Source organism: Pseudophryne corroboree, chromosome 3, assembly GCF_028390025.1.
Source record: "Pseudophryne corroboree isolate aPseCor3 chromosome 3, aPseCor3.hap2, whole genome shotgun sequence".
In the NCBI taxonomy this organism is placed as follows: domain Eukaryota; kingdom Metazoa; phylum Chordata; class Amphibia; order Anura; family Myobatrachidae; genus Pseudophryne; species Pseudophryne corroboree.
This window is the reverse complement of record NC_086446.1, coordinates 625,539,697-625,683,875: the sequence shown is the minus strand read 5'-3', so window position 1 is coordinate 625,683,875 and position 144,179 is coordinate 625,539,697. Positions and strand designations below refer to the sequence as shown.

Sequence of the window (144,179 nt, the reverse complement as noted above, 5' to 3'; positions counted from 1 at the left end):
CTCCCTGTGAGCGTTCTGATCCTCTGATCTGCAGGGAGAAAATGGTGCTGGTGAGTGCTGGATCTGCTCTGAGGAGGAGCCCTGCCCCCTGTAATTGCGCGTGGCTTTCCGCACTTGTTATATTATACTGGCCTGAGGTGTTGCTGCAGGCAACAGGATTAGCCCCTGTTAGTTGATCTGACCAGTGTAGGGTAACAGCGCTGGCTCAGGACGCCCCTCAAGCGCACACACCAAATGTTACTGAGTCTGCATTGGAGTGCAGCTTGCCAGTGCTGCGCTCCCACCCTTGTGCCGCCATTCCCGCCGGCGACCCGCTTATCGCACCGCCGGCGCTGTACTCAGCATTCTTCTTTCTTCTGGCTCTGTTAGGGGGTGGCAGCAGCAGTCCGCCCACCCAACGGTCTGGGCACGCCTGCGTTGCCACCGGCCCACCCCCTCCTGCCCAGTGACCTCCTCTGCCTGTCAATCAGACAGAGGCAATTGTTGGGCTAAGACAGCTGTTGGCTGACTGGCATGCGCTGGTGCACTGCCGCACCAGCACATGTGCAGTTCAGACCAGATCGCTGCTGTGCAAACATGCACAGCAGCGATCAGGTCTGAGTTAGCCCCATTGTGATAGGGGTTTTATTCCAAAACAAGTGTTTTGGTCTCACTACACTAACTTTCATCTTACTAATTGTGAGTGTGCAGTTACAACATTTTCTCATGTACTTTTTTAAAGTGTAATTGCATTGTAAGTTTCTGCTTGACTAACCAGACATTTATATATCGTGTGCTAATACCATGGATAGAGCTGTTTGACTAAATACATTCAGAGGTGACACTAAGTTCAAGGGATGGGCAGTCAATATCTATAGTAGTTAGATGACCTTAGTGGTAAAAAAACATTCTAGTCTATGTTGGGAATTATATATACAGGTTGAGTATCCCATATCCAAATATCCGAAATACGGAATATTCCAAAATACGGACTTTTTGGAGTGAGAGTGCGATAGTGAAACCTTTGTTTTTTGATGGCTCAATGTACACAAACCTTGTTTAATACACAAAGTTATTAAAAATATTGTATTAAATGACCTTCAGGCTGTGTGTATAAGGTGTATAAGAAACATAAATGAATTGTTTGAATGTAGACACACTTTGTTTAATGCACAAAGTTACAAAAAATATTGGCTAAAATTACCTTCAGGCTGCGTGTATAAGATGTATATGTAACATAAATGTATTCTGTGCTTAGACTTGGGTCCCATCAGGGACGTGGAGTCAGGGGAGGCAGGGGAGGCAGTGCCTCCCCTGTCGTTTATGATGAAAATAATGCAAGGAAGATACATATGACACATATTATGTGTCATATGTATCTTCGTTATAATACTCTAATAATTTTGTGACATTTACCTAGTATAGGAGGCATTGGTAGCAGTGCCTCCCGTTGTCAGTGTTAATGGGCATAAAGTGGGGGGCGGGGCCAAGGACTGGGCTGCAAAAGCCCATTGAAAAAACGACCATACAGCGTCACTAGTAGAAGTGCCTCTGGTACAGGTACTGATGTGATTGGACAGTGGATCCAGGGCTGGATCCGCTGGTCCAATCACCCACACGCTGCAGCATCACTCACCTCCCTCTCCTCCTGTCCTGTCATCGCGGCGCCGCCGGTGCGTTGACCTCCGTGACCCCGCCGGAATGTGTGGTGGCCGCTTGCTGCTGATCCACACATGGTGGAGGGTCGGAGCCTCCCTCCCCCGTGTAGTTGTCTCCCCTGCAGTGGCCTGAAGATTACAGAAGCCACCTGCTGCTTCTGCCGGCGACCTGGATTCACCCTGGAGTCCGGAAGCTGCACGCCTGATCCGAGGTTCGTCCGTCTCTCTCTCTCTCTCTCTCTCTCTCTCTCTCTCTCTCCTTCCCTGGTAAATGTATTTTTATTGTCTTTGTTCTTAAGTAGCTCATGTCTGTACTCCTTCCTCCCACTTCTCTTTCTCATCTCTTTCCCATTCCCTGTGTCTTTTTTTTTGGGGTGGTAGTCATGTGACCGCCGGTCGGTTGACCGACAGTCACATGACCTCCTCCGTGAGCCCGACGGCTCACTATCCCGATGGTCGGCATGCCGACCAACAGGGACTATTTCCACTCGCGGGTGTCCACGATACCCATAGAGTGGGAATAGAACCCATGGCGACCGCAGGTCGCCACCGAGCCCGCAGCGTGGCGAGCGCAGCGAGCCGGCAAGGGGCTTGCTGCACTTGCCCCTCCCCAGCGTCGATAAGGTGACCGGCGGTCAGGAGACCGGCGGTCACCCGTACTACACCCCTTTTTTTGGGTGGGATGTAATAACCTCCCACACAGCGTTAAATGCCTTTCTCTACTCTCCCCAGACATCTCGGTAACCTGGCTCCTCCCCGTCCTGGCGCTGCTATTCGCTCCTGTTTCCACGTCACAGCTACCTCTCCAGATGCTGTGATATGAGCACATGCGTCACCAGTGAATACCAAGGCTCAGCGCGGCATCCGCAATGCTGAGTCCTGAGTGGTTGTGGCGGTGAGGAGGTGGTGCATGTGAACAACAAGAAGCGAATAAAAGCGCTGGGACGGGGAGGAGCCAGGTTACCGAGAAGTCAGGGGAGCGCAAAGAAAGGCAGTTAACGCTGCCGGAGAGGTTAGCACACCCCGCAGTTTATCACCTGTTTTTTTCTCTCTCTATCTCTCTCTCTCTCCTCTCTTGTTTTTTTTTTCTTTCTACTTTTTTCTCGCCTACAGGTCCCCCTATTGGATTCTACTGGACAAGTGGACGTGATTATCGGCGTGGGATGTAGGTAAGTAATCTCTCATTTTTACAGGTCCCACTATTGGATTCTATTGGATAAGTGGACGTGATTCTCGGCGTGGGATTCTACTGGGCAAGTGGACGTGATTATCGGCGTGGGATGTAGGTAAGTAATCTCTCATTTTTACAGGTCCCACTATTGGATTCTATTGGATAAGTGGACGTGATTCTCGGCGTGGGATTCTACTGGGCAAGTGGACGTGATTATCGGCGTGGGATGTAGGTAAGTAATCTCTCATTTTTACAGGTCCCACTATTGGATTCTACTGGACAAGTGGACGTGATTCTCGGCGTGGGATTCTACTGGACAAGTGGACGTGATTATCGGCGTGGGATGTAGGTAAGTAATCTCTCATTTTTACATGTCCCACTATTGGATTCTACTGGACATGTGGACATAATTCTCGGCGTGGGATTCTGCTGGACAAGTGGACGTGATTATCAGAGTGGGATGTAGGTAAGTAATCTCTCATTTTTACATGTCCCACTATTGGATTCTACTGGACAAGTGGACGTGATTCTCGGCGTGGGATGTAGGTAAGTATGTGTGAGTGCGTAAGTGTGTTTTAATAAATTTTTACTTTCACGGTGCGTGTGTTGTGTTTTTATTTGGGTATTTTTTTTTTTGTGGAACTACAGGTACCGGCGGACCCGTTATTTCCCTGCATGCTGGTACTTGTGGTTCTCCAAGTACCAGCAAGTTGGTGAGGCTTGCTGGGCATTGTAGTTCCACAACAAAAAACAATATCCTTTTTTATTTACACACTTATGGCTATCAGCCCGGCACCCACCGCAGGGGTGCTGGGGACAGCCTCAGGCTTCACCCCTGGCCCTTGGGTGCCTGGAGGGGGGACCCCTTGATTTAAGCGGTCCCCATTCCTCCAGGGAACCCCGGCCAGGGGTGACTAGTTGATGGGGTAATGCCACGGCCACAGGCTCCAATATAAAAGTGTCCCCTGGCTGTGGCATTATCTCTCTGGCTAGTGGAGCCCGGTGCTGGTTTTAAAAATACGGGGGGACCCCTACATCTTTTGCCCCCCGTATTTTTGGAACCAGGACCGGACTAAGAGCCCGGTGCTGGTTGTCTAAATATGGGGAACCCCTGTCCAATTTTTTCCCCAGTATTTAAACAACCAGGACCAGCTTAAAGAGCCCGAGGCTGGTTATATTTATGAGGGGGGACCCCACGCATTTATTTTTTCATTTTAACCCATTCACACCCTTTTTCACAGATAAGCATGCACGGATCTCACTGATCCATGCATGACTATCACAACACACAGGCAAAAAGCTCAATTTTATTACGAATTCCATGGTTTCCCGGAATTGTTTGGCTATTGTCGACGGTGATTGAGAATGCAGTGATGCAAATTAGTGGCAGAGTTGATGGTGGGTGAGTTTGTAAGCCATTGGCTGTGACAGCGGGCATCGGCTCAGGGGCAGTAGCGGGCATTGGCTCGGCGGCGGTAGGGGTCATCGGCAGGATTCAGCGGACATTATGTCTACAGTGCCTCACCAGCCACTGACCTCACCGCACGCCACTGGGTCCCATCACCATGATATCTCATTATGGTATGCAATTATTCCAAAATACGGAAAAATCCGTTATCCAAAATACTTCTGGTCCCAAGCATTTTGGATAAGGGATACTCAACCTGTATATATATATATATATATATATATATATATATGTATATAAATTTCCACAAAAGGAGTCGCAACACACTTCCAAGTTATTTGCTAGGTGCCAGGTCAGATAAATCACATGATAATGTCCATTTGCAAGTGAACCTTTGCAGGAACCAAGCTAAGGATAAACCAGCACACTATTGGTTTGAATGAAAGATTTTTCTGTATTCAATAAAGTGCAATGTATTTGATGCAAACATGTAGCACAGGTGATTTTAGCAGCAACATATCTAATGCAGTGATATACTTATCATCCCTAAGTATAATGCATTAGATATGTTGCTGCTAAAATCACCTGTGCTACATGTTTGCATCAAATACATTGCACTTTATTGAATACAGAAAAATCTTTCATTCAAACCAATAGTGTGCTGGTTTATCCTTAGCTTGGTTCCTGCAAAGGTTCACTTGCAAATGGACATTATTATATATGTATATATATATATATATATTTCCATTAAATTGCAGACTAAAAAACTTAGCTATTTGCAAGTCGACAAAAGAGATCCTCGAGGTACAGAGGTGGTCATTCCGAGTTGATTGCTCGCTAGTAGTTTTTAGCAGACGTGCAAATGCATTGTCGCCGCCCACCGGGGAGTGTTTTTTTTCGCTTTGCAGAAGTGCGAACGCCTGTACAGCAGAGCGCCTGCAAAAACATTTTGTGCAAAACAAGTCCAGCCCTGAACTTACTCTTCATCTGCAATGATTCTAACATTGGAGGGTTGGCTTTTGACGTCACACACCTGCCCAGCGTTCACCCAGCCATGCCTGCGTTTTCCCTGGCACGCCTGCGTTTTTCTAAGCACTCCCTGAAATTGGTCAGTTACCATCCAGAAACGCCCCTTTCTTGTCAGTCTTCTTGCGGCCGCCAGTGCCAATGAAAACATCGCTAGAACCTTTGCAAAACCACAAAGGGCTTTGCACCCGTACGTCGCATGTGCGCAATGCAGTCCATATGCATGCACAGAAATTACAATTTTAACCTGATCGCTGTGCTGCGAACAACGGCAGCTAGTGATCAACTCGGAATGACCCCCAGTATTCCCTCTACAACACCATGAGCAGGGCTGGCTTTTCCATTAGGCAGCTTTAGGTGGCTGCCTATGGGAGCCAGCCCTTGGAGGGTGCCACTGGATTCATCAAGCAATAAATTGAAGGATGTCTCTGTACGAGGCATCCTCCTTAAACACTTCGCTGGTGGCGGCTGCAGCTTTAGTCAGGAGCAGCTGCTGCTATCAGGCTGTACTGATTAATGTTTTGTTGCCATATTATGAAAGTGTATTAAGAACCTGTACTGAGCTTCAGAGATAGTCAGCAAATTTGTCTTTACCATACTTGTCTATAAGAACTAAGGGACAGCTGTATGCAGCTCATAAAACGAGTTAAGAATATAGACTGTTGATAGGGAGAACAAGCTGAGAATAGAAGAACTGAAAAGTGTATGATGTAATTGTGCTGTAAATTAACTGTACACTGTACATTTGTTGTTACCAAAGATGGAAAGAACATATGTTGTTCTGAGTGTGCCCCACCTTCGGGGACAGTAATGTGAGCTGACCAACCATGACCAATGTGTACAATGTGCCTTATATATACTCTGAAGGAATACAGTAAAACAGATTACCTATGAGACATGTGGCTGTATGTGTCTTATTGAGTTCTCTCAGCAATACATTACTACCTGATATCCAGAGGTGACATGATAATTGAAGGACCGTACCGCTCTACCTGGACAGCGCTATCATTAAATGGTCGCTCGTCTGGGATGACTAATGCAAGGAGAGGCATCTAATGAGATTTTCTATGCTGGAAGCGAAATGTTCTCACAGACTTTGATTTCACATTTTCGGGTGAGTAAAACATTGATTGGATTGCAATCATTATTTTTACTCAAATCAGACTCCGTGGGGTATATTTACTAAGCTCCCGATTTTGACCGTGATGGCGTTTTTTCTTCTAAGTGGCATCTCGGTCATTTACTAAACAGTAATCACGGCAGTGATGAGGGCATTCGTAATTTTTTTCCAGTCCAAGTGCAAAATTACGAATGAATACACCATCGGTCAAATTACGCCTGTTTAGATATGAATCTCGGTTATTTACTAACCATTCGTAATTGTATTTGCTGCCGCGAAAATGCTTTCGCGGCCGCGAAAAATTACGAATCGCATTTTTTTCCTAAAAAAAAACGCGCCAGCCTTTTGAAACCGCGTTTACATGTGTACTTAATTAACCATTACTCACACCTGATTTTTTGGGCCTATAAAAGTGTTTCAGGCACATTCTGAACTTCTCTCACTCTGAAATGGCGGCTGTGGTGTGTGGCAATGGTTTTTTGTTGGCTGTGGGATACGTTAGACTGCTCCATGAGGCTTCCAGGAATCAGGACCAGGTAAGTGAACATGGCCAACAGGTTGTCCAGGTACCGCGGAGGCTGCGCCAGCCTCGTTTTTTTAGAGGGCGTTTAAACTTAAATGCATTGTCCGATGATAGGGTCATACAGATGTTCCGCCTAAATAGAAACAACATTTTCCACCTGTATGACCTTGTCAAACTGGGCATAGACCCTGAGACAGCACGCTCTCGCTCTGTCTCAGGCCTACACAAACTCCTGGCTGTGTTACACTTTATGGCTACTGGGAGCTTCCAGGCTGTGGCAGGCGACGTCATTGGGATCTCACAGCCCACCTTTTCAAGATATTTGATGCAGGTGAGTCTAAAAATACATATGCGGTTATGGCTAAGTGTTGCTTGTGTAAGTTTAAACACCACAGTATTGTAGAGAATACCTAACATGACACTCACCTTAGCTTCTTTAATGTCCACTCAGGTTTTGGATGTGTTGGAGCCACACATTAAAGCCTCAATCTGCTTCCCTACTGAGGAGTCGGAGTGGAGTGCTGTCAGGGTAGCTTTCTATGAGCTTGCTGGCATGCCCAATGTGCTGGGGGCCATAGATTGCACACACGTTCAGCTGAGATCACCTAAGGGCCGCCAGTATATATATACTAATAGGCATATGGATCAATCAACTAATGTCCAGGTGGTCTGTGATGCAAATTTAAAAATTATGAGTGTTGTTGCAGGTTACCCTGGTGCCTGCCATGACTCCTTCATCCTCAGTCAGTCATCGCTCTTCGATAAATTTGAGGAGGGACAAATGCCTGATGGCTGGCTGTTGGGTATGTTGAAAATGTTTTGTGTGTCTGTCTTTTAACCACAACCTAGAGTTTGGAGGAGGTGAAAGAATAATCTAACATATGTCCTAATGTTGACTATATCTGTTTTTCAGGTGATGGGGGTTACGGCTGCTACTCTTGGCTCCTTACTCCATTGTCCCAACCTGATTCTCCTGCTGAACACAGTTATAATCATGCACATAAGGCTACGCGGAATGTGATAGAAAGATGTTTTGGGGTGCTGAAGTCACGTTTTCGGTGTCTGGATAAATCTGGTGGCCTTTTGTTGTATAGTCCCTCAAAGGTGACTCGAATTGTGTTCTGCTGCTGTTTTCTCCATAATCTGTGTTTAAGTCAACATCTGGCACATGATGTGGGAGAAAGCAGTCAGCAAGCAGAGGAGTTAGAACCATCTGGTGACAGTGTGAGTACAAATGTAGGGAGGCAGGTACGTCAAGAAGTGATCCAGCGATATTTTACAGGTCAGTTTTATTATGCTGTAATTATCCTTCACTAAACACTTTGCTCTACTTTCTATTGTGTGTTTTGTTACTTACTGTTTGTTGTTTATAGTGGTGTGTCCATTGTGCTTATTTGATGCTAACAAAACATTTACAGTCATTACCCTTGAAAAACATACATACATACATACATACAGACCAGCTTCATAAATTTTGGAGACGGACACAGGAATGTGTTTTATAGACCAATTTTTGATTTTATTTTTCAAACAAAAAAGTTATTTTTTTCGCTTGTGTGTGCTGGGTGCTGGCTCACTGGCACGTGCTCTTGAGGAACGCCGAACAGGGGAGGTTACTGGCGTTTGGATAGGGGTCGTGGTCCCCGAGCTGGAGGTGACTTGCTGAGCTCCCATCATAGAAATATTGCTGCTCAAATTATTTAAACTTGCAATCAGCTGAGTGTTAGTAGCAGTGTGGCTGGCTACTATCCTGGATAAGGACTCATTCACCACTTGATTGTGTTGAATGAGCTGAACGAGTGCCTGCTGATGGCGCTGTTGCTCATCTATAATGCGGCTTAAATGTGCATTCATTTGGCTGTTTTCAGCCCTAATTTGCTCCATTGAGGTAGCCATTCTCCCTACTTGTACTATCAGTCTGCCCGAGTTGCGACTAATACGCGGTAGATGATGGGGCAGACTGGCAAGGTGTTGTGTATGTTGGGTCAGGCTGGCATTGCTTTGGGCCTGTTGGCTTGTCCAACTGGCCCAGAAATCGTCAGGAATTTGGCTTGGGGGCGGAGCTTGTGCCAGTTGGGGACTGATGGATGGTTGGGGTATATCCTGCAACTGTATTGGCATGCTTGGGTCAACAGCTGTCAGTTGCAGTGTGATGGATGGCTGTTGGTCTGGGCCCTGCTGGTCCACGGCGGACATCAAGTTGTGCTCTGTATGGGGTGGGCAACATGCAATGTTTTATTAATTTTAAATTTGCATGGCTAATGCAACACATTAATACATTCATAATACTCCATTTTTGAATTATTAACACTTGTTTTTCTCAACTTTAACAAGTTTAAAGCTAGTGTTTAAAATATACCAACACAGGCGCTAACATAGACAGATTGGCATATTCCTCACCTAACTAACTCCCCTCCACACCATTACACTGTTAGATTCCCTCCCCTCACCACGATATAGACTACTTACCTGTATAGTCCAGAGGAGCAGAGCAAGTAAGCCATCTACATACTGGACAGGGGCGATGTGAACACTAGAATGGTGTGGTTTTTTTGGGGGCAAAAATTAATTGTATTCATATTTTTGGAATATGTGAACGTGTGTGTGCTTAATTTTTAATATAATCTGAATTTTTCATACAAATAGGTTGTCGAGACCATCCACTAAGACCTTATATAATTTGATTAAAGCACCTTTAGCAATTTAAGACGTTACATCACATTGCTTGTTGTTAGAAAACATGTAAACTCCAAACCAACTAACAACATATTAAGTGTACTGTGTATATTATTGCTTATGTGTTTAATTTATGTTTTTACTCACCAGATAACTGAGGTGATCTGGGCTCATCACTCTGCGAACTCGCCAATAGTGCCAGTGGTGGCTGGGGTGACACTGCCGAAAGTCTTCGCCTGGGTGGGGATGATGGAGGTGCTGAATCCGACCCAAGACGCCGTGTCTTAGTAGGCCTCCTGGGTAAGTGGCCCAAGCCCTGTGATGGGCGCCTTACAGGAGCTCGGCTTCCAGAAGCAGAACCTAGGTGCAAAATTAAGAATTAATATTTTGTACTTCTATGTATTTTCAGAATATGTGACTACAGTGAAGACTTACCTGCAATCCCAGCCTCATCCTGACTTGTCTGAGGCCTGTCTGGGCGGCTGGTCTGTGTGACTGTGGAAAAAGTGACCCCAACATTATTACCATGTATTTTGAAAAATGACCCAATGAAAACCATTAATGTACTGTAAGCATCTATTAGGTATTGTTTCTAAAAAATATTTAAGCTTAAGTGCTTCTAGATTCCTGATTTTTAGTGGATTTTAAAAATGTACTTGATGTGGCACACAATAAATGTATATTATTTTTTTAATTTGCCTCAGATATTGCAGAGATTGAGTAGTTGCAAAAGTTTAAATAATGTAATGTTTGAAAAATAGCCCCGCATTTCACTTATTTACTAAAAAAAACCTTTTGCAGATTTAAAACAAACACACATGTTCAAGCATTTTCGCCAAAAATTGATCCAAAAAAAAAAACTTTATGGAAAAAACACTGCACATGTTTTGGAACTAAATTAAATATAAAATATTGCTTAAACAAGGAGAAAAAAGCACATTATAAACACAAACACACCTTAAGGGAGCATAGGCCTGCAATCTGTTTTGGGTAAAAAAATGCATCCTTTACACTTTAAAAATGATATTATCTACATTTAAATGACATTTTAAGAACAATATTACAAATCAAACTTACCATCCTGCGTGGGTCGGTCCGAATCCCGGACATGAGTAGCAGACACCACTTCGCCAGGAATCAATGCCCGCACAGGCTCCTCCCAGTCCCGATAGCTTACACGTAAAGGTGGCCCACCTCCGGTTCTCCGTGCAGATTTGGACTCTTTGGCCATCTTGGCCTTGACACGCCGCTTAATATCGTAAAAACGCTTGCGGCACGTGTCCTCTGTCCGCCTCACCACACCCTCACTATTCACAGCAAGTATGACTTGCCCCCACAGGGCAGACTTCCTGCGGGAGGACACCCTGGCAGCATCCTGACCAAACAATTGGCGATGGTGCTTCATCAGCTCACGCACCAACGCCATGTTTTCAGCATAGCTGAACTTTATATTCCTGCCAGTCTTGGTAGTGGTGCGTGGCTGCGGAGCCACAACACCATCACTATCACTGGAAAATCCAGCAACAGGCACCCCCTCCTCCTCCTCCTCACTAACCTCCTCCCTCTCACTACCCCCCTCCACCTCACTACCAGCCTCCACCTCACTACCAGCCTCCACCTCACTACCAGCCTCCACCTCACTAACCTCCGCCACCACACTGACCTCTGAGTCGGACATGACAAACAACATAAAACACAGAAAAATGAAAACACAAAACACACTCCTCCACTACTCCTACTACACACCACACAGCCAACACACACGCTCACTCACTCACAAACAATGACAAAAGACTTGAAAAAAAATACAAGGACAAAAAAGTTTACAAACTGGGAAAAAACAATACTACAAAGATCACAAGACTACTAACACACACAGTACAGCACTCAACAATCACCAAACTCCTCTCCAAAACCACCAAAAACTCCACCAAACTCACCAACTCCAAATACACCTTCCTCTCTCCTCTCCACTAGCTAAACCCACGAGGTGCGGAGTGTTTGGGGCGTTTTTATAGTAACATGCACAGACACTCCTCCATCACAAATACAACCAATCACGGCCGCGTGACGTAAACGAAACTTAGAAGTAAAAACGCGGCAGCAAATTCCAAATCACTGCCGTAACAGACTTGTGACGCAGTCGTAAAAAAAACACAACAACGCGGCCGCGAAATAGCAAACGCGGCCGCAATCTACAGCAGAAAAGCACGAATGACATCGACATCGGAAGATACAGAAAATACGAATACGACAGCTTAGTAAATTAGTCGTAATCAATTCAAAAAGTTGCAATTTTACACTGTCGATGTCAGTCGCGATTGAACTTGAACATGATTCTGAAAATTACGAATCTTAGTAAATAAACCCCCTTGAGTGTAATTCTAGTACATTTTAGAAAAAAATTGCATTTCTGCTCTTCTTGATTGTCATTATAAAAAACCCAATTATCTTGTCACACAGCCTAGATTACTTGAATTATGTTGTATTGCTTAGCTAAAGTATATTGCTTGTTGTAATCTAAGGCAGATACAGGTGCTTGTTGCAGCTGCAGTGTATTGCTAAGGCATAAGGCAGATATGGCATATTGCTGTTGTTATTATATGTTTGTATGTTCTATGTGTATGAAAGTTTGGGTCAGCCTTTTATGGGACCTGATTGTGAGCTGGAATTTGTGGTAAACAGCTTTCTGTCTTGTCTGTGTCATGTAAACTGTCTGTTTTAAGATAACAAGAAACGGTGTAAAGTGTATATAAAGGTGGTTAGTCCATAAGGTCATCAAAGATGGCCCTTGGTACGTGCTATTAGAGGCTTGTCCTGTCACCTGTCAATGGAAGCCCCTGGGTGGTCATGAGACAAAAAAACTAACCTCGCCTGCACCATTGATCAAATCATTGTTACATGTTGTACAAGTCTAATGTGGTTGAATGACTAAGTCCTTGTCTATGTCCTATTAGCACATGCGCCCACAGAACAATTAGTATTGTGTACGGTACAAAGGCGTACCTAGTTTAAAATTGTGTGCGGTACAAAGGTGTACCTAGGTTAATTATTATGCAAGATTTACCCAGTGTTTTTTTGCAACATAGATAACCATCTCAGAATAAGAAAGGCGTGTTAACAGAATTTGTTAGTATTGTGGGATATCATTTAAATGCTCAATTGTTGTCAGTGCATAGAAATTAACCTTATCCTTTATAGTTGAATGATTGACCTATTGATCATTGAAGCATACTGGCAGTGTGTACAGCAAGTTTTCAGACATTAGTAAAAGTTGAATATGGTGTTTTAGATTACATGCATTGTAGATGTGGTAGGTTAAAGCCAGACAAGTTAAGTGAATTCTCAGTAGAAACAAAAATAGGCAGAGAAAGGTTTGTGTCCAAACACAGCTTATAGCCAGTGATATACGGATACTTCTTGCCCGAGGACATATCCATCTTCACCGCAGGTGGATTCGGCCACACCCAGAGGGCTTAATTACCCCAATGGGAGGGAAAGGGAGTAAGATGACAAAGAGCTGCTCACCTCTACAGATCGTGGCACAGAGAGAAGGAAGGAGAGGAATTAAGCGTATTAATGCTATTTTAAAAGAGCTAATTTTCCCAAGGAAGGGATTTTAGATACACGGGCTTGGAAAAAGTTCCAAGTCACTGATGGTCGCTGGTTACAAAAGAAAGGTTATTTGGACACTGTAAACATATGGCTTATTGTTTCACAAGAACTAGAAGATGAGAAAAAGATTAGACAGGAAGACTGTATGTCTGAGATAACACCGCCACCCTATGTTCCTATAACACGTAATGCTATTTATAATGATGGGAATGTGGAAGGTGGGTCAGCCCCCTCAGCAGTATCAGTGCATGCAGAACTAAAATCACCAGCTGTTATAGGGAGCTTATATCCCTCACTAATACCAGTGCATGAAGAATCAAGGACACCTGATATAGCAGGAGTTGTAACTCCTTCAGCAATGCCAACATATGCAGAACAAATGACACCTGAGAAATGTTATGTAAATACTTTAAGTTATGAAAAAAATCCAGAAGGTACACTGGTACTTAGGGGTGTAATCCACTACCCTGAAAGAAAGTGTCTTTATTATGGGAAATGTGTCCCAGAGGGCAGTGAAAAATGTTTCTTTTGTGGTAACTGGGTAGAGCCAAATTCAGGACCATGTGAATCACAATATGTCAATGAAGGGAGAAATGTTAAACCAAAAGCTCCAGGGATACTTAAGAAGTTATGGAATTTTGCTAATAGTCCTAATAGAGATCCAATAGGAATATCTCGTAAAAATTACAATGTAATGCTTGTTAGAGTTAGTAGTCATGCTAATCCCAGACATACAGCTGATTTATTACATGGTGCTGATGGTTACGTTGCAGAATATGTGGAACAGGAACAGTACATACCATGGTTCCCCTCAGACATTATGCGTATTGTAAATGAGTTACCAAATATCAAAAAAAGTCCAGCAGCATTTGAAAAAAAGATTAAACTGGTATATCTTGTGCATAGACCATGTTGGGTTGATTTAGAACAGATTCTTAGAGCTTCCATAGGAATAGGTGAATATATTATGATTCTTGCCATAGCTGCCCAGGAGGCAGATGGTGAAAGAGGGAAAATTGAGGACACTCCCCTTGAAGCCCACTGCTATACTATGGCTTCAGGCTCACAACTGTTATATAGAGTACAAGTCAGATGTAAGCAAATCAGAGACACTGCACCAGCTGAGCCTGATCTGATACAGAAAAACCTCAGCATAAGGGAATATGAAACTGTCAGTCAAACAAGAAAATGAAGGGTTTCCCATTGCAGAGCCTAATAATGCCAGACTGTTCAAGACTAGATTCCTTAATGGACTTAGACCTGAATACAGGCAGCAGTTGTATGTTGTCAGACCAGAAGCAAATTTGATGAACATTACCTCACTAGTAGAAGTCCTAGAAGGGATTGAAGATAATGAAAAAGGAAAACAGGATAGAAAACATCCAAAACAACAGCTGATACTATACATGTGGTGCAGGCTGCCCAGTCTAACACCAAGACACATAAGGTCCAAAACCAAGATAGAGGGGTTAATAACTCCAGGCCCTACACCACAAGGGATGCACAAGGTGAAGACATGATGAATAAATGTTTTTGGTGCAAGGTTTCGGGTCATCAGAAGAAGGAATGCAGAAAATACCAGGCGTGGCTGAAATCTAAGGATGCTGTTCCAGCTTTCACGGTACAACAGGAATGACAGAATCCTGCTCCGGGGTCCACCTACTCAAGCAACACCTACACTGACCCCATTAAAGGTACTGTTATGCTTACTCTACCTACAGGAAACACCTTGGAATGCCTTTTGGACACTGGAGCAGCAGTCACTGTACTTAAGAAAACTGATGTCCCAAAAGAACTTTTAACCGACCACTATGTTGATGGGACAGGCCTGGGAGGACAGCCCCTCCCTCTTCAAAGAAGTAAGCCAACGTCTCTCCTTATAAATTATGAACTTACACCTGTACCCATTGAATTTCTGACTTCACCTACATGCCCAGTGAATTTGCTGGGAGCTGATATCCTTAACATCATGTAAGCTACCATTCAGTATACCCCACAAGGAATCAAGTATACCTGCAATATTCCATCTATCAAGAAGCCCAACATTGAAGCTGCAATTGAAGTTTACCTACTGTAAGAAACTGCCAAGTCCAGCTCAGAACCAACCCTCCCAGAATGGGTAACTTCTCAAGTTCCAGACAGACTATGGTCAAAAGGAATGATGGATACTGGACTACTACAAGTTCAACCAGTCCACCTATAGTTCAAGCCTGGAACCATACTTTTCTCAATCAGGCAGTATCCTCTCACCCCAGCACAAACTGAAGCTATTACAAAGCAAATCTAAGCCTTTCAAGAAAATGGGATCATTGTCCAGTGTAGATCCCCATGGACACTCCATTGTTTCCTGTAAAAAAGAAAGGTGGTCAAGGTCAAGGTCAAGATGAAGGACTGGAAGTCCAATACAGACTTGTTCATGATCTAAGAGAAGTCAACAAGAGACTGGTGGTCAATTCTCCTATTGTGCCAAATCCTCATACCTGGCTGAACCAGATCCCACCTTCAGGGGCCTGGTTAATGGTAATCGATCTGGCCAATGCCTATTTTTCCGTTCCGATTACTGAAGAATCACAGGCAATGCTAGCCTTCACCCATGATGGAAGACAGTACTGTTGGACCAGACTTCCACAAGGAGGAGCAACCAGTCCGTCAGACTACACAGAAGCAATGTCACTCATCTTACAAGCTTGTAGACCAGTGTTCCCAGAAAACACCCAGCTCATACAGTATGCAGATGATCTACTACTAGCCACAAGCACAGAAGACCAATGTAAACAAGAGACTGTATCACTGTTGAAATTTCTGGAAGATCAAAACTGCAGAGCTTCCAAAGGAAAGCTTCAACTATGCCAGAAGAAGGTCACCTTCCTTAGTCACTGTATCTCACAAGGAGCCAGACACCTTACTGAAGAAAGGAAACGGCTTATTCTACAAACCAAAGTACCAAAGACTATTAAACAGACCAGATCATTCCTAGGTCTTGTTGGATACTGCAGAGACTGGATACCACATGCTTCTATCTACATGCAAGTTCTGTATGACAGCACAAAGAAAGAAGCTCCAATCTACACCACAGAACAAGTTGAAGAAGCAGTTCAGAACCTCAAGGCTGTCATAGCATCTCCGCCAGCATTGGGTCTGCCAGACTACACCAAGCCAGTTACTCTTTATTTCCATGAGAAAAGAGGCCATGCACTTGGAGTCATCACACAGATGCATGGAAGCAAGCAACGCCCAGTGGCTTATCTTTCAAGCAAACTGGACAACATTATCCAAGGAGCACCCACCTGTATCAGAGCAGTTGCAGCAACAGCAGTCCTTAAACAGAAATGTAGAGACATTGTGCTTAATCATGAACTGATCATTCAGGTACCACATGCGGTGACTGAAATAATACAGCAAGCCGGAACCAAGCACTTATCAGCTGCAAGACTCACCAAGTATGAAGTAGCTCTACTAAGTGCCACAAATGTCACCATCAAGAGATGCACCACTCTCAACCCAGCAACTCTACTACCAGCCCTATTGCAGAAAGAAGGAGCAGAGTATGAAACTCTAGATTCAAAAGGAGGGAGAAGAGAGACATATTTAATATCTCTAGCAATGGTACCCAGAATAACCAGGATGATGAGGACCACGTGAACTGTGGGAATGCAGAAGGTGATGAAAATATTCATAATCATTTTTTTTTCCCATGACTGCATGGCTCTGATGGAACAAGAGACTCAACTATTACCTCATGTCACAGACAAAGCCCTTCCTGATGCCCAGCACAACCTCTATGTGGATGGATCAAGATACTATGATAATGGAACCCCATATACAGAGTATGCTGTTACAACAGAGACTGATATCATTGAATCAGGAAGCTTACCAGCACAGTATCAGCACAAGCTGCAGAACTAATAGCTCTCACTAAAGCTCTGGAGTATGCAGAAAACACAACAGCTAATATATACACAGACTCCAGATATGCTTAGGGAATCACGCAAGATTATGGCCAGATTTGGAAAAGCAGAGACTTCAAGACAGTTACAGGAAAACAGATACAACATGCAGATCTGATAAAGAAACTATTTGAAGCTCTGGACAAGCCAACCAAAGTAGCCATCATAAAAATCCAAGCACACACCAAGAACCAAACTAAAGAAACAAGAGGAAATAACTTGGCAGATGCCGAAGCAAAGAGAGCAGCCAAGAACTCTGACAAATCAGAAGTACAAGTAATGCTGGCTGAAAGTGAAACTCAGAACCCAGCACACATGGCTGATCTACAACAACTCATCATCTTCCAGAATCAAGCAGGTCCCTTGGAAAAAGCAACATGGCAAAGGAAGGGAGTCATACAAGACCAAGATACAAGACTCTGGAAAACAGAAGATAAGACATGTTTGCCAAGAGTACTATATTCAGCTATGTGCCAAGTAAGCCATGGAATTACCCATGCAGGAAAAGATCAAATGACAAGACAAGTCAACCAGAAATGGATAGCCCCAGGATTCCAAGGGGCAGCAGAGAAGCACACACAAGTATGTTGGATATGGGGAATTTCAAATCCGGGAAGTAGAACCAAGACTACAGCAGGAGCCATTCCAAATGCCAATATGCCATTTCAGAGACTACAGATAGACTATATTCAGATTCCAACTCAAGGCCCATTCCAGTTTGTACTGGTTTGTGTCGACACCTTCTCCAAATGGGTAGAGGCCTTCCCGTAGCCAAAGCCACAGCAAAGAATACAGCAAAGAAAATATTGACTGAAATAGTATGTAGGTACGGAGTACCAGAAGTGATAGAATCAGATAGAGGAAGTCACTTCACAGGAGCAGTCATGACTCATATCATGGAAGACTTGGGAATACAGCAGGCCTTCCACACGGTTTACGGTCCCCAAGCAAGCGGACTAGTGGAGAGAACAAACTATAGCATCAAGGCAAAAATTATGAAGGCAATGCAAGACACTGGGAAGGGATGGGTTGACTGTTTGCCTTTGGCACTATTTAGTCTTAGAACCACACATAACAAAAAGTCAGGATATTCACCATATGAAATCTTGTTTGGTAGTATACCTAAGATAGGATGTTATTATCCACAGGAATTGCAGCATAAACATGGTGATTTAACTGCTTATGTGAAAAGTCTGACTGAGAGACGAACCCATCTTCATGTTGTAGCACATGCTTCCCTTCCATACTCTACAGCAGATCAGAACCACATCATCTCCAGCCAGGAGATTGGGTGTACCTGAAGAGACACATGAGGAAATCTGTGGAGCCCAGATATGATGGCCCATTCCAGGTGTTACTAACTACCCCGACGTCTGTGAAGCTGAATGACAGAGAGGCTTGGGTGCATGCATCACATTGCAAACTTTTGAAAGTTAAGTTTGGATAAGAAACAAAAATGTACAAATTACTAGGCCCCAAGCCAGATAAAGCACTTTGGGGAATAATATTGGGTGCCCCACTGGTAAAAGTAGGCACTATTCTTGCCATATATGTCGTAGTTGGAGAAAAAGATTGTATGTGTAATAAGAAACTGACATGTCAAAATCACACATACAAGGAAAACATAAGTAATGAAATAGGACGACACAAAAGAGAATTACATGACAATTTGGAGAAAGGGGGAGGCAGTGAAGTGAACTTAACATGCCAGGAAAGAAAAGTAGAAAACCCTATCCATGAATGCTGAAATCTGTCACTCATCCCAAAATGTATTTGTGGGTACTTGTGGACATCCACCAGAGGAATCATGTACAGAATGGTGTAAGGCCCCTAGTGGAACAGACCAAAACATGTTGCTACAGTTGCATCAGTTAGTAGGGAATGCCCTTGACACCACAAATTGTTGGGTCTGCTCTCATGGTCCCACCTCAGCAGGAGGGGGAGAGTGGACATTTGCTCCCATCACATTTGACGAATGGGAGGATTTTAAAGAGGACTACACAGATGAAGTATTATTTAAGGCAAGAGCATATCGATACAGAAACCCCCTAAGTTGCTGGCACATCTACTTTCCCCAGAGGTATTTTTTTGCATTGAATTTAGAAAAAGGGTAAGGGAAAGTGTGGTTGACCATAGGCAGGTTCAACATTATCCCTCAAATGTCTACCTAGGGACATTTTATCCTTGTGCTACAGCCCCATTCCGAGTGGGTAGTATAAAAGGGGATACAAAGCCAGGAGAAACTCCATACCCCATAACCTTTGCAACCTATAAAGGAATACCACTTGAAGGGAAAACAATGATAAACATTGGAATATGGCCAGGGCCAGATTTCCCTAACTGGATGAATGAGACAGGAAGCAGCCATGCTCAGTTAGTAGTACATGGATATGTCATAATAGCAATGGAGAACCTAAGAAGAATGTGGGACCATATACCCCCATTGCTTCCAAAAGATTTGTATTTTCTGTGTGGAAAATATGCCTATAAGTGCCTCAACTATGGTGATTATGGAAATTGCACCCTAGGACGCATAGTACCATCAGCAAGAGCAATAGATCACGAGGAGCTGAAAGAAATGATTAAAAACCAAAAAGGCCAAGTGGGGAAGTATAGTCCTATGCACAGAGGTAGGAGAGAGGTAAAGCAAGCAGGGAGAAATGCAAAGAAACTAATCTATGCACCCTGGCATGAGAGAATGGGATTTTTGGACCTCTTTGAGTCAAACGCATATTATAGAGTTGAATCTCTTGCAGGACTCTTAGATGACATTACTGAAATGTATGATAGTACCTTCAGATATGTAGGGAAAGAAATCCAAGAAATAAAGAACAGTTACAACATAGGCTTTTGTTAGATTACTTAACAGCACGGACAGGAGGTTATTGCATGACATTGTATACACAGACAGGAAAGTTGTGCTGTACATTTATTACCAATGAAACAGACAATGCTCAAGAAGTAGTGGAAAGACATGTACAAGAGATAGACGAAGCAAAACTGACCTATGCCAACAAACATAACATCCCCGATACACTAGAGCAGGGCTGGCCAAACCAGTCCTCGAGATCTACCAACAGTACACATTTTCCAGATCACCTAGCTGGTGCACAGGTGTAGTCATTACTAGTTAAGATGTGCTGCATTAATTCCTAACTGACAATTCTACAGGTCTCCAGGAGGCCTGGAAAACATGAACTGTTGGTAGATCTCGAGGACCGGTTTGGCCAGCCCTGCACTAGAGGGTGAATGGGATTGGCTGTTATGGCTGAGTCCAGTTTCATGGTTCAGTGGAATTAAAGGATGGATTGTAGGAATCCTAATGTTTTTGTTGAAAGCTGTTGAAATTGCAATTATATTATATTTGTGTTTTAAGATACTGCTTTGTTATTTTTCAGTTTGCCGGAAACGAGTAAGGGACGCTTTGGACACCTCCAAATATAAGTCAATACAGAGGAGTCTAGCAAAGAAAGTCCAACAACAGTCTGCCATTATGGATATGAATCAAAGGTCTACCAACCAAAGCCAAGACAAAGACACCAATTCTGTGACAAATAGGGTGTAGCTTCCTACCTGTAGGGAGATAGGTAGCCAATAGTATCATTAGAGTAGACTGTTATTGCATAAACTTGTTAGGAATGTGCTAGATCAGTGATTCTCAAACTCAGTCCTCAGGACCCCACACGGTGCATGTTTTGCTGGTAACCCAGCAAGTGCACAGGTGTATTAATTACTCACTAACACATTTTAAAAGGTCCACAGGTAGAGCTAATTATGTCACTTGTGATTTTGTGAGGAGACCTGCAAAACATGCACCGTGTGGGGTCCTGAGGACCGAGTTTAAGAACCTGTAGGCTAGATAAACCTGTAATGTTTGATAAAAAGGAGGGAAATGATAGATTAACGTTTTGTTGCCATATTGTGTTATAATAATCAAATGCATGTATACACATATAGGAGGTTTTGTGTTTAATAAAGAAGTGAGTTCCAAATAAGGTTTGACCATATTCCAAGCCTCACTATATGAAAGTGTATTAAGAACCTGTACTGAGCTTATGAGATAGTCAGCAAATTTGTCTTTACCATATTTGTCTATAATAACTAAGGGACAGCTGTATGCAGCTCATAGAACGAGTTAAGAATATAGACTGTTGATAGGGAGAACGAGCTGAGAATAGAAGAACTGAAAAGTGTATGATGTAAGTGTGCTGTAAATTAACTGTACACTGTACATTTGTTGTTACCAAAGATGGAAAGAACATATGTTGTTCTGAGTGTGCCCCACCTTTGGGGACAGTAATGTGAGCTGAACAACCATGACCAATGGGGGTCATTCCGAGTTGTTCGCTCATTATTTTGCGATTTTCCGCTTACTGCGCATGCGCAATGTCCGCAGTGTGACTGCGCCAAGTAAATTTGCTATGCAGTTAGGTATTTTACTCACGGCATTACGAGGGTTTTTCTTCGTTCTGGTGATCGTACTGTGATTGACAGGAAGTGAGTGTTTCTGGGCGGAAACTGAGCGTTTTATGGGTGTGTTGGAAAAAACGCTACCATTTCTGGGAAAAACGCAGGAGTGGCTGGAGAAACGGGGGAGTGTCTGGACGAACGCTGGGTGTGTTTGTGACGTCAAACCAGGAACGTAGCTGACTGAACTGATCGCAATGGCAGAGTAAGTCCGGAGCTACTCAGAAACTGCTAAGAAAGGTCTATTCGCAATATTGCAAATCCGTCGGTCGCAATTTTGAGAAGCTAAGATTCACTCCCGGTAGGCAGCGGCTTAGCGTGTGCAAAGCTGCTAAAAGCAGCTTGCGAGCGAACAACACGGAATGAGGGCCCATGTGCCTTATATATACTCTGAAGGAATACAGTAAAACAGATTACCTATGAGACATGCGGCTGTGTGTGTCTTATTGAGTTCTCTCAGCAATACATTACTACCTGATATCCAGAGGTGACATGATAATTGAAGGACCGGACCACGCTACCTGGACAGCACTATCATTAAATGGTCGCTCGTCCGGGATGACTAACGCAAGGAGAGGCATCTAATGAGATTTTCTATGCTGGAAGCGAATTGTTCTCACAGACTCTGATTTCACATTTTCGGGTGAGTAAAACATTGATTGGATTGCAATCATTATTTTTACTCAAATCAGACTTCTTGGGGTATATTTACTAAGGTCCCGATGTTGACCGAGATGCCGTTTTTTCTTCAAAGTGTCATCTCGGGAATTTACTAAACTCAAATCACGGCAGTGATGAGGGCATTCGTATTTTTTGGGAAGTCAAAGTAAAAAAATACGAATGAATACACCATCGGTCAAAACGCGGCTGTTTAAGTATGAATCTCGGTCATTTACTAAGAAGTGCAAAGCAAAAAAAAATCAAACACTGCCGTGATAAATTACAAATCGTAAAAAAAGTGCTAAAAAAAAACAGACCTGCTTTTTTGAGCCGTGATTGGATAGGCATGCACGGATCCATGAGATCCGTGCATGTATATCTGTGGGAAGGGGTGGGAAAGTGTTAATTTAGCCAAAAAAAATTGCGCGGGGTCCCCCCTCCTAAGCATAACCAGCCTCGGGCTCTTTGAGCCGATCCTGGTTGCAGAAATATGGGGAAAAAAAGGACAGGGGTTCCCCCATATTTAAACAACCAGCATCGGGCTCTGCGCCTGGTCCTGGTTCCCAAAATACGGGGGACAAAAAGAGTAGGGGTCCCCCGTATTTTAGAAACCAGCACCGGGCTCCACTAGCTGGACAGATAATGCCACAGCTGAGGGTCACTTTTATACAGTGCCCTGCGGCCGTGGCATCAAATATCCAACTAGTCACCCCTGGCCGGGGTACCCTGGGGGAGTGGGGACCCCTACAATCAAGGGGTCCCCCCCCCCAGCCACCCAAGGGCCAGGGTTGAAGCCCGAGGCTGTCTCCCCCATCCAATGGGCTCCGGATGGGGGGCTGATAGCCTTTGTTGTAAAGTGAAAGATATTGTTTTTAGTAGCAGTACTACAAGGCCCAGCAAGCCTCCACCGCAAGCTGGTACTTGGAGAACCACAAGTACCAGCATGCGGCGGAAAAACGGGCCCGCTGGTACCTGTAGTACTACTACTAAAAAAATACCCAAAAAAAGACATTACACACACACCTTGATAGTAAAACTTTAATGCATCCATCCACGCCAACATACATACATACTTACCTATGTCCCCACGCAGGTCGGTCCTCTTGTCCAGTAGAATCCATGGTGTACCTGTTGAATAAATTATACTCACCAAATCCTGTGTTGATGGCTCCTCGGATAATCCAGTTGTAATCCACGTACTTGATAAAAATAAAAAAACGGAGACCCGATCCTCGCACTGAAAGGGGACCCATGTTTTCACATGGGTCCCCTTTCCCCGAATGCCAGAAACCCCCTCTGACTTATGTCTAAGTGGGTTTCTTCAGCCAATCAGGGAGCGCCACGTTGTGGCACCCTTCTGATCGGCTGTGTGCTCCTGTACTGACTGACAGGCGGCACACAGCAGTGTTACAATCTAGCGCCTATGCGCTCCATTGTAACCAATGGTGGGAACTTTCTGCTCAGCGGTGAGGTCACTTGTGAGTTTTCCAAGTAGATGGATTTAAAAACTTTGCTTAAGATTCTGTCAGTAATATTTACAGCTTGCTCACCCTTTCTGTTTCTCTATCCACATTACATGAGTTTTCATTCTGCCTTGACTCCTCTTCCATAGTTTTGATTTCTCCTCTTTATGTTCCTTGACTTTCGTTTCTCCATCTATTGTCTACTGTACTCCTCCTCCCAATACTATCCAACAGACTATATAAGCAGCTAGTGTCATAGTAAGCACTGCAGTGCATTCCCACATCACTGACAAGTTATCCTGTTATCTTACTGCAGAGCTGAGTGTGGAGACACAGCACATGACAGAATGAGGTATGGTAAATATAACAAATTTCCTTTATGATTTTCCCACATCCTGGCTGGTATTCAGTTTAGCCCGATAATTTCCCCCCCCAATAAACTGGGCTGATCGATGGTAATTATTGACCAATTATTGGGCTATTCAATTAAAGCTTGTTTTTTTTTCCCCGGGAGAAAAATGTCCTGTTTTCGTGCGATAACACATGGGATGTGGGACCCATAGGCATTTCTATAATTGGTGTTGTGTGTGTGGGAGGCCACCACTGCACACACTGCACCCATATATGTTACTTAACCAGGGGTTAAAGTGGGGGGAAATGAGGTGGCACTGAGTTCCACCACCTGTAATGGTTTGGGGAGCTAGTTCCACCATCTCTATTGCCCTGCACAGTAATTCTAACAGAAAAGCCCACCCCATCATCTGCATCAATCGATGATACATGCTGCACTAGTGTTGTAGATGAGCTGCAGCCACCTACTCCTTCCTCAGGTCCTGGTGCCTCCATGGTCCTCCTCCATGAGTTTTACTATCTCACCAGGACCACTTTAAGCCCTGTACTTAACCCTCCAGAGTCCCACGATGGTGGCCCTGCACTGCAGACAAAAATCAATCAGAAAATGGCCGCTGCGACCATTTCCGAGTGGACGCCATGTTCTCGGAGACCTGCGCATGCACAGTAGACTCTGGCATTATAACAGAGTCTACTGCTGCAAGAGAGGAGGGGGCCTGCGACGGAGGCTGCACGTGGGTCCCCTCCTCTCTTAAAACGCCCCTTGTGGGACCTATACGTTATCGCCAGGTCAGAGGGCTGCTTATAGCAGATTATGCTTCGGGTGACTGAGGCCTGATTAGAGCTAGGTATCGGGGTAATTGAATAGCCCCCAGCGAATCAATTAGCTGTGGTAAACCAGCCAATTGAATACCACCCTCTAAGTAGTTATTTTATGTAATATTTTATCATTTTTAATTTAGTGTTTTTAAATGCATACAGTATATGATGACAGTGATCTGGAAGCAATGTAGAACTGTTGTGATTAATTGCACTTTAAAAAAATCACTTGCACCAATTCTGTCTTAGATTTGATGCTGTTATTTAGTTATGTGGCTAAAAGAGGACATAACTGTATTATTATTATTCAGCACAATATGCAGTTAGTGAATGGACTGGAACACAAATGTTGTAAGCAGGGCCAAAACTAGGATTTTTGGCACCCAGGGCGAGGCAGTAATTTGGCACCCACCACTCCCCCCTCCTTCCCCAATACCAAAAAAAATAAACTTAAAAATTATGCCACACATTATATCACACAATAGAGCCCCTTATTCGCGATATGCCACACAGCAGTAATGCCTTTTATAGCACATTATGCCACACATTAGTATTCGATATATAAATCTTGTGCTACACAGTAGTAATGCTCACAGGCAGGGGCGTATCTAGATTATTGTTTTGGGGTGGATGAACAATGAATCCAGCCAGAGCGATCAGCGCAGTAATTAATGGAGCAGTGGTGGTTTAAGAAAATATGATTTTAATTACCTACCGGTAAATCCTTTTCTCGTAGTCCATAGAGGATGCTGGGGTCCATATTAGTACCATGGGTATAGACCGTTCCACCAGGAGCCATTGGCACCTTAAGAGTTTAACAGTGTGGGCTGGATCCTCTCTCTATGCCCCTCCTACCAGACTCAGTCTAGAAACTGTGCCCGAGGAGACAACATAATTCAAGAGAAGGAATTACACAGATAGTTGCGAGATTCATACCAGCTCACACAACAAGGCAAATCCGGCAAACATGCCGGAAAACTCAGCAACAGCTGAAACAGTAAAGAACGCAGAACTTACCTAGGAACCAGGAAGTACTGAACTAAATAACCACTGCAGGAAAACGAAGCACTGGGCGGGCGCCTAGCATCCTCTACGGACTACGAGAAAAGGATTTACCGGTGGGTAATTAAAATCCTATTTTCTCTTACGTCATAGAGGATGCTGGGGTCCATATTAGTACCATGGGGATGTACCAAAGCTCCCAGAATGGGAGGGAGAGCGCGGAGGCTCTTGCAAAACTGCTTGACCAAACCTAAGGTCATCAGAGGCCAAAGTATTGAACTTGTAAAACTTAGCAAACGTGTTCGACCCGGACCAAGTAGCTGCTCGGCAAAGCTGCATAGCCGAGCCACCCCGGGAGCCACCCAGGAAGAGCCCACCTTATGAGTAGAGTGGGCCTTAACAGATTTTGGACACGGCAATCCTGCCATAGAATTTGCATTCTGGATGGTGAACCTGATCCAGCATGAAATCGACTGCTTAGAAGCAGGACACCCAATTTTCTTGGGATCACAGAGGACAAACAGAGAGTCATATTTTCTATGACGAGCCGTCCTCTTCACATAAATCTTCCAAGCCCTCACAACATCCAAGGCCTTTGAAGCAATTGAGGAGTCAGTAGCCACTGGCACCACAATAGGTTGGTTGATATGAAAAGCTGACACAACCTTAGGAAGGAACTGCGGACAAGTCCTGAGTTCCGCCCTATCTTCATGGAAGACCAGATAGGGACTTTTACAGGACAATGCCCCCAATTCTGACACGCGTCGAACAGAAGCTAAGGCCAACAAAGTGACCGCCTTCCACGTGAGAAATTTGATTTCAGCCTCCTGTAGAGGCTCAAATCAATCTGTAGGAACTGTAGGAACTGAGGCTCAAACCAATCAAGGAAATTTAATACCACAGCAAGATCCCATGGTGCCATTGGCACCACAAAGGGAGGCTGGATGTACAGAACCCCTTTCAAAAAGGTCTGAACCTCACGGAGGACAGCCAATTGTTATTGGAAGAAAATGGATAAAGCTGAGATCTGGACCTTGATGGAGCCCAATCTCAGGCCCATATCCACACCTGCTTGCAGGAAAAGGAGAAAACGTCCTAGTTGAAACTCCACCACAGGAAATTTCCTGGATTCACACCAAGACACATGTTTTTTCAAAATTTGATGGTAATGTTTAGACGTTACCCCCTTCCTAGCCTGTATCAGAGTAGGAATAACCTAGCTCGGAATACCCTTCCGAGCTAAGATCTGGCGCTCAACCTCCATGCAATCAAACGTAGCCGCGGTAAGTCTTGATAAGCGAATGGCCCCTGCAGTAGATGATCCTCTTGAAGAGGAAGGGGCCTTAGATCTTCCAGCAGTAGATCCAGCAGATGCGCGTACCAAGTCCTCCTTGGCCAGTCCGGAGCAATGAGGATTGCCAGAACCTTTGTTCTTTTTCTAAGTTGCAGAACCTTTGGAATTAGAGGAAGTGGAAGGAACACATACACTGACGTGAACACCCACGGTATTACCAGTGTGTCCACCGCCTGTGCCCACGGGTCTCTCGACCTGGAACAGTACCTCCGCAGCTTCTTGTTGAGGCGGGAGGCCATCATGTCTATGTGAGGAACCCCCACCATCCAGTTACCTCCTCGAACACCTCCGGGTGGAGGTCCCACTCTCCTGGATGGAGATCGTGTCTGCTGAGGAAGTCCGCTTCCCAGTTGTCTACTCCCAGAATGAAGATTGCTGACATCACCACCGTGTGCCTTTCTGCCCAGAGGAGGATTCTTGTCACCTCTGACATTGCAGCCCTGCTCTTCATGCCGCCTTGTCAGTTTATGTAGGCCACTGTGGTCACATTGTCCGACTGCACCTGTACAGCCCGATCCTGCAGAAGGTGTGCTGCTTGAAAAAGGCCGTTGTATACGGTTTTCAACTCCAGGATGTTTATCGGGAGAAGGGATTCTTCACTTGACTAACTTCCTTAGAAGGTTTTCCCCTGAGCGACTGCTCCCCAACCTCTTAGACTTGCATCCATGGCTAGAAGGATCCAGTCCTGAACTCCGAACTTTCAGCACTCCAGAAGGTGTGGTAGTTGTAGCCACCAGAGGAGCAAAATCCTGGCTTTCGGTGACAGACGTATCCTCTGGTGCATATGTAGGTGAGATTCCGACCACTGGTCAAAGAGATCCAGCTGAAAGGATTGAGCATGAAACCTTCCATACTGCAGAACCTCATAGGAGGCAACCGTCTTCCCAAGAAGGCAGATGCACTGATGTACCGATACCCGGGCAGGCTTCAAGATATCCCGGACCAGTGTTTGAATCACCAACGCTTTCTCCACTGGTAGAAACACCCTCTGCACCTCCATGTCGAGGATCATCCCCAGGAAAGACAGCCTCTTTGTCGGCTCCAAATGAGACTTTGGAAAGTTCAGGGTCCAACCGTGCTCCTTGAGCAGATGTGTAGTGAGAGCAATGGATCTTAACAACTTCTCTCTGGATGATACCTTGATCAGCAGATCATCCAGATACGGAATTATGTTCACCCCCTGCTTCCGGAGGAGAACCATCATCTCTGCCATCAACTTGGTGAAGACCCTCGGTGCTGTGGAGAGACCAAACGGCAGTGCCTGAAACTGATAGTGATCATCTAACAGTGCAAACCTGAGATAGGCCTGATGCGGCGACCAAATGGGAATGTGGAAGTACGTATCCTTGATGTCCAGGGACACCATAACAACTAAGATAACAACTCTCAGAGACTCCATCTTGAATTTGAAGTCCCTAATATAAGGGTTCAAAGATTTCAAGTTAAGAATTGGCCTTACCAAACCATCCGGCTTCGGTACCACAAAAAGGTTTGAATAGTAACCTTTGTTTCACTGATGAGGCGGAACTGGAACAATGACCTCGGGCACTACCAATTTTCGGACAGCGTCCCGAAGTATTGCTCTGTCTGCCGTCAAAGTTGCAAAAGAGAAAGGGGAAAGTGGAGGGGGAGGTCAGTTGCACAGGAAAAGAAATTGAAAAGAACCCCTAATTTGTGTATATCACCAATTGTTCATGTTTCCAAGGAGGTGCTACCACAGATCATATCATAGTACAGGATAAAGGAAAAAAAAGGAAAGGAAAGGATCTGTCTTTGGTGCACAAAGATTTTAAAATATAACTTTTAATTGTTTTCATTAAAATGAATATAACGTTGTATTATAACATGTTTTGCTGATAAGCTAGTGTGTGAAATATTAAAACCACAAATAACAAAATGTGTGAACGTATGACAACACTGTGAATTACAGAAGAAAAAGATCAAATAAACATAAATTCTTTAAAAAAAACTGAGCGTCTGTTTAGTGTCTGTTCTGTTAAATCTCTGTCCCGATATGTGTCAATATTGTTTTATAATTATTTTGTTTTTATATTGTACACTGACACAATTGTATTCAAATTGTTGCTTCAGTGCTTAGAAGAATGTCTCTGGCACAGAGCCCGGACTCTCCAGAGCTCAAATATGAGAATATGTGTTACAGTCTTAGACAATGTAACAAGTTGTTCCTGTGTCTCACAGTATGTTATAATTCACTTGAATTTCCCAAAATTCTCACACATTCATGTGTGTAACTTCCCTCTCATTGGTATATCAGGTCTATATGTGGATCTTTTATTGACATATAATTATAATTTGCCTTTTATTTGTAGTATCAGATCCCTATATAGGTTGTTAATGACATGCAGTTCCTAATATGATGCCTCTTTATACAGATTATCAGATGTTAATCCGCTCGCTTATAATATCACATTGCAGTGTCGGTTCACCATTCACTTATAGTGTCAGGTGTCGGACTCATATCACAGGTTCCGACATTAATTACCCAGTTATTATACACAGATATCCAATGATAGTGTATTATAGTATCACCTGTCACATATAGTGTCAGGTGTTTTATCTATGGGGGGGGGGGGGTGATCCTATGGTATTTCTCGCATATGAGATAATATATATCAATTCACCTCTCACTTACAGTGTCAGGTGTTTATCTCTGCCCCCTATATTATTTTGGTGGGAAATTCTATAGTTGAAATCCCAGAGGGTAGAGTTTAATTGTTCATGGGCATCAATCTCTTTATATCTATACTGTATAGCCAAGGTTTATTTCAATGGTGGTACAATAAAGCCTGTAACACTCAGGGAGGGATAATTATGTTGAATATATAGCACTATATTTGCTTATACAGAATGTGTAGTGATTTTATATAGAAGAAATTTGAGACACAGTATTTGTAAATAGATACATTATATCCCCATCAGTGTTAGCATGCCATTTACTAGGTTTAGTATATGTGACTAATACGAATATACTAATATCCTTAAGTTTCTATCCGAGGTCTAATCATATTATGCTGCTGTCAGGTATAAGAAGAAGAAATATGAAGGAGGAATTGTCATATGTAATAGGAATATATACTCACCTTCCTACCTAGGAGCATTCAAACAATATTCCCTATAGCTCATAGTACAATGAATCATCATATATAACATGAATATATACTTACCTTCTTACCATGGGGCCTTCTAGCAATATACCCTACAGCTCATAGTACAATGAATCATACGATATACAATAAGAATACATTTTTACTATTCTACCTTGTGACCATCTAACCATAACATCTCTACTGACAAATCATTATAATTATATGTGAATTATCACATGATGAACTATAGGGAATAAAGGTTGACATCTATACTCATAATCATTTACAAAAGCCAATCAATAGGGGAAGGATTTATACATGTTTATACAACAACTACATGTATATATGTGGACTGGGTGGTCATCAACTTCCTAAACCCAGTGATCAGTCATTTATTCAATTTCCAATATTGGGTATACTTATATATTTCTTCATAGATGAATTTCAATCTTTCTCTTTATAATCATATATATTTTATTCCCCCTCCCTCTCTTCACTTTTTTGGCACAAATTTTTTTTTGCAGTGACACACTGATAAGGGGTAATGCTAAGGGGTATACTTTTTTCCTGTTCTATTCCCCTCCTTTTCTCTGTCTGATTCTATTGCTTGTATTATATTACTATATTTCATATCTTTGAAGCAAATGTATAATTTTAACCTTTTAGTGATTTATAATAATTCATCACTAATTGTGTACCTTTTATTAACAAACCCGCAGAGGTTGCATCTAGACATATATATCTTTAAATCATTAGGAATATTCTGTCCATGGAAGAATGCACGCCAGTCATATAGAATGTAAAACATAAGAATGTATTTCAACAAACAATTGTTACTCATAGAATTCACTTTTATCATTAAACAGTATTGGTCAAATACAATGCAAGTCACCATATAATAGTTTCACAGATTTAAGCTATATAAGAAACAGGATGAAATAAGTGTGAGAATGTATGTATGTGTGTGTATATATGTATATATATATATATATATATATATATATATTACTGGGGAGATATCTCTCAAAGCACTCGGCTAAATCCTAGATTTATTGATATATATTGGAAAGATATATATCTTAGAGAAATACCTTAGGGGATTGGTTTTGGTTTGGTTTTGGGGGGGTGGCAGCATGTGACTTCATGGTCCACAGACCGCATGGGACAGAAGCTAGATTCCATTTTGGGAAAACTCCCATGATTCCAAAGTCTGTAACATATGGTTCAAAAGGGAATGCCAGCAGCCATTTTAAGTTTGCAATTTCAAACACATGGCATTGTCTGCTAGACCATAGTCACATAGCAGAAGCCATAAGACTCCACTATATTCCAGAATGTATAAGCTTCAATATAATGTATATGTGCTGATTTCACAATTCTAAGCCATCTAATTACATTTCACAATTCCAAGCCAACACAGTATCTCAATAACCAGAGCATATTGTATGCTGGCTATGCTATATAATGTAGCCTGTAATTATATGCCAATCCTGGTCTGTACCACATTATGCTAACTTTTCAGGCTTAATACCAACTAATTCCAGCCTTCCAATATCATCACCACATATCTCATGCTGTCCATATGAGCCATCACAAGACCAGATCACCAAGTAACCACAAATATCAGCATGCCATTGCTACAAGCACATGACTACAGTAACAAAAGGAAGTATGCGTTGACTTCTATACTTCAGCAAGATGCCCCATACAAAACCACTACAATCTGTTAGAAATCACCATCCACAAATGTATACCAGAGATGCTATTCTACAGATTGTCTAATGTTCTGACTACCACCACAGACCTCACAGAGTATTATCACAAACACATAATTGCACAAGTACCATTAACCTTAAAGTCAAATGTATTTCCAAATTAACTATTCTATGCCAATCGTTTCACAACTACTTTACCACAAACACATATTTAACTATTCTATGCCAATCATTTCACAACTACTTTACCACAAACACATATTTAACTATTCTATGCCAATCATTTCACAACTACTTTGCCACAAACACATATTTAACTATTCTATGCCATTAAGCCATGTGTATACAATACTTAGCCTTAGTAAGGAGATCGGTCCTGGTGATGAGCAATCCATGCTTCTGGAGGCTTTGCAGCTGTGTGCAGCTACTGTACATCTGCCTCAGTAGTTTTGGGAGTGTGGGCTCTGATTTCAAGTGTTCAGGTATATTCAACCTGTGGGTGTGTCTTTCCCAGCATGTGGGCTAGCTGTATCAGTGATGAGGCCATGTGAGCTTGGTTATTCAAATGCTAACTAGCCAAATCTAGAGTGTAGAGATGTTAATTAGGCTCAGGTCACAGAAGACAATATTATAAGTAAATTACTCTGTAACACACTTCAATGGTTTTGTTTGCTAATCACCATCACCACACATTTTATTAGTGAATTTCATTACATAATTAATATTCAAGGTACCAAGAGGACCAATACACACCTTTATATAATAATACAAGTGATACAATTAATTTTTAGTCAAAAATGTTCTCATTAATCTGAGCTTCTATGTTTTTGTTTTTTTCATTATTTTACACAGTGCACAAGCTGTTCTTCTTTTTAAGCACATGCATAGTACCACCATACACAGATTATCATAATTCTTGATATAGAAGATGGTATAGACTTACCTGTATAATATTCTGGCACACTTATTTCACAAGAACAATTAAATTAAGGAATATCTATGCTTAATAAGAATAAATTATTACAATTTAGGAATTTTCATAATCATTTTTTGTATGCACTATTAGTGAGTATAATTATGAGTTTACAAATATTATTATTTTTGTAATATTTTGCTATTTGTGCTTGTATCGCAATCAATAGGACTGCTCTGCATATGTAGAGCTCCTTTTTGGTAGGAGAGTAGCTACAGATATTATAGAGTAATAAGAAATATTTGGAGAGATATACATATACTGTACCTACACATTACGAATACAGTAATGAAGATGTCCTTTTTATTTATATTTTTATATATTTCTTTATTCATTTTTTTATTTATTCAATAATTCAAGTAGAATACATATGTGCATTATTTTGTGAAGCAACATTTTATTATGTAATTATTTAAATACACATCAAGGTCTCCAAGAATTATAATGTATGTATCATTTCTCATGTATACTAGTTAACAAGCCCAGATTTACTGTGGGTTGGATGCCTGAACGCTCCCTTTAAATGAGAGACACTGCCCTTCATTCACAGCGTAAATAGTATAATAAAATGAGGATGATAAAAATTCTTTACACATAAAGCACGATGTCTCTTCATAGGAAAACCAGTTACATAGGGAAAATAAAATGCAATTTTACATACTTTGAATGGCATTATGAACTTCATTTTTTATAAGCATATTCAATCCTAACGGACCCTAACATACAATTAAGTTTGAATCTCCCTCGGGACATACTGATTGGCAGCGGACAGAATAAAAGGGTACTCCAGTAACCGCTTCGAGTTACCCTGACGAAGCTAAATGTGAAACGTACGTAGGATCTGAGCATCTTACGTGTCTGTTTCTTCTGTCTTAATTATAAATAATATGTATCAGATTTAATGTGCTCAGTATAGAAGAATGCATAATACAGTTTAGCACTACACAATCATAGTGTGATGTCTATAAAGTGAGAGGGACTCAGATACAAGGTATAATACTGCAAGAGCCCGGCCGCATAAACTATATACAGCACATATCCGAGCTGGGTCAGGCAGTCTGCATGTGGTATTTGAGATGACACCCTGGCTGAAGTGTTACATGGGTTACCTGCACACACAAGTGTCATTTAAGTGCAGAGCCACTACATTGGAAAATTTGAACTGACACTGCTGAGCTACGATGTGACTGATTGCATGCTTAAATAATCCCAAATAACTATATAACATTGATTATTTGTGATACAAGGGAAAAGGACAGTCTATATACACCCTTACCCTGCAGTGGTTGACTGCAAAGCAATCTAAATTGATGTGTGAACAGGAGAGAGAAAAAGACATTAATGTATTATGTATAATGTAATTTGTGCATGATTATAGCAGCCGATCAGACACAGCCCAGCCGCAGAATGTCCTTCTTATACCTGACCACAGCATAATATGATTAGACCTCGGATAGAAACTTAAGGATATTAGTATATTCGTATTAGTCACATATACTAAGCCTGGTAAATGGCATGCTAACACTGATGGGGATATCATTTATCTATTTACAAATACTGTGTCTCGAATTTCTTCTATATAAAATCCCTACACATTCTGTATAAGCAAATATAGTGCTATATATACAACTAATTATCCCTCCCTGACTGTTACAGGCTTTATTGTACCACCATTGAAATAAACCTTGGCTATACAGTATAGATATAAAGAGATTGATGCCCATGAACAATTAAACTCTACCCTCTGGGATTTCAACTATGGAATTTCCCACCAAAATAATATAGGGGGCAGAGCTAAACACCTGACACTGTAAGTGAGAGGTGAATTGATATATTATCTCATATGTGAGAAATACCATAGGATCACCGTACCCCCCCCCCCCCCCCCCCCAACACCATATATGACACACCTGACACTATATGTGTCAGGTGATACTATAATACACTATCATTGGATATCTGTGTATAATAACTGGGTAATGAATGTGGGATCCTGTGATATGAGTCGGACACCTGACACTATAAGTGATTGGCGAACCGACACTGCAATGTGATATTATAAGCGAGCGGATTAACATCTGATAATCTGTATAAAGAGGCATCATATTAGGAACTGCATGTCATTAACAACCTATATAGGGATCTGATAATACAAATAAAAGACAAATTATAATTATATGCCAATAAAAGATCCACATATAGACCTGATATACCAATGAGAGGGAAGTTACACACATGTAGTGTGGATTTGGGGAAATTCAAGTGAATTATAACATACTGTGAGACGCAGGAACAACTTGCTACATTGTCTAAGGCTGTAACACATATTCTCATATTTGAGCTCTAAAGAGTTCGGGCTCTGTGCCAGAGACATTCTTCTAAGCACTGAAGCAACAATTTGAATACAATTGTGTCAGTGTTGAATATAAAAACAAAATAATTATAAAACAATATTGACACATATCAGGACAGAGATTTAACAGAACAGACACTAAACAGATGCTCAGTTTTTTTAAAGAATTTATGTTTATTTGATCTTTTTCTTCTGTAATTCACAGTGTTGTCATACTTTCACACATTTTGTTATTTGTGGTTTTAATATTTTGCATACTAGCTAATCAGCAAAACATGTTATAATTAGAGATGAGCGGGTTCGTTTCGTCGAGATCCGAACCCCCCCCCCCCGAACTTCGCGTGTTTTACACGGGTCCGAGGCAGCCTCGGATCTTCCTGCTTTGCTCGGTTAACCCGAACGAGGCCGAACATCATCATCCCGCTGTCGGATTCTCGTGAGATTCGTATTCCATATAAAGAGCCGCGCGTCACCGCTATTTTCACTCATGCATTGTAGATTGAAAGGAGAGGACGTGGCTACGTTCTCTGCCTGAAAAGCTCAATATCTGTGTTCAGTGTGCTGCATTGTGGTGACCACCAGTATATTATAGTAGTACAGTACAGTAGGACATTGCTGTATCTTGCAGCTCCGTGTCAGACTCAGTTCTAGTATCCTGATCAGTGCTCAATATCTGCTGCATTGTTGTGTGACCAGTATATACTATATAGTAGTACAGTGCAGTGGCAAACGCAGGATTTGCAAGGGGGGGTTTCCAGAACTGGGCGGAGCCAATCACGGGGGTGGGGACTGAGGTGACCCAGTATATGCTGGGTCCGTAAAACTAGTGTGTCTGTGTGTGTGTGTGTGTGTATATATATATATATATATATACACATATATACATACATACATACATACATATATCTACACACATATATATATATATATATATATATATACATACATACACACACACATACATATACACGGGTGGTCTTCAGTATGCCGGCGGTCGGGCTCCCGGCGACCAGCATACCGGCACCACGACCCCCCTGGAGGGAGAATAGAATAGTGTGGCGCGCGTAGCCCGTAGCGTGGCGAACGCAGTGAGCCCGCAAGGGGCTCATTTGCGCTCGCCACACTGTCGGTAAGCCGGCGGCCGGCCTCCCAGCGCAGGTATGCTGGTCACCGGGAGATCGTAGTGAACCCATATACACATATACATAGCATATTAAACATGCATACATATATATATATATATATATATATATAATATGTACACACACATACAGTACACATATATACACATGTATATACATGTATATCATATGTGTGTGTGTGTTTAAATGTATGTATGTATGTATGTATGTATGTGTATATATGTATGCACATGGATATATGTACTTTAATTAAAATAAAGTCAACTTTTATTGCACTTGCAAGTGCCACCAGGAAGACAGCAGGCTGCAGAGGATGCTAGACAGTCATTAATAATACTCATGCAGCTAAATAAAAAAAAAAAAAATTTTTTTTTTTTTTTTTTTTAGTGGAGGGGGGTTTCTGGGTACTCGGAAACCCCCCTGGGTGCGCCACTGCAGTGCAACATTTTGGTGATCACCAGTATATATAGTAGTACAGTATAGTAGGCCATTGCTGTATCTTGCTGCTCTGTGTCACTTCTAGTATCCATACTGTACCTGTGCTGCATTGTTGTGAGCAGTATATAGTAGTACAGTGCAGCATTTTGGTGACCACCAGTATATATAGTAGTACAGTACAGTAGGCCATTGCTGTATCTTGCAGCTCTGTGTCACTTCTAGTATCCATATCTGTGCTGCATTGTTGTGAGCAGTATATAGTAGTACAGTGCAGTATTTTGGTGACCACCAGTATATATAGTAGTACAGTACAGTAGGCCATTGCTGTATCTTGCAGCTCCGCGTCAGACTCAGTTCTATTCTCCGGATCAGTGCTCAATATCTTTGCTGCATTGTGGGGACCAGTATACTACAGTACAATAGTCCAGTGCTGTTCTCGCTGTTCAGTGTCAGTTCTCCGTAGTATCATCAGTGATCAGTATAATCAGTTCTCAGTATAATCAGTGCGCTGTTAGACGTGCGCCTATTTTCCGCCATTAGTACATTGGGATTTAGATAATTGATGAAGTTATTGTGTCCCCGGTACAAAATCTCATATAGATTCCACTTCACTAGGCAGGTGATAGCGAGATTTTACCAATTAATATCAGTGATTTATAATTATTAATTACTGTGATCTTGCCAAATAATTCCAGTGATTTTGTCATTTTCTTCCAGTGATTTGGACCAATAATACCACTGATTAGAACGAATAATTCCTGTGATATTGAGGTGTTTGTGTCCCTTAGCTTAGCCATCCAGCGACCACATTGCACCTCTTTTTCTCTTTTCTTTGCATCATGTGCTGTTTGGGGACTATTTTTTTAAGTGCCTTCCTGTCTGACACTAACGTATATGTCCAGTGGTACTGCCATTTGATATAATTCCCGATATTACTGCCATTTAATTCCAGTGATTTTGTCATTTTCTTCCAGTGATTTGGACCAATAATACCATTGATTAGAACGAATAATTCCTGTGATTTTGTAATTTTCTTCCAGTGATTTGGACCAATAATACCATTGATTAGAATGAATAATTCCTGTGATTTTGTCATTTTCTTCCAGTGATTTGGACCAATAATACCATTGATTAGAACAAATAATTCCTGTGATATTGAGGTGTTTGTGTCGCTTAGCTTAGCCATCCAGCGACCATAGTGCACCTCTTTTTCTCTTTTCTTTGCATCATGTGCTGTTTGGGGCCAATTTTTTTAAGTGCCATCCTGTCTGACACTGCAGTGCCACTCCTAGATGGGCCAGGTGTTTGTGCCGGCCACTTGGGTCACTTAGCTTAGTCATCCAGCGACCTCGGTGCACATTTTAGGACTAAAAATAATATTGTGAGGTGTTCAGAATAGACTGGAAATGAGTGGAAATTATGGTTATTGAGGTTAATAATACTATAGGATCAAAATTACCCCCAAATTCTATGATTTAAGCTGTTTTTGAAGGGGTTTTGAAAAAAAACCCCACCCAAATCCAAAACACACCCGAATCCGACAAAATTTTTTAAGGGAGGCTTTGCTAAAATGCGTCCGAATCCAAAACACGTCCGCGGAACCGAATCCAAAGCCAAACACAAAACCCGAAAAATTTCCGGTGCACATCTCTAGTTATAATACAATGTTATATTCATTTTAATGAAAACAATTAAAAGTTATATTTTAAAATCTTTGTGCACCAAAGACAGATCCTTTCCTTTCCTTTTTTTCCATTATCCTGTACTGGCAAAGCTGGCAAGCCTGATTTGAAGAAACGGTGAGGTGGGAGAGTTGGGAGAGTTTGAAACTTCAGCCTGTACCCCCCTGGACATTATATCTTGTATCCAAGGGCCAGGCCAGACGTGGCTGAAATGCCGGAGTCTAGCTCCCACCTGACTTTCCTTCAGGCTATGCGGTCCACCGTCATGCTGAGGACTGTCCTGGGAACCTGTGGGAGCAGGCTTTTTGGCTTTAGCACGATCACCTCTGAAGAAGGTGCGAGAAGGTTTGTTCTTTCTAGGCCCCGCAGCCCGAAAGGGCTGTGACGTGTTGGTAGTAAAAGGCTTCTTCGTAGCCGATGCAGCTGAGGGGAGAAAAGGAGACTTACCATCAGTAGCCGTGGCAATCCACGCATCCAGTGACTCCCCAAACAGAGCCTGACCTGTATAGGGTAGGCTCTCCACACTTTTCCTGGATTCCACGTCCGCAGACCATTAGCACAGCCAGAGACCCCTGCGTGCTGAGACAGACATGGAGGAGATCCCTGCAGCCATGGAACCCAGATCCTTCATGGATTCTACCAGGAACCCTGCAGAATCCTGTATGTTACGTAAAAACAAATCAACGTCACCTTTATCCATCGTAGTCAAGTCCTCCTGCAGAATGATTGATCACTTGGCTATAGCTTTAGAAATCCATGCACAGGCAATAGTAGGCCGCAGTATAGCCCCTGAAGCCATGTATATGGATTTGAGCGTAGCATCCATCTTGCGATCTGCCAGGTCCTTTAACGTGGTAGATCCCGGGACTTGTAAAACCACCTGTTTTGGACTTCCGGTTCCGGTGCCCATGTGACGAGAAGCTGATTTCTGCAGCTTTCCTGCACCCTCGGTAAACGGAGCACACAGAGCCTCCCGCTCACGGCTTTTCTCTACGCCTGGTGCACACCACTTGTGGGAAAGCACTGGGGACTGGATGGAAAAGTTTCTGTCCTCCCCATGACCCCTAAAGCCCAGAGATCAAGGTCTGAAAAACAGCCAGGGGAATTCAAGATGGCCGCTGCACCTAGATCACAAACAAGCCTGCAGGCTGCTGGCAGCGTCAAACAGGCTTCTGCAAAGCACATTTCTCCTTCAGGTGAGCCTGATTATTCCCCTGACTCTTCAGTGACTTATGCTGATGTAGCGAGAGCTGTTAGGGATGCCATGGAGCCTATTATGGATACTCATGCTGCTAAAATGCAGCAGGTAGTAAATATCTAAAATCCCAAATCAAGCAGTTATCCAAGACTGTTATTACTAATGAACAAAGGCTGGGGGAGACTTTCCATGATGTTGGGGACCTTAAGCACAGATATGATGAGCTCCAGAAATCGCATTTCCAGCTGCTGAACAAGGTTGACGATCTCGAAGATAGATCGAGGAGATTAATCTTAGGGTGCGGGGGCTCCCGGAGTCACTGAAAGGTCCTGATGTGACTCTTTTTCTGCAAACGTCCCTCCTTGATTTATTACAAATACAGGATGAATGCACTGGCTTAGTCATTGAAAGAGCCCGCAGACTGGGTCCCCACGCTCTTCACCTAATAGCAGACCTCGTGTGGTCATATTTAAATGTCTGAACTTTCTCCACAAGGAGGTGATATGGATGGCATCCAGGAAACATAGGCATTTACAATGGGAGGGAGCTCGTTTGGCCATTTTCCAGGACTACTCCGCGGAGGTCTCCCGTGCACGGCAAGAATTTTCTCCCCTTTGTTCTCGTTTGGTAAAGGCGAATGAGAAATTTGCTCTGCTCTTCCCGGCAAGACTACGCCTGTTCGAGGGAAATTCCTTCTGGGACTTTACTAATCTGGCGGACGTAGAGGCTTATGCTTCTGAGGCTTCCATGGCAGATGAGGACTCCTCTCAGGCAGATGACGCCCCGGATCGAGATGGCTGAGTATTGCTCTGAGACTTCTTTCTGTTTCCTGCAATGACTGCCTATTTACTTGTTGTTTTGGGATTCACTGCAGGTGTTTCTTTTCCCAAATGAGACTTTGGCCTTATACAGCGGGTTGACCATTTTTGCCCTGGTTTGACGTTTTAGATTCTTATTACTCATTTGTTGTTTTTCTGTGGCCATGTAATCTCACAAAAAATGTTTATATATGTTTAGCGGGGACACTTTCCCCTTCTTCATTCTTTTTACATTCCTTGGTGGAAGACTGTGTTTTTCTTTAACATGCTCTGTGTGCTCTGATATTTTCTTGTTATCTTTTCATATGTATGTCTTCTTTTACTATGTTCCGAGGGTAGGTAAGGGCGCTCCCCACCCCCCCACCCCCACACCCCCCATATTTTTCTCAGGTTTTCATATTTCTGGCTGGCTCATTGGCTGTTTATGACGGCCTCTGTGTTTGTTGAACCAGTTGTTCTTATTATTCTGAAGTTATGATTGTCCTTCGCTGGACTTTGTTTCACAATGTTAATGTTATGCCTTGTGTGTTTTATATGTTTCTGTCCCTCTTTTCCCCCTTTTTTCTCTCCCTCCCCCTCTTTTCCTTATGTGTCTACTCCGGTATGTTTTGTATCAATTGATAGGCGGCTGTTGATATCATGGTTACGATGCAGGTTCTCAGGTTTACCCAGTTCCTTTGACGCATGGCTAGTCTGAGTGTCGGTATGTGGAATGTGGAAGACATCAACTCCCCAGCTAAACACAGAAAGATTTTGCCCTATCTTTGGAAGGTGGGGGTTGATGTTGTCTTCATTCAGGAGTCTCATCTTATGCCAAATGAGGTGGCAAAATTGAACACTATGGGCTGGTCTGTGGTGGCCTTTTCCTCCTTCTCTTCTAAGGCTAGGGGAGTGATTATTTTAGCTAGGCACACTGTCCTTGTCTCTGTCCATGCAATTTTAGATGACGCTCAAGGCCGTTATGTACTGGCAGATGTCACCATGCATACATCACAGTTCCTACTGTATAATATTTATGCACCCAATCATTACTCTAAGCAGTTTTATACGCACATAGTCACTAAATAGCTTAGCTACTCTGAAATTCCTTTAATCCTAGGTGGGAATTTTAATTTATATTCTTCTTGGCCTTGGATAAATCCCCCCCCCCCCCCTCGCGCTCCTCCCTCGCTGCCATGGATTGGTATCCCCTATATTTGCACGCAGCTCGCAGTGGATGTGTGGCGCGCATGTTACCCATTAGAAAGGGAATTTACATACCTCTCAGCTGCGCATCACACATTCTCGAGGATTGATTGCCTGCTGTTGTCTGACTTTTTTTTTTTCTAAAGTGGCTGATTCTAAAATTGAGGATATCTGCTTTTCGAACCATGCTTTATGCTGGATGAAATTGATGCTTTACTCAGATAAATCCCTGTTTTAAGTGGCTCTCTGAAATTCCAGTCCTCACTGGACGCAGCGTGGCTGGATTATCATACGCTTAATGGGGAGACTTTACATGATGATCCTGCTTTTTTCTGCCAGGCGTCAAAATCAGTTGTCAGGGGACACATTATGTCCTATAGTAAAACAAGGGATTTAGATTTAAATTCACAATATTTGGAAGCCCAGTCGGCTCATACTCATTCTTTTCAGGAATTGAAAACCTCCCCCTCCCCTTCCACTAGGGAACTTTACCTTACACAAAAAACACTGTTTGATACTCTTCCTTCTCAGATGGAAGCCAAATATTAATTTTCAAAGGATTGTGGCATCTACAGATACGGAAATAAGTTTGGCAAACTTTTATCCCGTTTGTTAAAAGGCAGACACCCTAAAGTGGTCATTCACTCTCTGCTCACCCAAGGTGGGGACAGGGTACGGACCTCTGCCGAGATTGCTGGAGTGCTACAATCTTTTTATACCACTCTTTATGCACGTCCAGTTATTAACCAAACACACAAGTCCAGCTTCTGGTCTTCTACTGATCTGCCCCAAATGTCAGAGTCACACTGTGGCTCTCTTCTCGCACCTATTACCACTGCAGAAGTTTCTGCAGCAATAGCTGGACTTAAGACTGGGAAGACTCCGGGCCCTGGCGGTTTCACCAATGACTACTATAAAATTCTATCTTCTAGATTATGTGAACCCCTATCTGTCTTATTTAATTCTTTCCTGCAGGGTACTCCTTTACCTCAATATTTTAATGCCGCAGTCATAAAGGTTATCCCGAAGCCTGGATGGGATCCTGAGTCTCCCAGTTCTTATCGTCCAATCTCCCTCCTAAACACGGATTATAAATTGTTTACTAAAATCCTCTCGAATAGACTTAAATTCATTGTTCCTGACATAGTCCACATGGATCAGACCGGGTTTGTATGGGGTAGGCAATCAGTAAGCAATATATGGAAGGTCTTGGCTGTTATGCAGACTCTTCAGCTTTCCAAACCTACTGACATTAATGTATTACTTTCGCTTGATGCCGAAAAGGCATTTATTCTGGTCACCTGGGACCATCAGTATGAAACGCTCCGCTGTTTTGGTACACCTAAGGACTTTGTTTCTCTTATCTCCTGATTGTATGAATCTCCATCCACTCAAGTCTTGGGGAATGGTATTCTCTCTTTCCCTTTTCTTATCCAGAGTGGCACACAACAGGGTTGCCCCTTATCACCCTTACTATTTGCCCTAGCATTGTAACCCCTTGCTGTTTCTCTGAGAAATTCTCCTAGATTTACAGGTATAAAAATAATGGACACTATGGTAAAACTTTTGCTATATGCTGATGATATGCTTTTATTTATTTCCCATCCTGATGCGTCCATCCCTGCGATTGTTTCCCTCATTGAACAATTTGGCTCTTTCGCGGGGTTCAAAATTAATATATCCAAATCCGAGCTTCTTCCCTTTTTCCATCACACCCTGTTTTGTCCCGTTTTCCAGTAGCCCGCAATAGTCTTAGATACTTGGCAGTGCATATCCCTACTTCCTTTTCAGATTTGTATGCAGTTAATTGTGTGAATAAAATCCTCACTGACTGGGCGTCTCTGCCCTTGACTCTTATGGGTCATACAGAGGTTATTAAATGTGTTGTCTTTCCCAAGATTTCTTATTTTCTTCTAATGCTCCTTATTGCCCTTGTCGAGAAAGATGTCCTTTTGCTCAAACAATGTTTCACTAGGTTTCTATGGGCGGGTAAACGACCAAGGGTCCCCTACGCTAGGTTGCAGTTATTACAGGAAGGAGGAGGTATGGGGATCCCGGATCCCATTTTATTTAGCAGGGCAGCAATGTATCGGAATATTACAGAATACAGACTGGCTCTGGGGCAGTTCAGTATTTACAAATTTGCCACTTGAACTGGCTGTCTTCCATCCTTTCTCTCCTGCTGCACTTTTACACACTCCGAAATCCCGGCTCCCACCTGAGATTAAACACAATATCCTATTTTGGCATACATATCGAGCATGGCAGGCCACTCACACTAAAGCTCATAGAAAACCTGACATCTCTCTTCATACTACGTTTTGGGGTAATCCATGTTTCCTCCCTGGCCATGATAACACACATTTCTTGAGTTGGAGGAAAAAGGGGATTGCTGCCATTAAAGACATATATGACCCGGGAGGCAACGCAGAGTTTTCTTTCTCTGATCTTCAGATAAAATTTGGTATTTCCCACAGGGAATTTTTTATGTATTTGCAGGCTAGACACTTTGCTCACTCCCAGTCTCATCTAATGATTTCTGAGGCTACCACAGACCCGCTGCGCACCTTAATGGGGCTCACTAAAGATTGCCATCTTAGTTACTTCAGATCTACTTTTAGGGTCTCATACAGAGACTGGCTCTGGGATTCAGCACTGTCTTCTTGGTCTAGAGATATTCCCAACATGGGTTCGTGTGCTTATATCTTGGATAACATTTTGCCCACTTTTAGGTTTCTACACTCTGCCTCTTTGCAAGAAGTTAATTTGAAGACGCTTCAAAGGGCATACATAGCGCCTAACCAGAGGGCACACATGGTCCAAGAAGACACTGGCTGTTGCATCAAATGTAATGCACATAGTGCCACCTGTCGGAAAATATCTCAGTTCTGCTACAAGGTGGTTGCTTACCTCAATACAGTATTTAATTTACAGTTAATTAAAAGCCACATGGCTTGTTTGCTACTCGATTTTAGGGAGTGAGGAAAGGGATGTTGTACCAGTACTCTCAGTACTGACAAGACTTATATAATGATATCATGAATGGGTAGCGGCCAGAGAGATCTAAAGTTAAATTGTTAAAGAAATAACTCAGATATGTTTAGCAGTTCCAACAAAAGATTAGACTCGGTACTCGTACTACATCAGACTATACATACATTAAGGGATAATATAAGTGATATAGTTGCACCTCCGAAGAAGACAACTGGATGCCCTAAAGGGAAAACAGTATATAATCATAGGTTATCAAGGAGCCCTATCGATTTGTCTGTGTAGATACTACGTTGTGGTCTCAAAAAGTTTATAGAGAAACGATTGTATATCTGGATCCAGAGTGTCAATATACCTATCCCATTTCTTGGCAAACCGCCTGACCCCCAATTCAATATCAGGTAGAGAAGTACGCCTCTCAAAATGAAGAATCCGGAGGGTCATGTGTTTCACAGCCATCAAAAAAGGGGTGGACAGTTTGATCCAATGATTAAGTATCTGTTTCTAGGCAATTGTCAGAATAACTGAGATTAATACAATTAATTTGGTGGTGCATAATTTTTTTAAAAACAGCAGGGGCGTGCAAGAGATGCTGTCGGTGGCCCGAAGAATTGCGGGCCACTTTGCAGAATAAGGATTTACCGGGGGGGGCGGGGATGGGGACAATGGGAATAACTCATGAGGGGAGCAATAGGATTTATGTGGGGAAGAATATGATTTATGTGGGGAGGAATATGATTTATGGAGGGATAATGTGTGGGGTTTTGTTTTTTTTCTGTGGGGAACGGATGGTGTGCCTTGCCAATTTTAAAATATTGTTTGGTGTGCCGCGAGTGAAAAAAGGTTGAAAATCACTGGAATTGTATTTATATTACTGTATATCTATATCAGTACAGAGCGGTGTAACTGTGAAACATGTGTCCTGAGAAGCAGTATAGAAGCTATAGAATAGTATATAATAATTACTGTATATATATATCAGTACAGAGCGGTGTAACTGTGACACATGTGTCCTGAGAAGCAGTATAGAAGCTATAGAATAGTATATATATTATTACTGTATATATATATCAGTACAGAGCAGTGTAACTGTGAAACATGTGTCCTGACAAGCAGTATAGAAGCTATAGAATATTATATATATTACTGTATATATCAGTACAGAGCGGTGTAACTGTGACACATGTGTACTGACAAGCAGTATAGAAGCTATAGAATAGTATATATATTACTGTATATATCATTACAGAGCAATGTAACTGTTACACGTGTTCTGACAAGCAGTATAGAAGCTATAGAATACTATATATATTTCTGTATATATATATCAGTACAGAGCGGTGTAAATGTAAAACATGTGTCCTGACAAGCAGTATAGAAGCTATAGAATAGTATATATATTACTGTATATATCAGTACAGAGCGGTGTAACTGTGACACATGTGTCCTGACAAGCAGTATAGAAGCTATAGAAGGGTATATATATTACTGTATATATATATATATATATATATATATCAGTACAGAGCAGTGTAACTGTGAAACCAAACGTGTCCTGAGAAGCAGTATAGAAGCTATAGAATAGTATATATATTATTACTGTATATATATATATATATAGCAAAGGGGGGGAGATTATTGCGCCACTTGTGTACAACTCCAAATAATAAAATAATCACGTATAGTCAGATTAAATAACACTCCCTATAGGTTGGTATAGGGCGTCAGCTGTCCCCCAAATAAAACAGGGATGGTGGTTCCCTGTAGCAAAGGATTAATAACACACGAGGGGTGGGGGATAAAGCGACCAATGGTGTCTTAGAATATTTCGTAATAAAAGTGGATCTACATAGATATAATAAATCTAATAAGTAATAACCAGATAAAAAATGAATCTAAAAAAATTAATTTATTGATACATTAAAACAGACAATTAATTAAGCTAAAATTTGAGCAGCAAAAGATTTCTTAAAAGATGGGATAAAAGCAACAGACACAATGCATAGTAATACCAGTTAAAAATATCTTAAAATATGTAAAACAATTTTAACTTAACTTGGTATGAGGTCACTGCCAGGTAGCCCAACGCGTTTCGTCAGTCAGACTTCATCAAGGGGTAAATGTAAAGTGGGACCAGACTTCTATTTATACCAGTGATAGTCTCATAGTAATTATGACATCACTTCCTGTTACTCAGGCATGTGTTTGAACAGAGCATAAGAAACTTCTATTTAAATTTATACAATAACACAATTTGATAGTGTATGTAAACATAATATTAGATGTGGATTTAAAAGGCAGGTTTGGTAGTGGAGAGCTTTAAAAACTGTCATGTAGATGCGCCGGCGGACCTTTTCCGCCCCACTTCCGGTTTCGGGCCGTCGCGTCATTTCCGCCCCACTTCCGGTGCGCGATTGCGCATGCGCCCGCGGCTGCAGTATTCGTTTGGAGTTCAACAGTCCTAGGATGTTTTTTCTCAGTGAGTTTCCTTGCGGCGGCCATCTTTGTAGAGGTTTGCTCATATGTAACTTCATACGGCGGCCATGTTTAGGGAGTCCATAATCGGGGACATTTATCTGAATTCTCCGGTATTTTAGACATACAAATAAATAGAAAATGGGATTTGATCAGTTATGGCACAACTGTTAATAGCTAAATCACCAACATTTGTTTATTAGTATACATTAATATATATTGTTAAAGGTATATCCAGTAGTGAATTTAATAATATATAAGATATATATATATATATATATATATATATATAAAATAAGTATATAATTATATAAATATAAATATAAAGTGCAGGGTGCAGAATAAAAGATTTATATTTAATAGGAAGTGTGAGGCTTAATACTAAATTGACATGCTCATGTAGGCTATTTAACAATAGTTTGTTTACAGTACCTGATCTTCCCAGATGGTCTCCCTAGTCTGGTAATGATCAGGCCCGACACTGCTTCGCTTCCAAGATCGGGCGAGATTGGGCCTTTCCAGTGAGGTATGACTGTAATAAACTTTTTACCATACATTTGTCAGATTTAATATCTCGTCACATAATTGGTGCGGAAGTGGTGTGGATGGGAATAGGGTGCTGTCGGTGGGTGAGGGTGGGTATCGGGAGGGGGGTGTGGATTTATAGTAAAGGTATAGTAGGTGGGTGGGGGGGGGGGTTGGGGGTGGGGGGGGGGAGAGATGATATGAGGCGGGGGTGTAACAGGATACAACCGTGATAATCCAATGGCCATAGGGTTTCACAGGAACGGAGCGATTTCGTAATATTCGTTAAATCCCTTCGGCTGGAGTGTTTGTAATTGAAAGATCCAGTACATTTCTCTGCGTGAGAGTTTGTTGGCCAAATCGCCACCTCTTTCTCCCAGCTTCACTAGTTCAATAGCTTTAAAAGTTAGTGCCTCCGGATTGGAGTTGTGTACAAGGTTAAAGTGTTTCGACACTGCGTGGTTCTCCATTTTATTTTTTATATTGCGGACATGCTCTTGGATTCTCATTTTCAGTGGTCTCTTCGTTTTGCCCACATATTGTTTCCCGCAGTTACATTCTAATAAATAAATCACAGATTGTGTATTGCAGTTTATGAAGTCTTTAATCTTGTATACCTCCTTCTTTTCTATGTCCGTGAATGTTTTCCTTGCTTGGTGTAGGTACTTACAGATGTTGCATCGCCCACATTTGAATGATCCAGTACACTTTGGCATTCTTGATTCCTCGTCAGCTTTCTTATGCAGTATACTGGGGGCCAGGATATCTTTTAGATTTTTCGATTTCCTGAAGACGATCTCAGGGCGAGGAGGCAGTATTTCCTTGAGAACTGGGTCCATTAATAAAATTCCCCAATGATTGTTTAGTGAGTCTCTAATAACTTTCTCATGACGGTTATAGGTGGTAATAAACAGAACTGATTCTTTCTTGGTTTTCTTGTTTTTATATTCTAACAGTGTTGATCTCTCAATTGTTTTTGCTCTGGTGGCTGCTTCTTCCACAATGGTGGCTGGGTATTCTTTATTCTTGAATCTCTCTTTATACTTCTCTATTTGGGTGTCGCATTCTTTCTGATTACTGCAGTTTCTCTTTATCCTGTTAAATTGTGAAAAGGGGATGTTATTTTTCCATTTCTTCAAGTGGTTACTTTTGTAATGCAGGTAACTGTTAGTGTATATATATATATATATCAGTACAGAGCAGTGTAACTGTGAAATATGTGTCCTGACAGTCAGTATAGAAGCTATAGAATAGTATATATATTACTGTATACAAGCAGTGTGTGCAGCAGGCAAAGCTTCACTATAACCAGTCTGATAGCTGGCTGCATAGAGGAAGTATGTGCTGACAAGCAGAGGAATTGTGGATTTATGCTTCAGAGTGAGTGTCTGCTGCTTAAACCACACCTTGGATAACAATCCATGAAACAAGAAGTTAAGAGTTGTCCTGAAAGGGCATTTTAATTATTTAACAAAGTTTCTCATTCTGATTTTATCTTGAATTATTGATCACCACCGTTGAACGGCAGAGTTTTATCACAGTAATTACATGACTGGATAAGTTGAAGATACCCTGCTCACTCTCTTGATCCCCTTGAAGAAGTCCACACTCTGAAGGACGAAACGCGTTGGGACTGTTTGCTGCTGAAACTCCCCTTGATGGACAGATAAGCACTTGAACCTTTTTTATCCTGTACGCATAAACTCTGGCTATCCTGTGTCCTTGGGACAATTGGTTGCTGATTCCCCTATACTTAGAATGGACAGATAAGCTTTTATGATTTTAAATCTTGTACGTGTGTTGTCTAGCCGTGTCTGTATTGTTCATTAAAATCTGTATTTTATGTTGTGAAGCTACAGATTATAATTTTATTGGGAATAGCCTAGTTCCCTAAGCTTGCACCCTATACAGCAAAAAGCTCTATTTTAACTTTTGAACGATACACACTATGTTTGCCGTTTCTTCTTTTACATGTTATTCCTAAAATGATGAACACCGGCTGAAAGTTTTGATTTACCAGATAAGTTTCCAAGGCCATATTAATAACCTTTCAACCCACCTGAGCATTTCCGTTATAATTTTCACCACACTCATTAGCGCTTGTATTCTCCACTACCTATATATATATATATATATATATATAAAATCAGTACAGAGCAGTGTAACTATGAAACATGTGTCCTGACAAGCAGTATAGAAGCTATAGAATAGTATATATATTATTACTGTATATATATATATATCAGTACAGAGCAGTGTAACTGTGAAATATGTGTCCTGACAAGCAGTATAGAAGCTATAGAATAGTATATATATTATTACTGTATACATATATATCAGTACAGAGCAGTGTAACTGTGAAACATGTGTCCTGACAAGCAGTATAGAAGCTATAGAATAGTATATATTTATTACTATATATATATATATATATATATAGGCATTTTCCAATAGGACAATCAGCGGCACTCAGAGACTGCAGAAGCCAAGGTTAAAGTGCAAGTTCTTTTTAATCCATAACGGCAAAAGGATATATATATCAGTACAGAGCGGTGTAACTGTGACCTGACAAGCAGTATAGAAGCTATAGAATAGTATATATATTACTGTATATATATATATATATATATCAGTACAGAGCAGTGTAACTGTGAAACATGTGTCCTGACAAGCAGTATAGAAGCTATAGAATAGTATGTATATATATATATATATATATAGGATTGTGTTTATCCGGCACTCTGGATGATAAACTTGATTGTGCCCGGGTGCCCTCCTATTTGTGCATACAGTCAAGGAAATCCCTCCAGCAAACCGATACATTACCGGGTGGAAGAAAAGCAGGCGGCACTCCAAGGTCTTTCAAAATAAACTTTGTATTAAAGATTTACAGCATAATGCAGTGGCAACGTTTCAAGACCATGCTGGTCTTTTCGTCAGGCTGTGCATTTAGAAAACGAAAACAAATACAATTGGCAGAACAGTGATTAAAGTGCTTACCTGCCTTATATATCAGTGTGCATAACATGCGGTGTCTCGCGGAGTCCCGGGCCGTCGGCTTCTGGGTGCGTCAGTCCGTCGCTCCGTTCGTGACATCATGGTTGCTGGGCAACCCTGTGAAGCCTCGGGTCCCGTCGCGCCGGGAGAGCTCGCAGTGCTAGAAGGATAATTAAATTGTGAATTATTGGTGCAGTGACATAAAGTAATATGACAGTGGTGTATAATACTATGACAGTGATATATAATAATGTGAAGCATTGATATTAACCAAATAAACTGTGCTTTTAAAATCACAAGATTGTAGCTCTATCTGATTGGCTGGTAATTGCATGCAAATTAATTGAACTCTTAATGAAAACTGTTATGTATACTTCTAATTAATAATTATAATTATTTTAGTAATAGATGCATGCTAATATATTATATGATGAGCTGTTATCAAGTTAAAAAGGTGTTCCAGGTGAATTTTTCATTTAGTCCGTTTGGTGCAAGAGCTCCCAATAGGAATATCCATTTGGATTCACACTTGTTTAGTAGTTTCTGACGGTCTCCTCCTCTTGTCAATGGTGGAATATGGTCTATGATCTTACATCGAAGATCTGATAGATGGTGTCCCTGTTGACGATAATGCCTTGCTACAGGTTGGTCTATATTCTTTCCTTCCAATGCAGCCTTAACCGCTGATCTATGAAGAGCCATACGGTCACGTAGATTTCTTATAGTTTGTCCTACATAGATGAGTCCACAAGGACACGTGATGGTATACACTATGAAGGCTGTGGTGCATGTTATCACGTGTTTTATTTTATATTCTTGTCCTGTTAGTTGGTTGACAAAAGAGTTTCCTGGTTCCATGTATTTGCAGGTAGTGCATGATATGCATTTATAACATCCTGGTTTTTTGGTCGTGCCAAAAAGTGTGGTATTTGATTTTGAAGTGACATAAGTTTTTACTAAGCGGTCCCGGATGCTTCTGCCTCTTCTATAACTGGGCATGATGCGAGTATTCTTAAAAATTGGTAGCTCATTGTCTCCTGTGACAATAGGCCACAGGGCTTTAGTTGCTTGTGGGATCACTGCGCTGGCTGTGTTGAAGGTTGTCACAAATGGTATCTTGTTTTTAACTTCTTTTCTTTGTTTATTCTTGGGTTGCAACAGATGTTCTCGTGACATTCGCTGTACTTTGTTTTTTGTTTCTATTAATTCCTTGTGGTGGTACCCTCTAGAGGCAAATTTATCCACCATGGTTAACAAGGCTTGTTCTAAATCTTTTGGATCACTTGAAATCCGGGCTGCTCTGATCATTTGTGAGCGTGGTAATCCTTTAATCAAGGCCGGTGGATGACAACTGCTGTGTAATAACATGGTGTTTCGGTCTGTACTTTTGGTGTATAGGGAAGTTTTCAGTGTTCCCTCCTTGATGCTTATAGTGACATCTAGGTAATTGATGCTAGATGTACTAACTTGATGTGTGAATTTTATTGGATGGTCCATTTGATTGATGTTAGAAATTAATGAAGTTAAGGTTGATAACGGACCTGTCCATATTATCAGCAGGTCATCAATATATCTAGTATATAATGATATATATTTTGAAATTTCTGGATCCGAGAAAAAGAAAATTTGTTCTTGCTGAAACATATATACGTTTGCAAATGACGGGGCCACATTGGACCCCATAGCGCAACCTGTGGTCTGAATGTAATATTGACCATTATGTAAGAAATAATTTTTAACCAGGGTGCTTTGCAGCAACTCTAAAAATAACGGAATGGGGATCTCTGTGAACTTATATTTGTGTAGGAACAATTCCATGGCTATGAGTCCTTCTTGATGAGGGATCACCGTATATAGACTTTTTACGTCTAATGTACACAATATGGTGTTTTCTGGCAATTGCGTTAGGGATTGTAACTTTAGTAAAAGTTGTGTGGTGTCTTTCAAGAAGGTAGATTGTTTGGAGATCAGAGGTTGAATAAGGCCATCTAGGAATTTGGATACTGGCTGCAACAAAGACCCTCTGGCTGAGATAATGGGGCGTGGGGGTGGATTGTTCGCATCCTTGTGAAGTTTTGGTACTGTATATATTATAGGAGTGATGGGGTATTCTGTACTTAATGCTTTGAATGTTCTGTTGTTGATTTGTTGTGTATCGTGGGCTTGTTTTAAAATGTCGTCCAGTTGTGTTTTATACTTCTCAGTCGGGTTATTGGACAATTTACTGTAAGTGCTTGTGTCCAATAATAACTTGTCTATGTTGTTAATATAAATGTCTGTGTCTTGCAGCACAATGCCTCCTCCTTTGTCCGCTGAGCGGATTGTGATGTTGTTTAGGGCCGACAGTTCTTTGAGAGCCTGGTGTTCTTGTTTGGTAAGATTCGAGCAAATTTTAGGTTTTGCCCCTTGATATTTGCTTACTGAGTCATCCAAGAGTCTATTATAGGTTTTTAAGGAGGGATTGTTGGAAACCGGATCAAAGGAAGATCTCTTATATATCAATTGTTGTTTGTGGTCCACTTGGGTGGGAGTGATCTGATGTTGGAAGAATTCTTTAGTTTTTAACATCCTATGGTGTCCATAGAGATCTATTTTCCAATTCAATTGATTATGGTATGTCGTGGGGATAAATGATAATCCTTTGTTTAGGACCGCTGATTGTGCTGCAGTTAAAGAATGAGACGATAAGTTAAACACTATTTCTTCTTTTTTGTATTTATTGGCGGCTTGGTAGATTCTTTGGTTTTGACCACCTCTCCTGGTTCTTCTGTAGACCGATGGTCTGCCCTTGTTCTTGAAGCCCGATCTAAAGGGATGTCCGGAGTTTTGGTGGGGTCATCAGAGTCGTTGATGTGGAAGTCGCTGTCGCTGTTTGATTGAGAGCGATGTCGAAGATTAGTGTTTCTGGAATCTCTTTTATCTCTCCACGATACTTTTGAACGAGATCTGGAGCGGCCTGTGTTGAAATCAGTACCACTTAACCATCTGTACACTCTGAATTCTTCATAGTCTGTTTGTACAGTAGTGAGCTTTTTGTTTTTAAATTTCAGGAGCTCTTGTCTATAATTGTTGCATTGGGTCTCCATTTTGGCCCACATGGTTTGATGTTTTTTATCATCTAGTATTGGCTTGTATGTGGTAGTTGAGATGTCTAGTTTTTCTTTTGTTTCTTTGAGGATTCTGCCCGACTCCTCGATCACGAGCAGCATAAGATCGAAGCTGCATTTATTTAATATGGATATCCATTTGTGGCAAAAGCTTGCATTGTTGCGGCCGATGGTGGGGGTGTTTCTGATGCGAAAACCCCGTGGTATCATTTTTGCTCTAAAATAATTGGAGAGCGATGTCCCATGTAGAAGATAGTCAGTTTCTTTGTTTCTTAATTTCAAAATGGTGTTATATATTTCATCCACTGTAGGGGCATTTTGCACAGGGTGTAGATCAGCACCAAATAATACGGTGTCTGCATGTTCCTGTGTTAGTGTCAGAGTTTCATCCAAATGTGATTTGAGGTCTATAAATGATTTAACCTCGCTGTAAGCCATTAGTGGATCTTTTTTTGTAAACATGGATCCTGTTGCTGGATGATTAAATTCACCTGGAAATAGTTACCGATGGTATCGATGGTAAGCCGGAAAAAACTGAAAGCAATTGTATATGTCCAAATATTGTAATGTAATATACCCGTGTGAAAAACGGGAAAATTGATATTGTTCCGGTGCCTTGATCCTTAGGGGTACAGGCCTGTACCTCAATTGTATAGGATTGTGTTTATCCGGCACTCTGGATGATAAACTTGATTGTGCCCGGGTGCCCTCCTATTTGTGCATACAGTCAAGGAAATCCCTCCAGCAAACCGATACATTACCAGGTGGAAGAAAAGCAGGCGGCACTCCAAGGTCTTTCAAAATAAACTTTGTATTAAAGATTTACAGCATAATGCAGTGGCAACGTTTCAAGACCATGCTGGTCTTTTCGTCAGGCTGTGCATTTAGAAAACGAAAACAAATACAATTGGCAGAACAGTGATTAAAGTGCTTACCTGCCTTATATATCAGTGTGCATAACATGCGGTGTCTCGCGGAGTCCCGGGCCGTCGGCTTCTGGGTGCGTCAGTCCGTCGCTCCGTTCGTGACATCATGGTTGCTGGGCAACCCTGTGAAGCCTCGGGTCCCGTCGCGCCGGGAGAGCTCGCAGTGCTAGAAGGATAATTAAATTGTGAATTATTGGTGCAGTGACATAAAGTAATATGACAGTGGTGTATAATACTATGACAGTGGTTAATATCAATGCTTCACATTATTATATATCACTGTCATAGTATTATACACCACTGTCATATTACTTTATGTCACTGCACCAATAATTCACAATTTAATTATCCTTCTAGCACTGCGAGCTCTCCCGGCGCGACGGGACCCGAGGCTTCACAGGGTTGCCCAGCAACCATGATGTCACGAACGGAGCGACGGACTGACGCACCCAGAAGCCGACGGCCCGGGACTCCGCGAGACACCGCATGTTATGCACACTGATATATAAGGCAGGTAAGCACTTTAATCACTGTTCTGCCAATTGTATTTGTTTTCGTTTTCTAAATGCACAGCCTGACGAAAAGACCAGCATGGTCTTGAAACGTTGCCACTGCATTATGCTGTAAATCTTTAATACAAAGTTTATTTTGAAAGACCTTGGAGTGCCGCCTGCTTTTCTTCCACCCGGTAATGTATCGGTTTGCTGGAGGGATTTCCTTGACTGTATGCACAAATAGGAGGGCACCCGGGCACAATCAAGTTTATCATCCAGAGTGCCGGATAAACACAATCCTATACAATTGAGGTACAGGCCTGTACCCCTAAGGATCAAGGCACCGGAACAATATCAATTTTCCCGTTTTTCACACGGGTATATTACATTACAATATTTGGACATATACAATTGCTTTCAGTTTTTTCCGGCTTACCATCGATACCATCGGTAACTATTTCCAGGTGAATTTAATCATCCAGCAACAGGATCCATGTTTACAAAAAAAGATCCACTAATGGCTTACAGCGAGGTTAAATCATTTATAGACCTCAAATCACATTTGGATGAAACTCTGACACTCACACAGGAACATGCAGACACCGTATTATTTGGTGCTGATCTACACCCTGTGCAAAATGCCCCTACAGTGGATGAAATATATAACACCATTTTGAAATTAAGAAACAAAGAAACTGACTATCTTCTACATGGGACATCGCTCTCCAATTATTTTAGAGCAAAAATGATACCACGGGGTTTTCGCATCAGAAACACCCCCACCATCGGCCGCAACAATGCAAGCTTTTGCCACAAATGGATATCCATATTAAATAAATGCAGCTTCGATCTTATGCTGCTCGTGATCGAGGAGTCGGGCAGAATCCTCAAAGAAACAAAAGAAAAACTAGACATCTCAACTACCACATACAAGCCAATACTAGATGATAAAAAACATCAAACCATGTGGGCCAAAATGGAGACCCAATGCAACAATTATAGACAAGAGCTCCTGAAATGTAAAAACAAAAAGCTCACTACTGTACAAACAGACTATGAAGAATTCAGAGTGTACAGATGGTTAAGTGGTACTGATTTCAACACAGGCCGCTCCAGATCTCGTTCAAAAGTATCGTGGAGAGATAAAAGAGATTCCAGAAACACTAATCTTCGACATCGCTCTCAATCAAACAGCGACAGCGACTTCCACATCAACGACTCTGATGACCCCACCAAAACTCCGGACATCCCTTTAGATCGGGCTTCAAGAACAAGGGCAGACCATCGGTCTACAGAAGAACCAGGAGAGGTGGTCAAAACCAAAGAATCTACCAAGCCGCCAATAAATACAAAAAAGAAGAAATAGTGTTTAACTTATCGTCTCATTCTTTAACTGCAGCACAATCAGCGGTCCTAAACAAAGGATTATCATTTATCCCCACGACATACCATAATCAATTGAATTGGAAAATAGATCTCTATGGACACCATAGGATGTTAAAAACTAAAGAATTCTTCCAACATCAGATCACTCCCACCCAAGTGGACCACAAACAACAATTGATATATAAGAGATCTTCCTTTGATCCGGTTTCCAACAATCCCTCCTTAAAAACCTATAATAGACTCTTGGATGACTCAGTAAGCAAATATCAAGGGGCAAAACCTAAAATTTGCTCGAATCTTACCAAACAAGAACACCAGGCTCTCAAAGAACTGTCGGCCCTAAACAACATCACAATCCGCTCAGCGGACAAAGGAGGAGGCATTGTGCTGCAAGACACAGACATTTATATTAACAACATAGACAAGTTATTATTGGACACAAGCACTTACAGTAAATTGTCCAATAACCCGACTGAGAAGTATAAAACACAACTGGACGACATTTTAAAACAAGCCCACGATACACAACAAATCAACAACAGAACATTCAAAGCATTAAGTACAGAATACCCCATCACTCCTATAATATATACAGTACCAAAACTTCACAAGGATGCGAACAATCCACCCCCACGCCCCATTATCTCAGCCAGAGGGTCTTTGTTGCAGCCAGTATCCAAATTCCTAGATGGCCTTATTCAACCTCTGATCTCCAAACAATCTACCTTCTTGAAAGACACCACATAACTTTTACTAAAGTTACAATCCCTAACGCAATTGCCAGAAAACACCATATTGTGTACATTAGACGTAAAAAGTCTATATACGGTGATCCCTCATCAAGAAGGACTCATAGCCATGGAATTGTTCCTACACAAATATAAGTTCACAGAGATCCCCATTCCGTTATTTTTAGAGTTGCTGCAAAGCACCCTGGTTAAAAATTATTTCTTACATAATGGTCAATATTACATTCAGACCACAGGTTGCGCTATGGGGTCCAATGTGGCCCCGTCATTTGCAAACGTATATATGTTTCAGCAAGAACAAATTTTCTTTTTCTCGGATCCAGAAATTTCAAAATATATATCATTATATACTAGATATATTGATGACCTGCTGATAATATGGACAGGTCCGTTATCAACCTTAACTTCATTAATTTCTAACATCAATCAAATGGACCATCCAATAAAATTCACACATCAAGTTAGTACATCTAGCATCAATTACCTAGATGTCACTATAAGCATCAAGGAGGGAACACTGAAAACTTCCCTATACACCAAAAGTACAGACCGAAACACCATGTTATTACACAGCAGTTGTCATCCACCGGCCTTGATTAAAGGATTACCACGCTCACAAATGATCAGAGCAGCCCGGATTTCAAGTGATCCAAAAGATTTAGAACAAGCCTTGTTAACCATGGTGGATAAATTTGCCTCTAGAGGGTACCACCACAAGGAATTAATAGAAACAAAAAACAAAGTACAGCGAATGTCACGAGAACATCTGTTGCAACCCAAGAATAAACAAAGAAAAGAAGTTAAAAACAAGATACCATTTGTGACAACCTTCAACACAGCCAGCGCAGTGATCCCACAAGCAACTAAAGCCCTGTGGCCTATTGTCACAGGAGACAATGAGCTACCAATTTTTAAGAATACTCGCATCATGCCCAGTTATAGAAGAGGCAGAAGCATCCGGGACCGCTTAGTAAAAACTTATGTCACTTCAAAATCAAATACCACACTTTTTGGCACGACCAAAAAACCAGGATGTTATAAATGCATATCATGCACTACCTGCAAATACATGGAACCAGGAAACTCTTTTGTCAACCAACTAACAGGACAAGAATATAAAATAAAACACGTGATAACATGCACCACAGCCTTCATAGTGTATACCATCACGTGTCCTTGTGGACTCATCTATGTAGGACAAACTATAAGAAATCTACGTGACCGTATGGCTCTTCATAGATCAGCGGTTAAGGCTGCATTGGAAGGAAAGAATATAGACCAACCTGTAGCAAGGCATTATCGTCAACAGGGACACCATCTATCAGATCTTCGATGTAAGATCATAGACCATATTCCACCATTGACAAGAGGAGGAGACCGTCAGAAACTACTAAACAAGTGTGAATCCAAATGGATATTCCTATTGGGAGCTCTTGCACCAAACGGACTAAATGAAAAATTCACCTGGAACACCTTTTTAACTTGATAACAGCTCATCATATAATATATTAGCATGCATCTATTACTAAAATAATTATAATTATTAATTAGAAGTATACATAACAGTTTTCATTAAGAGTTCAATTAATTTGCATGCAATTACCAGCCAATCAGATAGAGCTACAATCTTGTGATTTTAAAAGCACAGTTTATTTGGTTAATATCAATGCTTCACATTATTATATATCACTGTCATAGTATTATACACCACTGTCATATTACTTTATGTCACTGCACCAATAATTCACAATTTAATTATCCTTCTAGCACTGCGAGCTCTCCCGGCGCGACGGGACCCGAGGCTTCACAGGGTTGCCCAGCAACCATGATGTCACGAACGGAGCGACGGACTGACGCACCCAGAAGCCGACGGCCCGGGACTCCGCGAGACACCGCATGTTATGCACACTGATATATAAGGCAGGTAAGCACTTTAATCACTGTTCTGCCAATTGTATTTGTTTTCGTTTTCTAAATGCACAGCCTGACGAAAAGACCAGCATGGTCTTGAAACGTTGCCACTGCATTATGCTGTAAATCTTTAATACAAAGTTTATTTTGAAAGACCTTGGAGTGCCGCCTGCTTTTCTTCCACCCGGTAATGTATCGGTTTGCTGGAGGGATTTCCTTGACTATATATATATATATATATAATATATATACTACAAAGGTACCGGCTCTCCCATCAACAACTCCGATATTGCGCCGGGTGCCCGTGCTATATAATGTAATGCACTATTCCTCGAGGGCACAGCACTCCAGACGACTTGTGTGAACAAATGACAGACGGCAATTGATCAGCAACGTTTCAATGTATTGCACATTGTCCTCAGGCTTACATATATATCAGTACAGAGCGATGTACCTGGGAAACATGTGTCCTGACAAGCAGTATAGAAGCTATTGAATAGTATATATACTACTGTATATATCAGAGTAGTGATGAGCGGGTTCCAAACCCGCCCGAACTTCACCTTTTTTTTCATGGCTCCGAGCGACTCGGATCCTCCCGCCTTGCTCGTTTAACCCGAGCGCGCCCGAACGTCATCATCCCTCTGTCGGATTCTCGCGAGATTCGGATTCTATATAAGGAGCCGCGCATCGCCGCCATTTTTCACTCGTGCATTGGAAATGATAGTGAGAGGACGTGGCTGGCATCCTCTCACTTTGTTTCAGGGGGCTGCAAATATCTTTATTCTGGGGACCAGCAGTATTATAGGAGGAGTACAGTGCAGAGTTTTGCTGACCAGTGACCACCAGTATTATACGTTCTCTGCCTTAAAAAGGCTCCATATCTGTGCTCAGTGTGCTGCATATATCTGTGCTCACACTGCTTTATTGTGGGGACTGGGGACCACCAGTATATTATATAGGAGGAGTACAGTGCAGAGTTTTGCTGACCAGTGACCACCAATATTATACGTTCTCTGCATGAAAAAACTCTCCATATCTGTGCTCAGTGTGCTGCATATATCTGTACTCACACTGCTTTATTGTGGGGATTGGGGACCACCAGTATATTATATAGGAGGAGTACAGTGCAGAGTTTTGCTGACCAGTGACCACCAGTATTATACGTTGATCTATTACTGGCATATAATTCCACACATTAAAAAATGGAGAACAAAAATGTGGAGGGTAAAATAGGGAAAGATCAAGATCCACTTCCACCTAGTGCTGAAGCTGCTGCCATTAGTCATGGACGAGACGATGAAATGCCATCAACGTTGTCTGCCAAGGCCGATGCACAATGTCATAGTAGAGAGCATGTAATATCCCCCCCCAAAAAAAGCTCAGTAAAATAACCCAAAAATCTAAATCAAAATCGTCTGAGGAGAAGCGTAAACTTGCCAATGTGCCATTTACGACACGGAGTGGCAAGGAACGGCTGAGGCCCTGGCCTATGTTGAAGGCTAGTGGTTCAGCTTCACCTGAGGATGGAAGCAGTCATCCTCCTGCTAGAAAACTTAAAAGAGTTAAGATGGCAAAAGCACAGCAAAGAACTGTGCGTTCTTCTATATCACAAATCCCCAAGGAGAGTCCAATTGTGTCGGTTGCGATGCCTGACCTTCCCAACACTGGACGGGAAGAGGTTGCGCCTTCCACCATTTGCACGTCCCCTGCAATTGCTGGAAGGAGCACCCGCAGTCCAGTTCCTGATAGTCAAATTGAAGATGTCACTGTTGAAGTACACCAGGATGAGGATATGGGTGTTGCTGGCGGTGGGGAGGAAATTGACAAGGAGGATTCTGATGGTGAGGTGGTTTGTTTAAGTCAGGCACCCAGGGAGACACCTGTTGTCCGTGGGACGAATATGGCCATTGACATGCCTGGTCAAAATACAAAAAAATCACCTCTTCCATGTGGAATTATTTTAACAGAAATGCGGACAACTGGTGTCAAGCCATGTGTTGCCTTTGTCAAGCTGTAATAAGTAGGGGTAAGGACGTTAACCACCTAGGAACATCCTCCCTTATACGTCACCTGGAGCGCATTCATAATAAGTCAGTGACAAGTTCAAAAACTTTGGGCGACAGCGGAAGCAGTCCACTGAACAGTAAATCCCTTCCTCTTGTAACCAAGCTCGCGCAAACCACACCACCAACTCCCTCAGTGTCAATTTCCTCCTTACCCAGGAAAGCCAATAGTCCTGCAGGCCATGTCACTGGCAAGTCTGACGAGTCCTCTCCTGCCTGGGATTCCTCCGATGCATCCTTGAGTGTAATGCCTACTGCTGCTGGCGCTGCTGTTGTTGCTGCTGGGAGTCGATTGTCATCCCAGAGGGGAAGTCGGAAGACCACTTGTACTACTTCCAGTAAGCAACTGACAGTCCAACAGTCCGTTGCGAGGAAGATGAAATATCACAGCAGTCATCATGCTGCAAAGCGGATAACTCAGGCATTGGCAGCCTGGGCGGTGAGAAACATGTGTCCGGTATCCACCGTTAATTCACAGGCAACTAGAGACTTGATTGAGGTACTGTGTCCCCGGTACCAAATACCAGCTAGGTTCCATTTCTCTAGGCAGGCGATACCGAAAATGTACACAGATGTCAGAAAAAGAGTCACCATTGTCCTAAAAAAATGCAGTTGTACCCAATTTCCACTTAACCACGGACATGTGGATAAGTGGAGCAGGTCAGACTCAGGAGTATATGACTGTGATAGCCCACTGGGTAGATGTATTGCCTCCCGCAGCAAGAACAGCAGCGGCGGCACCAGTAGCAGCATCTCGCAAACACCAACTCGTTCCTAGGCAGGCTACGCTTTGTATCACCACTTTCCATAAGAGGCACACAGCTGACAACCTCTTACGGAAACTGAGGAACATCATCGCAGAATGGCTTACCCCAATTGGACTCTCCTGGGGATTTGTGACATCGGACAATGCCACCAATATTGAGCGTGCATTACATCTGGGCAAATTCCAGCACGTCCCATGTTTTGCACATACATTGAATTTGGTGGTGCAGAATTATTTAAAAAAACGACAGGGGCGTGCAAGAGATGCTGTCGGTGGCCCAAAGAATTGCGGCCCACTTTCGGCATTCAGCCACCGCGTGCCGAAGACTGGAGCACCAGCAAACAGTCCTGAACCTGCCCTGCCATCATCTGAAGCAAGAGGTGGTAACGAGGTGGAATTCAACCCTCTGTATGCTTCAGAGGATGGAGGAGCATAAAAAGGCCATTCAAGCCTATACATCTGCCTATGATACAGGCAAAGGAGGGGGAATGCACCTGACTCAAGGGCAGTGGAGAATGATTTCAACAATGTGCAAGGTTCTGCAACCCTTTGAACTTGCCACACGTGAAGTCAGTTCAGACACTGCCAGCCTGAGTCAGGTCATTCCCCTCATCAGGCTTTTGCAGAAGAAGCTGGAGACATTGAAGGAGGAGCTAAAACAGAGCGGTTCCGCTAGGCATGTGGGACTTGTGGATGGAGACCTTAATTTGCTTAACCAGGATTCACGGGTGGTCAATCTGTTGAAATCAGAGCAGTACATTTTGGCCACCGTGCTCGATCCTAGAATTAAAACCTACGTTGTATCTCTCTTTCCGGCAGACACAAGTCTGCAGAGGTTCAAAGACCTGCTGGTGAGAAAATTGTCAAGTCAAGCGGAACGTGACCCATCAACAGCTCCTCCTTCACATTCTCCCGCAACTGGGGGTGTGAGGAAAAGGCTAAGAATTCCGAGCCCACACGCTGGCGGTGATGCAGGGCAGTCTGGAGCGACTGCTGACATCTGGTCCGGACTGAAGGACCTGCCAACGATTACTGACATGTTGTCTACTGTCACTGCATATGATTCTGTCACCATTGAAAGAATGGTGGAGGATTATATGAGGGACCGCATCCAAGTAGGCAATTCAGACAGTCCGTACGTATACTGGCAGGAAAAAGAGGCAATTTGGAGGCCCTTGCAGAAACTGGCTTTATTTTTCCTAAGTTGCCCCCCTCCAGTGTGTACTCCGAAAGAGTGTTTAGTGTAGCCGCTCACCTTGTCAGCAATCGGCGTACGAGGTTACTTCCAGAAAATGTGGAGATGATGTTCATCAAAATGAATTATAATCAATTCCTGCGTGGAGACATTCACCAGCAAATGCCTCCAGAAAGTACATAGGGACCTGAGATGGTGGATTCCAGTGGGGACGAATTAATAATCTGTGAGGAGGGGGATGTACACAGTGAAAGGGGTGAGGAATCGGACGATGAGGAGGAGGTGGACATCTTGCCTCTGTAGAGCCAGTTTGTGCAAGGAGAGATTGATTGCTTCTTTTTTGATGGGGGCCCAAACTAACCAGTCATTTCAGTCACAGTCGTGTGGCAGACCCTGTGGCTGAAATGATGGGTTTGTTAAAGTGTGCATGTCCTGTTCATACAACATAAGGGTGGGTGGGAGGGCCCTAGGACAATTCAATCTAGCACCTCTTTTTTCTTTCATTTTTCTTTGCATCGTGTGCTGTTTGGGGACTATTTTTTTGAAGTGCCATCCTGCCTGACACTGCAGTGCCACTCCTAGATGGGCCAGGTGTTTGTGTCGGCCACTTGTGTCACTTAGCTTAGTCATCCAGCGACCTCGGTGCAAATTTTAGGACTAAAAATAATATTGTGAGGTGTGAGGTGTTCAGAATAGATTGAAAATGAGTGGAAATTATGGTTATTGAGGTTAATAATACTATGGGATCAAAATGACCCCCAAATTGATTTAAGCTGTTTTTTAGGGGATTTTGTAAAAAAAAAAAACCGAATCCAAAACACAACCGAATCCGACAAAAAAATTTCAGGTAGGTTATGCCAAAACGCGTCCGAATCTAAAACACGGCCGCGGAACCGAATCCAAAACCAAAACACAAAACCCGAAAAATGTCCGGTGCACATCACTAGTACAGAGTGGTGTAACTGTGACACATGTGTCCTGACAAGCAGTATAGAAGCTATAGAATAGTATATATATTACTGTATATATCAGTTCAGAGCGGTGTAACTGTGACACATGTGTCCTGACAATCAGTATAGAAGCTATAGAATAGTATATATATTACTGTATATATCAGTACAGAGCGGTGTAACTGTGACACATGTGTCCTGACAAGCAGTACAGAAGCTATAGAATAGTATATATATTACTGTATATATCAGTACAGAGTGGTGTAACTGTGACACGTGTGTACTGACAAGCAGTACAGAAGCTATAGAATAGTATATATATTACTGTATATATCAGTACAGAGCGGTGTAACTGTGACACATGTGTCCTGACAAGCAGTATAGAAGCTATAGAATAGTATACATATTACTGTATATATCAGTACAGAGCAGTGTAACTGTGAAACATGTGTCCTGACAAGCAGTATAGAAGCTATAGAATATTATATATACTATTACTGTATATATATATATATATATATATATATATATCAGTACAGAGCAGTATAACAGTGAAACATGTGTCCTGACAAGCAGTATAGAAGCTATAGAATAGTATATATATTACTGTATATATATATCAGTACAGAGCGGTGTAACTGTGACACGTGTCCTGACAAGCAGTATAGAAGCTATAGAATAGTATATATATTACTGTATATACATATCAGTACAGAGCGGTTAAACTGTGACACATGTGTCCTGACAAGCAGTATAGAAGCTATAGAATAGTATATATATTATTACTATATATATATTTATATATATATATATATATATATATATATATATATATATTTCCACATTAGCAATATCCCTGGCACTCCGGTCTTATATACACCTTGCTCCGGTGCCCTCCCTACAGCACAATGTCCGTATATAGTTCCCTTTACACGGGCGGCACTCAGAGACTTGCAACCAATTGATAAAGTGCAAAAAAAGCCCCACCGGGCTGCTTTAATGGTGACGTTTCGGGGTATTCCTCTCCTTCCTCAGACCGGGGAGGAATACCCCGAAACGTCACCATTAAAGCAGCCCGGTGGGGCTTTTTTTGCACTTTATCAATTGGTTGCAAGTCTCTGAGTGCCGCCCGTGTAAAGGGAACTATATATATATATATATATATATATATCAGTACAGAGCGGTGTAACTGTGACACATGTGTCCTGACAAGCAGTATAGAAGCTATAGAATAGTATATATATTACTGTATATATATATCGGTACAGAGCGGTGTAACTGTGACACATGTGTCCTGACAAGCAGTATAGAATCTATAGAATAGTATATATATTACTGTATATATATATATATATATATTTATATCAGAACAGAGCGGTGTAACTGTGACACGTGTCCTGACAAGCAGTATAGAAGCTATAGAATAGTATATATATCACATTTACTATATATATATTGTGACAAGAACACTGGGATAGTGTTTGAGGGCAGGTATGTTTGTCCCAGGTTCTTGTCTTACATGTTTTAGAAAATGAAAACTTCTAGGAAAATGCTTTTGTTTTGTCAGAACCTTTTCAGTTTGCTGGAAATGCTGGATAAGGGCTCTGAGAGAGAGATAAGGCGAGTTCCAGACATTGGGCCCAGTTTGGGTTTTTGGCCTCACAGAGGGCTAATCAGGGTTTCAGCTGTGCAAGCGTCTTATAGGGCTTCTAGCCTGATTATGTGAGCAGACTGCCTGGGAAGACTGCAGGATCTGTGTGAGAGAAACATGCTTCCTGACACAAGTGAGCTTTACAGTATTTACTGGAGAACTCTGTGTTTTTGTTTAGTGACAGTTAGGAACATCTTGTGTTTAGCTAGTGCCGGACAGGCAAGGTATTTTCTTTTGGTGTTTGTTTTATTTTCTGTAAATAAAACTGGCTGGGGCCAGTTGTACCAGAAACTGGACTTGTGTTGTTCCTCAGCTGCTGCGTGCTGCCATATACCCAAGGAAACGGCACCTTGCACCCCTACAGTGTTACAACTTGGAGAATGCGAGCAATGCCATTCTGCGCATAAGTGAAAGCAGCAGCTTTGTGAGGCCTGCAGAAAACTGTGGTTTATGCAGATACAGCCCAGTGTGAAGTTACTGAGACTTGCCCTGAGGATTTGATATATGTCCTGGGTGAAAGCAGCTATAAAGCCGCTTGAAAAGTCTGTCGACATGGAGGAACTGCTCAAAGCCTTGCTGCAAGCTACAGCGGCTCAGCAGGAGGCCAACAGACAGCAGCAGGTGGCAATGGAGGAAAATTGGAGACTACAGCGAGAGGCCTCGACAGAAGTGATGCAGAGCCTTGCAGCCCGAATTGGAGATATGGCAGTCAGTGCTCCGACCAGCTCTAGTTCTATATGGGCCAGTCACTTCCTGCAGAAAATGACAGAGGCTGATGATGTGGAGGCCTACTTGACCACGTTTGAAAAGACTGCAGAGCGTGAGAACTGGCCGAAAACACAGTGGGCCAGTCTGCTGGCGCCTTTTCTGTCAGGTGAGCCTCAAAAAGCATACTTTGATTTAAGCCCTGCTGAGGCTCGGGACTATGATAAACTAAAGACTGAGATCCTGACCCACCTGGGAGTCATGCTGTCAGTACGAGCACAACGGGTACACCATTGGGTGTACGCAATGGAGAAGCCTCCTCGCTCCCAGATGCACGACCTTATTCAGCTAACCAAAAAATGGTTACAGCCAGAGACATTAACTGTTCCCCAGATGGTTGAAAGAGTCGTCATGGACCGCTACTTGAGATCTTTGCCCATGGTCCTGCGCAAGTGGGTGAGCCATGGAAACCCGGGTACTGCTGACCAATTAGTGGACATGGTAGAGAGGTATTTGGCAGCAGAGGAACTACTGATGACCACCCAGCAACCCATAGATCCTCGACAGCGCCCTTCAGTAAAGACTGGTAAGACTGTTCCTTGGGAAAATGTTGCTGGGCGGATAAGAGAACGCAAGGCTGGAGAGACTGTAAACACTGGCCCTGGAGACAGGCCAATGGGGCTAGAACGGTCTATGCTGCCCAAACGGGTTGATAATCGTGTGGTTAAATGTTTTAGGTGTGGTGTTCCAGGTCATGTTATTGCCAATTGCCCAGTCACGCAAGAACCCATGCAATGTGATGCTGCCTTTGAATGTCGCAGAATGTCTTTCTTTGCTAGGTTAGCATGTACTGTGGTACCTTCACCTGAGCTGGAAAAACAAATGTGTGATGTGTTCTTAGAGGGTAACCGGGTAGAGTCCTTGCTAGATTCAGGAAGTTTAGTTACCCTCGTGAAAGCTGGGTTAGTGAACCCCTTAAAGGTCCAGCGAATACCTATTGGGGTAACTTGCATACATGGGGATACCCAACATTATGTCACTGCTGAAGTGAATATAGAAACTTGTTGTGGGTCAGCAATTGTTAAAGTAGGACTGGTCCCCACCTTGGTGCATGAGGCTATAATAGGGAGGGATTTTCCTCATTTTTGAAAACTGTGGGAATCACGGTTATCAACAGACGTGAGAAGTAAAGAGCCAGTTGATAATACCGGTGATGTTATGGCTGTACGTGTGTCTTCGGAACTTTCTGACCCTTTGCCTTTTGCTAGTTTGGCTGGGGAAGTGACAGATGGGGAGTCCAGTGAGGACCCTCTTGCTGGGAACAGGGACATAGTAGTTAGAACTCAAAGCGTGCCTGACCTGGAGGTAAAGAAGGATCTGTTTGCGTTAAAGGATTCTACCTTAATAAAGGCTAGAGAGAATGTTAAGGTTGTTAATGGGGAACTTGTGGTACCAGGTGACAGGGTTACGTATCCCCACATGGCCATCTGTAATGAGCTCTTGTACCACATAGTCAAAAGGGGTGAGGAACAGTATAGTGAAGCTTCCTTTTATAAAATTAATACAACAAAGACAGATGCTCTCCCCATTAATATCCCAGCTCCCATAGTGTCCACCCTTCAATCACAATATCCATATAACTGGCGTTCGGCTTCAATTCAGTATTTGGGGGATCCAAATTCCACCTTCTACGGCCTCTGTTTTTGATGTTAACTTACCTCCACTCATTAATAGTTTGTTAGACCTGACTAAGTCCTGGCTATCTTATGATATTTCGTGGATTGGCCGCCTAGCAGCCTTCAAAATGACTCTCTTACCTAAACTCATGTACTTATACAGAACCATACCTTTTCTTTTCCCTAAAACGTACCTTGATAGATGTCGTGCTATAATGGTACGCTATGTCTGGAAGGCACGGCCACCCCGATTGGCTCGGTCCAAAATAATTCTCCCTCGTAGAAAAGGAGGGCTAGATATGCCCAACCTGGTCCTTTACCAGGAGGCATGTGTGCTGGCCCAGTTTAAATACTGGTCGAGTGGGGCGCCTGTAGTGGGATGGGTATCTCTTGAACGTACTGGGAGTTTGGACCTTCCCTTAGAAGACCTTTTTAAGATACACCCAAACTCTAGACCCCGCTTATTGTACCTCCTCCCCGCCACTAGAACATCTTTACAAATCTGGTATAAATTGGTGACTCGCCTGCCTGGACATCAATTTCCATATTCTACTATCTCACTACGAGCCATAGCTAAATTAATCCCTAATTTAAATCTCTCTACCTGGTTTGTTTGTGGTTTGACTGTCTTGGGGGACCTTATGGATGGTAATGTTATGCTATCATTTTCTCAACTTCAGTCTCGATATAATCTCCCCAGTGGAGAATTATTGCATTATTTCCAAATTCACCACTGGTACAAAGGTTTGCCTAGACATGTGGCTCCCCCGAACCCGTTATCCCAGGTTGTCTTAACACGTGTATCTCTGAGTGACTCTAGAGGGGACATCTCGTTTTGGTACAGGACACTTATCAGCTTGCTTACTACTACTAAGTCTAATGCGCAGCTGAAATGGGAACAAGACTTGGATCTTCCCCTATCTGAAGCCCAATGGGAACAAATTTTTATTTCTTCTTACCGAATGTCCAAGTGCTTGAATCACACGGAGATGCATATCAAACTCCTTAATAGACTATATTTAACACCGGATAGGCTACACTCATTCTGGCAGTCTTGTTCCAAATATTGCTGGCATAACTGTGGGGAAATAGGCCATATTTTCCATATTTTCTGGTCCTGTCCCTCCCTTTGACATTTCTGGAGCGAGATATTTGCTTTGATTAATTCGGTCTTACACCTATCCCTCACCCCCTCTCCGGCCATGGCCCTGCTCCACATTTTTCCTGCTGAGATACCACCTCATCAGAGATATCTGGTGGGGCATATTTGTATAGCTGCCAGGGCTGCATTGGCCCAAAGTTGGAAACAAGCTTCTCCCCCTCCTCTATCACTAGTCACCAACAAAATTCAATTCCATTTTACTATGGAAACTGAGTTCCTGCCTTACTCTTCTGCGGCCTCCTCCCCAATGGTGAAATGGAGAGCATGGCATGACTACGTCACTGCTGGAGGGGGTGTTTCGCCTTCTCCCTAACTGACTCGTCTTATACTTCCACTCTGTACACCGGCTGTGTCATACTAGCCCTGTGTCTATTATTGATTATCTGTTTATTGATATGTTTTCATGTTTGACCCGTGTTTATCTTTATCTGTATCTTTTTCCAAGATGACTTTGTATTTTTCCTATTGTATCTATGTTGGATTGCTATATTTAAATTCTGACAATTTTGATATTTGCATGTTTACATCCCGTTCCCTTGGTTCTTTGTACCCCCCCCCTCCTCTTCCTTCTTTCTTTCTGTACCCCTTCCCCTTGCAAAAAGAAAACTTGTTTTCAATAAAAACTATTGATGAAAAAAAAAAAAAGGGGTGAGGATGTGGTGGAACAGCTGGTAGTTCCCCAGCCTTATTGGAGAACGGTACTAGATTTAGCTCATAGTCACGTTACAGCAGGACATTTAGGGGCAGAAAAAACCACTGAAAGGGTTTTACAAAGGTTCTTTTGGCCAGGGGTTTATAAAGAAGTGTTTGAATATTGTTCTTCCTATCCTGAATGCCAGTATCATGCCCCTAGACCCCATTTCAGGAGCCCACTAGTTCCCATGCCTATTATAGAGGTCCTGTTTGACAGAATAGCCATGGATCTCGTGGGGCCCTTGTTAAAGTCTGCTCGGGGCCATCAGTATATCCTGGTAATTATGGACTATGCCACTCGATATCCTGAGGCTGTCCCTTTACGCACTATCACAACCAAGGCGATAGCTAGGGAGCTGGTGCAGGTTTTTAGTAGGGTGGGAATACCAAAAGAAATTTTGACTGACCAAGGTACTCCATTTATGTCAAGGGTCATGAAAGAATTGTGCAAATTATTTAAGGTCACTCACCTCAGGACGTCCATCTACCATCCCCAAACTGACGGGTTGGTGGAAAGGTTTAATAAAACTTTAAAAAGTATGTTAAAAAAGGTTGTTGATAGAGATGGGAAAAACTGGGATTGTTTGTTGCCCTACTTGTTAATGGCCATCAGAGAAGTTCCTCAGTCCTCTACGGGATTTTTTCCATTTGATTTATTGTATGGTAGACACCCCAGAGGGCTGTTGGACATTGCCAAAGAGACGTGGGAAGGACAGCCCACTCCTTATAGAAGCGTTATTGAACATGTAACACAAATGCAGGATAGGATTGCAGCCATGGTACCTATTGTCAGAGAGCACATGGAACAGGCCCAAAGCGCTCAACAGAGGGTATATAACCGGAGTGCCAAGGTACGGGAATTTGCTCCTGGAGATAGAGTTCTTGTTTTGGTACCCACTGTGGAAAGCAAATTCCTAGCTAAATGGCAGGGTCCATTTGAGATCAGGGAAAAAGTGAATGTGGTTAATTACAAAGTATACCAGCCGGGAAAGAGAAAACCCGAACAAATTTACCATGTTAACTTAATCAAACCCTGGAAAGATAGGTTGTCTCTCTCAGCGGAGGCTTGCCCTTCGGTGTCTTCACCTTGGTTGCTGCCCGCAGTAAAGGTGTCAGAGACATTATCAGCTGATCAGAAAAATCAGGTCAAAGAATTTCTCATCCAAAATAGGGAGATATTTTCAGAGCTGCCTGGCCGAACGACCATAATAAAACATGACATTGTAACAGAACCAGGGGTCAGGGTCCATTTAAAGCCATATAGGATTCCGGAAGCTCAGCGAGAAGCTGTTTCTAAAGAAGTTAAAACCATGTTAGAACTTGGAGTCATAGAGGAATCTAACAGTGAGTGGTCCAGTCCCATAGTTCTTATCCTGAAGCCCGACAGTAGCATACGCTTCTGTAATGACTTTCATAAGTTAAATGAGGTATCCAAGTTTGACGCATACCCCATGCCCCGTGTGGATGAGCTGATAGAAAGGCTGGGAACAGCCAGGTTTCTCACCACGTTGGACCTGACCAAAGGTTACTGGCAAATACCTTTATCTGATAGCGCAAAAGAAAAAACAGCCTTTTCGGTTCCGGAGGGGCTGTACCAGTATAAGATGTTACCCTTTGGGTTGCATGGGCCGCCAGCAACCTTTCAACGGGCGATGGATAAAATTTTGAGGCCCCATAGAAAATATGCAGCTGCCAATTTGGATGATGTAGTAATTCACAGTACAGACTGGGGGTCCCATTTGGTTAAAGTACAAGCAGTACTGGACTCAATTAGAGAGGCAGGTTAACTGCTAACCCAAAGAAGTGCTGCCTCGCAATGGAGGAGGTCAAATACTTGGGCTTCACCATAGGCAGAGGTCTGATTAGGCCCCAATTGAATAAAATTGATGCTATTCAAAACTGGCATCGTCCAGTGAATAAAAAACAGGTAAGGGCTTTTTTTGGGAATAACTGGGTACTATAGACGGGTTATTCCCAATTTTGCGACCACAGCGGTGCCATTGTCAGACCTTACCAAAGGGAAGCAGTCAAATATGGTGAAATGGAACCCTGATGCAGAAAAAGCGTTCCAAGCGTTAAAAGTGTCTTTGTGTTCACAACCGGTATTGATAACACCAGATTTTTCAAAAGAATTTGTGGTACAGACAGATGCCTCAGAGGTAGGGATAGGCGCTGTGCTGTCCCAAACCAGAGATGGGGACGAACACCCTATCACTTATTTGAGTAGGAAACTCAATGAACATGAAAAAAGGTATGCCATTCTGGAAAAGGAGGCTTTGGCCATTAAGTGGGCACTAGATACCTTGAGATATTACCTCTTGGGTAGACAATTCAGACTAGTGACAGATCATGCCCCTTTAAAATGGATGTATGTAAATAGAGGCAAGAATGCTTGTGTAACCAGATGGTTTCTAGCGTTGCAGGATTTTACGTTTACTGTCGAACATAGACCGGGTACACAATTGGCCAACGCAGATACATTGTCCCGCATCTTCTGTTTGGGGGCTACAAGTGTTACGGCCCCTAGGTCGAAACAGGGGAGGGGGATATGTGACAAGAACACTGGGATAGTGTTTGTCCCAGGTTCTTGTCTTACATGTTTTAGAAAATGAAAACTTCTACAGGTAATCAAAATAATTACTACAACTCCCAGCAGTTTTGCAGTGATCTAGGATACTATACAGTGTCTGTTTGCCTAGGTAATCAAAATAATTACTACAACTCCCAGCAGTTTTGCAGTGATCTAGGATACTATACAGTGTCTGTTTGCCTAGGTAATCAAAATAATTACTACAACTCCCAGCAGTTTTGCAGTGATCTAGGATACTATACAGTGTCTGTTTGCCTAGGTAATCAAAATAATTACTACAACTCCCAGCAGTTTTGCAGTGATCTAGGATACTATACAGTGTCTGTTTGCCTAGGTAATCAAAATAATTACTACAACTCCCAGCAGTTTTGCAGTGATCTAGGATACTATACAGTGTCTGTTTGCCTAGGTAATCAAAATAATTACTACAACTCCCAGCAGTTTTGCAGTGATCTAGGATACTATACAGTGTCTGTTTGCCTAGGTAATCAAAAGTTATTGTTTTGTGCAGAATTTTGCCTGTTTAATTGTTAGATATTTGGGGAATTTGGGATGTCCTCCTCCCCTATCATTAGTTGTTTGTTTTAGCTTTATTGCCACCAGTGGGTGTTGGGCAATGGGTGGGGTTTTAATCAGTGAACCTATACCTTACACATGTTAATGTTAGTTCTTATTAGAGTATAGCTGGCTGATTAAGCCAGGCTGATTGATCCAGGGTGTAGGACTCTAAGGGAGGAGGCTCAAAGGGAGCAGATATATAATTTTAATATCAAAGCCTGGACTTAGCCTGGACTTCAACTGGACGCACAACTGCAAACAACCTCAAACAACAACAGATGAACTACTTATCAATATCAACTGCATATGCAAATTTACCACCCTCCAACTTTCACTCTGTGACCACTATGCAACCCATGCGCAGAAAAGTGTAAGATCTGGTTTCAGGATCACAAATATCTTCTTTGGGACAATTGTGAGTTCATCTTCTCATCTACAAACACTTAAAAAATCTAACAGAATTATCATTGCTTCTTAACCCTCTCACAATCCTTTCATTTCTTACAGCCCATATACATTTCTACACCCACTTTATCTACGCTTTTGACTCATTTCATACAATATCTACACCCATTGAGACTACACTGCTTTTCTCACCTGCATTTCTGCCATTCTTCTGCTCTGATTCCCTTACAGTCTCCTCTCCTACTTCCAGTTTCCCTCAACCTAGTTATCTGCTTATCACTATGTCAAGGCTTTCTTATACTCCCCACATCACTCAGTGTCTACCTAATAATGTATCTTTATCCTTCCCCCCTAGTCTCCTACACCTCCTCCTCTGTCTCCCCTCCTTCCCTCTGTTTCCTTCCCCCTCCTTTCCTGTTACCCCACTTTCATTTACCTCTGCCCCATGGTCCTGCTACCCAACAACTCAGCGCTGCTCCCTTTCTCCATTCCCTGTCACCTCCCCACACCCCCATCCACATCACACTGACCTCCCTCCCTGCCCACCTCCTGCAGTTTCCCCTCCTAGCTCAGGCACCCGTACCATCACTACACTCTCATCATCCCTGCCCTCGAAGTTAATCTCACCTCATCGCTACAGCAACCCTGATAATCTCATTCACATCTCTCCCACAAACTCATACCCCCTATTCTGTGCCCTCTGGAATGCCAGATCTGTTTGTAACAAACTGGTCCCCACTCATGACCTTTTCATTTCCAACTCCCTACACCTACTAGCCATTACTGAAACTTGGATTACGCCCTCTGACACTACTTCTCCTGCTGCTCTTTCCGCTGGGGGCCTCACATTCACACACACACCCCGACCTGGGGGTCGCCATGGGGGTGGTGTTGGGGTCCTTTTACCTTCTAGTTACTCCTACCAACTCATACCACCAGAACCATCCCTTACATTCTCTACATTTGAGGTCCATGCCATACGCCTCTTCCAACCAGTCCATCTTAGAGTAGCTGTCATTTACCGGCCTCCTGGTACTGCTTCCAAATTCATCGACAACTTTGCTTCCTGGCTTCCTCACTTCCTCTCTTCTGACATTCCCTCCATTATCCTAGGCGATTTCAACATCCCTATTGACATCCCCACACAATCCCCTGCCTCTAAACTCCTTAACCTCACCTCTTCACTTGGTCTCTCCCAATGGACCTCCTCACCCTCCCATGTGAATGGGAGCTCACTGGATCTGGTCTTCACTCACCGCTGTAATATTTCTGTTTTTTCCAACTCCCCATTTCCCCTCTCTGACCACCACCTGCTCTCCTTTAACCTATCACTCTCGACTTCCCCATCTCTACCTCCCAAGGCTACCATCACTAAGCGTAACATTGAAGCTATTGACACCACATTCCTTTCCTCCCTGTTTGAATCGCTTCTCTCTCCTATTCTCTCTCTCTCATGCCCTGAACAAGCCACTTCCACATACAATGCATCCCTTACTTCTGCTCTTGACTCTGTTGCTCCACCAACCACTATTCACCCTCGCAAACTAACACCTCAACCCTGGCACACCAAATGCACCAGATATCTGCAAAAATGCTCACGTACTGCTGAGCGACACTGGAGGAAATCACGCTCTAAGGCAGACTTCCTTCATTTTAAAATTATGCTCTCATCCTTCAGTGCTGCCCTTTCTCTTGCAAAACAGTCATACTTCAAGAACCTCATCTCCTCCCAGTCTTCCAACCCCCGGCGCCTCTTTGCCACTCTCAACTCACTCCTCTGCCCACCTCCACCTCGTCTCCCTTCCTCACTCTCTGCTCTTGACTTTGCCACTTACTTCACATCCAAAATTGACTCCATACGTCAGGACATCACATCACACCAGACCACCAGTAACCAGCTTTCTCCCATCCCTCACCATCCCTCCCCATCCCTTGCACCTACTCTGACATCTTTCTCCCATGCATCTGGAGAGGAAGTCATGGCCCTCATTCGTTCCTGTCCCCTCACCACCTCCCCACTTGACCCTATCCCCTCCCGCCTCCTCCGCTACCTCTCTCCTTCTGCTTGTTCCCATCTTTCCCACCTTCTCAATCTGTCCCTCTCATCAGGCACTGTCCCCTCTGCCTTCAAGCATGCACTCATCTCTCCTATTCTTAAAAAACCTACACTTGATCCAAACATTCTCTCCAACTACCGACCCATCTCTCTCCTCCCTTTTGCCTCCAAACTCCTTGAGCGTATTGTCTACAACCGCCTTACTTCCTTTCTATCCTCACACTCACTGCTTGACCCATTCCAGTCTGGCTTCCGTCCTCTACACTCCACTGAAACTGCCCTTACAAAAGTATGCAATGACCTCCATGCTGCTAAATCTAAGGGACACTACTCTATACTTATTCTACTTGATCTCTCTGCTGCTTTTGACACTGTGGACCATCCTCTCCTACTGCAAATTCTTCACTCCAGTGGTCTGCGTGACACTGCCCTCTCTTGGCTGTCTTCCTACCTCTCTGACCGTTCATTCTCTGTCTCTTCTCATGACTCCACCTCCCCCTCACTTCCACTAACTGTAGGTGTACCCCAAGGTTCTGTCCTTGGTCCTCTTCTCTTCTCTCTCTATACGTCCTCACTAGGTAAGCTCATTAGTTCTTTTGGTTTCCAATATCATCTCTATGCTGATGACACCCAAATCTATCTTTCCTCTCCAGTCCTCTCCCCTGCTCTCCTCACTCGCATCTCCAGCTGTCTCTCTGCTACCTCTTCCTGGATGTCCCAGCGCTTTCTTAGACTTAACATGTCTAAGACAGAGCTGATCATCTTTCCTCCCTCCCGCATTACCTCACCTCCTACAATCTCACTATCTATTGATGGCACTACTATCTCCTCTAGCCCACAAGTGCGCTGTCTTGGAGTAATCCTTGACTCCTCCCTCTCCTTCAAACCACACATTCAGCACCTCTCACAAACCTGCCGTTTTCATCTAAAAAATATTTCCAGGATCAGACCCTTTCTGACCCAAGATGCTACTAAGACTCTTATCCACTCACTGGTCATCTCAAGACTGGACTACTGTAATCTGCTCCTGACTGGCATTCCTGACAAATACCTCTCTCCACTCCAATCTATCCTCAATGCTGCTGCCCGGCTCATCTTCCTCACCAAACGCACTACGTCCACCTCTCCTCTCTTACTAGACCTTCACTGGCTTCCCTTCCCTTTCAGAATCCATTTCAAACTTCTCACACTCGCTTACAAAGCCCTCACCCACTCCTCTCCCATCTACATCACTGATCTTATCTCGCTTTACACTCCCACCCGTCCTCTTCGCTCTGCTAATGCACGCCGACTCTCCTGCCTACGGATTACTTCCTCCCACTCCTACCTCCAAGATTTTTCACGTGCTGCACCACTTCTTTGGAATTCCCTACCTCTCCCCCTAAGACTCTCCACCTCTCTACAAAACTTCAAACGATCTCTCAAGACCCACTTCTTCACCAAACCCAGCCAAATCTCATCCTAACCCTCTGTCCTACACTCTCTATGTACCCCATCTGTGTCACCCCTGTCTGTCTACCCCTCCCCTTTAGAATGTAAGCTCTCACGAGCAGGGCCCTCTTCCCTCATGTGCTTATTCTCTCTTAATTTAATAATCTTCAACTGCACCACATCCAGCAGTCTTCTGCCACCTGATACTTATTCCAGTGTCATCTGCTGATGTAACTATGTTTATTTACCCTGTACTTGTCCTATACTGTCATCAACTGTAAGTTACTGTTTTCCTGTTTGATTTTTTGTTCATGTATTCTGTAATTGGGCGCTGCGGAACCCTTGTGGCGCCATATAAATAAAGGATAATAATAATAATAAATAGGAAAATGCTTTTGTTTTGTCAGAACCTTTTCAGTGTGCTGGAAAAGCTGGATAAGGGCTCTGAGAGAGAGATAAGGCGAGTTCCAGACATTGGGCCCAGTTCGGGTTTTTGTCCTCACAGAGGGCTAATCAGAGCTTTCAGCTGTGCAAGAGTCTTATAGGGCTTCTAGCCTGATTATGTGAGCAGACTGCCTGGGAAGACTGCAGGATCTGTGTGAGAGAAACACGCTTCCTGACACAAGTAAGCTATACAGTATTTACTGGAGAACTCTGTGTTTTTGTTTAGTGACAGTTAGGAACATCTTGTGTTTAGTTAGTGCCGGACAGGCAAGGTATTTTCTTTTGGTGTTTGTTTTATTTTCTGTAAATAAAACTGGCTGGGGCCAGTTGTACCAGAAACTGGACTTGTGTTGTTCCTCAGCTGCTGCGTGCTGCCATATACCCAAGGAAACGGCACCTTGCACCCCTACAGTGTTACAACTTGGAGAATGCGAGCAATGCCATTCTGGGCATAAGTGAAAGCAGCAGCTTTGTGAGGCCTGCAGAAAACTGTGGTTTATGCAGATACAGCCCAGTGTGAAGTTACTGAGACTTGCCCTGAGGATTTGATATATGTCCTGGGTGAAAGCAGCTATAAAGCCGCTTGAAAAGTCTGTCGACATGGAGGAATTGCTCAAAGCCTTGCTGCAAGCTACAGCGGCTCAGCAGGAGGCCAACAGACAGCAGCAGGTGGCAATGGAGGAAAATTGGAGACTACAGCGAGAGGCCTCGACAGAAGTGATGCAGAGCCTTGCAGCCCGAATTGGAGATATGGCAGTCAGTGCTCCGACCAGCTCTAGTTCTATACGGGCCAGTCACTTCCTGCAGAAAATGACAGAGGCTGATGATGTGGAGGCCTACTTGACCACGTTTGAAAAGACTGCAGAGCGTGAGAACTGGCCGAAAACACAGTGGGCCAGTCTGCTGGCACCTTTTCTGTCAGGTGAGCCTCAAAAAGCATACTTTGATTTAAGCCCTGCTGAGGCTCGGGACTATGATAAACTAAAGACTGAGATCCTGACCCGCCTGGGAGTCATGCTGTCAGTACGAGCACAACGGGTACACCATTGGGTGTACGCAATGGAGAAGCCTCCTCGCTCCCAGATGCACGACCTTATTCAGCTAACCAAAAAATGGTTACAGCCAGAGACATTAACTGTTCCCCAGATGGTTGAAAGAGTCGTCATGGACCGCTACTTGAGATCTTTGCCCATGGTCCTGCGCAAGTGGGTGAGCCATGGAAACCCGGGTACTGCTGACCAATTAGTGGACATGGTAGAGAGGTATTTGGCAGCAGAGGAACTACTGATGACCACCCAGCAACCCATAGATCCTCGACAGCGCCCTTCAGTAAAGACTGGTAAGACTGTTCCTTGGGAAAATGTTGCTGGGCGGATAAGAGAACGCAAGGCTGGAGAGACTGTAAACACTGGCCCTGGAGACAGGCCAATGGGGCTAGAACGGTCTATGCTGCCCAAACGGGTTGATAATCGTGTGGTTAAATGTTTTAGGTGTGGTGTTCCAGGTCATGTTATTGCCAATTGCCCAGTCACGCAAGAACCCATGCAATGTGATGCTGCCTTTGAATGTCGCAGAATGTCTTTCTTTGCTAGGTTAGCATGTACTGTGGTACCTTCACCTGAGCTGGAAAAACAAATGTGTGATGTGTTCTTAGAGGGTAACCGGGTAGAGGCCTTGCTAGATTCAGGAAGTTTAGTTACCCTCGTGAAAGCTGGGTTAGTGAACCCCTTAAAGGTCCAGCGAATACCTATTGGGGTAACTTGCATACATGGGGATACCCAACATTATGTCACTGCTGATGTGAATATAGAAACTTGTTGTGGGTCAGCAATTGTTAAAGTAGGACTGGTCCCCACCTTGGTGCATGAGGCTATAATAGGGAGGGATTTTCCTCATTTTTGAAAACTGTGGGAATCACGGTTATCAACAGACGTGAGAAGTAAAGAGCCAGTTGATAATACCGGTGATGTTATGGCTGTACGTGTGTCTTCGGAACTTTCTGACCCTTTGCCTTTTGCTAGTTTGGCTGGGGAAGTGACAGATGGGGAGTCCAGTGAGGACCCTCTTGCTGGGAACAGGGACATAGTAGTTAGAACTCAAAGCGTGCCTGACCTGGAGGTAAAGAAGGATCTGTTTGCGTTAAAGGATTCTACCTTAATAAAGGCTAGAGAGAATGTTAAGGTTGTTAATGGGGAACTTGTGGTACCAGGTGACAGGGTTACGTATCCCCACATGGCCATCTGTAATGAGCTCTTGTACCACATAGTCAAAAGGGGTGAGGAACAGTATAGTGAAGCTTCCTTTTATAAAATTAATACAACAAAGACAGATGCTCTCCCCATTAATATCCCAGCTCCCATAGTGTCCACCCTTCAATCACAATATCCATATAACTGGCGTTCGGCTTCAATTCAGTATTTGGGGGATCCAAATTCCACCTTCTACGGCCTCTGTTTTTGATGTTAACTTACCTCCACTCATTAATAGTTTGTTAGACCTGACTAAGTCCTGGCTATCTTATGATATTTCGTGGATTGGCCGCCTAGCAGCCTTCAAAATGACTCTCTTACCTAAACTCATGTACTTATACAGAACCATACCTTTTCTTTTCCCTAAAACGTACCTTGATAGATGTCGTGCTATAATGGTACGCTATGTCTGGAAGGCACGGCCACCCCGATTGGCTCGGTCCAAAATAATTCTCCCTCGTAGAAAAGGAGGGCTAGATATGCCCAACCTGGTCCTTTACCAGGAGGCATGTGTGCTGGCCCAGTTTAAATACTGGTCGAGTGGGGCGCCTGTAGTGGGATGGGTATCTCTTGAACGTACTGGGAGTTTGGACCTTCCCTTAGAAGACCTTTTTAAGATACACCCAAACTCTAGACCCCGCTTATTGTACCTCCTCCCCGCCACTAGAACATCTTTACAAATCTGGTATAAATTGGTGACTCGCCTGCCTGGACATCAATTTCCATATTCTACTATCTCACTACGAGCCATAGCTAAATTAATCCCTAATTTAAATCTCTCTACCTGGTTTGTTTGTGGTTTGACTGTCTTGGGGGACCTTATGGATGGTAATGTTATGCTATCATTTTCTCAACTTCAGTCTCGATATAATCTCCCCAGTGGAGAATTATTGCATTATTTCCAAATTCACCACTGGTACAAAGGTTTGCCTAGACATGTGGCTCCCCCGAACCCGTTATCCCAGGTTGTCTTAACACGTGTATCTCTGAGTGACTCTAGAGGGGACATCTCGTTTTGGTACAGGACACTTATCAGCTTGCTTACTACTACTAAGTCTAATGCGCAGCTGAAATGGGAACAAGACTTGGATCTTCCCCTATCTGAAGCCCAATGGGAACAAATTTTTATTTCTTCTTACCGAATGTCCAAGTGCTTGAATCACACGGAGATGCATATCAAACTCCTTAATAGACTATATTTAACACCGGATAGGCTACACTCATTCTGGCAGTCTTGTTCCAAATATTGCTGGCATAACTGTGGGGAAATAGGCCATATTTTCCATATTTTCTGGTCCTGTCCCTCCCTTTGACATTTCTGGAGCGAGATATTTGCTTTGATTAATTCGGTCTTACACCTATCCCTCACCCCCTCTCCGGCCATGGCCCTGCTCCACATTTTTCCTGCTGAGATACCACCTCATCAGAGATATCTGGTGGGGCATATTTGTATAGCTGCCAGGGCTGCATTGGCCCAAAGTTGGAAACAAGCTTCTCCCCCTCCTCTATCACTAGTCACCAACAAAATTCAATTCCATTTTACTATGGAAACTGAGTTCCTGCCTTACTCTTCTGCGGCCTCCTCCCCAATGGTGAAATGGAGAGCATGGCATGACTACGTCACTGCTGGAGGGGGTGTTTCGCCTTCTCCCTAACTGACTCGTCTTATACTTCCACTCTGTACACCGGCTGTGTCATACTAGCCCTGTGTCTATTATTGATTATCTGTTTATTGATATGTTTTCATGTTTGACCCGTGTTTATCTTTATCTGTATCTTTTTCCAAGATGACTTTGTATTTTTCCTATTGTATCTATGTTGGATTGCTATATTTAAATTCTGACAATTTTGATATTTGCATGTTTACATCCCGTTCCCTTGGTTCTTTGTACCCCCCTCCTCTTCCTTCTTTCTTTCTGTACCCCTTCCCCTTGCAAAAAGAAAACTTGTTTTCAATAAAAACTATTGATGAAAAAAAAAAAAAGGGGTGAGGATGTGGTGGAACAGCTGGTAGTTCCCCAGCCTTATTGGAGAACGGTACTAGATTTAGCTCATAGTCACGTTACAGCAGGACATTTAGGGGCAGAAAAAACCACTGAAAGGGTTTTACAAAGGTTCTTTTGGCCAGGGGTTTATAAAGAAGTGTTTGAATATTGTTCATCCTATCCTGAATGCCAGTATCATGCCCCTAGACCCCATTTCAGGAGCCCACTAGTTCCCATGCCTATTATAGAGGTCCTGTTTGACAGAATAGCCATGGATCTCGTGGGGCCCTTGTTAAAGTCTGCTCGGGGCCATCAGTATATCCTGGTAATTATGGACTATGCCACTCGATATCCTGAGGCTGTCCCTTTACGCACTATCACAACCAAGGCGATAGCTAGGGAGCTGGTGCAGGTTTTTAGTAGGGTGGGAATACCAAAAGAAATTTTGACTGACCAAGGTACTCCATTTATGTCAAGGGTCATGAAAGAATTGTGCAAATTATTTAAGGTCACTCACCTCAGGACGTCCATCTACCATCCCCAAACTGACGGGTTGGTGGAAAGGTTTAATAAAACTTTAAAAAGTATGTTAAAAAAGGTTGTTGATAGAGATGGGAAAAACTGGGATTGTTTGTTGCCCTACTTGTTAATGGCCATCAGAGAAGTTCCTCAGTCCTCTACGGGATTTTTTCCATTTGATTTATTGTATGGTAGACACCCCAGAGGGCTGTTGGACATTGCCAAAGAGACGTGGGAAGGACAGCCCACTCCTTATAGAAGCGTTATTGAACATGTAACACAAATGCAGGATAGGATTGCAGCCGTGGTACCTATTGTCAGAGAGCACATGGAACAGGCCCAAAGCGCTCAACAGAGGGTATATAACCGGAGTGCCAAGGTACGGGAATTTGCTCCTGGAGATAGAGTTCTTGTTTTGGTACCCACTGTGGAAAGCAAATTCCTAGCTAAATGGCAGGGTCCATTTGAGATCAGGGAAAAAGTGAATGTGGTTAATTACAAAGTATACCAGCCGGGAAAGAGAAAACCCGAACAAATTTACCATGTTAACTTAATCAAACCCTGGAAAGATAGGTTGTCTCTCTCAGCGGAGGCTTGCCCTTCGGTGTCTTCACCTTGGTTGCTGCCCGCAGTAAAGGTGTCAGAGACATTATCAGCTGATCAGAAAAATCAGGTCAAAGAATTTCTCATCCAAAATAGGGAGATATTTTCAGAGCTGCCTGGCCGAACGACCATAATAAAACATGACATTGTAACAGAACCAGGGGTCAGGGTCCATTTAAAGCCATATAGGATTCCGGAAGCTCAGCGAGAAGCTGTTTCTAAAGAAGTTAAAACCATGTTAGAACTTGGAGTCATAGAGGAATCTAACAGTGAGTGGTCCAGTCCCATAGTTCTTATCCTGAAGCCCGACAGTAGCATACGCTTCTGTAATGACTTTCATAAGTTAAATGAGGTATCCAAGTTTGACGCATACCCCATGCCCCGTGTGGATGAGCTGATAGAAAGGCTGGGAACAGCCAGGTTTCTCACCACGTTGGACCTGACCAAAGGTTACTGGCAAATACCTTTATCTGATAGCGCAAAAGAAAAAACAGCCTTTTCGGTTCCGGAGGGGCTGTACCAGTATAAGATGTTACCCTTTGGGTTGCATGGGCCGCCAGCAACCTTTCAACGGGCGATGGATAAAATTTTGAGGCCCCATAGAAAATATGCAGCTGCCAATTTGGATGATGTAGTAATTCACAGTACAGTCCCATTTGGTTAAAGTACAAGCAGTACTGGACTCAATTAGAGAGGCAGGTTAACTGCTAACCCAAAGAAGTGCTGCCTCGCAATGGAGGAGGTCAAATACTTGGGCTTCACCATAGGCAGAGGTCTGATTAGGCCCCAATTGAATAAAAGTGATGCTATTCAAAACTGGCATCGTCCAGTGAATAAAAAACAGGTAAGGGCTTTTTTTGGGAATAACTGGGTACTATAGACGGGTTATTCCCAATTTTGCGACCACAGCGGTGCCATTGTCAGACCTTACCAAAGGGAAGCAGTCAAATATGGTGAAATGGAACCCTGATGCAGAAAAAGCGTTCCAAGCGTTAAAAGTGTCTTTGTGTTCACAACCGGTATTGATAACACCAGATTTTTCAAAAGAATTTGTGGTACAGACAGATGCCTCAGAGGTAGGGATAGGCGCTGTGCTGTCCCAAACCAGAGATGGGGACGAACACCCTATCACTTATTTGAGTAGGAAACTCAATGAACATGAAAAAAGGTATGCCATTCTGGAAAAGGAGGCTTTGGCCATTAAGTGGGCACTAGATACCTTGAGATATTACCTCTTGGGTAGACAATTCAGACTAGTGACAGATCATGCCCCTTTAAAATGGATGTATGTAAATAGAGGCAAGAATGCTTGTGTAACCAGATGGTTTCTAGCGTTGCAGGATTTTAAGTTTACTGTCGAACATAGACCGGGTACACAATTGGCCAACGCAGATACATTGTCCCGCATCTTCTGTTTGGGGGCTACAAGTGTTACGGCCCCTAGGTCGAAACAGGGGAGGGGGATATGTGACAAGAACACTGGGATAGTGTTTGTCCCAGGTTCTTGTCTTACATGTTTTAGAAAATGAAAACTTCTAGGAAAATGCTTTTGTTTTGTCAGAACCTTTTCAGTGTGCTGGAAAAGCTGGATAAGGGCTCTGAGAGAGAGATAAGGCGAGTTCCAGACATTGGGCCCAGTTCGGGTTTTTGTCCTCACAGAGGGCTAATCAGAGCTTTCAGCTGTGCAAGAGTCTTATAGGGCTTCTAGCCTGATTATGTGAGCAGACTGCCTGGGAAGACTGCAGGATCTGTGTGAGAGAAACACGCTTCCTGACACAAGTAAGCTATACAGTATTTACTGGAGAACTCTGTGTTTTTGTTTAGTGACAGTTAGGAACATCTTGTGTTTAGTTAGTGCCGGACAGGCAAGGTATTTTCTTTTGGTGTTTGTTTTATTTTCTGTAAATAAAACTGGCTGGGGCCAGTTGTACCAGAAACTGGACTTGTGTTGTTCCTCAGCTGCTGCGTGCTGCCATATACCCCAGGAAATGGCACCTTGCACCCCTACAGTGTTACAACTTATATATATATATTTATCTGTACAGAGTCGTGTAACTGTGACACATGTGTCCTGACAAGCAGTATAGAAGCTATGGAATAGTATACATTATTATACTGGTGGTCCCCAGTCCCCACAATGCAGCACACTGAGCACAGAGATTTGCAGCACACTGAGCACAGATATGGAGTGTTTTCAGGCATAGAACGTAGATATTTGCAGCACACTGAGCACAGATATTTGCAGCACACTGAGCACAGATTACGGAGCTTTTCAGGGAGAGAACGCTGCCACGTCCTCTCCATTTAATCTCCAATGCACGAGTGAAAATGGCGGCGACGCGCGGCTCCTTATATAGAATACGAATCTCGCGAGAATCCAACAGTGGGATGATGACGTTCGGGCGCGTTCTGGTTAACAGAGCAAGGCGGGAAGATCCGAGGCTGCCTCGGAACCGTGTAAAATGGGTGAAGTTCGGGGGGGTTCGGATCTCAACTAACCGAACCAGCTCATCTCTAGTTTGTTGCGATATTTGCATAAAGTCACGTCTATGTCTGCATCCACCTCTCAGTCAGGCCCTTGTCCAGCTTTGATAGGCTCTCATACACTTTCGCATTAACAAGTGACTTTTCCTATTTGTATTCATCTTCATGAGTAGTATTCCTAATTCTGCATCTCATCCTCTGGTGATCAGTATGATTTAGGCCACATGTTTTTCACTGGGCATCTTCTCTACACAAAAGGCTTTGTTTTGCCATCTTCTTCGAACTCTTGAGGAACTTTTGCATGGTTACAAATTACAATGCCTTCTATCTGAGGGATTACATCCACTTTTTCTAATGCAATGTACTAAAGGCACGAATAGACATAATGGGATACATTTACTAAGATGGGAGTTCTAGTTAAGATGTGATCTTGCCCATAGCAACCTTTTCTAGTACCTCCTAGAAGATAATGCCTGGAATCTGATTGGTTGCCATGGGCAACATCCCATCTTAAATAGAACTCCCATCTTAGTAAATTTTCCCCATTGTTGTTCTGTTCTGTTATGCTTTGCGAACACGCACAGCACCGATTAGGTCTGAATTAGCCTCATGTTACAGTAAATTGAAGTCAACATGCAGGACTATTTATCTCATTACATTTTGTGAACAAATTATTTTTAGTACCAGTACTGTCAACTGGTAACAAGAGAAGCTTAGTGGACACTGGCTGATTTTATTGTACAAAAGCTGTTGAGTTTCCACAATACCTATTTTTACAAAAAGTCCAGTGTTCAGTGTTGACATTTACTAGTGTAGTCACAGGGGACCATTTACGTGCAACAAATTCTCCACCCTCCTATTAAGCACGTCTATATGGTTATAGTCTCCTTTAACCCCTTCAGTGGTTTGCCCGGAAATCTTCGCTGACAGCGCTGGCAACCCCAGAAGATTTCCGGGCATACTTCTGACTGATTCCCCAGGGACAACTGTGCTGCGTAGAAAAAATATATACAGCGCTGCTTGACACAATAGAGTGTATAAATGAATATTTTAATATATATAATAGAAAATATTTTTCATAATTAAAAATACAAATGCTTTAATAAAAACTGATATGTCTCATAAATGACTACAGGTGGACTTGAGGATCTGTTCATGCCGACATTCGAATGATTTTAAGCACACACCAATACAAGCACAGTCATAATATTGGACCAAATTGTAACAACCTCATCCAATTGGATGTATTTACCAAGTCTGTGTTCCGTTTGAAATGGATCCCGTTAGTTGTAAGTCCGTATGGCAACGGTGATGTAGTTGGGGTCCTGGTTCACAGTTCACTTGGAACTCTGTGTTCCGTTTAGGTGGATCCTCTATAGATGTTGTAGGCAATGGCAATAGTGATCCTGGTTCACGGAGATGAGGGTCTAAGCAGAGGTCCTGACTGCAAGTGGTGGCGTGATGGAAGTGCTGGTCAGCATGTGTCCACACAGGTCTTTTCCTAACGCGTTTCGCTGCTCCAGGCAGCTTTGTCAAAAGCAACTGTGCTGCGTGCATGGCACCCGGGAATCAGTATACTCCATAGTGAAGTTTAGCCCTCCCCCTGGACTCCTATTGGCCAGAGACGGACTTAGCAGTAAAATGGCTTATGCTGATTCCGTGCGATCGTCAGGCGGTTACCTCGCCCTGACCCATCAGTCGCCCCCTGCACCTTTTCTCCGGTGACCACTTCAATTTAACCCCGCCCCCCCCCGCCCCAGGGTGTGTTTTTAAATTTAAAACTTGCCACTGAAGGGGTTAATGCAGAGCCTTTGTAGCTAAACATAAAAGTGATTTAAACCTCTTTCATAGCTCAGAGCCTTGTCTCCATCAATTTCATTTGCATGTTTAGAGTTAAAAAAATATTTTTATTTGGTAAACTCATTAGGCACTTGCACTACTATAGCTTTGGAGAGTTGGTGCAAATGGCAACTACATCAGCAATATACAGTGTGCGGAGAGCTGAAGCAGTTAAACCAATTGTTTTAAATTGATGCATGGAGAATGCATTGGAAATTTGAGTAAATAATCAGTAATTTTGTGTGCAGGATTGAAATTTGCTAGCATGTGTGTGTTTACCAATCTACTAATACTAACCACTTCTATTGTTTTCTTACTGTAGCAACCTTCCAGAGATCACCCTGAAATCGCGCCTGCTACAGCTAAAATGTCATTTTACTTGGAGGCTGCTGGAAAAAGACATTGATATTGCTGACACAGAAGACTTATTGCACAACCAGTTGACATTTTTGGTTACTAAAAACAAATACATGGTGTACAATCTACTGGCCTATATAATGCACCTTAAAGGCGACTACACAAAAGCCATTGCCAATCTAAACGAAGCGGAAGAAAAGATTAAAAAGAACAATCCAGATGGAACAGACAGAAAGTATCTGGTGACATTTGGGGACTACGCCTGGGTGTACCACTACTTAAAACGATATGAAGATTCTCAAAACTACATAGACAAGATAGACCAAATTAATAAGGAATTACAACTTTCCCCAAATGACAGTAAAGACATAGCTGAGATTTATGGGGAACAAGGTTGGTCATTGCTAAAATGTTGTGGGCAATATTATGAAAAAGCTAAAGAATGTTTTGAGAAGGCTCTTGAGCTAGAACCAGAAGATCCTGAGTGGAATTCTGGCTACGCAACAGCGGTTTATCGATTGGAAGGATTCAATGGCAGAATATGTTGCGCTTCCGAATGCAAATCGCTACCACTGTTGAAACGCGCTATATCACTAAATCCTGAGGATGCTGTGCTGAAAGTACTTCTAGCATTGAAGCTACAAGACCTAAGTAGAGATTGTGAGGGAAAAAAATATGTTGAAGAAGCTCTAAAACAAGCTCCAAACCTTCCATATGTACTTCGCTATGTGGCAAAATTTTACAGAAGAGCTGGGCTGGTGGATGAAGCTCTACGTGTCCTAAATGGTGCACTAGATCAAATACCTTCCTCTGGATTTCTACATCACCAAATAGGACTATGTTACAAAAGCAAGGTATTTGATAAAACAAGGGTGTTTGGAAAGATGAACATCCAAAGCAGACAAATGCACACAGGAGAAATTGATGAACTCATCCAAAAAGCCATATTTCACTTTGAAAAAACGCTGGAACTCAAGAATACATTTGTATATGCATACACAGGACTAGCTAATATGTACAGTAAGGCAAAGGAATACAGCAAAGCAGAAAATACATTTAAAAAGGTTTTATCATTCCCCAATCTTATAAATGAAGAGAAACAGCAGATCCACTTAAACTATGGACGTTTTGAGGAAAATTTCAAGAAATCTGAAAGTGAAGCAATAAAACATTATAAAATAGGCCTCCAGATAACTGATCCAAGCCGTGACAGAGAAAGCTGTGAGAGAGCTTTAAAAAGACTAGCGGAAAGTAAGATTCAGAGTGACCACAGAGATCCTCTGGGGTTTGGTTTGCTTGGATTTGTCCATAAGAATAATGGGAGAACCTCAGAGGCAATTGAGTGTTATGAAAAAGCCTTAAAATATGATCCTTACAATGAGGAATATCTGAGTGATCTCTGTGAGCTGAAGTTGATGATATAAAAAAATTTGATAGATAATAATAAGAATATTATGGGAGCCGTTGAGAGTTAGGAGCATGGCCAGATACAAGGTCCAAATTGACATGTGTACCAATTCAAGAGATGAACATGCAATATTTTTGCTTGCATGGAAAACAAAAAGTTACTGGGCAACTTTAATGTACCCTACAATTTAGAGCTCAGTTAGACTACAACCACCACCAAACCATGTGTCTTTCTACATATTTAATGTTAGCCATCCTGATGCTGTCCAACATAGTTTTGTCACAGTAGAAAATTGCACATCCAATTCAATGTATTGCTGACTTGAAATGAGTTTCTATAAGTATAAATTACATTTGGGGCTGATTTCATGTTGGGTGCAAATTTTACACATAATTAGCAGTCTAGAATATCATGTTGAACTACAAGGGGTGGAAATGCATACATTTGGGTACAGGGCAAATCATACTTACCAACTTTATAAATGTCCATTTGGGAAAAACAGTATCTTGGTGGGTATATACATGTGATCATTGTGGGGGTCGAGGATGGATGTTTTGTGTGAGATTCTATGAGAATTGCCCCAACACACCCCTCAGTTACACTCATTTCACTAGGAAGTAAGATGTGGGTGGGTGACCTACTGTGCAAAATTCAGAATCCCTTTTGATATTCTGAGAGAGTAGACCGGATGGGGCAAATACTGCATCCTTTGCATGCTATATTTTTGTACTGCATTTTAAAGCAGGATAGGCCACTTTCCCTCTCATAATTCTAAGGGTCTAATTCAGAAATGTGCACAAACCTGATGGTTTACATACTGTACATGTCTGATGTTAGGTGATCTGTATATGAATATCTGTTTCAGTGACAGTGTCACATTGCCTCAGCATGCTTGACATGCTGCAGCCATTTTAGGCGGGGAAGTGGGTTGGGTTGGCCAGCATTTCAGAAAACAGGGCCCTTTTTGTAAGAATGCTGAGGCCAGTGGCTGCGTCCTTGTACTGACCCCAGCAGCGTGAAAGCACTGGCTATCCTGAATGTCCTAAGGGTTACTCAGATGGGCAATGTTCATTCAGTCTGGTCTGTAGTTTATAAGTCTGGTAATGTAGTTTACATTTCTCACTTTGCAACTTGGAATAGTTTTCTGTGTGCAGCACTCAGATCAGCTCCTGACTGTAAATCAGCTTCTATATATGTAAAGATGCTCCTTACCTTGTAGCAGTACTAACATTGTTTATACAGTCACTGAAGGGGTGGTCTTAAGTATACCAGCTCTTGGGATCCCGGCGCACTGTATACCGGCGCCGGAATCCCGACAGCCAGCATACCGACACTTATTCTCCCACGTGGGGGTCCACGCCCCCCCTGGAGGGAGAATAAAATAGCGTGGCATGCATAGCGCGCCACCGTGCCCGCAAGGGGCTCATTTGCGCTCGCCACATTGTCGATATGCCGGCGGTCATGCTCCCGGCGCCGGTATGCTGGTCGCCGGGAGCCCGACCGCCGGCATACCATACTACACCTCACTGAAGGACATTCTTGGTATAAAATAAATTACCCTCACAGAGATACAGTCCACTGAGCCAACATACTGCAATATAATATATGAAGGATTTATAAATAATAAATTAAAATGCAGCTACAGTAATATTTTGGGGGGTATCCAATTACCCGCAATAGTGCCGCGGGCCGGAAAAATTTGTGCTTTTATTTTTTTAATCCCCCTATCCAATTCGGTTCCTTGGCTATACTTAAGTAAAGCGAAAAGCCGCGGACCTATGTATTTTTGTGGCACTTATTGCAGGTCAAGGGGACACTTATCGCAGATTATGCTTTACGTGCCTGAGGTGAACCAAGTAGATGGTGTAATTTACAGCGGCCAATTGGATAACCCCCTTTGAATCTCACTTGCACATTTCTGTTTATTGACATTTCTGCATTGCACGCTTGCATTTTAGTATGAAAACCTGTAGCTGGAAGAAATAAATGTAGAACACATTTCAGAACAAGGTCCAGACAATCTGGTGCCGTATCAGAATTGCATGTAAATGCCCCCATACATCTGTGACTAAGTGACGCAATTCTCTAATAATCTGATGCCGGTTCGGGGGAATGAGGGATTTTCAACGTGTTGAAAAATCTCGATTCCCCAATCCTGGCACGAAATGGTCGAGATCGACTAAATCGGGATTTTTAACATGAAGAATTTCCTCGATTCACAAATTACCGATCATCAATGGCTTCCAATTCGTGATACTGGTCAGATCGGAAAATCTGAAAAAAATGGATGTCTGATATATGGGGCCCTTAAGGCCATTTTGCTGATAGATCTGGCATAATTTTGTTTTCTACATTATACATAGCTGTGTAAACACACCTATGGTTAATTTCGAGTTGTACATATTGCAGATGCATCTCCATTTGTAGCTGAATGTATGTACGAGGGTTATCCAAAAAGTAATGCCTACATGCTCATAACTCAAAACTTATTATAGATAAAGATTTGAAAATTTGCAGTGAAATACTTTGAAGTCTTAGTAACAGAATGACTCAACTAAAAAAAAAACACCATCTGCCCTCAAACATTTTCTCTACCTCTCAACCCAAGCTGTGAACCCAGGGGTTGGTGTTTGACCCAGGAACGTATGGCATTTTTAACAACCTCTATGTCATCAAAATGTAGACCACAGAAACAGTTTTTGAGAGGGCCAAACAGATGAAAGTCAGAAGGAGTCAATTCAGGACTGAATGGTGGATGTGGCATTATTGCCCACCCCATTTTGGCAATGGCCGCAGATGATGCCATCAAAGTGTGAGGTCTGGCATTGTTGTGGTGTAAGATGACATTTGACAGTGGAATTGTTGACCCTTTTTTGCGGATGGCTTCTTTCAGCTTCTTAAGTGTAATAATGTATTGATCACTGTTGATTGGTTTGGTTCCAAGTAATCGATGAGAATAACACCTCGGCAATCCCAGAAGAATGTGGCCATGATTTTGTTCACAGATCGGTGTGATTTAAACCTTTTTGGTGAACTTGGGTGTTTCCATTGCTTTGATTGGGCCTTTGTTTCTGGGTCGTAAAGGAATACCCAGTTCTAATTTATTTATTTATTTATTTATTTATTATTTATTAACTGTTTCTTATGTAGCGCAGCAAATTCTGTTGCGCTTTACAATTTGAAATCTCCTGTAATGGCATTTTCCAAAAACATCTCTGGGTTGGCTTCAAAGTTGGTCAAAAAGTCATTGCACACTTCTACCCTATGGGCCTTATGATCCCTGGTTAATTGCCTTGGAACTTATTTAGCACATACATTACGATATCCCAAATCATTGATTAGTGTTTCTACAGTGCCATGACTACATTCAAGTTCACCACTGATATCTCTGATGGTTACACGATGGTCTTTCTGAATCATGGCATCGACTTTGTGTCGGTACTCTGCTGTCACTGCAGTTGTGGTCTGCTACCACGAGGTTTTGTCGCACAAGGAAGATTCTCCCGATTATAACCGCTTCATCCACCTTCTGACACTGCTTTAGTCTATTGTACGCTGACCATACACCTTTTTCAGTCTTCTGTGGATTTCTATAGCACTGCAGCCTTCTTTTTCCAGAAATTCAATGACGGCTCTATGTTTCATCTTGGATTCCATGGTATTTCTTGAACTACTTAAACAAAAATGTATATAAATAGCTAGCAGACATATTAAACTACAAACTGACAAAGTTTAAAATAATTGTTGCATATTATTTCAGAGTTATGAGCATTTAGGCATTACTTTTTGGACAACCCTCATAATGTAACTTGGTGTTAACATCCAAAAATAATTTTAACAAAAATTCAATTGTTTGAAAAGTCGGTTGGGTGTCTTTTTTTCCCTCTCTATTAAATAGGAAAATACAGACACCCAACTGACATTTCAATCTATTGAATACCCCCCAAAGTGTTGTTGGAATTGCAGGTTGTGTAACTTTGATGTATCTATAATGGATGCAGGGTGTGCAATGCACATGGGCCCCAGAGTCCAGGGGGTTCGACAGCATGCACCCGTATAATTACACTTACACCTCTGGAGTCCCACAGTGGCCTACGCTGCAGACATAAATCAGAGGGAAAATGGCGCGGTGGCCATTTTCCTGGTGATTTTCATATGCACAGTAGACTCTGGCATAAAGCCAGAGTGTACAGCACTGTGGCTGCTGCCAGAGAGGAAAGGGTCTGCACATAGCCCTGCACGCAGACCTTCTACTGTTAATCAGCTCTTGCCATGCAGAGGTGTGTGTAAGCAGACAGCCTCTAATTCAGGTGCATCTCTTGCACCAGAGATATATCTGATGTAGGATGTGCTGATAATGACATCAGGTACAGATAGAGGCAATGCGGTCGCATAGATGCACATGGACATATCTGCATTTAGTTGCTGCACACAATTCAGGTGTAATTGCTGCTGACTTACGTGCAACTCGGAATCATCCTCTCTATGGGGGTAATTCCGAGTTGATCGCAGCAGGAACTTTGTTAGCAGTTGGGCAAAACCCTGTTCACTGCAGGGGAGGCAGATATAACATGTGTAGAGAGAGTTAGATTTGGGTGAGTTATTTTGTTTCTGTGCAGGGTAAATACTGGCTGCTTTATTTTTAAACTGCAATTTACACACCACACCCAAATCTAACTCTCTCTGCACATGTTATATCTGCCTCCCCTGCAGTGCACATGGTTTTGCCCAACTGCTAACAAAGATCCTGCTGCGATCAACTCGGAATTACCTCCTATGTTTATGTTACTCTCTTGTTAAGTTTGGCAAAATTCCATTGTATCAATAATACATATTTATAAATAATTATTTGCATAGATTTTAATAATAATGCGCTATTGATATAATTATCTAATATGTGTTATGTTACTATAAATCAATAAAGTATTCAATATGATTACATTTTGTCTCTGATATCACATTTTTCTCAATTCCCAAACTACGGATGCATCCTCTTAATACCCCGCGCAGCAGGAGATGCCTGGTGTGAGTGAGCCGACAGGTCCTGTGCAACTCCATTAGCATCGGGCGTCTTATTTTGGAGAAAATGTGTGTTATTCACATCGCTATGCAAATAAGACGTACAAGCAGTCTCTGCTTATTAAAATTATATGAAGCATGACTATGGGCCTAAATCAGACCAGATCGCAAAAGCAAAATCTTTCTATAATGGGCAAAACTATGCACTGCAGGTGGGGCAGATATAACCTGTGCAGAGAGAATTACATTTGGATGGATTATATTGTTTCTGTGCAGGGTAAATACTGGCTGATATATTTTTACACTGCAATTTAGATTTCAGTTTGAACACACCCCACCCAAATCTAACTCTCTCTGCATATGTTCTATGTGCCCCACCTGCAGTGCACATGGTTTTGCCCATTAGAAAAAAAAAATTCTTCTATGATTGTGTCTGAATTAGGCCTTATATTCTGTGTGTGATTGTCCTGTTTCTGCAACCATAAGTCAAGGATCAACCAATGAGTGGCATCTTTGTAGAAATATTTTGCACCATTTTGCACAACTGCTGTGTATGGGATGGCAGGTGCAACGGCATTTGTGTGTTCAAACTGAAATCTAAATTGAGTGTAAAAATAAAGCTGTCTAACATTTGTGGGCTACATGCAAAAGCAGACAGTATTTACCCTGCAGAGAAACAATATAACCCACATAGTATTAACCAAAAAGAAAAAAGTATTCCTTTAGTAGGGCACACACAGACTAATACACCTTAAATTACTTTAAGTCATCATATTGATAGGTAGCTGACCATTAATTCATTAAAATATAACTTTTATGGGGGGTGTGGCTTAGCTGTGAGAGGAGATAGGAGTGCTGGGCCCAGGCTCCTGCACAAGACCTGCTATTTAACCCTCCCCTGGCCTTTTACCTGCTCCTTGGAACCCATCCTTCAATCACCAAGGCTCCCCTGCACTGGGTAGGTGGGTTTGCAGAGCCGGCGGGTACCCCCTGTGCCCGTGCGGGTTGTGGCCTACCTGTCTGGTGGGAGCCGGGGACTCGCGCTGGATCCTGCCCCGACCCAGAAGTGACGCGGCGGGGCATCGATAGCAACTGCGGACGGCGGCGGGCCTCCTTCTGCCCCCTCTGAAGACCCTCAACTGCTCAGAGTCTGCCCGGCCTGTGCGGCAACACTACTACCAGCCGCAGTGCCTGGTGTGAAGATCCGTGCAGCGGGTGCGTGCGCGGCTGCGCCCTCTGCGCTGGCTGCGGCGGGCGCTACATCCATCCTCCGTTCTCCGCTGCCGCGCGGTGGAGGGGGGCCCATAGCTGCCGGGAAGACCACCACTGCCACCAACGATATAGAAGGGAACACAGGTACCAGTGCTGCTGAGGCCTAGGGCTGGAGTCTGGCGGCGCCATTTTGTGAACTGGCAAACTGCTTCTATAAGGAGCTGCTGCTTGCTGGAGTGCAATTGCCCTGCTTTACAGGCTCAATCTATATAATCCGGCCCTGTCCTCCTACTGGTTACTCTCTGCATTTGAGGCCCTTCCTCTATACCTCCACACCTCAGTAGCAGTTGTGCCGTTTTAAAGGGGAAGTCAGGCATCATTATCTGAAAACCCTAGGAGCTTGTCTTCACCCTTCATCTATATCTGTTTATTTATTTTTTCTTCATTGCACTCGATTGTTGGGGGACGCAGGGAGACCCTCCCCTTCCCGGGCCGAGATGATGTAAACACCCGCGTGATGTTCTGATCTCTCCTTCACTCCTGATGCTGTGATACCGCGCCTAGCAATTGTCTAGCCGGCATAAGTTTGTTTATCCTCCAGTTTCCAATTTATATAGTTCACGACTACCGCAGTGGGTTTACCTTCGGGTATTATGCCACCTAAACGCCAGAAAGACCAGACCCCGGGCCACCCGGTTGCTTTCTTCAAACAATCTCCCACATCCCAGGGCCTGAAAGGATCTGCTATAACGGATCCCCACCCCAGGCACTCCTCAGAGCATGACAACATGTCAGCGACCCCCCGTGTAAGTCAAACAAAACTCGCACAACTGGATGACGATGCACCCCTCACACTCGGCTCTATGCGGCAACTTCTGGCTACTTTCAAGGATGATATAACGATGGAAGTCCAGACGGTGCTACAGTGCTGCCAGCAAACGGTCGATGCCATAGGCCAACGCCCAGATCACCTCGAGAATAAGTGTGAGGAGGTAGTGAGGTCCCACAATGAAGTGATCACCCAACTAAAAGAGTTACAGGCTGAGGTCGCGGACCTGCGAGGGAAGACCTGTGACCTTGAGGACAGGTCACGCCGTAACAACATAAAACTCTGCGGCATTCCAGAAATGGTCCCTAACTCGGACCTCAAACAACTTGCAACGGATCTCTTCATGAATCTCCTTCCTACCAACTCCATTGATGATTTTCTCATTGATCGCATCCACCGCCTCCCGAAGGCTAAAACCGCCCCAAAGGACGCTCCAAGGGACACTTTGATGAGGATGCATTAGTTCCATGTCAAGGAACATATCCTATGGGTGGCTATGCGACCGGATCTGCCGGCCTCAGCCTTGGGAAATCTGCAAGTATATGGAGACCTCTCAGCGGCTACTCTAGCTATGCGACTCTCATTCTATCCGGTGACCATGGGACTAAGGACAGCTGATATTCTCTATCGCTGGGGATTCCCGACCAAATTACTTGTCAGACGAAACGGCGTTACAAATACAATGAGTGTTAAATCTCTGTCTGTTATGCATCTTTTCAGGATTGCCGCAAACTGATATTTACTTAGCGGCGACCCATCCTTGTGGACGAGGAAATTATCCCCACCTGGCGGCCTGATGCCCAAGAAGGCATTGACCGGCGCCAACGGGCATGATGCGACGTCTGCGTGCCTGAGCAGCTGAACCCATTTTCCCTTCCCCTCCTGATCCGTCTTTGACCTTTGTATTTTGCATAGCACAGCCTGCTTGGTTACTGCCACATTCTTTTACTGTAGACCATCGCCATTTGCAAGCTTAGATCTTACTACCAGCTCGCTGATCCTGAAAGCTCCGCTAAAAGCCATCTCAAATGTGGCCCCGAACAGGGCAGCGACCCCAATCTATCTATTGTAATAGGTTCTCTTGCGTCTGGCCTCTTCACCTCAATCCTGGCCCAGCCCTCCTTATTGTACGTACTGTAAATGACATGTCTCGTCATTTCTCCCTGCCAATTTATCAAAAAATGCGATGCCTGCTAACATGGTGCTCACCCTGGCCTTGGACGCCCACTTCTGCCTGAACTTGGCTAAGAAAGCAAGCAGCTGCTGCTGTACGTTTTTCCCCTCAGCGCTCACCATAGTCTGAAGCTCTCGCCAACATCCCATGGCAGCCTTGTATGCCTTCCAAGTCCTCGTCACCAGCAACCGCTCCACCAGCCTGCCTAATTCGGCATAACTATCTGACAGAGACATGAGGGACATGTTAGGCCAGTCAGGCTTGCAAGTAGCGCTGCTGCCCTGAAAGCTCCCCAATTCTGCTGGGACAATGCATCTGCTATCCCATTTTTTCCCCCCGGCACGCGTTTAGCCCTGAATATAATAAAATGCTGCAAACATGCCAGAACCAATCTCCTGATCAACCTGACAACTTGCGGCGATGACGCCCACTGATTATTTACTGCTTGCACTACCCCCATGTTGTCACACCAGAATTGAATCTGCCTGTTGGCGAGCCTCTCGCCCCAGACTGTCACTGCTACGACTATTGGGAATAAATCCAAGGCTGCCAGGTTCCTGGTGAGCCCTGCCTGTATGTCCCAAAGCCTGTCCGGAAATAAATGCATTGCGTGATTGGACCGTACTTCCTCGGGCCACATACGCCCTCCATAGAAATGAAGGAGGAATTCCTTCCACACTCGCAGGTCCTCCCTTAACTCCTTGTTGATGCATACAAAGTGGTGTTTCTTTGTGACACCTGCGGTGGCTTGCTCGAGCCGCCGTTTAAATATTCTGCCTGTAGGGATCACCCTGCATTTTATAATCGAGTCTTCCCAATAGAGATTGAAGCTACCCCAATGTAACCTTTTTTGCCCTTACGCACTACCCGATTTCCGTTACTAGCTTCTGAACTTTCTCCTCAGGGAGCCTGCACTCATTGTCTGTCTGTGTCAATCTCTATTCCCTAGTAAGATAGGACTATCTCGGGCCCTTCAGTTTTTTCCAGCGTGATAAGTGCTCTGAATTCTTCCAGCATGACCTGTAGCTCGCTCAGAAGGTAAGCGCACCGCGGCGAATCTGGTGTCCCTGCCACCAAGAAATCGTCCAGGTAGTGTGCTATTGTTGTTGACCCAGTGCGCTCTTCCCAGCTACATTGCAGGAAAGAGCTGAAAGCCTCAAAAAATGCACACGAAATAGCGCAACCCATTGGTAAACATTTGTCTATGAGGAAGAAACCGTCAAAGCTTATCCCCATAAGACTGAAACTCTCAGGATGCAGGGGTAGTAGCCTGAAAGCAGACTCGATGTCTAACTTTGCCATCAGAGCCCCCTTTCCCTGTGCCTGGATCATCCTGACAGCCGAGTCAATTGACTGGTACTGCACTGAGCATTCGTCCTTGTCCAAAGCGTCGTTTACTGATGCCCCTTCTGGACTGGACACGTGCTGAGCCTGAATTTTTCAGATGCTTTCTTGGGGACCAGCCCTAACGGTAATATAACCAGTACTGCCACTGGGGGGAGGGGCTACGAATGGCCTCGACATTCTTCTTAAAGCTGGCTCCTTGATGATTTTTTCCAGCACCACTACCGGCTGCTCCCTGATAGACTTTAAATTTCTAGAGCTGCCGGAGGGCGTAACTTATTCTAAAACCGTCCCTGAACACTGTTAGTAGCAAATTGGCTTCCTGCCTCTTGGGATACCTGGCTAGCCACACCAGGATCCTGCTCATGTTCACTGGACTAATTGCTTTTGTTAGGCCCTGGTGCTGCAGGCACCTTTTTCTGGTTAGTCCCCCTCTGTCTGCTGCACTCCTTGCAGCGTGATTTGTGCTGCAGACTGAGCATACGTGCTTGAACCTGCACTGAGCGCGGGTGCAACGCATGATCTGGCTTTTGTGTGCTAGGCCTCCCTGCACCAGACTTCTGCAGTGCTGAGACCTTTTCCGATAGCCTTGCAGCCTGCGCTTTGAGCCATTCATCAACATCCCTGATACCGAAGTCCGCCACAGCCTTCGTCCTAAAACCCTCATCATAGTTTCTCCATACTGTTCCCCCTGTGCTCCTTATACACAGAGTAAATGAAGTTTGTTTACTTCAGCATACCCGTGGCTACCTCAGGGTACGCCTCAGTAGAACAAGCAGTATAGGCGAACATACCGCTGAGCCAATGCTCAATTGTCTTATAGATTTCTTACTGCCTTTCTCCCTTTGGCTTCGCTTTCTCCTTGTCCCTCAGTCCTGCCTCCATCAGTGAACATATATCTATGAAGGCCCCTTTCTCAATTTCCTTTCTAGTCAGTGCAGGCAAATGGGCTGCTACTGATCCGAACGCACATACTAGTCCATCGGCTCCCTGTACAAAGGCTGCTGCCTTATCTTGCTGTACCAAACCCATTTTCTCCTTGGCTGCATCAGCCCCGGGGATTGCACCTTTCATACTTTTCCATTTTGCAACTGCTGCCAGCCACTGCTCCTTCAACACTCCTCATGCGTCGTCCTCATCGGACTCCCCAATTCCAAGCCTAGCTGACCCTCGTCACCAACGCTTTGTTCCCGCTGTAGTTTTATAGACAGCAATACTACCACTCTGTACGTCCTGCACGCTTATTGGCATAACACACATTTTATGTAAACTATTATTACTCAGCACCCCTGCCGCATTACACACTTCGCTGCATCTATTCTGCACATTCTGACAACTTTTGGGGGTAATACAAATATTATGCAAATCATTACCGTCAACATTGTTCTTACTGATCCCATGTGCCGTCCCTTCTATGCTTGTGCCGCCCTCTGTGACTATCCCTCTGGGTACTGCGAGTCCTGCGCCGACCCTAGCACAAGGAGATGACCCCATTGCCTGGCTGTATTCCACGCAGACCAGTGGAAGTGGTGGCGCATTGCCGAACAAAGCGTAGCCTGTGCTCTCACATCCTTGTCTCTGATCCCAGCTGCTCGACCATCTCGCGCAATGATCTTTCCGTGGCGTACTGTACTGCTGCTCGCGACTGGGGTAGCTCCTTTGCGGTGTCGTGTTTGTGCTAACGAAAGCCATTGCTTCATGATCCCATTGCCTCGTGCTCCCAAAGCATGGAAGCATGGCCTCTGTGGGCTGCGATGACGTCTGCCTGTGCCACTATATTCTGCCTAATGAACTCGCTCCCCGATGTGGTAAGATTGCTCCCGCCTTTCCTTGCCTCGCGCAGCTGCAGCTCTGGCAATCCCAGTGCTACGTGCGGTAGCCCCTTGCAACCCTGAATGGCAGCTGCTCCTTGTGGGTGAAAGGTACCGGGGGGGGGGGGGGGGGGGGGGTGATGATGTACCATCTAAGTACTGACCCAGCCCTCCACTGCTTGTATTCCAAGATCAGATGAGATTGGGTATCTCCAGTGGGGTATGTCCGCCAATGGTGCGCTTGCCCCTCTTATCACTGTGTTTGGATAGACAGTGAGCCCCTTATAGGGAACAGAGTGTATTCACAGATAAACAATGATGACACGTCTTAGTACTGAATATAACAATAGGGAGCAGACAATGGCCCTCATTCCGAGTTGTTCACTCGTTATTTTCCTTCGCATCGGTGCGATTTTCCGCTAACTGCGCATGCGCTATGTTCGCACTGCGGCTGCGCCAAGTAAATTTGCTAAGAAGTTTGGTATTTTACTCACGGCATTTCGAGGTTTTTTCTTCGTTCTGGTGATCATAGTGTGTGTGTCTGGGCGGAAACTGGCCGTTTTATGGGAGTATGTGAAAAAACGCTGCCGTTTCTGGGAAAAACGCGGGAGTGGCTGGAGAAACGGGGGAGTGCCTGGGCGAACGCTGGGTGTGTTTGTGATGTCAAACCAGGAACGAAACTGACTGAACTGATCGCAGTGGCAGAAAAGTGTCGAGCTACTCAGAAACTGCTAAGAAATTTCTATTCGCAGTTTTGCAAATCTTTCGTTCGCAATTCTGCTAAGCTAAGATTCACTCCCAGAGGGCGGCGGCTTAGCGTGTGCACTGCTGCAAAAAGTGGCTAGCGAGCGAACAACTCGGAATGAGGGCCCATGTCACTGTGCCATTGTGAGCAAAAAAGGCACTTTGGAGAAAGCAAAGTGTTTTCACAAATGAGCGATAAATCATAAATCAAATGTAAGAGGTAACAATATGTACCTGATGTTGTAGTAGTGAAAAACACAACAGGATAAGTCCATGCAGGTAGGATAGTGAATTATGGATACCACACAAAAAAACGATGAATCGTAAAGAATACCACTCATGTGTTCCTCGAATGGAAATACAGTTAGTCAGCCAATATTGGTAGCAAGCAGTAATAGGTGTCATGAAAGGTGATGTAATAAAGTTGTACTGTCACAGTGTGTGTCCTGTTTTTATTGGGGTATTTTTTTGTAGTAGTACTACAGGTACCAGCGGGCCCGGTTTTCCACCGCATGCTGGTACTTGTGGTTCTCCAAGTACCAGCATGCGGGGAGGCTTGCTGGGACTTGTAGTACTGCTACTAAAAACAATATTCAAATTTTTTCAAAAGGCTATCAGCCCCCCATTCACCGCCCTTGGATGGGGGGGACAGCCTCGGGCTTCAACCCTGGCCCTTGGGTGGCTGGAGGGGGGGACCCCTTGATTGAAGGGGTCCCCACTCGTCCAGGGTACCCTGACCAGGGGTGACTAATTGGGGTTTTAATGGCATGGCCGCAGGGACCGATATCAAAGTGTCCCCCGGCTGTGGCATTATCTCCCCAGCTAGTGGAGCCGGTGCTGGTTTCAGAAATACGGGGGACCCCTACGCTTTTTGTCCCCCGTATTTTTGGAACCAGGACCAGGCGCAGAGCCTGGTGCTGGTTTATTAAATATGGGGGAACCCCTGTCATTTTTTTGCCCCTATTTTTTCAACCAGGACCGGCTCAAAGAGCCCGAGGCTGGTTTTGCTTAGGAGGGGGGACCCCACGCAATTTTTTTTTCTGATTTTATACTAAACAGACCCTTTCCCATAGATAACCATGCACAGATCTCACTGATCCGTGCATGGTTATCCAAACTCGACTGGAAAAAGCAGGTCTATTTTTTTGCTGCTTTTTTTAACGAATCGAAAAAAAACAGACCCGCACTTGAGCACTCAGAAACTAACACCGAAAAAAAAGAATGAATAGTGAATGGCCGTATTCTATGAAATAACAGCCACGTTTGACTGATGGTGTATTCATTCGTATTTCGGAAGGCTGTCATTCAAACCATTACGAACAGACCAGACACTGCCGAGATTGGTGCTTATTAAATTCCCGGATTGGGACTTAGAAAAAAAAACACAAATCGGCCAAACTCGGATTTTTAGTAAATACTGGCCCATGTGTGTACTACTGGTATCTCACTTCTGCTTTTCTCCCATCTTGCCCAATGGTATAGGATGGAGAATGAGTGAGTGAAAGCCGACAACAACAGGTTAGAGAAAGGTAAAGTAGAGCTGTCAAGTATGTGGTGACTGACACAAATGGTCCTGTTACTTGTGCATTGCAGCTCATATTGGGGTAAATTCAGACCTGTTCGCTAGCAAGCGATTTTTGCACAGCTGCAATCAAATAGTCCCGCCCACAGGGGAGTGTATTTTAGCTGTGGAAGTGTGCAAACGCATGTGTAGCCGAGCTGTACAAACAGATTTTGTGCAGTCTCTTAGTAGCACAGCACTTACTCAGCCACTGCGAACACTTCAGCCTATCCGGGACCGGAATTAACATCAGGAACCCTCCCTGCAAACGCTTGGACAAGCCTGCCTTTTTCCAAACACTCCCAGAAAACGGTCAGTTGCCACCCGCAAATGCCTTCTTTCTGTCAATCTCCTTGCAAACGCCCGTGCGAATGAATACTTTGCACAAACCCATCGCTGAGCATCCGCTTTAAAACCGTGTGACACCCCTGTGCATTGTGGTGCATATGCATGCGCAGTTTAGACCAGATCGCAGGCTGTACGAAAATGCAGTCTAGCGATAAGGTCTGAATTGCCCCCTTAGTGCATATCACACAGCATACGGCATTGCAAATAGTATGATAATGTGCATAACAGTTTATCATTCAAATGACACTGATCATTTGCAGGGTAAGGTATCTACAGATAATATAGATCTATTGGGTTTTAACTAGGGATGAGCAGGTTCGGTTCCCTGAGAACCGAATCCCCCCGAACATCACATCCCGAGCCCGGATCCGAGTCCGGCTTGGGACTTCTACCCAGACACGGAAAACAGAACGAGGCAAAACGTCATCATCCCGCTGTCAGATTCTCGCGGGTTTTGGATACCATATAAGGACCCGCGCATCGCCACCATTTTCACTCCAGACTTGGAGAGTGTAGCGAGAGGACGTGTCTCCTCAGTGTCTGTGCAGGAAAGTGGTGTGGTGCATGGGGTGGCGACCTGCTCTTTTGTGTCATTCCAGTGTTGTCTTGTGCTGCATCAGTCCAGTCACATTGGTGGTGTCCTGTGCTGCCAAAAGTCCAGTGCTGCTGTATAAGTTAGGTCCAGTGCAGTGGTGCTGTCTTGTGCTGCATCAGTCCAGTGGTGGTGTCCTGTGCTGCCATAACTCCAGTGGTGGTGTCCTGTGCTGCCATAAGTCCAGTGCTGCAGTATAAGTCCAGTCCAGTTGTGCTGTGTTGTGTTGCATCAGTCCAGTGGTGGTGTTCTGTGCTGCCATAAGTCCAGTGGTACTGCTGTATACATCCAGGGGTACTGCCGTATAAGCCCAGTCTAGTGCAGTGGTGCTGTCTTGTGCTGCATCAGTCCAGTGGTGGTGTCCTGTGCTGCCATAAGTCCAGTGGTGCTGCTGTAGAACTCCAGTCTAGTGGTGCTGTGTTATGCTGCATCAGTCCAGTGGTGGTTTCCTGTGCTGCCATAAGTCCAGTGGTGGTGTCCTGTGCTACCATACGTCCAGTGGTTCTGTAGTATAAGTCAAGGTGTACTGCCGTATAAGTCCAGTCCAGTGGTGCAGCTGTATAAATCCAGGAATACTACCGTATAAGTCCAGTCTAGTGGTTCAGCCGTATAAGTCCAGGGGTACTGCCGTATAAGTCCAGTCCTGTGGTGCAGCTGTATAAATCCAGGGATACTGCCGTATAAATCCAGAGCTACTGCCGTATAAATTCAGTCCAAAGGAGCTGCCGTATAAGTCCATGGGTACTGCTGTATAAGTCCAGGGGTACTGTCATACAAGTCCAGGGGAACTGCCATATAAAATCAGTCCAGTGGTGCTGAAGTATAAGTCCAGGGGTACTGCCGTAAAAGTCCAGTGGTACTGCCATATAAGTTCAGTCCAGTGGTGCAGCCGTATAAGTCCAGTCCAGTGGTGCAGCCGTATAAGTCCAGGTGTACTGCCATATAAATCCAGTCCAGTGGTGCAGCTGTATAAGTCCAGTGGTGCTGTCCTGGGCTGTATATTATTTACTCCAAATAAAGGGATTATTAATATTTAATCCAAATAATTTTTACAGGCTTTGCCATTTATTGTGTAGGGGTACGCTTTCCTGTGCCGCATATCCACCATTAGTGTAGTACCAAATCCCATCTAGATTCCACTTCACTAGGAATGCAATTCCTGGACTGTACAGGGACATTAAGAAAAGTATCCTCAGAGTCCTGAAAAATGCGGTTGTACTCAGTGTCCACTTAACCACAGACTCATTGCACCTCTTTTTCTTCTTTGCATGATGAGCTGTTTGGGGCCTAGTTTTTAAAAGTACCATCCTGTCTGACACTGCAGTGCCACTCCTAGATGGGCCAGTTGTTTGTGCCGCACACTTGTGTCGCTTAGCTAGTCATCCAGCGACCTCGGTGCAACCAGTAGCGGATCTTGCCATAGATCTTGTAAATGACCACGCCCCCTGTACAAAGCCACACCCCCTATTGCCACCCGGGGCGCTCAGAGCGCCAAAATCGGCCCTGGGTGCAACCTTCTGACCCAAAAACAATATTGTGAGGTGTGAGGTGTTCAGAATAGACTGGAAATGAGTGGAAATGAATGTTATTGAGGTTAATAATACTATGGGATCAAAATTACCCCCAAATTCTGTGATTTTAGCTGTTTTTATGTTTTGTTTCCCCCAAAAAATCATCCAGATCCAAAACCAAAACAAGAAAAGTGCCCCACCGCAAATCTCTAGTTTTAACAGTATACGTCATTCTATTTCAATATCATCAAGTAAGTATCTGTGCAGTTGAGCCCTTAAATGTATCTGATTAGTATCACATATAAAATAGTATACAATAGAAATCTCCTTAATTATAACAATTGAAGAAAGAAGAAGCATATGGTTCTAAGTGCGCACTGTGCTGCTAGTGGTACTACAAACTCACAAAGAGGTATTTCCAACCCTCCACCACAAGTAAATAGATAAAAAAAGTAGAGAAATAGTTCCACCAGCGCAGACAATAATATAAAATGGATACTTATTCCAATATGATAGATGGTATATGCAACTTTGTTTCTCTCTCCGTCAGATGTCATATAATTTGCAAGAGAGAAGATAGAAATACCATAGTGTAATCCATTTTTTTTAATCATAAAATATAAAACATAAAAATATCCCTGCAAGGATATTAAGTACAAACAATGACTGTTTCTACACAGGTTACAACACTGAACATAAAATACACGTAGCTGTGAATATTGTTGCAATTACCGATGTAATAAGAGAACTATGTCACAAGTTCTCAAATAGGCATAAATAATCTCCAATCCATGCATATCAGCAACATGTGAAAGTACTTTAAAAAAAGGCTGGAGTATCCAAAACAGATCCGTAGATGGATAATTACTAGTTCCAAGTGAAGAACTGGCAGCGCTCAGTTCTTAAACGCTTTGGAAATCAGAGGGAAAGTCCTTGGCTGCAGTCCCAGGTTCCTCTGCTTCTACCCGAACTCCGGATCGTCTGGTCCCCAGCAGCGGCACCCACGCGTTCCGACCCTCCACCGGGGTCTTTCTCAAGGTAAGCCGTGAAGCAGAATGAGTCCATATTCCAATTTGAGGTGTTTATAAACCTCCCGCTGTTCCGTGATTGGTCCCGGCGCGTGAGTCCCTAATCAATCTGAAACTACATGTCCCATGACTCCTTGCGCAGGGACCGTCACTTCCTGTTTCCTGTACATCGCGTCTTGTTGTCATGGTGACGCGAGACGGGAAGCATATCGGCTGTTTAGAAATGAAAAATACAACATCTTAGTGCTATTTCATGAAGCCTAGCTACAAGATATGCGTAGTGGGTTTATCTATTGTATTCCACCACCAATTTGCAATAGGCATGAAGGTAAGCTTACCTTCATGCCTATTGCAAATTGGTGGTGGAATACCTTGGAAAGACCCCGGAGGAGGGTCGGAACGCGTGGGTGCCGCTGCTGGGGACCAGACGATCCGGAGTTCGGGTAGAAGCAGAGGAACCTGGGACTGCAGCCAAGGACTTTCCCTCTGATTTCCAAAGCGTTTAAGAACTGAGCGCTGCCAGTTCTTCACTTGGAACTAGTAATTATCCATCTACGGATCTGTTTTGGATACTCCAGCCTTTTTTTAAAGTACTTTCACATGTTGCTGATATGCATGGATTGGAGATTATTTATGCCTATTTGAGAACTTGTGACATAGTTCTCTTATTACATCGGTAATTGCAACAATGGCCCTCATTCCGAGTTGATCGCTCGCAAGGCGAATTTAGCAGAGTTGCTCACGCTAAGCCTACGCCTACTGGGAGTGTATCTTAGCTTCTTAAAATTGCGACCGATGTATTCGCAATATTGCGATTACAAACTACTTAGCAGTTTCAGAGTAGCTTCAGACTTACTCGGCATCTGCGTTCAGTTCAGTGCTTGTCGTTCCTGGTTTGACGTCATAAACACACCCAGTGTTCGCCCAGACACTCCCCCGTTTCTCCGGCCACTCCTGCGTTTTTTCCGGAAACGGTAGCGTTTTTATCCACACGCCCCGAAAACGCTGTGTTTCCGCCCAGTAACACCCATTTCCTGTCAATCACACTACGTTCGCCAGAGCGAAGAAAAAGCCGTGAGTAAAAATACTATCTTCATTGTAAAATTACTTGGCGCAGTCGCAGTGCGAATATTGCGCATGCGTACTAAGCGGAATTTCACTGCGATGCGAAGAAAATTACAGAGCGATCAACTCGGAATGAGGGCCAATATTCACAGCTACGTGTATTTTATGTTCAGTGTTGTAACCTGTGTAGAAACAGTCATTGTTTGTACTTAATATCCTTGCAGGGATATTTTGATGTTTTATATTTTATGATTAAAAAAAATGGATTACACTATGGTATTTCTATCTTCTCTCTTGCAAATTATATGACATCTGACGGAGAGAGAAACAAAGTTGCATATACCATCTATCATATTGGAATAAGTATCCATTTTATATTATTGTCTGCGCTGGTGGAACTATTTCTCTACTTTTTTATCTATTTAATTGTAACAATGTTCATGTGGTAATCCTCATAAAAGATATACTAGGGTATTCAATTATCCGCAAATTCGCAGCAATTTTTAGCCCGAAAATTTTTCACGCCAATTGGGCGAAAATTGACGCGGAAACGCTCCATTTTTCGACCTATTTAATTCCAAACGGGTTTCACGTGAAAATTCTTGCAGTGAAAAGTGCAGGTGAAAATGGGGAAATCAGCCTGTACCCCAAAAAATGGTAAACTAACATAGGAAAACAGAAGTGTATTAGATATCATATTAGAGAGTTTTTGGGGACTTAAATTGTGTGAAATGGCTGTTATATGCATTTTTTTAAAAATGCAAAAAAATGATAGAAAGCAAGTTTTTTTGAGCAAAATAAATGCTCTCATTAAATTTGGGGTACATGAAAATGGGTATAAGTATATATTTGGGTCAATTTAGGGTACTTTAAAAAAAAAAGTGGAAACAGACCGATTACTCCCATCTGCAAGCCTAAAAACATCTGTCCCACTCATAAAGCACCCCAATATACCTGTCCCATACCTTGAACCCCAATTTCCATCACTTTGTACTTTTTCACCCCAAAAATGAGATGTCATTGTTGGCCAATTAAAAATTATTACAAACTTCAACGTGCCTAATTAGTCACTAAGGGGGGTGTCCCAGGAGTTCTGGACCAGGGAGGTCATTCCGAGTTGTTCGCTCGCAAGGCGATTTTAACAGAGTTGCTCACGCTAAGCCGCCGCCTACTGGGAGTGAATCTTAGCATCTTAAAATTGCGAACGACGTATTCGCAATTTTGCGATTACAAACTTCTTAGCAGTTGCAGAGTAGCTTCAGACTTACTCGGCATCTGCGATCAGTTCAGTGCTTGTCGTTCCTGGTTTGTCGTCACAAACACACCCAGCGTTCGCCCAGACACTCCCCCGTTTCTCCAGCCACTCCTGCGTTTTTTCCGGAAACGGTAGCGTTTTTTCCCACACGCCCATAAAACGGCCTGTTTCCGCCCAGAAACACCCATTTCCTGTCAATCACACTACGATCGCCTGAGCGAAGAAAAAGCCGTGAGTAAAAATCCTAACTTCATAGCAAATTTACTTGGCGCAGTCGCAGTGCGGACATTGCGCATGCACACTAAGCGGAAAATCGCTGCGATGCGATGAAATTTACCGAGCGAACAACTCGGAATGAGGGCCCATATCCAAACATTTTTACCAACCACTTAACTGACGATTTTTCCATTCAAAAGCATTAACAACATTGTTTTTAAAATGCAATTTATTTAATAAAGTTGAAAATTTATTTTTTTAAATATTTAAACATTATATTAAGCACATCTGCAGAATTGATCTCCTCATCAAAAACGGGGGGACAGGGTGGAACGGCGCAGTTTCATGAAATTTGACCATGCCAGTTAAGTTTAAAATAGTGACTTTTTCCAACTTTTCACCTGCTTCAGAGTAGGTAAAGTGAAAAAATGATCACCGATAAATTTTCCCGGAAAATTGAATAGGCTGTAATTGCGTTTCGCGGGAAAAGTCAGTTTTTTTGCGCGAAAACCAGACTTTTCACGCGAAAAGTTTGTTATTGCTGCTAATTGAATATACCCCATAATATGTTTCAGCAAAGAGGAGAGGGCTGTGTGCCTGCCGTGTTGCATGTACTCCTTTTTCAGAATAGTAAGGGCTCCTGCATCATGCACAGAGCAAATTCCGGATACAGAGTGACTACTGAGAAGTCCAGTGATGGGGCACCGCACATAGCAATGCACGGTAGGGGGCACTGTTGGCAAGTATCAGTGTTAATTACTTTCACTGCAGCTCTCCCCCCTTTTGAAACCCAGCATATACAGATGGAGACCTCCTCATCTATCCCTTTAATAGGATTAATTGAGCCAGGGTAGTCAGACTTAATCCCCTGCTGTAATTACTTAATTCCCTGCTGTATTGTTCTCTCTGTATTGTATTGCCGCTGAGAACAATAGATGAAAGGCTTATGCTGATAAATCTTGGTGCACCCAGGCGCAGCAGAGAAGCCTACATGAGTGAGGCTCCATCTGTAATTGTCGCCATTGTTGCTGTAGAAAAGCTTACTGCATCCCTCTATTTATAGTTGTTTTTACATTGCATGAGGTTGCAAGGTGTATACTGTGTACAGTATTTCATATGAGCACGCAGGGAGGGATTCTGAGTACCTAGAACGCCCCCTGCACGCCGATCTATCGCTGCAGCACACTGATCTATTTTTTTTTGTGTTGTGGGAGATGGAGCGGAGCTGAGCAGAGCTGACCGGAGCGCGTTCTGCTGTGTCAATATTGCCGCTGGCTGACAGAGGTAGGCTGGCTGACTGTAGAGAGCTGCACAGTGGCAGCGCGCTGTTCCTCCCACTGGCAGTTCCCGTTTGGTGACTTACTGGTTCCCCGGCGATTTATACCAGAGCCGCAGGTGTGTGGTTTGTTGTGTGTGGTTGTCGTGGCGGCGGGGGATTGGCGTCAGCGGGGTTGACAGCTGTATTTATCTCCCTGCATATGTGTTTTTAAGTGAAAGATGTGTGGTGTGCTAGTGCTACAGTATGCTATGTATTTATTTGTGTATGTATGATGTGCTATGTGTGTATGATATGTTATGTATACGCAAGTGTATGTGTGTATGGTGTGTTATTTATGTGCATGCAAGTTTGTGTGTGTACAGTGTGCTATTTATGTGTTTGCATTGTGTATGTATGTATGTATGTATGTATGAATGTATGTATGTGCAATGTGTATATGTGCAATGTGTAAGTGTGTTGTATGCTACAGTATGTATGTATAGGACAGTGCCGTAACTAGGCATTTTAGCGCTGTATGCAAGAAACGTCAGTGGCGCCCCCCACCCCATGTAAGATAGGGGCAGTGCGCGCCATAGTCGCGCGCAAAATTTATAGGGGCGTGGCTTCACGGTGAAGGGGCGTGGCCACAAAATAATAGCAATTCATACTACGGTGCACAGTAGTCTACATTATTCAAATTACGCTGCACAGTAGCGCCACTACACCAGGTTGAGCCCCTTTTATACATTACAGCAGACAGCGTCCCCCTTTTTACACATTACAGCAGACAGTCTCCCTTTTAATACATTGCGGCAGCCAGTCTCCCTTTTTACACATTGCGGCAGACAGCGTCCCCTTTTTAACACACTAAAGCAGACAGCGTACCCTTTTTTAACATTACGGCAGACAGTGTCCCCTTTTTACACATTACAGCAGACAGTGTCCCCGTTTTTACACATTACGGCAGATGGTGTCCCCCTTTATACACATTGCGGCAGTCAGTCCCCCTTTTTACACATTGCGGCAGCCAGTCCCCATTTTTACACATTACGGCAGCCAGTCCCCCTTTTTACACATTGCGGCAGCCAGTCCCCCATTTTTACACATTACGGCAGCCAGGCCCCCTTTTTACACATTGCGGAAGCCAGTCCCCATTTTTACACATTACGGCAGCCAGGCCCCATTTTTACACATTGCGGCAGCCAGGCCCCCTTTTTACACATTGCGGCAGCCAGTCCCCATTTTTACACATTACGGCAGCCAGGCCCCCTTTTTACACATTGCGGCAGCCAGGCCCCCTTTTTACACATTGCGGCAGCCAGTCCCCATTTTTACACATTGCGGCAGCCAGTCCCCATTTTTACACATTGCGGCAGCCAGTCCCACTTTTTACACATTGCGGCAGCCAGGCCTCCTTTTTACACATTATGGCAGACGGTGTCCCCCTGAGAGAGAGAGAGAGAGAGAGAGAGAGAGAGGGAGAGAGAGAGAGAAATAGATACTTACCATCTTGCCGCTGACAGGCTCCTCGTGCAGCTCCCTCGGTGCAGGCAGGTGAGAAGGAGGAGAAGGGAGGGGGACTGGAGCCGCAGCAGCGCTATGTAATTGGTAGTAAGCGCAGCTGCAGCATCCCCGTCTCATTCCGTATAGGCTGCCCAGCGCTGCTGTGGATGCTGGGATGGAGGAACCGCATCCCAGCATCCACAGCAGCGCCGGGCAGCCAATACGGAAGGAGAGGGGGATGCTGCAGCGGCGCTTACTACCAATGAAATAGCGTTGCTGCGGCTCCCTGCTCCCCCTCCCTCCTCCTCCTTCTCCGCTGCCCGGCTCTGGTCTCTTCTCCCTCCACAGCGCGGCGCACGGCGCACACAGCAGAGGCGGCATGTAATGAGTCAATTTAACTCATTACATGCCGCTGGCCGTGCACCCTCAGAGCAACAGCGCTGTGTGCCAACACGTAGTTACGGCCCTGGTATAGGACCCCCCAGTAAATCCTGCATTTGCCCCTGGCAATGTGTATGTATGTGCGCTATTTATATTTGTGCAATGTGTGTGTGTGTGTGTGTGTGTGTGTGTGTGTGTGTGTGTGTGTGTGTGTGTGTGTGTGTGTGTGTGCGTGTCTGTATGTATGTATGTATGTATGTATGTATGTGCATATGTGTGCAATGTGTATGTTTGTGTGCTATGTATGTGTGTGTAATGTGTACAGTATGGGTGCGGTATGCTACCATTCGTATAGGTGTTTGCGTTTGCTCCTGGTATTTGACTTTACCTTTGAAATAAGTTGGACATAAGCACTTTGTATGACAATCTGTCAGTAAGATTACAGCTTGCTCACACTTTCTGTTTCTTTGGTGTAGGAAGTCTTCATTCTTCCTTCACACTTCCCCTGTAGTTTCTGTTTCTCTGTTTTATGTTCCTTGACTTTCATTTCTCGCTATACCCCTCCTTCCAGTACTATCCATTAGACTATAAAAGCCAGTGATGTAGTAAGCAGCTAATTCCCAGAGCAGTGAGACGTTATCCTATCATATTACTACAGAGCTGATATTGAGATTGTGGAGACACAGAACTTGACAGAATGAGGTGTAGTAATATAACCAGTTTCCTTTATGTTTTTCTCACATTCTGATCAGCTGTTTTGTTTTAGATTTTATTATTTTGTCTTTAGTTAGTGTTTTAAAAACAACATATATGATGACAGTGATCTGGAAGCAGCGTAGAACTGTTATGATTAATTATGCTTTTAAAAAAAAGTACTTATACTGATTCAGTGTCAGATTTGTCAAAGTTGTTTAGCTGTGTGGTTAAAAAGGGGACATTACTGTATTCCGTGTGTTATTATTTAGCAGCAGTTAGAGAATGGACTGGAACAAAGTTACAGTATTGTAAGAAGCTTGCATGTATGAAGCAGTGAAAAGTGTGGAGAAGTGAGCCAGTAAAGAAGTTGCCCATGGCAACCAATCAGCATTGATGTAAAATGTATAATTTGCATACTATACAATTGTACGGAGCAGCTGATTGTTTGCCATGGGCAACATCTCCACTGGCTTATTTCTCCACTTTTATCACTGCTTTGTACATTTACCAATTGAGTTCCCTTACTAAATTCACCTAACCAGAAAAAAGCATCACATTTTGGGGTTTATTCATGAAGAAGTGAAAGGAGTTGACAAGTGAGCCAGTGGAGATCAGCTGCTATGTATAATGTTATAGAATGCACTTGATAAATGTTACAGTACCTCAAAAGTTGATTGGTTGCCATAAGCAAATTCTCCACTGGCTCACTTCTCCACTTTTTTCACTGCTTCATGAATAGACCACTTAAACTTTTACATATTTTGCACATTTTATACATATTCAGTATTCCACAGATTGCACGGTTTGCGCCCCCTCAGAGTAATATTTTGTGTTTTGTTTGTATACTTATTCTTAAGTATGTTCTGACTTTTGATTACCAAACCTATGCATTTCTTGTTTGTGTATTATTATTATTATTATTATTATTATTATTAGCATCATCTTCATTATCACCATTATTAGAGCTTGGTCAGGCATGATAGGGAATTACATAAGTGGGTAGTGGCCAGGGACGTGGAGGCAGGGGAGGCAGTGCCTCCCCTGTCATTAATAATTAAAATAATATAAAGAAGATACTTATGACACATATTCTGTATCATAAGTATCGTCTTAATATTAATCTAATCATTGTTATTCCATAAATTAGTTTGGGAGGCACTGATAGCAGTGCCTCCCATAGACAATGAGAACAGGATAGAGGGGCGGGGCGGGGCTAAGCTCTGGGCTGTAACAGGTCATTGAAAAAAAGGGAAGAAAGCGGCACTTTAACAAGTGCCTCGTTGACATGGACGGGCTTTCAGCACATATCAAAGCCCGCCCCTGTCAGTAAGGCACAAGTGATTGTACAGCGGATCCAGTGCTGGATACGCTGATCCAATCAGCCGTAAGTGGCGGCAGGACAAGGCCCTCAGATCTGCCTATGTCTGCTATAAGCTCCCCCCTACTCATTCCCCTGGCCTGCTGCTGCTGGGAGCCTGACGGTCGCTTCCGTTCTCCTCCGTTACCCCGCCGCTAGCAGCAGCAGAAGCTAATCTGCGGGGCCAGCATGGAGGCGGCAGCGGGAGGTAGACCATCTGCGGGGCCAGCACGGAGGTGGCGGCGGGGGGGAAGACCATCTGCGGGGCCAACGCGGCGGGGGGAAGACCATCTGCGGGGCCAGCACGGTGGCGGGGGGAAGACCATCTGTGGGGCCAGCACGGAGGCGGCATCAGGGGGAAGACCATCTGCGAGGCCAGCATGGAGGCGGCGGGGGGAAGTCCAGAGAATAGTGCAGTGGAAGCCAGCGCTATCCTCCTCCACGGCAAGCATGAACCCTCTCCTGGTGCCCATGTGTCGGGACCACACACCGCAAGGAGCTGCATGCTGAACGCCATCTCCACAACAAGTACTAAGAGGTTAGAGGCTACAGGGAGGGGGGAAGGGATTAGACTATGGCTGGAGGTTAGGGTAATGTTATGGGGGGAGGTTAGGGGCTATGGGGAGGTTAGGGTTATGTTATGGGGGGAGATTAGCAGCTACGGGGGGTTACTGGAGTACTCAAGGGTCTATTTACTAAGCTTTGGATGGAGATAAAGCAGACGGAGATAAAGTACCAGCCAACCAGCTCCTAACTGTCATTTTTCAAACCCAGTCTGTGACATGACAGTTAGGAGTTGATTGGCTGGTACTTTATCTCCGTCCACTTCATCTCCATCCCAGGCTTAGTAAATAGACCCCTCAGTGCCTCCCCAGCCATTGACCTCACCGCACGCCACTGGTAGTGGCATCAGGGATAGGTTGTTAGAATCTGAAAGGATGAGAAGTAGAGGAAAGTATTGTGATATGAGACTGGAGATGTATGAATGGGTGTTGTTGATGACTTTGTACATAAGAGTAATTTGAATTGGAATCAGGAGGACTGTTTGGAAACTCACCAAGCTGATGGATTTCTAAGCAACCGGTCTAGTTTACCACAGCTTAGTCCAAAGACACATAGGGGAGGTATACAATTAGCCCTGATGCCATTTCGGCTAATCAAAATGGCTCCATATTGCGATTAATGACCAACGGTGATTATCATGGTGTCCAAATAGAGGTTGTTTTGATCAACCGAAATTGCACCCATGATCATGTGAAAACACATGGGATCAGGGATAAGACACCCATAGAGTGGGGATAGATCCTGTGGCAATCACAGCGAGTCACCGAGCCCGCAGCGAGCACAGCCAGCTCTTTGGTGTGAAATCAGACCTCAGAACAACTGTGTCATTTACCAACAGTATCCACAAATACTGTATCTGATTCTTTATATTTGTGAGAATAAGAAACAGTGTAGGTGCTGTCCACATGCCACCACATCTTTACTACTAGTAGCCATGTGTAGCTTAACTGAAAGACTGTAGGTGCTGAGGCATTTCACGGCCATAACCACTCTCTTTCCTATTTTCCCCCATTCCAACTTCCATCCTTTTTCCATTGTTGAGCGATTTTTTGCTATTAGAAATGTCTTGGAAAAGTGCTGGGTGTTCCTGGGTGGTAACTGGGTGGTGGCTAAACAGATGCATGGAGATGGTGCTTCTTATAGGCATGTTATGGGAATGTCACGAGCATGCTGCTGAAGTGTTTGCATACACAGATGCTCAATTGCTCACATTGGAGACCATACTTTGTCAAAAAACCTGCATCTGTTATAGGGCTGGTACAAGTTTCAATGTTGCAACTAACTGTGGCATCTAAAGACATACCAAATTTACTAAAGTTTGATTTTGGTGATTCAAGGGATTTGACATTCTGTTTCAATTTGATTTCCATTCGATTTAGGTTGAACAGATTTAATAAAGCCCAAATCGAATGTCAAATCGATTCTAAAGACATATTCAACTCATATCCCAATAGAAATTGAATTTCTGAATAACAATATTTTCCCATAGAACAACATGAAATCCCCAAATTTACTAAAGTTCGATATGAAATCGACCTCAAAATCGAACCTCAAATCTCCAAATGTTTAGAATGATCTTAGACATTTGATTTTGGCTTCTAAACCCATTATAAAGATAGGAAATTGATAGTGATGACTTTTTAGTGTGGAAGTAGCAAAAAGGATACCCAAGGCGATGGTATGTTGTGCACCTACCTACACAATGCAAAACATTACCTGACTGAGAAAACCCCGGAGGTTTAATCTGAGCACTATCAGCAGCCTCATAAATTGAATAGAGCACATTTTTATACTTATTGGTATAAAAAAAACACAATTTTTATTATGCAATAGATTGCACCAGAGCACATTATTGGGCAATTTTGCTGAAAAATACATTAAAATTTACTAAAAACATGTGTGAAGTAACTGCTTATCCTGATTCATCCCATGATGACTACATCCTCAAAACTTCATCCCTGTCTGTCAAAAATCTTGTTGGACAAATGCCAGAGGGATGGTTGTTGTATAAGATACTAGCATGTGTTAGTAAATCATCTAATTAAAAGGCACATATTGCAAACCAATCTATGAGAGAATGCATCTTTTTTAAATAAAAAATTATTCAAAATGCATATTTTTATTATTTTGCAAAATAATCGACATTGTGCTCTGCTGCCATCATTTGCATAATCGTGCAAAAAATAAAAACACCAAAAAACACCTTAATTGTGTGTTCATGTTTAAAACAGTGTAAAGAGAGAGATGTCCCTTTAATTTGTGTGCATGTGATACATTTAGACCAATAGGAAGCAATCAGGATGTTCTACAGTATTTGATTTTACATTTAATTTTGCTGGGGATTTCAATGGGGATTTGAGATTCGATTTAGGAAGGGATTTCATACATTCAATTCTAAACCACTTCCAAACATGAATCAACATTGAATTCGATTTGAAAATTGAATGCAAATTCGATTTTTAGTAAATAATGCAAATTTCAAAAAGTTTAGAAACACCAAAATGAATCGATTTCAATTGATTTGGAAGATTCATAAATATACCCCCAGGTGGAAGTACAGCATCTATACAGAGCTGGATTTAGGCCTCATGGGGCACTAGGTAAGATACCGGTTTGGGGCACTCTCCCTCAAACAATCCATAGCACTATACTGTATTTTTGTTACTGATTACAATATTACAGCATTTTTCCTCCTTATAGTAATGCGTCTTATACAGTACATTATGCCACACATCGTAGACATGGAGAGGGAGAGAGAGACAAAGGGGTCAATCCAATTAGCTGTGAAGGGTGCGAAGGTTAAACCAGCGTTTAAACGCCATTGCAACGGCACCCGATCTCGCACCTTCCGTGGGCTCGAATCAGTCACAATTCGCATAAAAGTGCTCTGATCTCTATGAGGTAACAAGCCTTTTTGTGCGAATTCGGCCCGCTGAGCATGGAGATTAAGAAATGGGGAGAGACATGGAGAGGGAGAGACAGAGAGTCGAAGAGAGACATGGAGAGGACATAGAGAGTCATGTAGAGGGAGAGAGACAAGGAGAGAGACATGGAGTGGGAGAGACAGAGATAGACATGGAGAGAGAGAGAGAGAGAGAGAGAGAGAGAGACAGACATAGGGTGCACCTGATCATTGGGGGTGCAATCACGGGGGGGGGGGGGGTCATGAGGAGTGAGGCAGACATCCCTGAAATGCATACCCTCCAACATTTTACACATACTGATCTGTAATGATTAGGAAAGAGGCGTGACCACGTGAAAAGGGGCGTGGCCACTCCCTTTTCCTATACTTTCAATGAAAGTTTGGAGAGCCAAAAATTGGTACATACCATAAAAAAATGGTACTGTACCTGCCAAAGTGGTACAGTTGGAGGGTATGGAAATGCAGCAGACAGCAGGGGTGCTCCAGCATAATGGTGACAGGCAGGCAGTAGGGGTGAAATACAGCCGCTGTCCTCAGGGGTAGTAGCAGTATGCAGCAGGGCAGGCTCCTGTGCTGTGTTCAGCACTCGATTCATTTAGACTTTGGTGGTCATTCCTAGTTGTTCGCTCGTTGCAGATTTTCGCTATACAGCGATCAGGCAAAAATCTGCATTTCTGCGCATGGGCCGCAGTGCGCACATGCAAAGTACTTTTACTCAAAACTATGCAATTTTACACAGGTCCGAGCGACTCTTTTCAGTCGCACTGCTGATCGGTGAGTGATTGACAGGAAGTGGGTGTTTCTGGTAACTTGGCGTTTTCCGGGAGTGTGCTAAAAAACGCAGTCATGTCAGGTAAAAACGCAGGCGTGCCTGGGGAAACGGGGGAGTGGCTGGCCGAACGCAGGGCGTGTTTGTGACGTCGAACCAGGAACCACACAGTCTGCAGTGATCGCAATCTAGGAGTAGGTCTGGAGCTACTCAGAAACTGCAGGGAAGTATTTAATAGCAGAACTGCTAACCTTTTGTTCGCACTTCTGCTAAGCTAAGATACACTCCCAGAGGGCGGCGGCCCAGCGTGTGCATTGCTGCTAAAAGCAGCTAGCGAGCGAACAACTCGGAAAGAGGGCCTTTGTCAGACTTTACAATCAATCTAAAATTCTCACAGCAAAGCACTGATCATCAAACTGTCGAGGATTTTAAAATAATGGATAAATGGAGTTCAGTGCTTGTGGGAGGACAAAGTGCTCCCCCATGATCTGCACACACTGCACCCTATCCTCCCTTGCAGATATTTCCTCAGGGACCCCCGATCAGGTCCAGATTTCAGGGGGCCATACCACGGGCCACTGAGGACCCACCAGGCCCTAGGCAAATGACTAGATTGGCTAGTGGTAAATCCAGCTCTGTATCTACAGTCTCAGTCCCTGCACATTCATTCGCAGGGATGTACACCAGAAAAGGGCTTTATGGTACCATTAGCATAAAGTCATAGATGGGCAACTGCCAAAGACACGTCTGCATCCACCTCTGAATCAAGCCCTTAGTTCCTTATTAAGCTTTGATAGGATCTCATACACTTATGCATTAACAAATGTAATGTTCATTTCCATGAATCGTTTTCCTGCTTATTTAAGCAAAAAGTCCAGTGCTCAGTGTTGGCATGCCAGAAAGTCAATTTCCAGTGTAGTTGCAGGAGGACATTTACAGCACATGCAACAAGTTCACCAGACCACTTTTACACACTTCTGTGGTATATGGCTATAGTATGCTTTGTTGTCGATCCTTTCTAGTAAAACATATATATATGGTTTAATAATAATAATTTTATTTATATAGCGACGAGCGCTCTTTCTCCAACAGGACTCAAGGCACTTTACAGATAACAATGCACATAATAGAGAAGATTTAAGTAAAACAGCAATTGACAAGCCACAAATACATAAAAGAAAACCTTGAGCATACATAAGCATAATGCAGAAATTGGTGTAGGCATTTTGGGTAAAGGGTATATGCTCAGGGTGTCATGCTCGTTGCCAGGGGTTTCATCAGACTTACCGACTTCTGGGCTGCTCTCTCCGGGAGAGAGCAGCCCGTCGGCTCAACAGGGGGGGGCTGGATGCCAGATGACGTGCAAGGGGGGCGGATCGGAGGCGGAACGGGGCGTGGCTTCGGAATCACGTCATTTAAGCCACGCCCCCCGCTGTGTAATGCCGCGATTACCGGCATTATACAGCAGGGGGCGTGGTTACGATGACGCGATTCAACAAGAATCGCGTCATCGCCTGCCCGGACCGCCCACTTTACTCGTTAAGTGGGCGGCGGGCAGGGGGTGACCCCCGTAAATCGGGAGACTTGCCTGCTCTTCCGGGGGGCCGGGAGGGTCACCCGTTTTTCGGGAGCCTCCCGGCCATTCCGGGAGGGTAGGCAAGTATGGGTTTCATGCAGTAGGTGTTATGCTTGTTGCCAGAGGTATCATGTGCTGGGTTTTACATACCCTCCAACTGTACCTTTTTAATAGGTACAGTACCTTTTTTTCATGGTCTGTACCGATTTTTGGCTCTTCAAACTTCCATTGAAAGTATAGGAAAAGGGGCGTGGCCACGCCCCTTTACCAGCGGCCACGCCCCCTTTTCGGGTTTGTACCGATTTTTCAGTGTAAAATGTTGGAGGGTATGGTTTTAAGCTTGTTGCCAGGGTGTCATGCTCATTGCTAGGGGGTAATGCTTGTTGCCAGGGATTTCAGGAGCTGGGTGTTGTGCTTGTAACCAGGAGGTAATGCTTGTTGCTAGGGCTGTGCCCCCAGTGCCCCATATGCCCCCCCCAGTGCCAGCTACACACATACCCTCAGTGACAGGTACACATATTCCCCAGTGCCAGGTACACATATACCCCTAGTGCCAAATATGCCCCCCACGTGCCAGCTACACATATACCCTCAGTGCCAAATATGCCCCCCCCCCAGTGCCAGGTACACATATACCCCCAGTGCCAAACATGCCCCCCCCCAGTGCCAGGTACAGATATACCCCAGTGCCAAATATGCCCCCCCAGTGCCAGGTACACATATACCCCCATTGCCAACCATGCCCCCCCCAGTGTCAGGTTCAGATATACCCCCCAGTGCCATATATGCCCTCCCAGTGTCAGGTAGACATAAACCCGCCAGTGCCAAATATGCCCCCCCAGTGCCAGGTACACACCCCTCCCCATCCCAGGGCTCCCCCGCTGATGTGTGTTTTCAGAAGGAGCCGGAGGGCACAGTGCGCGCCTCTCCTGTGTATCCCTCTTGTGTCTCCAGTGGCGTGTCTGTCAAATGAAGTGCTGGTTCGTGAGCCAATTAGAGCTCACGAACCGGCACTTCAGTTAACAGACACGCCGCTGCTGCGGAGACCCAGGAGGGACACACAGGTGAGGCGCACACTGTGCCCTCCATGTCCTTCCCAAAACAATCAATGGCGGCGGCGCCCCTGCAGCCCTGCGCCTCCAAACGATCGCAGTGGCTGTGGGTCCCTAGTTACGTCACTGTGAGCACTGTGTATTGTGTGTATAAGGGCTGTGTGTATAATATATGTGAGTGCTGTGTACAGTGTGTATAAGGGCTGTGTGTACAGCGTGTATAGTATATGTGGGCGCTGTGTATAGTGTGTATAATGGGCTGTGTGTACAGTGTGTATAGTATATGTAGGTGCTGTGTATAGTGTGTATAAGGGCTGTGTGTACAGCGTGTATATTGTATGTAGGTGCTGTGTATAGTGTGTTTAAGGGCTGTGTGTACAGCGTATATAGTATATGTGGGCATTGTGTAGTATACAGGGTTATCTGTACAGTGTGTATATACAGGTGCTGTGTGTACTATAGTAAATATATAGGCATTGTGTGGTATAAAGGGTTATGTGTACAGTGCGTGTATATAGGTACTATATAGTGTAGTATACAGGTGCTGTACAGTGTAGTATACAGTGGTATATTATACTGTATATGTGTGTGCGCTGTTTAGTATATAGTAGTGTATATGTGTTTGGTGTGTTTTATATAGGGGTGTATATAGCCACTGTTAATAAAGGTGTATACACTGTCCGATATCTAATCAGGGGGGTGAGATAGGAATCGGTGGAGGTGGGCCGGGGATGAGTAGTTCTGGCCACATCATCGCTCCCTGCTGCCCCCCCACAGCCCGGCCTCCGATCCCGGCCACTACACAGGACAGTGACGATCCTGCGGCCTAGCTGCCCCCAGTATCTCTCGGCACTCACCGCTTCCACCGCCTGCTGCAGGATGGACGTCAGCTTGGAGATAATCTTCTCCCTCTGCTGCAGCAGCTTCTCCCGGGAGGGCCTGGAGAAATCCGAGATCTGCTGCCGCCGCCGCTCCAGCGCTCGCAGACCGGGGGCCGGAGACTCCGCTGCGCCGCGCTCTACTGGCCTTGCTGCTCCTGCGTGTCACCAGCTGCTCACAGCACTCCTTGCCGGGGACCGGAGACTCCGCTGCGCCATGCCCTGCTGGCCCCGCCGCTCCAGGATGTCACCGGCTGCTCACAGCGCTGTCAGCCCAGGGGCCGAAGACTCTGGTGCGCCGGGCTCTGCTGGCCTCGCCACTCCTGCGTGTCATCAGCTGCTCACAGCGCTCCTAGTCAGGGGCCGGAGACTCCGTGCGCCGTGCTCTGCTGGCCCCGCCGCTCCGGCGTGTCACCAGATGCTCACAGCGCTGCCAGACCGGGGGCCGGAGACAACACCGGAGATGGGGCGGGTGCGGTGGTCGGGAGGCACAGTGGATGGGGCAGTAGCAGGTGGGGGATTGAATCCATAGGCGCTGCGGGTGGTGGAGTGGCGGGTGCGGGAGGGTCGGGTGCATCAACTACTCACCAGACAGTAAAATCATCATGGCCTGCATCCAGCCATCTCTCCTATACATTTGAGCAGATTTGTGATCTGTGACAATTGTAACTCCACCCAGCATTAGTCACACAGGCACAGAGTCACAGATCTGGGCTATTATATAGGAGATATATGTTAAAAAAAAAATTCTAAGCAGGACCTGCAATGCTGCCTCATGCTTGTGTGTGGGAAGGAGGGGGGGCTGCACTGACAACTGGGGAAGGGCCCCGCTGTGTTAAGTGATCCAGGCCCCCCAAAGCCTTATTCTAGCCTGGGGTTACACTGTAGGAGGTGAGTCATACAAGGGCCCAATGCATACATAGGAAAACTGACACTTGTGTTGTAGTAGTAGTAGTAGTAGTAGTAGTATGATCTATAGAGATCAGTGGGTTCGGTTCCCTGCTGCATCAGTGCAGTCACAGTGGTATCCTCTGCTGTCATATATCCAGTGCTGCTGTATAAGTCCAGTCCTTTGCAGTGGTGCTGTGTTGTCCTGCATCAGTCCAGTGGTGGTGTCCCTGTGCTGCTGTATATGTCCAGTGGTACTGCCGTATAACTCCAGTGGTACTGCATCAGTCCAGCGGTGGTGTCTTGTGCTGCAATAAGTCCGGTGGTGGTGTCCTGTGCTCAGGGCCGTTTCTAGACAATTTGGCTCCCAGTGCGAGATTTCAAAATGCGCCCCCCCCCCCCTATTGCTATAAAAAAAAATTGCGTGCCCCCCCCTCCCCCCCGATATAGCCAGAAAAATAGCATGTGCGCGCCGAAGGCGCGCGCGCTCCCGACAAGGCTGTGTGGCCTGATTGAAATGGGCGTGGTCTCATTACAGTGGGCGTGGCCTCGTCTGATATCACACCCACCACAGGGGGAAAAAATAAAAATAAAAAAGTCCCCTTTTTACACATTACACCAGGCAAGTGTCCCCATATTACACAGCGCGGCAGGCAGGTGTCCCCATTTTACAAAGTGCGGCAGGCAGGTGTCCCCATTTTACAAAGTGCGGCAGGCAGGTGTCCCCATTTTACACAGTACGCAGGCAGATATCCCCATTTTACACAGTACGCAGGCAGGTGTCCCCATTTTACACAGTACGCAGGCAGGTGTCCCCATTTTCCACAGTACGCTGGCAGGTGTCCCCATTTTACACAGTACGCAGGCACGTGCCCCCATTTTACACAGTACGCAGGCACGTGCCCCCATTTTACACAGTGCGGCAGGTATCCCCATTTTACACAGTGCGGCAGGTGCCCCCATTTTACACAGTGCGGCCGGTGCCCCTATTTTACACAGTGCGGCAGGTGCCCCCATTTTACACAGTGCGGCAGGTATCCCCATTTTACACAGTGCGGCAGGTGCCCCCATTTTACACAGTGCGGCAGGTGTCTTCATTTTACACAGTGCGTAAGGTATCCCCATTTACACAGTGCGGAAGGTGCCCCCATTTTACACAGTGCGGCAGGTGCCCCCATTTTACACAGTGCGACAGGTGCCCCCATTTTACACAGTGCGGCAGGTGTCCCCATTTTACACAGTGCGGCAGGTATCCCCATTTACACAGTGCGGCAGGTGCCCCCATTTTACACAGTGCGGCAGGTGCCCCCATTTTACACAGTGCGGCAGGTGTCCCCATTTTACACAGTGCGGCAGGTATCCCCATTTACACAGTGCGGCAGGTGCCCCCATTTTACACAGTGCGGCAGGTGCCCCCATTTTACACAGTGCGGCAGGTATCCCCATTTTACACAGTGCGGCAGGTATCCCCATTTTACACAGTGCGGCAGGTGTCAAGGGGGGGGGGAAGAGAGAGAGAGAGAGAGAGAGAGAGAGAAAGAAAGAAAGAAAGAAAATACTTACAACTTGCCGCTCTTCGGGTCCCGCGCGCCGGCCGCCTCCTCTGTAGATGGTTATCTCCAGTCCTCCTCTCCTCCCTCTCTCCCCCCCCCCCGTGCGCTCCTGCTCTGGGGGCGGGGCTTCGCGAAATGACGCGTTTGCGTCGTGACGTCACAACGCAAACGCGTCGTTCCGCGAAGCGCCGCCCCCCGAGCAGGAGCGCTCGGGGGGAGAGAGAGGGAGGAGAGCCGTGGTCACAAAGTGCCGCGGCGGGCGCCCCGTGCGGTTGCACGGCTCGCCCGCCGCTAGAAACGGCACTGCCTGTGCTGTATATCATTTACTCCAAATAAAAGGGTTATATACATTACTTATATTATTATCCAAATAATTTTTACAGGGTTTGCCCTGTGTGGTGTAGGGGTACACTCGCCCAGTGCCGTAACTAGACATTGTAGCGCTGTGTGCAAGAAACAGCATTGGCGCCCCCCCCCCCCCAATATAAAATATAGGGCCAGTGCATGCCTTCCTTGAATGCTCTTGTCAGATCCTTTCTGGTCAGGAGGTGAGTGGGGGAATCAGCAGACTCGGGGATAGGGTTTGCTTCTGGTGTCGAAGTTTATGGTCCAGTCCTCTCGTCCAGGACCCACCCTGACGTATAAGGACTCACACTTCTGCAATCCGGATTCAGGATGGTGCAATTTAATTTGAGGAATTTGATTTTAAAATCTGGGGCAGTGGGAGACTCCACCATGAACTAAGAGTCTGCCCCAGAAGATGGGAGGTAGGCAACTATGGCCCAGCTGTTCATACATATATACACACTGTACACAAATACATATACACTATACACTGTATATACACTATACACTGTACATGCATATACACTGTACATATATATACACTGTACAAACATACATACATACTGTACACGCATACATATAAACTGTACACACATATACACTGTACATACATAGACAATGTACTTATACATACACCCTGTACACACATACATATATACTGTATATACACTATGCATACATACAGACTGTACACACATACATACATATACACTGTACACAGATACACTGTACTTACATACATACACACTATACACACACACTGTACACACATACATACATATACACTGTACTTGCATACATACACCGTACACACATACATATACACTGCTCTTACACACACACACAAATACATATACACTGTACTTACATACATACATATGCACACTGTACTTACATACATATTACACTGTACACACACATACATACATATACACTGTACTTACATACATACATATTACACTGTACACACATACATACATACATACATACATACATACATATACACTGTACCTACATACATACATATTACACTGTACACACACACACATACATACATACATACATACATACATATACACTGTACTTACATACATACATATACACTGTACTTACATACATACATACATATTACACTGTACTTACATACTATACATACATATGCACCCTGTACTTACATACATATTACACTGTACACACACATACATACATACATACATACATACATACATATACACTGTACTTACATACATACATATACACTGTACTTACATACATACATATTACACTGTACTTACATACTATACATACATATGCACCCTGTACTTACATACATATTACACTGTACACACACATACATACATACATACATACATATACACTGTACTTACATACATACATATACACTGTACTTACATACATACATACATATTACACTGTACTTACATACTATACATACATATGCACCCTGTACTTACATACATATTACACTGTACACATACATACATACATACATACATACATACATACATACACACTGTACTTACTTACATACATACTGTACATACATACATACATACATACATATTACACTGTACTTACATACATACATATTACACTGTACACACACACATACATACATATACACTGTACTTACACACACACATACACTGTATACACATATATACACACTGTACACACATACATAAATACACACTGACTGTACACATACATATACACTGTACATACATAGACAATGTACAGTACTTACATACACACATATACAGTACTCTGTACATACATAAATAGCACCATAGAACTGTAGCACCATAGATACATTGCCACTCTCTCCTCCCTGCCTCTTCCCCCGGAGCCCCGAGCAGCCGTGCACCTCAGCCGACAATGAGCCCTGCTGGACATAAATTACCTTACTCTGGGGACCAATCAGAGGATACTCCGGGACCTGCAGCCAGCTAAGGGACAAACATAACTATCCCTTGTAACAAACACTCGTCTCGCACAGCCCCGTCCCCGGCCTCCTGATGCTGCCTTGCAGGCAAGTTACTGAAGCCGCGGCCCGCGAGCAGTGAGCTGAGCACCGCTGGTAACACTCATCTGAGCAGATGCCGGCAAAGAGACATGGCAGCGGCTGCGCCCTCAGCGCATTTGCGCTGTGGGCAACGCACCGTTTGCCCATAGGTAGTTATGGCTCTGCACTCGCCTGTGCTGCAAAATATTATAATAGGTCCAAATAAAAGGGATATTATTATCCAAATTTATTTTACAGGCTTTGTCGTGTGTGTGTGTGTGTGTGTGTGTGTGTGTGGTTTAGGGGTACGCTCTCCTGTGCCACCAATATTGTGCATGTATTACATCTGGGCAAATTCCAGCACTTCCCATGTTGTTTGTGCCGCACACTTGTGTCGCTTAACTTAGTCATACAGCTACATCATTGCATCTCTTTTTCTTCTTGGCATGATGTGCTGTTTGGGGCCTAGTTTTTTTAAGTGCCATCCTGTCTGCAACTGCAGTGCCACTCCTAGATGGGCCAGGTGTTTGTGCCGCACACTTGTGTCACTTAGCTTGGTCATACAGCTACCTCATTGCACCTCTTTTTCTTCTTTGCATGATGTGCTGTTTGGGGACTATTTTTTTTTATCTGCCATCCTCTCTGACACTGCATTGCCACTCCTAGATGGGCCAGGTGTTTGTGTCGCACACTTGTGTCGCCTAGCTTAGTCATACAGCTACCTCGTGCAGCTTTTAAGCCTAAAAACAATATTGTAAGGTGTGAGGTGTTCAGAATAGACTGGAAATGAGCGGAATTTAATGTTATTGAGGTTAATAATACCGTAGGATCAAAATTACCCCAAATTCTGTGATTTTAGCTGTTTTTAGGTTTTTTTTCAAAAATCATCCAGATACAAAACTCCAAAGGGTGGTTTTGGCAAAACTAATCCAGATCCAAAACACAAGGATGGAACTAGAACCAAAACCAAAACACAAAACATGAAAAGTGCCTCTCTAATGATATACTGTACTCTGTATGGAAAGTGTTATGAGCCACGGCAGTGGATCATTCCTGTTTTGAATTTTGCTCATGTATTTTATGTTATATTTCTGTTTGCATGCCAGGATTTCTCATGTACTTGTTTAGAGTACTGTTGTTGGCCGCCTGTGGTGAGTCTGTGTAATTGCAGCCTGTTTCCTATGTGTTCAGCCTCACCTGTCAGGTAATTAGGTCATTATGTGGTGAATCTGTGTACTGCAGTCTGTCTCTTGTGCGTGTAGTCTCACCTGCCAGTAATTAGGACATTACCTTGTGCCTGGCTTACAGCTATCCTGATTGGGGCATGCTTACTTTATTACTGAGCTTGCACTGCATCCAGGGCTGGTGATAGAAGTAGATTATTGTACCTGTATGTTCCTGGTTAGCTTCCTGCAAACCTGTTCCTGATCGTGTCCAGTCAAGAGTCCTGTTTGGTTTCCAGCTCTGTCAGCCAGTCCTTGGAACTCTCCTGTGTCGTTCCCTTGTGGTATCGTGAGTCTGCAGCTCTGCCGCATTCTGCGTCAAAGGCCGCATCGTTATTACCTTTCTGTTGTGTTGTGACCTGAAGACTTTGACTGATTGATTATTGACCAGATCTTGCCAGCCGGTGTTCAGGTTTTCCTGGAGTATCCACACTAACAGTTCTTTATTTATATTTATATCTTTAACATACCTGAGCATTGTTGCTCTCACTGTTTATTTGCTTATAACATCTAAAACCATTGTTGGTCTCATTTTCACTCGTGCATTGGTGTTGCAGGGTTAGTTAGGTTCCCCCTTACTCACTCGCAGTCTTGGGTGGTGCCTTGTCACTTTATAAGACCGGGGGGCATCGGAGTTTCAGCGGACCTAATTCACCAATTCAAATGTGGTTGCCATGGGCACAAGAACTTTAGCACCGCAGGCACCATCTGACCACTTAGAGGGGTAACGGAGTCAGGGGTAGAGCACCAGTTGCTGCTGACATCAAACCTATCTGCAGCTTTACTGGTGAGTACTGGAACTTCCCAGCTGCCGCATACTCCCCTGAGTTCCAGGTACTCAACTTGTAACAGAAAGAGCCACATCAAGAACATCCTGCCTGAGGAGGAACCATCCGAGGCCACTATCTAGGGTGCACTGCGTAGGTCACACTGGAAGGGTGTGCAAACAGTGAAGTACATATTACAGGAATAGCACACAGTGGGGTGGAGGAGAGAAAAAAAAACACATTATAAGAACACATTTGCAGGTAACTAGTGGAAGTAGAAAAATTAGGAACATTATTTTGATAAAATTAACAAAAAGTTCGGACTCATGGGAACAAAATGGGTAGGTATGAGAATGTGGGTAGCACACTGAAGTCTTATGGAAATGCTGCTGCTAAGTCTGCTCTTGGTGCTCTCCCCCATACCCCCCTGCTTATCTTGAGGTGTAGAACTGGTGGCAAACCTCATGTTCTCATCCAGAAGGGTCCATGGCAGAGGTGCAGAGAGGCTACATGATGACTCTGAGTTTTGTGGTTGTAACGCAGCCCTTCTGTAGTAATGTTGGTTTGTTTGCCTACTGTTTTCCTTCGGTTTAACGCAGGTATAACTACTATTGATTTTAAGCTGCCACTTTATAACTAGCCACTTCATAAACTAGGCACTGTAGCGTCCTAACCTATACTGAATAAATAGGACTACTGAAACATGTGTTCATCCTGATTACAACCCCCACACAGCAACCCTCCACCTGCAATAGTGATCTGGATAGGTTTACCTAGTAATACTTCCTTAACAGCAGTTTAAATATTTTGCAATAATGATGCTCATGTAAAGCTCAGAGCCTTGGCTACTTTAATTTACATGTTTAGAAATGAAGTATAAAAAAAGTATTTTTATCCAAAACCATTTGGAACTTGCACTACTAAAGTTTTGGATAGATGTTGTAACTTTCAACTACATCAGCAATATACAGTATGTGGAGAGCTGAATCTGTCAAAGAAAAATTATTCTCTTCAAAACGAGCTTTGAGAATATATTGAACATTTTCATCAAAGGACTTAATAATCAGCAATTTTGTGTACCGAACTGATATTTGCAGGCACGTGTGTGTTTACCAGTCTACTAATACTAAACATTTATCTTGTTTTCTTACTATAGTGAGATTCCAGAGATCACCCTGAAATCGCGCCTGCTACAGCTAAAATGCCATTTCACTTGGAGGCTTCTGGAAAAGAATATTGATATTGATGAACTAATAAAAAGACTGAACAACCAGTTGACATTTTTGGCCACAAAAAACAAATACATGGTGTACAATCTACTGGCCTACACAATGCACCTTAAAGGCGACTACACAAAATCTATTGCCAATCTAAATGAAGCGGAAGCATTAATTAAAGAGAACAATCCTGATGGGACAGAGAAAAAGTATCTGGTGACATTTGGGGACTACGCCTGGGTTTACTACTACTTAAAGCGTTATGAAGATTCTCAAAACTACATAGACAAGATAAACCAAATTAATAAAGAATTAAAACTTTCCCCAAATGACAGTAAAGACATAGCTGAGATTTATGGGGAACAAGGTTGGTCATTGCTAAAATGTGGTGGCAAATATTATGAAAAAGCTAAAGAATGTTTTGAGAAGGCTCTTGAGCTAGAGCCAGATGATCCTGAGTGGAATTCTGGCTACGCAACAGCAGTTTATCGATTGGAAGGATTCAATGTCAGAAAAAGCACTGCTTCAGAATGCAAATCATTAGAACTGTTGAAACGCGCTGTAGCACTAAATCCAGAGGATTCTGTGGTGAAGGCACTTCTTGCATTGAAGCTACAAGATCTAAACAGAGCTGATGAGGGAAGAAAATATGTTGAAAAAGCTCGAGAACAAGCTCCAAACCTTCCATATGTACTTCGCTATGTGGCAAAGTTTTACCGAAGAGCTGGGCTGGTGGATGAAGCTCTACGTGTCCTAAATGGTGCACTAGATCAAATACCTTCCTCTGGATTTCTACATCACCAAATGGGACTATGTTACAGGCAAAAGGTAATTGATAAAAAGAAGACATTTGGAAAGATGATCCAAAGTAGACAAAGGAACACAGAAGACAATGATGAACTTATCCAAAATGCCATATTTCACTTTGAAAAAGCTCTGGAATGCAAGAAAAGCTTTGTATATGCATACCTTGACCTTGCTAAAATGTACATTCAAGCAATGGAATATAGGAAAGCAGAAGATACATTTGAAAAGGTTTTGTCACTCCCCAATCTTGTAGATGAAGAGAAACAACAGATCCACCTTTCATATGGATGTTTTCAAGAATATAGCAAGAAATCTGAAAGTGAAGCAATAAAACATTATAAAAAAGGCTTCCAGATAATCGATTCAAACTGTTTCAGAGAAAGCTGTGAGAAAGCGTTAAAAAGACTAGCAGAAAGGAAGATTCGGAGTGACCATAGAGATCCTCTGGGGTTTGGTTTGCTTGGATTTGTCTATAAGAATAATGGGAAAACATCAGATGCAATTGAGTGTTATGAAAAAGCTTTGAAATATGATCCTTACAACGAGGAATATCTGAGTGATCTCTGTGAGCTGAAGTTGATGATATAGAAATATGCTGATATACTATAGATTATAAAAAAGATTATTATGGGACTCATTTAGCATTAGGAACATAGCCAGCTACAGGGTGTAAATTCACAAAAGGAGAAACCATGCTGCAATTTAAGTTTGTACATACAATCTTTTTGCATGCCTGGAAAATACTGATAGCATGCAACACATAATTGCTGGAAAACTGTAATGTACAGTACAATACTATTTAGAGCGGAGTTAGAATACAACCACCACCCAACTGTGAAATTTTTTACCGATTTTAATCTTAACTCCCATTCTGTCTAGCATTGTTTTGCCATGGTGCAAAATTGCACATTCACACTTGGATTTATTCCTGACTCAAAATTAGGTGCTATATGTATAAATTACATTTAGAGCTGATTTACAGTTAGGTGCATATGGTATAATTAGAAGTCCAGCACACCACGTTGTCCTGCACAGGGTAGAAGTACATACATTTGGGAACAGGACATATTGCACTTACCAACTTTATCATTTCAAACTGGTGAGATATCTTGGTGGGTGTATGATCACTGTAGAGGTCGAGGCTGGGTGTCTTGTGTGAGATTCTCTGAGAATTTCATTATTTCACTAAGTAGTGGGCAGGATGTGGGTGAGTGACCTACTGTCCAAAATTCCAGAAGCATTCTGAGAGAGTAGGCATGTATGGGGCAAATGCTGCATCCTTTGTATGCTGCACACACATATATCAGTCTGCTTTATGATTGCGCTGAATTTTAGATTAGGGCTAAGGCACACTCCCTCTGACAACTATAAGCAAGGTTATGTATTTTGTATTTTAGATTTCACATTCTGCAACATAGAATAGTTGTGTTACCAGTGGGCGCCCGGCTCTCTCTCCACAGCGGAAGCCGGAGGCCGGAGCTCACTACTGATCTCCGGCTTCCAGCTCTGTCAGTGTTTGCTATGGGAGAGACGTCATTACATCTCTCCCATAGTGTCGAGGAGCGGACGCCAGAGGACTGCTGCGGTCAGACTCGGGAGTGGGGCTTGGAGAGTATGGTGGGTTTTTTTTTTAGCTATGTGTGAGTTATTAACGGTGCTTCTACTGGGGCAAACTGTAAGGGTGCAAACTACAAGGGGGCTAACTACAAGGGGGCTAACTACTAACTACAAGGGGGCAAGCTACGGGGGGAAAACTACAGGGGGCATTACTACTGGGGTCATAACTACAGGGGCATTTCTACTTGGGGCAAACTCCAGGGGGGCTAAACTACAAGGGGGCAAACTCCAGGGGGGGCTAAACTACTAGGGGCATAACTACAGGGGCATTATTACATGGGGCTAAACTACTGAGGGCATTACTACAAGGGGGCAAACTACTGGGGGCATTACTACAGGGGCATAAGTACATGGGGCAAACTACAGGGGGGCTAAACTACAAGGAGGCAAACTTCAGGGGGCTAAACTTCAGGGGGCTAAACTACTGGGGGCATAACTGCAGGTGCTAAACTACAAGGGGGATATGCTACTGGGGGCATTACTACAGGGGCATAAGTACATGGGGCAAACTACAGGGGGGCTAAACTACAAGGGGGCATTACTACAGGGGCATAAGTACATGGGGCAAACTACAGGGGGGCTAAACTACAAGGGGGAAAACTTCAGGGGGCTAAACTTCAGGGGGCAAACTTCAGGGGGCTAAACTGAGGGCTAACTACTGGGGGGCAAACTACATGGGGGGCTAAACTACAGGGGCTAAACTACTGAGGGCATTACTACTGGAGGGGCTAAATTACTTGCAGAATAACTGCAGGGGGCATTACCACTGGTGACTAAAATACAGGGGGGCTAAACTACATGGGGCACACTACATGAGGGCTAAACTACTGGGGACATTACCACTGGGAGGCTAAACTAAAGGGGGGGTCAACTACCATAACTGCAGGGGCATTACCACTGGGGGCATAACTACTGCGGCTAAATGACTGGGGGCATTACTACAGGTGACATTACTACTGGGGGGCAATACTACACAGGGACATAGCTAATGGGGGCACTACTAATGAGGGCATTGCAAAGGGAGCACTTCATAAGGGGCATCACTCCTGGGGACATAAGGGGCACTACTACTGGGGGCATTGCATAAGGGGCACCACTACTATGGGCTCTATATAAGGGGCACTACCAGTACAGTGGACATTGGATAAAGAGCACTACTACTGTGGGCATTGTATAAGGTGCACAACTGCTGTGGGCATTATGTGTATCAGGGGTGTTACTACTGTGGGCATTATTACTATTGTGTGACCATGCCCCTTTCTTTTTGCGACCACACCCTTTTTTTTTTGCAATACCTTTATTACATGGGCACCAGGGGAAGGGGGGTGAGTTCCACCACCTCTATAGGACCATTTTAAGCATTCATGCTACCACTGCAGGACATTCTGAGACACACATAGAGCCCACATACTGCAATACAATATACAGTATTAAGGATTTATAAATAACTAATTAAAGTACAACAGACATGGGTAGTACGGATGGTGTAATGGTTAGCATTACTGCCTCACAGCACTGAGGTCATGGGTTCGATTCCCACCATGGCCCCAACTGTGTGGAGTTTGTATATTCTCCCCGTACTTGCGTGGGTTTCCTCCGGGTACTCTGGTTTCCTCCCACAATCCAAAAATATACTGGTAGGTTAATTGGCGCCCAATAAAATTACCATAGGCGTGAATGTGTCTACGTGTACATGTGGTAGGGAATATAGATTGTAAGCTCCACTGGGGCAGGGACTGATGTGAATGAGCAAAATATTCTCTGTAAAGCGCTGCGGAATATGTGTGCGCTATATAAATAACTGGTAATAAATAATAAACAGAGTAATATATTGAAACTCATTGTGTGCCTTTAAGTTTATTGACATCTCTGCATCGCAAATTTGCTTTATAGTTTGTAGAATTGTAGAAGACATTATGGGCCTAATTCAGCAAGGATCGCAAATCAGCAAAAATTAGCAAAAAAAGCTTAAAAAACGCAAATTCTGCAACTTAAATAGCAAAAAATGAGAATAAAACCCCATTTTCTGAGACTTATCAAAAACTGCGTATATGCACTACGAAAAGTAGGCGTGTAGGGGGCGTACTAAAGGGCTGGACTCGCAAAAACTACGATCAGGGGCGTGTTGTGGGCGTATGCTGATGGTCGGTGAGCGGTGCAGTCACAATTTTTACAACAGATCGCACATTTCTGATGTGCAGTTTCTGAGTGACTACAGGTCTACCTTAAAAATTGCACATGCTGACCTCAGTTGTAGACTGCATGTATACTGCAATCATTGCTTCATTACACCCAGCTGAAGAAGCTCACACCTCAGACCACAAATCACTTCATTCAGCTGTATTGGAACTTAGAAACATGTAAGGTATTGTTTAACTCTGTAACACATGTTGATTGTGAAAATGTGTTACTAACCGATTTGTGTTCACACTTACTAACAATCGAGGTTTGAGAACCACACTATTTGATAGAAGCAAATGTAAAATAACCTTTACAAGCATTTTGCTTAGTAGTATCTGCTGAATGACATTCAGCTTCCTAACATTTTTGCATTTTTTTAAACAATCAACATTTTTTTGTTAAACAAAACATACCCACATACATTTTTTTATTTTTTACATTTTATTTGTGCGCTTCACACATAAACATATGTTGAAGAACAGCAACACCATCTTTTTATTTTCAAGTTTTGGAAATTCTGCTCCATTTGTATACTTATTGAAACAAATACCATATTTACACATAATTCCTTAAAGTAAGGTATGTAAATAAAAGCAAAAAAACAATAATATGTAATGTCTGACCACTTCACAATCAAAAACACACTATTTTTTTATACAAATGTTACTGTTGTTTCGGAATTAAAATATTTTGACTCCAAAAAAAAGTGTTTGTTAAAACATATACCAATAATTGCTGTTGTGTAGAGTTTAGAGCAGGGATGGGCAATTATTTCAGCTGGGGGGCCGCTTAACACTTCCAGCGAATATTCGAGGGCCACATACAAAATATCTTGTATATACGATATCTATCACAAAAATGCTGGAAGATTTTATATTCTCCGATGTTTGTATGGCTTTCCTCCCACCAGAGGCACAACTCTGGGAAGCAACGGAGTCATCTGCCGCCGGGCTCCTGCTCTGAAGGGGGGCACCTCTCCTCCCATTCTGTGACACTAGTGAATTAAGTTAATTGATAGCTGCCACTATATTTTCAGTGGCCGACTTCCTCACTGGTCCCTGCACCTTACAAATCAACACCCTCTTTATTATACATATTTTACAAGTGTCACACCCAGGATTAGAAACCACAACCTATTACAATGGAAGCAGACACCTTACTGATGAAGCTGTTTGCGCCTGTATAGGAAATATCAGAATTTTAACTATATGAAGATACTTCTGACAATTACACGTAACTTCATATAGTTAGAATTCTCATGCTTCCTCTACAGGAGCAAATAGCTCCATCAGTAAAGTGTCTGCTGTTACACACACGCACGCACGCACACACACACACACACACACACACACACTTATCTTGATATAGGAAATAGGGGGGCATCAATATTTATCTTGCCTCCGGGCAACTGGAACGAACTTACGCCACTGCCTCCCACACCACAAAAATATACTGGGAGGTATTGTGGAATTCATACTGTAAGCGCCAAAAGGGCGGGGACGAATATGAATGACAAATATTTGTAGGAGTAAGTCCTTGGCTGCGCAGAGACTGCGTACACATACGTACGCGCAGCTCTGCGTACACATACGATCGCACACTTGCACAGGCAAATTTACAGTCTCCCTTCTGTGTCATAATAAGTATCTTCTTTATATTAATGCAATAATTTTTCAGTTTAAACCTTGTTTAAGTTGATTTAGGAGGCACCACGAACGGTGCCTCCTGCTGCTAAGTATAAATGGCCGGAAGCAGGTGGCGGACAGGGTAATGGGCCAAGCAGAGGGCTGTAAAAGCCCATCAAAAAAAGAATTGTATACGCGGCACCTATACAAGTGCCTCAGGGCAGGGACGTGCTTTCAACCCATATGAAAGCACGCCCCTGTCACTGAAATCGATGTGATTGGGCACCAGATTCAGCAGTGACAGTGACTGTATCCAGTCACTGTCAGTGCTGTACAGGGAGAGAGAATGTCAGTGTCAGCTGCAGCCTGCAACTGTATCACATATGCGGATCTGGTGGGGGAAGGACGCGGGCCCTGTCATTTCTGGCGCTTTTCTTTAAAAAATCACAGCACAGCAGTCCCTTGAAGAAGCCAGCGTTGGTGCAGTGTACTGTCGCCCGCCATGATGAGGGGCTATTAGCAGCAGCAGCAGTACTAAAGAGTCAGAGGAGGAGGAGAGGCTTTCCCTTTCCCTCTCCTCCGCTCCTTCACAGTCCAGCAGCCACAAGTGGTATGCACGAAGCCGAGAGGGTCACTGACCATCAGCCGCTGGTGACTGACTTGCCGTACACAGGAATCATGCAGGTGACCCACCAGCTCCTGCACTCGGAGGGTCAGCAGCAGCCCTCACAGACAAACGACCAGTGAGTCAGTTTCAGAAGAGGGAAGTGCTGTACCCATGTATAATATATATATGTATATGCATACCTCCCAACATTGCTTGCAGAGGAAGAGGGACAGTTTAAAAGGGGGTGTGGTCAGATAGAGAGGGGGGCAATGCCAGACATAAAGGGGTGTGGATTTGCGGGAGTGCTGCGATCTCGAGCCACGCCTCCCATTTTCATCACTGAGGGGGCATGCCCAGCTCTCAGTGATCTGTTGGCATGCCCCCTCTCCCTCTGTCACCTGTGAATAGACGCTGTGCCCATGTGCACAGTGTCTATTCACCGCTGAGCCTCCCAACTGCCCCCACCGCAGGACACTGCGGCCCGTAGGTGGGATAGCGGGACAGTCCCAAAAAGACGGGACTGTCCCGCAGAAATCGGGACAGTTGGGAGGTATGTATATGTGAGAAAGGATAGTCTCTTTTTATTATGAGTGTTGTGGGTGCCACTTACATACACATATATATATGAACAAGGGGGGGAGGAGGGATAAATAGCGACCAAGGTGTCAATAAAAATGAGTTGCCAGTTAAAATATTAAAATGTATTTATTAAATTAGCATAAAAGATACACGTAAAAAAATGGGAACAACAATATATACACACATCTGAACTAAAAGCACTTAAATGAATATATGCACTTAAAAAATAGAATTTTTCCTTATCTTAGAATGAGGTAGGTACAGGTCACCCAACGCGGTGACCTTTACCTACCTCATTCTAAGATAAGGAAAAATTCTATTTTTTAATGTACATATATTCATTTAAGTGCTTTTAGTTCAGTTGTGTGTATATATTGGTGGTCATTCCGAGTTGTTCGCTCTGTAAATTTTTTCGCATCACAGCGATTTTCCGCTTAGTGCGCATGTGCAATGTCCGCAGTGCGACTGCGCCAAGTAAATTTGCTATGCAGTTAGGAATTTTACTCACGGCTTTTTCATCGTTCTGGTGATCGTAATGTGATTGACAGGAAGTGGGTGTTACTGGGCGGAAACTGGCCGTTTTATGGGAGTGTGTGAAAAACGCTACCGTTTCTGGGAAAAACGCGGGAGTGGCTGGAGAAACGGGGGAGTGTCTAGGCGAACGCTGGGTGTGTTTGTGACGTCAAACTAGGAATGACAAGCACTGAACTGATCGCAGATGCCGAGTAAGTCTGGAGCTACTCAGAAACTGCTAAGAAAGGTCTAATCGCAATATTGCGAATACGTCGTTCGCAATTTTAAGAAGCTAAGATTCACTCCCAGTAGGCGGCGGCTTAGCGTGAGTAAATCTGCTAACTGGTCAGGAATCTATCAGAACCAAAACAGGTGTTAGTGCATCACTGCACTCGAGTCCTGGGAAGGAGGGTGGCATCATACGAGGCCATTCCCTTCGGCAGGTTCCATACGAGGACTTTCCAATGGGACTTACTGGACAAGTGCTCCGGATCACATCTTCAGATGCATCGGTTAATCACCCTATCCCCCAGAGCCAGGGTGTCTCTCTTGTGGTGGCTGCAGAGTGCTCACCTTCTCGAAGGTCGCAGATTCGGCATTCAGGACTGGGTCCTGGTGACCACGGATGCAAGCCTCCGAGGGTGGGGGGCAGTCACACAGGGAAGAAATTTCCAAGGGCTGTGGTCAAGGCAGGAGACTTGCCTTCACATCAATGTCCTGGAACTAAGGGCCATATACAACGCCCTACGTCAAGCGGAGACCCTGCTTCGCGACCAACCGGTTCTGATTCAGTCAGACAATATCACCGCAGTGGCTCATGTAAACCACCAAGGTGGCACAAGGAGCAGGGTGGCGATGGTAGAAGCCACCAGAATTCTTTGCTGGGCGGAGAATCACATAAGCGCACTGTCAGCAGTGTTCATTCCGGGAGTGGACAACTGGGAAGCAGACTTCCTCAGCAGGCACGACCTTCACCTGGGAGAGTGGGGACTTCATCAAGAAGTCTTCGCGCAGATTGTAGGTCCCATAGCCTCTGCCTCTAGGGCAGGATCTGTTGCAGCAGGGACCTTGTATGTTCCAAGACTTACCGCAGCTGCGTTTGACGGCATGGCGGTTGGACGCCGGATCCTAGTAGAAAAGAGGGATGCCGGATGAGGTTATTCCTACGCTGATAAGGGCTAGTAAGGACGTGACGGCTAAACATTATCACCGTATATGGCAAAAATATGTTGCTGGGTGTGAGGCTAGGAATGCCTCTACAGAAAAAGTCCAGCTGGGCCGTTTCCTTCATTTCCTACATTCGGGAGTGACTTTGGGCCTAGAAATGGGGGCCAATAAGGTCCAGATTTTGGCTCGATACATTTTCTTTCATACAAGAACTAGCTTCTCTAACCTAGTTTCCCACCCACCTGAGCAGTTGGAAATAGTCACAGCCCACCTGTATGAATCAACCTATGACCTTTTGTTATAATGCGAAGACGAATTCCTGTGTCCAATGAACAATGAGATTGTAGGGACCATTGTATTGTATTGTGTGTGGTGTATAAATAGACAAGCCGATCTGATCCAGCTCCCATTCTACTCTCCTCAACGGTTCTCACCACTGATAATCGGGAGCTGGATATCCAGAGGCGCATGCGATTGTTTCCTTTGTGCGTAAGTTTTCTCCGCAATCATATTGTCTTAATTGTTATTGTGAGCCATATCTCTCTCTCTCGTTTCTCTTATTGTTATTGTACTGTTATTGTATTTTAAGTGTAGTTATTTGGTTAGGTAGTCTATGTTATATTGGTAGTGTATGACTTGTATTGTATTATTCTTTTTGCAAATAGAAACGTTCTCATAAGCTGTTAGAACCTAAGACCGGCATCTGTGTATTCATTATATTTCTAAGCATTCTCAGAGCGTCGGAGACGCTCGTACAGCTTTCTAATTAATAAGGTTACACTGTGTTGCATTTACACCCTATCACTACACCAAGGTTTTACTGCATAATACATTGTTTATGGTATAGTTGTTAAGGTTTAACTTTGTGAGCGTCTGCGCCGCTGGTGATCTCCTCGTGGTCTCAAGCGTCCGCTACGCTGATAGCGTATCATTACGTTAGTCGGCAGCCTATAGCATGCCTGCCTGTGCTCACTTGGCCATGAGCGAACGTGACGCTTGAGCGTCTCGACCACGGCTAAGCGATTGTTACGCAACGTGCGTACCCTTACGGTATTCCATACGCCAATAGCGTACTGTGTTCTTTGACCTTTTAGAAGGATTTAAGTAAGATAAATATTAGGCTTTATCAATTGGCCGCTCGTCCGTCCTTCACATATCTGTACTAGGTAATTTCAGCAGACATTATCCATCAGCAAAGGGCGGGAGGTCATATTCCTCGTAGTGCTGTCCGGATAAGCGTCTGCTTCGCTTAGTAAAGGGTGCTGAAGGAATCCGGAACTGGAGGTAAGAACAACACGCTAGTGTCTTTTAAAACTGTTTATTTCTGTCTTGCGTACGCACGCACATATATCTGCATTTCTTTTCATTCGTGTATTTTCATATCACTCTCCTGTTCGCCATTTAACAATTGTTAACGGGCTAAGAAAGATTTGTTGCTATCAGTAGTTAAAGAGTAAAAGTATTACATTTAAGGGGTATTTTGTAAAGCACGCACACAGCTCTGCCTAAAGATACAAGGAGAGATCTGTGTGGTGCTCGGTAGATGATCGAGGATCACCTACATTGATAAACGTGTTAATTGTGTTATGGTGGATATCTGCCTTGCGTACACGTGTCTCTAACAAAAGGCTGAGACTCGCGTACGCAACCCAAAGGCCGACGCACGCAGCGTATATTACGCAACGGAGCGTCCGGGTACGCCCACGTAACTCAAATCACACGATAGTATTATTTTAACAGGCGAAAAGGTGGCAACGCGATAAGTAGCGCAAGTCAATTTTAGTGTCCGAAATTTAAGCTAATAGATCCTTCTCCAATTTGCGACTCATCTGGTCTAAAGGAAAGAAATTTCTGCGCAGAAATAGAAATAGAAACAAAAGTAAAGTGTACATGTGGTGAGTAAGTGTTTGCATATATAAGTTCTACAATTTTTGAGGTTGAACCACAAGAAGTCGAGTTCTCGTGAGGTACATACATGTAAGTGACGTGCATGGTGGCTAGGGAGGCATCCCTTGTTAAACATAAAAAAAGAGCATTAGAGTATAGCAGACCAGGAGGTCATACTGTAGAACAGACCAGGAGGTCCAGGTACAGCAGACAAGGAAGTCTGCTATAAATAGAGAAAAGAGCACAACCCAGGGGGTTGGTGCAGAACCCATATAGGCCATTGAAGCTCAGGCTGAAAGAATTCGCAGCCACAATTTTCGATTCCGTTGGTCGCTCCGCACATAAGATTAGTTGCTTATGTGCTGAACGATTGTACCGCACGTAATTGTGTGCATTAGTTAGTAATCTGACCCAGTGCCATTTGTGTACGAAAGGGGTCATAAACGCTATTTGTACATTCTAACGTGATTTGTGTAATTTTTTATTTTAAGGGAAGTTCGCTGGTCACTAAGGAACTATCCAGCAACCAATAGTTACTGGAAAGAGTAAGTGCTCTGCGGATCACCCTCACATGTTCCAGTAAATAGAGGTTCAGGTCGCAGGGGCCCTGGGTCGAGTACGCCAGCGCTAGGGCAGTGTGTGGGCGTATTGGTCGGCGTGGGCGAGTGAGTGGGGTACTCGGTAAACCGCCACCGTTGGCCTATCTTGAACATTTTGGTTTTTGTAAGGGTTCGCTGAAGACCTTGATTAAAGTCAGAGGTAGTGAAAGCAACACCTGCAAGTTATGGGGGCCAGTTGTTCGGGTAGGGGACGATCAACCTCGGTTCGGGTTGATTCAGTAAACCGACCAATCGGGTCGGCAAGGTATGTAATGTGTGAAAAATATGGTTCACACACAGAGGTTTTATGTGATGAATGGGAGAGAATGACTGTACATGACGGGGAAAAGTTCCCAAGAGTAGGCAGCTTTAGCCCAGATGTGTTACTGAATCTAAGGAGAAGGATATGTCTCATTAAATCAACAAAGAGACGGATCAAACATTATGATTATTTGCAGTTATGGGAACAGGAGGGTGAAATACAGAGAGGATTGGCTCAGGCGGCGGGATCTAACCCTATCAGGAAACTGATAGCCACGGCACCACCGCCACCATATATATCAGGAGAGAAATTGGTTGCGGAGAATGACGCACTAGGGTGTAATAAACAGACACTTAGTAACTGTATAAATGTTAAGGATAATGTTAATAAGTTAACTAATGCAAGTATTAACCCGTGCAAGTTGTACCCTATTCTAAATTTTCCCCAGGAATGTGATCAAGAGGACGAATCGACAACAATATCGGCGCTCTCTCTAGCAGCCACCATATCAGAAACAGCAGTAGGCACGTCCCAACTACCAAGATTAGTATCAAAGGCCCCTAGCGGAGGGACAGGTGAGGTTGTATCAACGGGTAAGTACGGCACCATACACTATGCTGAAACCATTTCACCACAGGCTATAGAATCTACTCAGAATGATGTTATTAAACTTAATCCCGTTAGGGTAATAGCAGTGCCAAATGGGAAAACTGACACTACAGGAGTCACTCCTGTCAGGAACATTGCCATGTACAGCCCGTTTTCCCGAATGGAATTAAGAACCATAGTGTCTGAATTCCCTGATCCTAGAAAAGATCTAGTTGCTAGCCAGAAATACATCAGAGACCTAGGGAACACTGCAGAGCCCAATAACAAAGACTGGCAGATATTGCTGAGGGCATGTTTACCCTCCAATGTCGACTCAGCTCAATTTTTAGCTGACTGTGGATTGGATCAGGATGTACCCCTTACAGATGTGTACAACAAAGACAATGTAAAAAGAATAAATTTACAGTTAAAAGAGTATTTTCCAGCTGTAGTTAAATGGAATAAAATTTTCTCCATTAAACAAAAGGAGTCAGAAACAGCTGCTGAGTATTTTCATCGGGCACTACTAGAAATGGCTAAATACACAGGCATAGAAGACATTAAAACAAACATAAATCATAGAGAAGTAGCAGTATCTGTGCTAATGGATGGTTTAAAAGAAGCATTAAAGACAAGGGTACAGACCACGCAACCATGTTGGCGAGGTCTGTCGGTGGCTACTTTGAGAGAGGCAGCTGTTGATCACGATCGGAATATCACCAGACACAGGGAATTACAAGGTGATAAGTTAATGGCCGTAAGTATACAGGCCCTGACCACAAGGCAACCTTTGTATAAATCACCAAACCCTGTGGGTAAGTCAAATGTGGTAACCTGTTATTCCTGCCATAGAGAGGGACACTTTGCACGAGACTGTAAATCGAAAAACACACAAAAGTCTTATCAACCCCCTAGACAACGACACGACACACGACATTGGGATCAGGGTCCGCAGAAACGGAGATATGAGCCACATGCAGGGGAAACAAAAAGATATCCCCCGAACAGAGACTGGCAAGCCTCTGGTAGTTCCCAGTTAACTCCCTCTCAAGTAGTTGCTGCCAGCGGGATTCAGGGAGGTCACCATACCCAATAGGGGTGTGGCCACACCTGTAATCTGCAGCCAGTAAAATTGATTGCAAGTCTTGGAAGTGAACCCGAAATTGCAATTAATGTAGCTGGTAAATCATTGAACTTTCTTGTAGATACGGGGGCGGCCAAATCAGTGATAAATTCGACAGTGGGCATGAGAACCACTGGTAAGACAATTCCAGCCATGGGAGTAACGGGAGTAGTACAGCACTACCCTGTTAGCAAACCAGCCAAGGTTACAATAGGGCCTTTACATACCAAGCATTCCTTTTTGCTGGCTGCATCGGCACCGACTAATCTCCTGGGAAGAGATCTATTGTGTAAAATGGGGTGCGTCATTTATTGTACTCCTGAAGGTGTATTCTTAGACATACCTGAGAATAACGCTCAGGAAGTACGAGACATGTTAGACTCCCCATCAAAATTAATGTCACATACTGTTATGACAAATAGGACTCCATCCCAAGTAGAAGAGATGACATCCCAAATACCAGAGTCACTTAGGACTAAAGATGGACAAGACACTGGATTAATGGCAAACGTAGCTCCAGTAGTTGTACAAGTAAAAGATGGTAGGATAGCTCCAAAAATCCCACAATACCCTCTGAAGCCAGAGGTGGAGTTAGGAGTTTACCCAGTAATAGAGCGCTTGCTACAACAGGGCATTTTGGTAAGAACATCCAGCACTGCCAATAGTCCCATCTTCCCTGTGAAAAAGAGTGGGGGGAGGGGTTACCGGCTAGTGCAGGATCTAAGGGGGATTAACA

General features: G+C 43.8%; 3 protein-coding genes and 1 pseudogene across 3 annotated transcripts; 2 read left to right on the top strand and 2 right to left on the bottom strand.

Annotated features, from left to right (window-relative positions):
* Positions 1–8,424: 8,424 nt before the first annotated feature.
* LOC135057357 (uncharacterized) lies at positions 8,425–10,051 on the bottom strand. Its single transcript, XM_063963246.1, has 3 exons — positions 9,997–10,051; positions 9,709–9,921; positions 8,425–9,092 (listed from the first exon to the last, which is right to left on the bottom strand). The coding sequence occupies exon 3, from the start codon at positions 9,079–9,081 to the stop codon at positions 8,425–8,427; it is 657 nt and encodes a 218-aa protein (XP_063819316.1). The 5' UTR covers positions 9,082–9,092; positions 9,709–9,921; positions 9,997–10,051.
* Positions 10,052–23,985: 13,934 nt separating this feature from the next.
* On the top strand, positions 23,986–89,810 carry LOC135056467 (interferon-induced protein with tetratricopeptide repeats 5-like). The gene is made up of 2 exons (XM_063961689.1): positions 23,986–24,065; positions 87,761–89,810. The coding sequence occupies exons 1-2, from the start codon at positions 24,061–24,063 to the stop codon at positions 89,217–89,219; spliced, it is 1,464 nt and encodes a 487-aa protein (XP_063817759.1). The 5' UTR covers positions 23,986–24,060; the 3' UTR covers positions 89,220–89,810.
* On the bottom strand, positions 47,737–47,856 carry LOC134898106 (5S ribosomal RNA; annotated as a pseudogene).
* A 22,852-nt stretch (positions 89,811–112,662) lies between the features above and the next one.
* Positions 112,663–132,450, top strand: LOC135056466 (interferon-induced protein with tetratricopeptide repeats 5-like). Its single transcript, XM_063961688.1, has 2 exons — positions 112,663–112,756; positions 129,828–132,450. The coding sequence occupies exons 1-2, from the start codon at positions 112,752–112,754 to the stop codon at positions 131,281–131,283; spliced, it is 1,461 nt and encodes a 486-aa protein (XP_063817758.1). The 5' UTR covers positions 112,663–112,751; the 3' UTR covers positions 131,284–132,450.
* The last annotated feature ends 11,729 nt before the right edge of the window (positions 132,451–144,179 follow it).

Coding starts and splice junctions, on each gene's coding strand:
- LOC135057357 (XM_063963246.1), bottom strand. CDS start 9,081: ATGTCCGCCGTGGACCAGCAGGGCCCAGACCAACAGCCATCCATCACA.